Below are 142,841 nucleotides of genomic sequence, written 5' to 3' on the forward strand. Positions count from 1 at the left end.
CTTGCCTCATTTTGGGGGGGGGGGGGGGGGTCGAACCCCCAAAATACCCCCCCTGGGTACGCCTATGCTGTGTAGATAAAAGAGTAACCTGGCATTGTGGAAAGATCAAGAACTTTCGCGAGCGGTTTCACGAAAAAAAAAGAAACGTTGACCTTGAAAAAGAAAAAGAAAAAAGTAGTTCTGATTTCCCCCGCGCGAGCGGGCTCGTGAAAGTGGTACGGGGAAGGAAGCTAGTGGAGGAGGAAGGCGCGGTTAGCGTCATCTGGGTTCCTGTCGCGCGGGAGGTGGGAAAAAGAGTTGTGGCGGGGGAAGGACTCGGTGGAAGAGGGAGGGCGAGGGAGGGCGATGGAGGGACGAGGCGGACAGCGCCAGTCGCCCCGACGCGACGGCGCGCGGACCATGCGGCCCCTCGCGACGCTGCTGCTGCTGCTGCTGCTGGCGCTGTGGGCGCCGACGGCGACCCGCGCGACGCTGCCGCTGCTGCGCCGCGACGCCAGCCCCTACAAGCGCTACAGCGGGCTGCGCGCGCGCGCCGACTCGACGCTGCGCGTGCTGCTGCACGACCAGACCGTGGCCGTCGTCGAGGCGGGCCCCGACGGGCGGCTGCTCTCCTGCGAGTTCATCGAGGTCTAGTGAGTCGCTAGCTGCTCGTTCCGCGCGCCGCGGCCCCAGGGGCTTAGCCGGGGGGGGGGGGGGGGAGGGGTTCAACCCCCCCCCCCCTTTAGCACCAAATCTTTAATTAATTTCTAATTCATCACTCAAACAAATTTCATATCAAAATTAATAAAATTTTTACCATTACAATATTTAATTTTAAGTACCGAAAACTGCTAAAAAAAAAACTATTTTACACCTTAAAATCCAAACTTTCCCGGGTAGAGGACCCCCGGACCTCCCGCTTTAATACGGGGGGGGGGGGGAGGCCATGCTTCCTAACACCCCCCCCCCCCCCCCATGCACAAATCCTGGCTACGCCACTGCGTGGCCATGACGACTCTAGACGTGATCTGCGCGTATCGCGAAAACCAGGGCCGCAACTGGAGTCTCTGGCACCCGGGGCATGAATGGATTCATGCGCGCCCCGCCCCCCCCTCCCTCTTTTTTTGCACATACCGCACCAATAGAGCGGGGGGTCCCGGGGCCCTCCCACGGAAAAAAAAAGGTGCCATTTAAGCATTTTCCATACCTACATGTAACAGTTTCCGTGCTACTGTACCTTCCATGCATGAGCCCACTATGTCCATAAATTAGTCCGTATGATTAGACTTGTTCATTAAATATGTTGGGACGTTATATTGTAAATCAGATTAGACATTCCTGGCATGTAAGTTAAAAAACGTTTTTACCAGTTACCAGTTGTAGTAGGAATTACAATGAAAGCGATTTCGGCGCCCCCACAGCTTTGCGCCCGGGGCGTATGCCCCGCTTGCCACCCCCCTTCCCTCCCTAGTTGCGGCCTTGCGCGAAACTTGCAAGGTTTACAATGAATTATATTAGCAATGGCCTTGTAATTTCGCCCAACTACCAGGGTAAAACCATGCATTAACAATAATCTCGAAACTCAAGCGGGACCTCATTGTGCACGGGTCGGGGTCCAAAACCCCCCTCCCTACTTTTTTTCGTACCCTCTCCCTCAATGGTCCTGGGGTGGAGGGGGTTAATTTGTGAAAAAAATCATGTTTAATGTGTGATTAATAACCCTGATAGCAAGGAAAAAAAAATTACAAGTGTGTTGATAATAAAATCCACTGAAAAACCTGAGACGCGTAGATCGACTTTAGTGTTGTGGCCGTGGTAATGTTTAGTATACATAGTTTTTTATTATTATTCTTAAGTAATAGGGAGGGGGGCAACATTTATTTTTGTCTCGACGGCCCTGACTGTGACTTGGTTCAAGTCCCTGGCTGTTGTTCCGAATAGTTTCAAGCCTACAGAATCTTTGATGTGTGCATATTTAAAGGAGGTCAGGAAATTCTAGTCGACCTTCCCGAATGGTTGCAAGCGTCTGTGCAGAATCGCCGACGCAACCTTCTGTGAAATGACGAGTTGCTCGCGTCTTTCACGCATCCTTGTGGCCTTTCAGGAGCTTGTGGCGCTATCTTTAGTGGGAAGTTAACGAGAGTGTTGACAGGTACATTCATCCATTACTCACAAATTATAAACTTGAGTTCATAAAAATTGAAAATAGCATGAAAATAGAACGTGAAAAAATTTGTGAATGCCAAGAAATAACTGCGGAAAAAGTTTTTTTTTTTAAATATAGCTAAACCAGGTTGCGTTCTCTTCGAATTCAGCCTTGAAATTGAGGATTCTAAGGTTACTGCTGCGTCGGTAAAGGACACATCATTGATGATCGGAAGTAGCCAGTGTTTACCTCAACATCGTCTATTGCAGGATTGCAGCACCCAAAACAATGCAGAAATAGCGCTTGACCACAGCTGCTGTATTAGTTTTCCGCACAGCCAAGTCCGCAAAATACCACCCAGGGCCCAGTGGCTCCCATTTTCTTCCCCCCCCCCCCCCCCCTTATTTGTCTAGTTTTGTGTGAAAAATTATTGACATTAATGGGGAAATGAAGTATTAAATTGTTATTACTGTGTCGTTCAAAGTGCTGTCGATAAATTTCGATTTTCATCCAATTTCCATGATTTCGTATCAGAAAAAAATTTCAAAGATTTTACTGCCTCATATAATGACGCGATTTCACCGATTTTGACCGTTTGTATTTATAAAACTTACTTATTAATAATTTATCAGGAAAGAATATCAAATTTTCTTAAGGGAAAATCATCGTTGATATTTAAGTTTCAGGTTGGATTAAAAACGTTGTTTTAAATAGTTTTTTTTTTTAAATTTTCCGGGGAGGCCCCCCTAACCACACTATTCCATATCACCAGGCCCCCCAATAAGGCCCGTCTCCAAATTATTAAGGTATCGCAGAAGTAAGCAGCCCAGAGTCCCACAAAGTGCAGGAACGCCACTGAGATAAAGTATTTTAGAAATTTCTACACAGTGCAAACACTACACTCGACACAATGTCTTGGGAGTCCTTCAAACATGGCGCGCACCAACAGCTGGACGTAAAGCGGCTTCACTGTAGAAATGCAATCATTACTAACCCTTGGTTAGTTCAGACTATGCCGCCTAAAACAATAAAATTATCTTTTCGCGTCCAGTGCAAGTATTGGAGACATTGTAAGGTTCAGAAAACCAGTATCTGGTGGTCTTGACTTGAATGCTGCTGCTGCGTTCGTGTGATGATGGTGATGGTGATGGTGGTGATGATGGCTATGGTGCTGGTGGTGATGGTGTTGGTGGTGGTCGTGGTGATGATGATGGTGGTGGTGGTGGTGGTGGTGATGGTTATGGTGATGGTAGTGGTGATGGTTATGGTGGTGATGATGGTTATGATGCTGGTGATGGTAGTGGTGATGGTGATGGTGGTGATGATGGTTATGGTGCTGGTGGTGATGGTGGTGGTGATGATGATGGTTATGGTGCTGGTGGTTATGGTGTTGGTGGTGATGGTGATGGTGGTGGTCGTGGTGATGGTGGTGGTGGTGATGATGGTTATGATGGTGGTGGTGGTGACCATGCACAGACGGAATGAATTGGAGGTTGTAACGAAAGTACCCCGTGGGAACCCACAGGCTGAAGGAAACGTCCGCCACGTTTCACACTTGTGGAAAATTCCGTGTGCGACCCCGCCGGGTATAGATCCCGGACCACCTCGGCGTGGGAGGCGAGTCGTCTGACCACTCAACCGCCGCCAAGTGGTACTAGCCCTCGACTTCTTGCAATTATTTTTAATGTTTTAATACCGCTTGCTGTAACACTTAAGTGCTATTTGTTTTGGTATTTGACATGGCACAGGACTTAGCTCTGGCTTCTTGTTGAAGTCAATACTTGTGAACTGGTGTAGTTATCACGAAACGTAGCTGCAGTCGCCCGCCTGAAATATTCAGTTATTCCCTCGCGGTGCTTACATCAGACTAGTGAATAGGTTGATAAATATCTGGTTGCAACAAGGTGTATAATGTCTGGGACATATGATTTATGTCTTCGCGTGCCAAACCTTTGGCTCAGTAGTATAAAACTAGAATTATAACAAAAATATTGAAAAATTACTAATGTATTGGCTTAATCCCTCTTAAAGGGTTTTGTGTAGTCTGTGTCGTAGAATTACTTGGCGGATTTTTTTGCATAGATTAAATGTAGTATACTTAGAATTATAGTTTAATTTTTCGCTTCAGTGATGTTTTAAGTATAAACAGTTCATTAGGCACCCAACTTTGTACATAATTGCTGTAGCTTAAAATTCTGCTGCCATGTGGGTACTGGCTACATTGATTTTAACCAGTGTTAAAAAGCCCAAAATAACTTGTTTGAAAATTTCCATGCTAAAGTGGACAAAATATTGTCCTCCGATGACAGCGAAGATGTGTTTATTTGCGTGCCTACCATCGGGTTATGTGTCAGGTACGGTGGGAAGGTTTACGCATATTACTTTAAGCACCGATACTATTTCGTTTCCAGTTTGTAGCTTTGAAATGAATTGTGCGTGCATCGAAACTCTACTGGCTGGTAAATCTGGGGACTTCGCCACGAACCTGAGACGAAAATGGCGTAACTCGCTGGGAAACTAGAAAAATCCACCGATAAAGCAGAGAAAGTCAGTCACAGGCGTAAACTGTAAGAATCCATAGATTCTAGTTAAGCAGTTTTAAAAAAAATTTCAAAATACACTTCATCTGGGAGCAGTTATAATTGTGTAAATATTACTTAATAATTAGATTGAGGAAATGAATATATTTTATGAAGTCTTCAGTGGAATTATCAACCCTTTTTTTCTTTTGTTATTCATTACCGCGAGGAACAGCAGTCTAAGTAAAAAAAAAAATGACTTTTCATTTACCTCACACTTAGCTGATAGTTTCACATGGCCAAGTTCACTTCAAGTGACGTCATTCTGTTTCAACGATAAGCGTAACGGACACCTACAGTAAGTAGGTACTAAAAACTCAATAGTTACGACTCAGTTTCAACTGCCATGTGGTATATATTTTTTTATTTCAGAATTTCAAGACGAAGCCTTTCCCAAATAGAACTTTGTATGTAAGTTACCCAGAAGAGGAAACAGATAAACAGAAAAATGTACTTCTAGCGAGTGAACATGACGTAACTATCAAATAAAAATATCAATTACGAATATTTTCCTGACTTCTTACAAACAGCAGACAAGTTGCAGAATACATCTGGTGCAAACATAAAAAAAGAAGTAATTTGCAAATTTTATGTGGTGACACATCCGTAAGAATAGCAAATAAACGAAAATATAATCATATAACACGAAGGGCGAACCTGATACTTAAGTAAAAAATAATATATTCCATACGAATTACGTCACCAAGAATTAATTTTGTTGTGTTAGTATGGTATGACGAAAAATCACCGAAATATAACAATTAATGCGTTAGCAAATGTATGCTAACAATTCCGTTGACAACAGTTGTGAAATGAATTTATTAAGTCATTCATTCTTTTTTTTTTTTTTTTTTTTTTTTTAATGATTTGTTGCATGTTAACCCTTTCGAATATTTGTCCAGTGTAGTAGACGATTTATGTGGGTTGTGGTGTACATTCAGTAGATTTATATATTTTGGGATATTTTAATACATTTTATCAATATAATTATATATTTTAAATCAATAGTTGTGAATTAGATATTATTTTAATTGTATAATATGCAAAAAAATGGCTTAGTTTAAATACAAACCACTACAATGTTATGTTAGGAACTGCTCAAGTGTGGCTGGAGGGTCAGGAACAAGGCCGACGAGGATCCGTTCAGACTGATCCGAAGCAGCAGAGCAGCAGCCTGGACGGAGAGGAGAAGCTAGACGCTTGTATACGCGCCGTTGAAAGTGGAGCGCGTCATCGAAGCAAACTTTCATCTCTGCCGGGGTCTGCGCTCCGTGCCCGGGGCGACTCTACGAGGCCAATTACTAGAGACCGGAAACATTCGCGGATTACTTTCGAGACAGGCTGGAATCCAAACTCGTTTAGCTTAATGCTGCGTCAGTGATTGGACCGCAATTCACCTGAAGGACTCTGAGACAATGGCAAACACTCAACAAAAGAAGTATCGAATCATAAGAATCGCAGTAAACAGGTGTCCCGAGTCGGTAGCCAATGACCAGGTGATAGTTGCCCGAGTACATAGAGAATCGTGGAGTCTATCCTAGTGGTCATTGAAACCGCGAATTTTTCCAGTCCCTACCAATTACTAGAGACTGGAAAAATTCGCGCTTTCGATGACCTCTAGGATAGACTCCACAACCCTCTACATACTCAGGCAAATGCCACTCGCTCATTGGCTATTGACTCGTGACACTTGTCAACTGGTACGCTTGCGATTCGATATTTTTTTTTGGTTGAAGGTTTCCCAATTGGCTAAACGTCCTTCAGATAAACTGTAAGCCAATCACAGAAGCAATATAAATGTACAGTTGTTTGGATTCTAGCATATCGTGAAATGAATCAGCGAATTTTTCCGGTCTCTACCAATGACAAGTAGAGGCGGCGTCAGCAGGAGCATACGCGATATTTCTTTATGGGAGGAGGGAGGGGGGGGGGGTGTTTGAAATTGAAGGATAAAACCGCTTTGCTCTCCATTTGCTTTCAAATTCTTTCCTTTTGTTGGTGGGAATGATAGATTTGTGTATACGTTTTGTAGGATTTCGGGTGGGAGAGAGGAGTACGTAAAGGGGGGGGGGATACTTCCCCCTTCCCCTGTTTACGTTCACGCCTTGCCGTCTGACGGGCAGAATCCCCAGTTATTGAATTATTTCGTTAGAACTTTAAACATTCCAATAAAGTTATGGGGATTTATGACGGCCAAGTAAAATAAACAAACGCTTTTATTTTTTCCCCCTGAAAAATAAATAATTAAGTGAAATTTACTTGTACTTTTTTTCCCTGTAGGGACAGTAGGATTATTACAATTAATTAATTTTATGAAAACCCAATGATATATCTATAAATAATCATTTACTACTATTTTACTACCAACAGAGAGGGCGCGAACTTCGGGTAGCCGGGTTCTGACGTCCCCTTGCGAGAGTAAAGTACTTCCCGATAGAAATAAACCCTGTAAAGAAGAAAACACAACAGAAAAATTTTTTCTCGAGAAATAGTCGATCAATAAACGAGGCACAAGTACATAATGTACTCGGAGTATCGCATTTAGAGAATTGGAGGCAGCGTGGTCTAGTAATTAGAGTGGATTCGAGCATACTTTGGATATTTATTCTTTCATTTTTATTGATTTTTCATCGATCACATGAAATATTAGTGAATATATATTGAAAATACAAGATATAAAAAAAAAATGATTACAGTACGGACCATCACCACGAAATTTTACGCATCGAAATTTTTTTCCCCCTTGTAATTTAAAACGGGAATATCTCAAAGTTCTCTGTGCGTCAAATCGGTATACCTGAAGTGCCTATGTTTCCCCCCTCTTCCCCTCAAATGTCGCAAATGCACTTTTATCCCGAGGTGAACCGCCTCGTTTCCGGAGACTGGATATGGGCACCGTTTACGTCCGGCTGCGCAAAATTCCATACTGATGCTGCGTACTGTGATGGATTAAATTTTATTCCTTATATTTCCACTAAAAAAGGCATGAATTTTCAATTTTTCGGTGAAAAATATGTAAAAAAAATTGGTTGTCTGTAAAGTCGGTTTACGGACGATATTTTAACGTGACAACATCATAACAAAACATTGATGAAATGATTGCATACTTTTATGAATAAAATCGAATAATTTTCTTGAATTATCACTATTTCGTATGGATACAACGAAGGAGTGAAATTAAATCTACAATTTAATTGATAAATTTACTTTTATTTGCACTCATTAATTCAAATATGTTTATTACTTTAACGAAGAGATTATTTTAACTATAACTTTTATACATGTTTGCTATTATCCTTCCAATATGTGTTATTATGTTAAGAATAGGACGATGATAGGAAAAGTAGGAAACGAATGGGAGTGTTTCAAGTTTAATGTGCCTCGAGAAAGTCAAATCGATGGTTGTTCCAATCGAGTGGAAGAGAGACGGCGCAAGCGTACAATGAGTGTAACGGGACGCAGCTTACGGGACAATGTGCGTTACGGGACACTTTTTCGTGCGTGCAGCCCTCGTTCATCGATTTATTAGAGGTTGTCACGTCAAAAACGGGACGCACTTTCTTGAAAAGTGTGTTGATGTTAGACCTGAGTCACTTCCACGATTTTTGTACGAAGCTTTTCGCAAACAAAGTAAAAGAGGTAGTCCTTGCTGTCTACAACCGCATCTGCCGTGCGGTCTTAAGGGGCCCGCCTACCTGGTCACACACACGGTGTGCAGAGCTTCAGGAAAAACAACGCGATTTCAAAACTACTCAAGATATCTGAGTGGGGCCTATTTACGAATAGCATTTAAGAGTTCGCTGAGGGCCGAAAAGTACTTTTAATTTCGGATTAAGTTTTTAAACTGTATTTTTAGAAGCGTTAAAATGCCTAAAACGCGTGTTTTCAGAGTAATTTTTAGGCTTAAAACAATCAGTACAGATTCTTGAAAGCACTTAAGGGGCTTGCATAACACCTTTATCTTCATTTCTCCGCCATATAATGTTACGGTCACCGCTCAAATTTCACAGTTATCCTGTGACGACGAGACGAATGCGCGCCAATTCAGAGCCTTGCGCTTAGAGGCGATACCGCGCTGGAAGCACCAGCGAGCGTCGCGCTTATCATCCCGCCTCACTAACACACATACACCCCTGACGAGGCGGGCCCCTTAAGGCCGGGCGCAAACAGTCTGAGGCAGGACACGACGCGACGCGACACTTTGTCTGATAGCAGTTGCCTTCCCTGTGTTCACGTGCAAGCAAGACGCGTCACGACATGCCACAAAACTGTCACGATCAGACACGAGGCGACAACATCGACTGACCGCTCCAACTCGGTGGCGAGTAGTCTGTCTGACGGCTGCAGTGTTCTGCGCATGTGAGAGTGTAAAACCATTTGTATACAAAGGCATGCCGTAGTGCGTTTATAGCTGACTAGTTAAAGACGGGTTTTTTTTGACGTGACAACGTTTAATAAATCGATGAACGCCGGCTGCACGCGCGAAAAAGGATGACTTATTGTCCCGTTACGCACATTGTCCCGAACCGCTGTGTCCCGTTACGCTCATTGTACGCTTGCGCCGCATCTATCTCTCTTCCACTCGATTGGAACAACCATCGATTTGACTTTTTCGAGGCACATTAAACTTTTAACACTCCCATTCGTTTTCTACTTTTCCTATCATATTCCTATCCTTAACAGAATAACACAGATTGGAAGAAGTTAAATAACAAATATGTATAAAAGTTATAGTTAAAATAATCTCTTCGTTAAAGTAATAAACATATTTGAATTAATGAGTGCAAATAAAAGTAAATTTTTCAATGAAATTGTAGATTTCATTTCACTCTTTCTTTGTATCCATACAAAATAGTGATAATTAAATAAAAATGGTTCAATTTTATTCATAAAAGAATGCAATCATTTCATCAATGTTTTGTTATGACGTTGTCACGTTAAACTATCGTCTGTAAAGCGACTTTACAGACAACCAATATTTTTCCTTCAGAACGGAGTTGGATGCACATAATTGATTAGTATGCTTAGTAGATGAAATACCTATTTTGTGTAGGCTACCCATCTGTGAACGAGTATCACGTTGACAATATGTTTTCAAGAATGTGGTAAGAAACAATGAAAAATACTGTCGCGAGAAGACAGGAATCGCGAGGTGGCGCGCCGTATGCACCCAGCCTTAGCCGTATCAGCAAGGAAGATTTTCGCACGCCACTCAACACGAAGAGGCACAAGAGACAAGCGCCTGCGATGCACGTAGAGTAGTCGAGTGCTTAGAGGCGGGAGGTATGGTTGGTTGGCAGACGAAAGTATTTCCAACGCGCGAACGTTTACTGCCGTGAAATTCATACTTTGTCAAGCGATGCCATTGAGCTTTCATGGGAAAAAAAAAATTAATTTAGCACGGAACTAAAAAAAGCCGTACCGCGAAGTTTTCTCCTGATAATTCTTCGCAGTTTCAGTTTTTGTTTTATGATTAAAGTACTGCCGACAGATAAGTCAATAGAGAAGATAACACATGATTATTTTAGAAACTATTGCGGCATTTGTTTGGATGTGATTTCAGGATAAGCTTAGAAAACTGAAATTAAGATAGCCGCACCGGTATTCGAATGCCGTTCCTCTGTGTAGTCTAGCGCGTTATCGCTGTACCGACTCCCTCCACATTCGGCGTTTATTATTCGCGGGCTAATCGAGTCAGTGGCGGACACAGGAATTATTTTCGATTAAGGAAAGAGGAAAGTAGGGGGTGAGGATTAAAAAAAATACAATTTAAAAACGTGTATTAAAAAACATTACTACGGACACTTCCTTTAAATGATTCCTGCAAAGGGAATTTTGATTTATTATAATTTATTCTACAATACGCTACTGCAGTTTTGCGCTGTTTGTCACGTGAAAAAAATCCATAAATGCATAATAAGAAATAAAGACGAAACTATGAACCCACAGAAAGCAAGCCTGAATAAGCTTATGTTAAACTGATAAACCCAACGGTGAACCTAAAAAGGTATTACGGACAGACGACAGCACAGACTTAAATATCAGACAGCACAGGTTTTAATGTGTTCGTCTGTGCTGTCGTCGTTTAGGTTCATCGTTTGGGTTTATCTGTTTGACAATAGCTGAGTTAGCTTGTTTTATGTGGGTTTATTTATTCATTTATGAAATTTTATCCCATGACAAACAGTGCCAAAACTGCAATGGCGTATGTCCGATAAATTGTATTAAATAACTAACGACACTCAACACACTGTCTGTAGACGACGCAGCTTCTCGTACAGTTGAAATTGCAGGTGTTTTAACAGCTCACCTTGCATCACTTATGGTTTGTAAAAATATTTTCCGAGCTTAATGGAGGAGGTAAATATATACCATCTATCTCCCGCTCCCCTTTTTCCCTGATTCCGCCACTGGAACGAGTAGTCTATACTTCTCGGGTAGCGATGCGTTCGAAGCAGGGGCGTAGTCGGGGGGGGGGGAGTTAGGGATTTAACCCCCCCCCCCCCCCTTAACACCAAATCTTTAATTAATTTCTTATTCATCACTCAAACAAATTTTATATTAAAATTAATAAAAATTTTACCATTACAATATTTAAATTTAAGTATCGAAAACTGCTAAAATAGCACTATTTTACACCTTAAAATCCAAATTTTCCCGGGGGAGGACCTCCAGACCGCCCGCTTTAATACGGAAGGGCATGCTTCTTAAAACCACCCATACACAAATCCTGGCTACGCCACTGGTTCGAAGTCTTTTTCTTGCCGGAATGACTGCCGTTGCGTTGTGCCGTCACCGGCAGAACGGAGATACGCCTCGCTGCACGTTGCACAGGACAGACCGTGTCCTGCTTTCTCACGGACTAATTGCGACACAGATGGACTTTCGTATTTTGCGCCTGTCTCCATTGTTGACTTAGGATTTTGCCAATACATCAATCGAAATCAGCTCATGTAAACATTGATATTACTTAGGTAAAAAAACAAATATTAGGTTATCTCAATTAAAAACTGGATTTGTTATCAAAAATAGTTTCGTGAAATGTTATCCTTAATGGAAAAACATTTTTATACGGTGTTTTGATATATATTTTAATACAGTCCTAAATGTAAATGTTAGGGTCGAAGAATGGATAGGACGAGAAACGAACTTTTCTCCCTCTAGTTTGTTTACGGTATAGGCCGTCCTCCTTGCTCCCCCCCCCCCCCCCCCCCGCCCCTTAAAACCACTTCCTTGATGACACAAACTTGCAAACAGACCCACGATATTTTTTTAATCCACTAAGCACAAAGCAGCATTTCGGCGGAGTGCTTATTTAACGTTCTTACTTACAAACTTTCAAAACCTTTCTGGTTTGAAACTCAACCACATAACATAAAATGCATTAAGAATTCCATAATATCTCAACAATAGCCAGCTGCATGCGCCGTAACACACGTACCAACGTTTCTACCGACAGATGGTCCTTTTATGTTGGGTCCACAAATATTTCACTGCGCAGCTTGCTCACGAAATCTACTCAAACTACAACTCCATCGTGTCCCGGGCATGCAACTCGTGCAAAATCCCAAATAATAAGTAATACAACCGGTGTCTCAGTACTCAGTTCTCAAATATGCACATGAACACATTCTACGGCTGGTCTTGCAGTAAATCGCCTGCCTCAATTTAAGAAAATAATTTAAATTGTTAAAAAGTCACTAGCAGTGTGTCCAGACTGGACTTTGTGTCTGGTAAATTGTCTCTACTTTGACAGTTCTCAAAAAAATTGGTTCTCTGTAAAGTCGGTTTACGGACGATAGTTTAACGCGACAACGTCATAACAAAACATTGATGAAATGATTGCATACTTTTATGAATAAAATTGAATCATTTTTATTGAATTATCACTATTTTGTATGGATACAAAGAAGGAGTGAAATGTAATCTACAATTTAATTGATAGACACTTTTATTTGCACTCATTAATTCAAATATGTTTATTACTTTAACGAAGAGATTATTTTAACTATAACCTTTATACATGTTTGCTATTTAACTTCTTCCAATCTGTGTTATTCTGTTAAGAAGAGGAAGGTGATAGGAAAAGTAGGAAACGAATGGGAGTGTTTCAAGTTTAATGCGCCTCGAAAAAGTCAAATCGATGGTTGTTCGAATCGAGTGGAACAGAGAAAGATGCGGCGCAAGCGTACAATGAGCGTGACGGGACAAAGCGTGACGGGACAATGTGCGTTACGGGACACTTTTTCGTGCGTGCAGCCAGCGTTCATCGATTTATTAGACGTTGTCACGTCAAAATAGTACCAATTGTCTACGTATCCTTCTGCCTCTGTTGTTCTGTCAACAGCGTTTGTAAACAACTGCGTGTGGTTATCAGAGATCCGTAAACAAACATTATATAATGCTTTGCAACCTGCAAGTGACATTTGGGGAAACGGGTGCCACTAGGGTAACTTTTGAGAACTTTCAAATTTTGATACAAGTTACATGACACAGACTATAAAAATTAATTTTTACTAGTTATTGTGGCACGGAAAGCTTATCATGTAACCGATGAATGACTGGTGAATGATTAATCGATTAAATAAATGAATGAATAAATTAATGAATAAGGCATCACGCGTCCATGGAAATTTGCTCGAGCGAACTGTTGTCACGAACACACGTTACTCCTTTCGTTTCAGTAAAAACTTTTTCACCTTCCGCTTTCGAACGAGGGGAAATAGTGACTTGCTACTTACGAAAGGGAAAAAAAAATTGGTTGTCTGTAAAGTCGGTTTACTGACGATAGTTTAACGTGACAACGTCATAACAAAACATTGATGAAATGATTGCATACTTTTGTGAATAAAATTGAATAATTTTTATTGAATTATCACTATTTTGTATGGGTACAAAGAAGGAGTGAAATTAAATCTACAATTTAATTGATAGACTTAATTTTTTTTGCACTCATTAATTCAAATATGTTTATTACTTTAATGAAGAGATTATTTTAGCTATAACTTTTATACATGTTTGCTATTTAACTTCTTCCAATCTGTGTTATTCTGTTAAGGATAGGACGATGATAGGAAAAGTAGGAAACGAATGGGAGTGTTTCAAGTTTAATGTGCCTTGAAAAAGTTAAATCGATGGCTGTTCCAATCGAGTGGAAGAGAGATATTTGCGGCGCAAGCGTACAATGAGCGTAACGGGACACAGAGTAACGGGACAATGTGCGTAACGGGACACAGCGTAACGGGGCAATGTGCGTAACGGGACACCTTTTCATGCGTGCAGCCGGCGTTTATCGATTTATTAGACGTTGTCACGTCAAAAAAAAAATTCCTCTCGGTCCCATGAGCACTGAGACTTTCATGTCGTAACTCATATCCGATGATTGCTAACATCTTACAGGTTACAACGTCTCTGAACTGCCCAAGCGTTCAAAAAAGAAAACTTACTGTCTTTCGATAGTTAATTTTGTCTAATTCAATAAACTGTTATGCAATTTCTCGGTGAAGTTATTATGTTGTACTGGCTGATGCAACACCTGGGACTTCCAACACAGGATGGAAGGTGGGACTTGTGATAAAGTTACCATTTAGTAAAATGAATAGTTCTGAAAATATTTAACAACAGAAGCATGGCTACTTGCCGTGACTTCTAGAAAAGGTCAAGTAAAAATGTTAGTGAATATAGACAACACCCCCAACCAGGCACAAGAAGCGAGACGAGAGAAAAAGGATAAATGTGAGTTGGTCTTGCACCAGGAGGAGGAAATGGGGGAGGGGTGGTAACCTTGACCTACATCTGGGGCTTGGAAGCGTGTCAGCGGGCTATCGCTGGTAAGTGGCCAGCATCTGATTCGCCTCCCCTTTCCATCTACCTTTCCTTCGCCGCACGATCGACGAGTCTCTGCTCTCTTCCGTCTTCCACTTCCCAGCTCTCTCCGCCTGTACGGAGAGGACTCAATCACTGTCGCTCAGCGCGAGGAAGATGATCCTAAATGTAAATTGGGCAAAATAATTAGGGGATCAGACGAATTAAGATCCTTGCTGGGTTGTTTTCGTGTTCGAATTACCTTTCCAGATGAGAACACGTCGATCATCAGGTTCCACGTACTGAATCGCGACTCATCGATCTCCTGTATGTGGTCTTACGTGCGTAGAGGCCTCCTGTACGAACATAAAGACGATTACGAACAGTTGCGAAATTACAGCCTGCGTCCTGTTGCTGTTCGCAAGGCAAGTTGTTGTAGCGCTGACTTCTGTCCCCTGTTCGGACGGGCTGTCGGTAGACGCTGCTTGTAGCTTTGTGCTGCTGTAAACACAGCTTGTCTGATCCCCTTATTCTTTTTGTCGGTTCTTCTAATTATGTATGTCGGATCCCTAACAATTTTTGTCTGATTCCCTAATTAATTTTGTCCGCTCTCCTAGTTATGTGTGTCATGATTAATATCGCTCATTCCAGTGGTGGATCAAATTATACGTGATTATCATCAGCAGCCCCCCCCCCCTACCCGGGAGGGTTTTGGATGGTATGGAATACTTCCTAATTAAATCGAACGTCAGAAATTTTGAAATAGCCACCTATTTGACGTCTTGAAAAATCATTATCAAAACTATGAAGTACCTATGGATTATTTTTTAAGTGAAATTTCTTGGCAGCCTGTAGGGTGAATCGGGGCGATGACTCATAAGAGCGAGCGTAACGAAACGTGCAACGCTCGGAGTGAGGCGCTCGAGCGTGAGACTTTTTGCAGGGTTTTCGCCGACATGTTTGCAAACACAATTCTTAACCTTCGGCGTGAATATTTTATATTCAGTTTTATCTTTCAAGTGAATGGTTCAGTATTGTTCTATCGTTCGTGTGTGTTATTAAAGTGTGAAGTTTTACTTATAGCTTGCGTTGCAGCCATGCACATATTTTTTCTCTTCTTTTTTAAAAAAATTCTTAGGGGGTATGGGGTGGCTTGGCTCTCCTATAAAGGACCTACCGTGTCTTATCTATCGTCCGCCACTAATGACTTCTGTGTCGCTGAGACATTAAATGCTATCTAATTAACTATTTGGCTTTAAATCAATGCTTTCCAATTGTTTGGTGAATGAGTCTGTGCGGTTCAGCGAAACAAATGAAATTGATTAAGTACCTATAGCACAGACAACACCAAAGTGACGTCCCTATGCTTGTCGCTGGTTTGCCATTGCCCTCTGCGGGTTGAAGCTGCAAGGGGCGTCATGAAGGTTTTGTGGGATCCCCCGTCCCGGCCGGGGATCGAACAGGGTCCCCTTGGCCTACCAGCTAGTCACGCTAGCCACCAGACCAAGCGGGCGGACCTATCGGTCAAATCGACACGAATTTACAAGTACTCAGAGCCAAGCTAGCTTCACAGAAAGGAATATCAGCGATATATATATATTTTTTCTAGTCGTCGCGGCGATGTCGCACCAAGGAGCGATTACACTGGGCGAGTTCACTGGCCAATCGTCGGCGAGGAAAACCATGCTTGTTGGCTCTAGCTCAGCGAGTGTCATTAAAAAAAATACGAATAAAACGCACCCGTTCTCTCACAAAAGGCTTCGTACGAGTCCCTGTAATTTTATCATCAAAGAGTTGATTCACTGATTTAATTACACGTTCATTTAAAATTGCTCATTATTTTTTATTTGGCAGTTTTTTTCCTTGACTTCAATGACTATATAAACACGCCGATGGTAAGCCAGTAGCGAGAAAAATCAACCCATATTCGACGTCACTGCTGGGGCAAGGCAGCGCGAGTTAACTAGTAAGCGTAATTGATAACACTCGGCGAGTGTCAGCGATTGAATTCGCAAATGATTAACTAGTTATCGCGCCTGTTGCAATCGTCCCTTTCGATGCAACAGCGTGTGGCGTATTTAAGAGCTCTGTTGATCGTTGTGTCCCAGTCACACGGATAATCCTCCAGGCATGGGCGTGGTTAAAGTCAAATAAATTTTCCCCCAGCGACTGAACTACGAACGCCTGTCCTTGATCTTCGCAGGGTGGCAAACCCATAATGTTGATGTATCACTGTAAATAACCTGTTTGGGGGGCAAGTCCGTGATGTATAGCAGTGGGAAGCCTTCTTTTCACAGACGAGAGAGTCAAACGCCCGATCGTGCATCTTCGGTTTTTTTGTGTTCATTGTAACAAATGATAACTAATGGCCAGTTAGGTTAGGTTAACTACATTATAAATACTTTAAAACATTGTGGACGGTTGATTTGGTTTGGATAGCTACATTAACGATACTGAGAAATCATGTAAACGGTTTCCTAGCCCTGGATAGCTACATATTAAAAAGTTATTTGCTAAGCAACCATAAAATGATTTTACAGTATTTTTTAATGTAGCTATACTTACCTAATATAACCAACCATCCACAATGATTTAAAGTATTTATAATGTAGCTAACCTATCCTAATCGACCGCAAAATTTGATTCCACACCGGTTTATACAATGAGATAGAACGGAAAAAAGAAAGCGAGCATGAACTTCGGGGAACTTCGGGTGTGGCTCTCTCGTCTGTGAAATGAAGGCTTCCCGTACAGCAGTAACCTTCGCCGTGGACTTCTAATCTGGAGTCGCTATGCCACGACGAGCACGACGCGATAGGCCCGACACGCTCAGTAGCCAATGAAGTGCAAGGTCACCGTGAACGTCAACACGACAAAAATACGCGCCCCGACGTCCCACGAAAAGTAGATTCTATTTCTAACTTCGTCGTGTCGTGCCGCACGACTGAAAGTCAAACGGAAAACCTTACAAAACTCAACTTCAAAAATATTTACCTACTTGGTAAGTTTTTATACTGAAAAAAAAAAAAATTCATTTTACGTATGGATACACTTTTACAAATGAAGTGTGCCTTCAGCTGTTTATTACGTTAATTTTTTTATTTCTAGCATAGATAACAACGAAATTATTTTCTTTCACTTAACAACATATCTATATCTTCCTTCCTTGTATCTAAAACATACTTCATCTCACTTTGTGCAATAGATAACTAAATGTTATATTGTTACCCACTTCAACTGTCAACAGGAAAAAAAGGGCCTACATTGTTTTTAGCGCATTATATACTGTATTTTATGGACGTATTTGGCGTTGGGATACTTGCCGACAGCCATAATTAGAGTTTGTTGTGTTAATGTTGTCGTGGTATTGTACCCTACAACATTAACTCGGTTGTGCTGCAACGCTGTACGATGTCTAATGGGATATGTCGTGTCGTGTTGGTCGTGGCATTGTGACTCCAGACAAAAGGTGATGTCACATTTTCACTATCCAAATACATGCTAAGTACTTTACTCTCAATCTGCTACAGTTTAGTGGTGATCTGCTATTTTCAATTATTTCATTTGTCAAAGTTTGTTTTGTGTTAAGTTCCGTATTTACTTCCGTGCATTTGACGAAATGGCTGAGTTACATGCGAAGAAAGAAGTCAGCACTATAAATAATTTTTATATCCTTTATCAAACAACTGTAGATTTAACTGTTTACCAAACAACGAGCAGCAATTTAAACCTCGTAAATATTTGTTTATTTTCCTACCTATAATTGCAAAATAAATCCTCACAATTCGACACACACGTTGACACGCAAAAGCGACACACCGGCACATGAATATACACATTAAAAGGTGTAACTCGAAGAGCGGGGAAAATTACGAGGCCTTCATTGACGGAAAATGGGGTGAAGGGGATGGGGGAACGAATCTTGCGTGTTGTACAGTCATAAAAAAATTTTATTGATAAATTTCTACGAAAGTTTATCCACAAGGTTGTTTTATGTCATGTAGATGGTTTACCGTTTGCAGGTAGCTCACCTTTGATCCAACATAATATTTTTAATGCACTGCTTACTGATCTAATTTCGTTGTTCCTCCACCAGATGGCCAGTTAAATATTTTATGGGGCTAGTGACGTGTATTCACGCGTCAATCACACGAAACTTTCGAATCGACTCAAAAATAAATATTTTACTCAACACTAAAATAAACTTTTTGGGATGGTAGCACACTGTGTGTTTCTACCACCGCAACTAAAATTTCCTCCACGATTTTTTGGCTGAATATTCTTTCGACAGCTTTTTCTTAGAGTGCCAAATGCAGATATGTCAAGAATGCACAAAGTTAGTTTATCTAAATCGAACATACAAACAATTTATTTGGAAGAATTCACCGAATATATACTGGCTACCGCTCCTGTTCAACCGCATAGTGAAGACTCCTTTCATACTTTGCGACCGAGTCTACGACGACCGGAGATACGTTGGTAGCAATGGGAGTGTTCAGACGGGCGACAGTCGCCAGGAAATCGCTCGGTGACCGAGGGAAATATTCCAAGATGTTCGAACAAATTGGCGAATAAGCACCGGCTTGCTGGGAATGCAACCCCAAACTAACTCGCGGGCCGTTTTCCATAACGTGTCCAAAACCGAATCCCAGTAAGGTAACAGATCAGCAATCGATTTAATAAATGATACCCTGGGCGAGGCTAGAAACTAGAAACAACGCATTCTAGCGGACGTTTCGCATCCATCGATACAATTGTTGCAGCAAAAGTCCTAGAGATAGTAGCCCCATAGGTAAAAAATGGAACTGCCTTTTTTAATTTTCCCAAATACTTTTTAAGTTGCTACTATTTCTTGTAATGACCATCAAAGTGTACAAAAACGTATTCCAGGATAGTTTCTGTGACTATATACGTGATAATGGCGCCAGACGCGGGTCCGCCATCTGCACGAAATTTTCCCCCATTTTTATTTTCTGATTTACACACACCAATATGGCGGACGTTTGTTTATATTTGTATCAACTGTTCTAGTCTGCTTTTATTAACGACTGTAGTTGCATTTTTGGGGAAAAAAATACATATCAAAATATTACTGGTTAATATGTTTATGTATATTAAAAGTACAAAACGAATCTTCATAATACAAATTTAATGATATTAGTTGACATTTTTCTCCAGTTTAACATCCAACACAGGTACAGCTGATACGTGAGAAACGCGGTTTGTATTGCGCGTCAGCTGGGCAGCGATCGTGCAGAAATTGCGAAACAGTGTGAGAGACCACGAGTCCGACTGAGTTCGTTCGGTGAGCTAGTGAGTTGGGAAGAGAACCAGCTGGCTGGTGTGTGTGAGCTAGTGAGTGAGTACTGTGTCGTGTTGCGAGATTAGAGATTGCAGGCGAAGAAAAATGGTGAACTATTAAAGCGAAGATACGGTGTTGTCCCAGCTAATTGCGTAAACCGAGACGGATTTCACGGAACGGTGTGTCTGCAAAGGCACTCATGCGTAGTCTACACGAACTCGTGCGGATTAGCTCGGAAATGTCCAGATCTTGCGTTTACGTTACTCCGTGCGACCAATAGAATCCGGATATTTTGGTCGTGGTCTCGTGGTGGTAGCCGGTAAAAATTATTTCATGTACAAGAAAATATATAACTTTATATTTAATTTTTACTCTACATGTTTTTCCTGACCTTGTCATGTTTTCAAGCTCAAAATAGTTTCAGTTTCAAATAATTTTTCATAACCGTAAAATTACATTTCATTGGATGCAATTTGTTACGTTACCGTGCAATGTGGAAGCGGCAGACGGATGGTGAAACGTGAATTTATTGCGGTTCCGTGGTCAGTTTCCTGTTTTTTCACGTTTCCGTGTCATTGCGGAAAAAATCCTAAGGCCTGGGTTATAAACTAGACAAGAAACGCATGACGCAAAATGTTCAGTGACCACACTAGAGAGTACCAGATTTTATACTACGTAAGGCGCAATAACTCAACGCAATTAATGTTCAATTTCCAACTTTCCGACGGCTATATTTTAAGAGAAATGTTACGAAATCTTTTAAAGACGTAAACGTTTTGTGCATTTAAGCCCACGATATTATTTTTATTATATACATTCATGTTTACTATTGTTAAACTTCCACAAAGTGAAAAAAAAAATTATTTCTAAATCAAATTGTTGACGATTTAGTCTTTATTTAATGATAAAAATTAATTATTAAAATAATCCAGGGGTAAACATTTGTTTTCTACAGTATTACAATTTGAAGTTGTGAAGTGAAGTGAAGTCTTGCGAATTGCGTGATCTATAAACGCCTATCTTATTCTTGCCCCATATTATTCTTGCTTGTGTTGTCACGTGTTTACGTTTCTTGCATGGTTGTTTATAAACTCGGCCTAAAGGAGAATATTCCTAGGTGAGGGGAGGGGTTTTTGCGTCACGCCGAAAGTAATGACTAGAGACCTGAAAATTTCGCGAATTCATTTCGTGAAATGCTACATTTCAAATAATTATACCTTAGTGCTGCTTCTGCCATTGGTTCACTGTTAATGTGGAGTAATGAGGGCCAATTAGAGACCTTAACTCGTAGAAGTGTCGAATCACAGGCTGCCCAGTCGAGACGACTCACAATTCAGCAGCCAATGAACAGTTGGCATTTGCCCGAGTGTGTAGAGGATAGTGGAGTCTATCCTGGAGGTAATCGAACCCGCGAATTTTTCCGGTCTCTAGTAATGACCTCGATAAACTAGACGCGTCGAGTGCATAGTATGCGCTCGGTTAGAATGTTTTCCTAGCCAGCGTGTTTTAGGTTGTCAGTCGTGAAGTGATCTGCGCACAATTGCCTTCTGGAGTGTCGAGATCATTTTCAACCAAAGAAAAGGAAACTAATGATGATATTACTTGATCAAGATACTGAGGATGAAGAGGATGGAATTCATGCATCGTGACTGGACGAAATTCAGTTTTTTTCCCTCTTCAAATCCCACAGAATTCGAAGGCTTCTAACCATTTCCAACGAATTCTTCGTCTTCCGCAGCAATGAAAAACACAAGTTGTGACATGGTTACGGTATTGTCTTGGTAAAAGTGTATTCTGTATTTTTTTTTGTAATTGGAAAATAAATATTAATGTAAAATCACATATATTTGTAAATTTACATGAAAACAACCCGTATCAATTCAAAAAAGCGTTCGTTGTAATACGGGGTTTGGATTCTTTCCCGAGCATTCATCGTCCAATAGTTAAAAGTTATTTGCAAATCGTTCCCTGAAAAGCTTTCGAGTATTAACGGCTCACATTAATAGGCACGATACAACAAAATGAAGTCAAATTGTCGAGTATTCAATTATCTTTTCAGTGCTTTTAAGGGGAGGGGATGTGCTTGAATGGAACATCGATTAAAATATACAAGTCATGCGCCAATTTTCCTGAGAAATACTTAGTATTATCTCGGGGGGGGGGGGGGGGGGGGGACGTACTTCTTATACGCAAAAACTATTTCTTGGCAACAGGTCTCCATGGGAATATTTCATGAAAGCACAGACGTATTTTTTTTCTGTGCCCAAAAACAAGTCTGCGTCGCCGGCGTGGAACGTTCCGCGCTCTCTGTGTCGAGTGTGGACGGCGCACGGCGCTGGCTGCGCTACGCCCGACGCGACGCGCAAAACACGCTCATGGTTGCATCTGTGTCGGCGAGGCGGGACGATAAGCGCGACGCTCGCTGGTACTTCCAGCGCGGTGTCGCCTCTATGAACTGTAGCGCAGTCTTCTCGTCGCCCACGGGACAACTGTGGCATTGGAGCGGTTACCTTAACCATTATATGGCGGAGGAACGAAGGTAGAGGTGCAATGAAAGTCCCCTTTAAGTGCTTTCGATAATCTGTACCGGTGGTTTTACGCCTGAAAATTACTCTGAAAACACGGCTTTTTAGCCGTTTTTTTAACTCTTCTGAAAATACAGTTTAAAAGCTTAATCCGAAATCAAAAGTACTTTTCGGCCCTCAGCGAATTCTTTGAATGCGTTTCGTAAGCTGGTCTCACTCGGATATCTGGGGCAGTTATCAGATCGCGTCGTTTGTTCCTGAAGGCTGCGCGCACCGCGTGTGTGCCCGGGGCAGGCGGGGGCACTCTGGGTCGCTGCCCGCGGAGGTTCCTGGGGCAGACGCGCGCCGCTCTTATTCCGGGCGCATCTGGAGCGACGCCTCGCGCGTGCGTCGGCTGGAGTCCGCGTAGCGCGACGGGAAACCTTCATTCCACAGCCGAGACAGCCACACCCGGAGGTTCCCCGAAGTTCATGCTCGCTTTTTATTTCCCCCCGTTCTATCTCATTGTATAAACCGGTGTGGCATTAAATTTTGCGGTCGATTAGGATAGGTTAGCTACATTATAAATACTTTTAAAACATTGTGGATGGTTTGGTTATATCAGGTAGGTAAAGCTACATTTAAAAATACTGTAAAATAATTTTATGGTTGCTTAGCAAATAACTATTTCAATATGTAGCTATCCAGGGCTAGGAAACCGTTTACATGATTTCACAGTATCTTTAATGTAGCTATCCCAACCAAATAAACCGTCCACGATGTTTTAAAGTATTTATAATGTAGCTAATCTAACCTTTTACAATGAACAAAAAAAAAAAAAACTGAAGAAGCACGATCGATCGTTTGGCTCTCTCGTCTGTGAAAAGAAGGCTTACCCGTATCCCAGGTTCTCCGCTCCCGAGAGCAACTTCGCGGTCTGGATTTATTTTAAATAAAAAAAAATGCTTCAATTAAAACATTTTCAAAATATAAGAGTATTTGAAATGTAGCTGAACCAATCCATCAAACATTTCATTTAAGTAAAGTACTACGTATTCAACTTACCGAACACAACAAAAATTTTATTTGAGAGATGATCACCTAATCGTGAAAAAATTTTCCTTCCTAAAAAAACCCCATATTTTTGTTAGAATTTAAATTAAAATACCAAATCAAAACTAACATTTACTTTTCCCAAAAAAGGGAAGGGGGGGAGGTTTCGTGTCCGTTACGCCACAAGATAGAAGGCACCCCAATATTTGAAACACGTGAACAAGTGTGCAATAATACAGGCGTAAAGACGAGTGCGCAGGTATGCGAGTGCCAGGTAATGATACAAGATTTTTTTTTTTTTTTTTCGGAAAAATTAGAAAAAAATTGTTTATAATTTGAACACGTGCATTAAAAAAATTGGTTGTCTGTAAAGTCGTTTTACGGACGATAGTTTAACGTGACGTCATAACAAAACATTGATGAAATGATCGCATACTTTTATGAAGCAATTTGAATCATTTTTATTGAATTATCACTATTTTGTATGGATACAAAGGAGTGAAATGAAATCTACAATTTAATTGATAAATTTACTTTTATTTGCGCTCATTAATTAGAATATGTTTATTTCTTTAACGAAGAGATTATTTTAACTAGGCTATAACTTTATTACATGTTTGCTATTTAACTTCTTCCAATCTGTGTTATTCTGTTAAGGATAGGACGATGATAGGAAAAGTAGGAAACGAATGGGAGTGTTTCAAGTTTTATGTGCCTCGAAAAAGTCAAATCGATGGTTATTCCAATCGAGTGGAAGGGAGATAGATGCGGCGCAAGCGTACAATGAGCGTAACTGGACACAGCGTAACGGGACACTTTTTCGTGCGTGCAGCCGGCGTCCATCGATTTATTAGACGTTGTCAGTAAAAAACAAACACAAAATACAATGTTTATGTAATGGAACTGCTGAAGAAGATCTCAGATAATGAAATTGTGGCGTGGATATGAGGTAGTATGTATATTTCGGGGGGTTGGGGGGGGGGAGAGTGAAGCCGAACCCCGACGTGTTTCACTTCGGAAACCGGACATCTGCAGTCGCACGAGCGCGGTTGCGGGCGTCTGCTTCGGGGTCAGTGACCGCTGGGTTCCTCCTCGAAGTGAGCACAGCCCCCCCCCCCCCCCCCCAAGCAGGCGTCCTGACGCGCGACCGACCTGAGATGTACCCGCGAAGGACGACCTGCGTCGAGAATCCGTTCCTTAATTTCCTGTCCAGCGAAACACACATTGCCAACTTAATAATCATGCACGGGGTTTGTCTGTAAAGTAGGTTTACGGACGATTAATTTTACGTGATATAACGTCATAAGAAAACAATGATGAAAAATTGCATACTTTTTTTAATTTTTCAAATATTATTTACAGTTTTTGCAATTTTAATTTTAATAAATTTCTTTAAATACAATTACGAATTAGTTTAAAAAAATTCCGCCTTAACCTGTCTGATATTATAGAAGATTTTCTCGCACGGAGGTTGGCCGGTTCTTGCACGCTCGGCGTGCAACCGGCGCACGGCGTTCATCGATTCATGAGACGTTATCACGTCAAAAAAAATGCTACTGGAAAACGTCAAAATAACCGAGTGGAGCCTGTTTACGAAAAAAAAAAAAAAAAAAAAACATTTAATAATACTCCTAGGGCGGATGATCAGTTCTGTTTCCGTTTTCGAAGTGTATTTTTAGAAGAGTGAAAATTATGAACATAATAACCGGTTCAGATTCTTGAAAGCACCCAAGAGCCTTGCATTACACCCTTATCTTCGTTTCTCCGCCATCAGATGCAATGGTTACCGCTCAGATCTCGTTTATAACCCATGCGTGTTAGCAAGTCTGCACGCCACAGTCCACACACAGCCTTGCGCTTAGAGGCGACACGACGCTGGAAGCACCAGTGAGCGTCGCACTTACCGGGGTGTTGTCATAACTTAGAAATACACAACTTATAAACACATAACTTAGAATTTTCTAAGTTATGACAGTTATAAGTTATGACTTTCTACGTTATTACGTTTCTAAGTTGTGTGGTTCTGCGTTGCGTGTTTCTAAGTTACGTGTTTCTAAATTATGACAGTTCTAAGTTGTGTGTTTTTAAGTTGTGATAGTTCTAAGTTGACTTTCTACGTTATGACGTTTCTAAGTTGTGTGGTTCTGCGTTGCGTGTGTCTATGTTGCGTGTTTCTAAGTTATGACAATTCTAAGCTGTGTGTTTCTTAGTTGTGTGTTTATAAGTTGTGTGTTTCTAAGTTACGTTGATTTTTCCAAGTTTTCTAAGTTATGACAGTTCTAAGTTGTGTTTCTAAGTTGTGACTTTCTACGTTATGATGTTTCTAAGTTATGACAATTCTAAGTTAATGTGTTTCTAAGTTATGATCTTTCTAAGTTGTGTGTTTATAAGTTACGTGGATTTTTTCAAGTTTTCTAAGTTATGACAGTCCTAATTTGTGACTTTCTATGTTATGTGGTGTTCCCGGACTTACCATCCCGCCTCACAGACACAGATAAAACGCGGACACACCACATTACCAGTTTCTGGAAGGAATATCTAACGTCAGTATAGTTAAACGGCAAAACCAATTGGGAAAAAATTTGTAATGCAACCCGCTGGAGCAGTGGTTACCAAACGGTGGGTCGCGACTCGATCCTAAAACTATCAGAAACCATCGAATAAACCATCAGAAAAGATAAGAAAAATCGAATAAATCGAATTGTGTGTAAACACATATATATTGGTAAATAAATGTTTTGCTACAAAGTGCTTATATTTTGTTAACCATTTTCTAATAAGAACACAAATTGTTTATCAATAACCAATCGGTATCTTAAAAAAAGCACATATATATATATTTATCTGCAATATTTGATGGTAAATTATATATACATAAGGAAGGGATACGATACAAATAAGGTTTTTTACTCCACCATGGACCGATAGACCGTGGAGGTATTTTTATAAGGAAAGGTGGGTCGCCAGCTGAAAAAGTTTGGGAACCACTGCGCTAGAGAAACAGGAGACACTGCACTGAAATGAAAACCGTCAGTAACGATAAACTCTGAGAGAACAAAACGCCCGCAGCGCACCTGGCGGCCAAGGGCAACAGCCGGAACCCACCCGAGAAGAAACCTAAAAGCAAGCGGCTGGAACGGTGCCGGAGTAACCTACCTTCGACTGTAGTCTAGAGACCTGTAAAATTCGCGGATTCATTTCGCTATAGGATAGAGTCCAAATACTTTTGACATTATTTTGCTTGTGATTGGGCCACAGTTAATCTGAAGGACTCTGGACCAATGAAAAATCTTTAACAGAAGAATGAGCGTATCACGATCATTTCAGTCAACACGTGTTACGAGTCGGTAACCAATCAGCAGATGTAATTTGCAAGAGTGCATAGAGGATCATGGAGTCTATCCGTTAGGGATTTGAAATCGCGAGTTTTATAGGTCTCTAATACCAATCTTGGCTATAGCCTGTATAACAAAACCGGATGCTTTGATTCGCTTATATGGAACTGATAAATTTAGTGGGGTGATCAAATGAAATGTAAAATTTATTACAGCTAGCCGTAATACTTAGTTTACAAAATTTCTTTACGTTTATTTAATTGAAAATTATTCATGGGAAAATAAAAAAGTTGTTCAGCGTAGTCGAAATTGCATCGTACGAAGCAAGAGGCTGTGCAGGTTGGGCCGTCAAACGGTGCACAGAACTCCGGGTGTTTACGTGTTATTTATAAACCGCTCAATATTTCTTCAACGTGAGTGATAACTAGAGACCTGTAAAATTCGCGGATTCATTTCGCGATAGGATAGAGTCCAAATACTTTCGACATTATTTTGCTTCAGTGATTGGGCCACAGTTTATCTGAAGGACTCTGGACCAATGAAAAATCTTTAACAGAAGAATTAGCGTATCACGATCATTCCAGTCAACAGGTGTTACGAGTCGGTAACCAATCAGCAGATGTAATTTGCACGAGTGCGTAGAGGATCATGGATTCTATCCTTTAGGGATTTCAAATCGCGAATTTTACAGGTCTCTAGTGATAACTAATAACATTTAAGAGCCATTTCATTTGTCCAGACAAGTTTGGTTTGATGGTTTCGTATTTAAAATGTATTACTTTGGACAGTGGAAAAGGATAAAACGGGTGTTTTTTACGGACTTTTTTTTTTAATTTTATTTTTTTAATGTTGTAACATGCCCACCAACGGCCGAGGGCTTTAGCGGTGGGCACGACACATATATACAAGGACAGCATATAAACAATACAAACAAAATACAAACAAATAAATAAAGTTTAAAAATATACCCATTAAGGATAAACATCAAAATATAAAACACATAAAAGAAATACAAAAGATAGACATTATAATAAAATTATTAATTACTTATTGCCGACATTTTAATAAATTTGATAAGAAAATAACACATATTATAGGCTTATGTAAAAAAATAATTACATTATATAGCTACACTTTTACAGATTAATATTATCAATTTTATTGAAATTAGAAATGAGTCTAAAAATTATATAATTATTTTTATGGTTTGTACCTAAAAAAAAATTCTAAACCCAGTATTTTAAGTGTTGCAGGGACTTGCAGGAAGCTTTTATATTTAAAATTCCAGCATAAAATGATAGGGTCACCTCCACAAGTCCCATAGAGACGCATTACATGCGAGAACACTGCACGCCAGTGTAGAGGCGCGTAGAGGTGAAGAGGCGTGAGATAGGCTTTTAAAGTCCCCCACACATGATCAGTCCAGGTGCTCAGTTCGGACTGTTTGACCGACTTGAAGCCTTCCCCACGTACGATCAGTCTAGTGATTGCTGTTGCTGCTGGATGTATCATCCTACCTAGGTAACTGATCCCTGATGATGGCGACTGCAATGTCGACCGAAACGTCGGTGAATTATTCGCCAAGGACGCGGCTACAACCCAGAAGCCAAGCTACTTCAGACAATGGCCGTGAAAGCCTGCGAACATTATTGTTGCAACAATTGCAGTTCCACTTTTAGTTGGAAAAAAAAAGAAGGAAAAAAATTGTAGCAAAGTAACCAAAGAGTATAAACAAAGAAGTCTGCCACGAAACTCAACTGATGGACGTATGGACAGAATGCTTGGACTGGTAGTTTGGACTGGCGAGACGCTGTCCGTACACACACGTAAGTTCGGACTGAGGGCTCTCGAGCCCAAATTCCCATTTTATGGAAAGCCATCAGTTCGTCAGTCCATCAGTTCCGTCTTATCAGTCCGCCGTCTTTACGACAGTTGCGACTGATAAGTACGAACTGACAGTTCGGACTGATCGCGTGTGTGTGTGTGGGGGGGGGGGGGGGAGGGGAAGGGGCCCTTTAGAGCTCGTGCGCAACTGCACCTGCCATGCTGACGGATAGCTGTGTTGGGAAATAAGCAGTTCAGTGTCGGAGCGACTTAAATGTTTTACTGCGCGTCTTGTAAGCACGGTCTAGCTATCTTGATTTAAGTGCGACGGCCACGCGCACATTCCCGAAGTTAACGTTGGAGGAGATTCTACCCTCTTATTATTAGTGTTCTTAGCAGCAGCGACTTTTGTTCGGATCTTGACATTTTGGAGGGGTCCTAAAAGTCCTTCTGGCCCACCTTTGGCCTCTTTCACTGGCTCCCAGTTATTTTATTCGACTGCGAATGGAGACTTTAACAACAATAAAAATAAAATAAAGGCAAGAAAATAGCGAGAAAAATTAACCAGTCTTCAACTTCACTCGCTGCAGCAAGGCGAGTTGGCGAGTCGGTACGACTACTCTGAGCGAGTTTGCTCCGCCAACACGTTATACCTCCTTTCAAACTAGCGACTAGTTGATTGCACTGGTTGAACGGACGGGTGTGAAGGGGTGTGGCGATGTAGCAGATGATTGGGAACCGCCCGAAGCCCTTCACACGCAGTCAACAAGTCCGCTCTGGCGGGAGGGCCAATAGGCACCTGTGCCGATCACTAGTGGACTCAACACAAGATACGTCTAGTTGAGTCGACCTAGGTCGTAATGGACGGCGTTCCGCCTGTCGGTTTCAATGTGGAGCAGTATATAGGCCAAATTCGTAGTCATTCCGATGTGGGACATGAAGTGTGGTTAAGTAGTTGTGGACTTAGTAGGGAATAATCACCCCGTTTACATATTTCGTAACAATGGTTAAACAAGACACTTTTCTTCGACTGCGGGTTTTCTCCTTTCTTGCTTCTCTTCTTGCAGGAGAGCAAGCCCAAGAAGTGCTCCTGCTTCCACGGGTTCTAACATCGTACTGACCTCCCGTGGGGAAGAGAAGTTGATTCCCGAGTTACCTGGTGTGAAACGGGTCGTTACCACAACGCCGAAATACCATAACGCCGAATGTCAAAATTGACCACAACGCATACAGCTAGAAAACTGTTGTGTACCACAACGCCGAAATAACAACTGAATGAATTTGTGTGTGTTTCTTAAATGTACCTTAACGCCGAAATACCACAATCAAACCTAACTTTACCTAACATAACCTGGTATTTCGGCGTTGTGGTCAATTTGGCCTTTCGGCGTTGTGGTATTTCGGCGTTGTGGTGCGTCCCCGTGTGGTGAAACCAGCTCAAAAAAGAGTTTCCACGCGGCAGTCAACTAGTCGAGAGTCAACCGGGCGCAACTTGGTTGAATCAACCAACCCACCTCGTCTGAGAGAGGCCTTAGTGTGCCACCATGTTACGGGCTGTGGGTGCAAGAGTTTCCGCTGAGGAAGGGGGAGCGGCGGAGGGGAGACCAGCAGTGGCGGTAAAGCAGGTCGCTCGTAGAAAGTTGGGGTCACAGGTCTGTGTGCTCCTGCCAAGCAGGCCCCGAGCAGTCGACACGTGAGGCCTCCCTCCCTACTTCCCTCGACTACGTCTGCGCAATAAGTTACAGCTGCGCCCGAAGTCAGCGCTTCGGCGACAGGGCCAAGACGTGGACCTCTTGTGGACCAACACCCGTGAGCAATACATCCTCGTCGTTATACAGAAAAGACCAAACGTAACACTAAGAACATTGCAGGCCATTTTTTTTTTTTCAGAAAACTTAGCATTCTTCCTGTACCGTGCAGACAAGTAGTACACAATTCCGTGCTGTATGCTAGTAGAAAATATGTCACAGATTTGCACATGAACATACAAAGCACAAACTATTCTAATGCAGTACATATAAGAGGAACCATGTTATTATTCAACAAGCTAATGCCGGCATGCGTTGACTTGCCTCTTTTAATTTTTTTTTGTAATTTGTTTAAAGAAGGCTACGTACATATACAAAGCATCTCTCTATCTCTCTATATATGTCCCTCTATAAATCTTACTATATTTATCTCTCTCTATATACTCTCTCAATATCTCTATCCATATCAGTCTATTTCTCTCTATGTATCTATATACTGTCCTTCGCTATATCTCTCTATATATCAGTTTATCTCCCTCTCCATCTTTATGTCTATATCTTCCTATCTTTATTTTACAAAACAGAAGGCAAAGACACATTCATTTATATATATATTTTACCTATCTAAAATTTATTTATTTACCTGTCACAGATGTGACATAGTTATTATAAACAAGCGCGTATTTGAAAGCAAGGTTTTGTCAAAATTTCAAAGCAATCGGTGAAAAACTTTCGGAGATTTAAGATTTTGAACGAACGAACATTTACAATTTTATTTATATGGATTTATTTCAGGATCTTAAAAAAAACTTATCATTCTTTCAGCTTCAAAAATTTTATTACTCTAAAACGGAATACATATTTCAATACGAATTAAACTTTTCCCCATAAAACTTTTCCATTATAACCTCTTTAAATTATTTTATTTTCTATTTTTAATATGTGTAATAGACTGTTTAGTAATAATATAGTATCTCTATCATATCTGTATTAAAAACGGGCACTTTCAAAATAATCATCAGGTGTGAAATTCCCGACACAGATTCCTTCAAGTTACTGCAGGTGCTCTTGTCTTCATTTTCACGCAATAAAAGTCTCGTGTTTCCCCTGTGGATGATCAGAGCCTTGCGCTCGGAGGCTATACCGCAGTAGGTTCAGCAGCTAGTGTCGCGCGTATCGTTCCGTTTCACATACCCCGGGCTAGGTGGACCCCTAGACCCCCTAGCTCACACATTACATACCCCAAGAGAAATGGGGGGGCTTCCGCGAAAATTTTGAAAAAAAAAAAAAAAAAAAACTCATTCAATCAAACATTTCCAAATTTTGGCGATATTTCGCTAACTTGTTTACATCTTTGAAAGTACTACAATTAATAACAATAAAGATGAATATAACGTTATTAAAGTCAAAATAAATTATGTTTACGTAATATAATGAGCATACAGTATCTCGACAATTGTTTTTGCACCACATGACATGTCAGATAAATTCATTATTATTATAAATTAATTAATATTCATTCATTATTATTAGAGACCTGTAAACTTCGCGGATTCATTTCGCGATAGGGTAGAGTCCTAATACTTTTGACATTATTTTGCTTCAGTGATTGGGCCACAGTTATCTGAAAGACTCTGGGCCAATGAAAAATCTTTAACAGAAGAATTAGCGAATCACGATCATTCCAGTCAACAGGTGTTACGAGTCGGTAACCTATCAGCAGATGTAATTTTCACGAGTGCATAGAGGATCATGGAGTCTATCCTTTAGGGATTTGAAATCGCGAATTTTACAGGTCTCTAATTATTATTCATTCAACCCACCGTCGATTCATCCTCTCCTCGTGTCTCTTATACACGCCCCTGACTGGGAGCGCAAGGACTCGACCATCGAAGAAGATGGCGATGTTCAAAGGTAGTAACAGGAATTCATATCTCGGGAGGGAATCTGTAAAAAATAAATAAATAAACAAAATATTTTTTTTTAAAAAATGTGTTTTCAAAAAGCGTAGGTTGGTATCAAGGTGTTTCGCATATTACATTATCATTATCAATGCGTGTCGCTTTTCATTTCTTAATTCTCACTCTGCATTACCCAAACTGACATACCGCCTTCATCCGAGATCTCGCATATTTTCCCATAACTTCAGGGTGGATATATATATATATATATATATCCCTATCTATCCCCTCTTTTTTTCCTCCCTTGCGTCCGCCACTGGCGATGATGGCTGAAAGGATTGCACCAGAAGCGGAATGAGGTCGAGGGGGAAACCCATCAGCTGTTGGCGACGCCAGGGCAGGTATCCTCCTTGCGAAATGTTCGGGTCGTGTATGTCTGCCGAAATTCATCTGGTCGTCACGCTACACAGGAGAAAAAAAATTGGTTGTCTGTAAAGTCGGTTTACGGACGATAGTTTAACGTGACAACGTCATAACAAAACAGTGATGAAATGATTGCATACTATTCTGAATAAAATTGAATCATTTTTATTGATTTATCTCTATTTTGTATGGATACAAAGAAGGAGTGAAATTAAATATACAATTTAATTGATAAATTTACTTTTATTTAAACTCATTAATTCAAATATGTTTATTACTTAATGAACAGATTATTTTAACTGTAACTTTTATACATGTTTGCTATTTAACTTCTTCCCATCTGTGTTATTCTGTTAAGGATAGGACGATGATAGGAAAAGCAGGAAACGAATGGGAGTGTTTCAAGTTTAATGTGCCTCGAAAAAGTCAAATCGATGGTTGTTCCAATCCAGTGGAAGTGAGATAGATGCGGCGCAAGCGTACAATGAGCGTAACGGGACAATGTTCGTAACGGGACACTTTTTCGTGCGTGCAGCCGGCGTTCATCGATTTATTAGACGTTGTCACGTCAAAAAAAATGTTCCTTTACAAAAGTTTCCTTTGGAAACCAGTTGCCAAGAAATAGTTTGTAATACTACGAGGAAGTTATTGTAACTCTGTACAACACTTGGCTATGGTTATTTTTGAATATATGAAATAACGTTTTTTCGAGATAATACTTAATATTTCTTACATTTTTTTTTACATTTTAATTGACGTTTCATTCAAGCATTACTTTTTAAAACCTTGGAAAAGATAATCGAATATCCAACAATTTGACTTCATTTTTTTGTATCGTGCTTATTACTGTGCGCAGTTAATACTTGAGAGCTACTCAGGGAACGGTTTACGAATAACGTAACTATTGGAGGTACTGGGACAACACAAAACAATAATGCCCGGGTAAGAATCCGAACCTAGCATTTACTGCGAATACAATTTTTTTTTAGTGATGCAGTTGTTTTCATGTGTATCTACAAATATCTGTAATTTAACATGAATATGGCATGTTCCATTAAAAAAAAATACAGTGTACCAATGGTTTTCACGCGATACAAATCAAACAAGGGATGTCGGGGAAGGAGTAGAATATGGAGTTACAGCACGTGACGTTCCAAACATTATCTCGGAGCTAGAGACCTGCAAAATTCGTGGATTCATTCAGTGATAGGCTAGAATTTAAACACATATGCCTCTTAGATAATTTTGCTATTGGCTTACTGTTCATCTGGACGAATCTCAACCAGTTGTAAACCCTCAACCAAAGAAGGATCGAATCACAGACAAACCAGGTGAGACGACTTAGAAGCCGTCCTTGGAGCGCCGGGAAGCCTACAACTCACGTAGTTTCGGTTCCCTGCAAGAATTTCCGAATATTTCCGAAGTTTTGCGTTTTGGTATTGACGCCACTTCGGCCGCTAAATCAGATGTTTCCAATGAAAACAAGCATGCTGGGACTGACCTAACCTAACCGAACCCTTCGATTATTTTTTTTTAATTTCAATTTTTGAGAGAAATCCGAAGTTGCACGAACGTGGTAGGGAACCGAAACTACGTGAGTTGTAGGCTTCGCTGGAGCGCCACGCCACATGGTGCAGGGTTGTTTCCACCACCACGGCCACGCCCGCGCGTTCGCCGGCGCGCGACCCCGCGGGAGGGGGGAGAGAAGAGGGGGGGGGGATGTGCGCGCGAACCGCGACGCGCGCGCGGGCGTCTGCCGTCGACGCCGCGCTGCGGCAGATAGCGGCGACCTTGGACCTGGCGGGGCCCCGGGCCGTTTACCTCATGCGGGGCCCTCGTGTTTGGGAGAGGGGCACAATTACTGGTTGCAGGGCCGGCGCGTCCATATAGGCGAACTAGGCAACCGCCTAGGGCGCCAAGTAGCTGGGGGCGGCGCAGCACGGCACATAACAGCTCATATTATATTTTGTTATCGATTATTAAAACTAGATTAAAATGGATTTTTGTAACAGTTTGGAATGTTTATATTGATATAAGTAATTATTTAAAGTCCACAGTGACCTGTTTATGATTTGTAATAGTAATAAGTAAAAAAAGGGGGGGGGGGGGGGGGCATTAAGGTTTTTCGCTTAGGACGCCAATTTACCTTGCACCGGCCCTGAACGGGGGAGGCGTGAGGGTGGGAGAGAGATAGAAAGAGGTTAGCCTCCCCAGAATATTTAAAAAAATATTACCTCTTCAAAACAACATTTTAAAGCCCACGAGGAACTCTTAAATTTTAACGGCGGTTTTGTTAATTTTAATTGATAGTTTCAGATGTTATATATACATTTATAAAAATTTTGTTAATTTATCATTAATTTAAAATTTCTGTTTACATTGTAGAAGATGTCCATAAAAGAATGTCCCAGATTCAATGGTATATTTTAAATTTTTGATTTAAACTATTTACAACAAAATCATACATAAAATTGAAGGTAAACTAACCTAGTTTTCTTTAAAATGTTCAATAAGTTACCTTTTAGTTACACGGCACACATTCAACCTGTAATACAATTCTTACAACACTTTGATTAAAAAGTCCGGAGTAATGAAAGCAATAGGTTATTCAATATTCTGTGTCTCAACTCTGGAAAAATAACTAGGTAGCGGTGGAACGTAGACACGATATGTTAATAAAGCCCCAAAAGAAAAACAAATTGCGTGGCGTTATGTCAGGTGAACGTGGAGGCCAGCGATAAAGAGCTTTGTCGTCTCGAATTGCCTGAACCATCGGCGAATGCTTTTTGCCACACGGGAATCAAAATATCAAACTTAAAACGAAACGCACGTTGAACTGAAATTACAGATTCACTCTTAGCAAATTGCAGAACAAAAAGCACTTTACGCTCTGGAGTCGCCATTTTCCATAGGTGGCGCTGCAAGCGAGAAAACAACAAAGCAGTACTAGCATATGCGCTTATCTAAAACTCCCAATGCGGACAAAAATGTCCAAGTGTCCGCCCTTGCTTAGTAGATATTGTCTACTCTTCCAACTCTTCTTCCTGAGCCATCCTTCTATTCCCGTAGCCAACCCGCATGTAATTAATGCATTAAATTTTGCATCCCGCATGTAAGTGCCCAGGGTTTTCCCTGTGTCTATGCAGGTTTTACCTGGGCCCAACTTATCTAGTTTATAGTCTAGAATAGTCAGTGAGGGGAGTTAGTCATGGCGCCAATCGCTGCCATGGCTGGCCAATACTCCTCCTAGCACATGATGCATGCTCCCTCTCCCGCATGGCTTAAACCCTGCATGATTAGAGCGTATAGGCTTAGGCCTGAGACGCACTTAGTCTATCTCTAACCCTGATCCCTCCCAAATACACCTAGTTTTAATTTAGGTTAAGAAAAAAAATCTAAAACTGTCTGAGTTACTCTGTAATTGTGATCTTAAACCAACACTCTACAATGCTTACAGTTGATACTATTATTATTTATAAGTGGGACATTATTTTATGGACATACTGTATATTAATAGGGATCTGCAGTTAAATGACAAACTATTTACACGAGGTGTTTATGTATCAAGTACCGCGAGGCCGGCTTGTCCGCTCTTGGAGCCAATGGTGGCGTTAGACTTCGCGGAACCCTGGACCATCTACTTTAACGAGGTCCTAATATCTTTGAAAAGGGGGGGGGGGGGGGGCTATACCCTTGAGGGTTAGAAGAGGCCCCAAGAGAAATGGGGGATCTCGGAAAAATTTAAAAAGTGAACTATTTTAACCAAACATTTCCAAACCAGTCAGGAACTTATATTTCGACGATGGTTTCGCTCATTTATTTACATCTTAAAAGTACAAAAATGGATTACAATAAAGACGTTATAAATAAAATATAAAAAATAAAGTTATTAAAATCCAAATAAATAATGTTTACGTATTATAACGAGAATACAATATCTCGACAATTTCTTGGCACCACATTATGTGATAGATTAATTTATATACACAGATTCCAAATCCCACCAAAATTTCACCATACTCGCTCTGTCCTCATTGGCTGGTTCTCATTAGTGCAAATTCCATGTACACAGTGCGTTGTTGTGAATCAGTAAGTTCTAAATAATGTCGGTCCGAGATAAAAATGGAACATTTTTTTACTCACTTAAGTTATCTATCACCTTTCAATTACTGTGCAGGATTATTTGTTGGCACATAACAAAACACTGAAGTATAGAATCCCAATTTGCTAAATGAGTTTACGATACACTTAAAATTTTAATTTTAATTAACATCAACAAACTGGCTGAATGTGGACCACAGACGGAATTTTCACTTTATTACCAGCCTAGTCTAACATAACCTAGTAAGAAAGAAAAAATTGGTTGTCTGTAAAGTCGGTTTACAGACGATAGTTTAACGTGACGTCATAATAAAACATTGATGAAATGATTGCACTCTTTGATGAATAAAATTGAATAATTTTTATTGAATTGTCACTATTTTGTAGGGCTACAAAGGAGTGAAATGAAATCTACAATTTAATTGATAAAATTACTTTTATTAACACTCATTAATTCAAATATGTTTATTACTCTAACGAAGAGATTATTTTAACAATAACTTTTATACATGTTTGCTATTTAACTTCTTCAAATCTGTGTTATTCTGTTAAGGATAGGACGATGATAGGAAAATTAGGAAAAGAACGGGAATGTTTCAAGTTTAATCTGCCTCGAAAAAGTCAAATCGATGGTTGTTCCAATCGAGTGGAAGAGAGATATATGCGGCGCAAGCGTACATTGAGCGTAACGGGACACAGTGTAACGGGACAACGTGCGTTACGGGACACTTTTTTCGTGCGTGCAGCCGGCGTTCATCGATTTATTAGACGTTGTCACGTCAAAAAAAAAAAGAAACTTATCTGCTACTCTGTCACATGAAATGTAGTTGGAGACGAACAGTTGACAGCGTGACCGACAGGGCGTGTTGCTCGCTGTCCCGCAGCAAGCCGGAGGAGGTGGCCGACGCGCTGGCCAGCCTGCGCAACGTGTCGTCGCGGCGCGAGGACGTCTCCTTCGCGGACATGACGGCACTGATGGCGCGCTGCGACGCGCTGGGCGCCGCTGACGACGACGACGCCGCCGCTGGAGACGAGGACCGAGGCGCGCGCACCTTCGGCTCGCTCTCCCTGCTCAGCGGCATCCTGCCAGGTTGGCTTCCACTCTGCAGTCACGGCGACGATTGGGCGGACGAACCAGTGCTCCAGGTGGCCGCCTTAGGCCCGTTCTGCGACGGCGCGTAAACGTAAACGGAGACTGATCCCCCCCGGAATATTTCACAGGAAGCCTAAGATGTACATCAAGTTCTGTCCCTGCCCGAACACGCCCGAATATTCACCTTCGGCCAACCTCGGGTTCATTTATATATATTCATATTTCTCTGTTTATTTTAATGTAGCTATACTAACCTAACTAACCGTCCATAGTGTTTTAAAGTGTTTTAATGTAGCTAACATAACCGACCACTTTTAATATTTGAATTCATTTTTTATGCGCAAAAATAAAACAAATCCCGAGGTTGGCCGATATTCGGGCGTGTCGGGCAGGGACAGAACTTGATGTACATCTTAGGCTTTTCATTTCACTACCGCGTCTGCTGCCTCCACAAGGCGAGGAAACGTAACAAATACCAACCAATGAAACTGCATTTCAAGACTACGAAATATTAATTGAATAAAATTTATATATATATATATAAAATGAAAATAAACCACAGAATAATAATAGAACACTAGATATTCTTGTACTTCAAACAATTTTTCAACGTACTTAACAGCATAAATAAACATGGCTACCACCACAGCCAAATACTCGGCTTCTATTGGTCGCACGGAAAAACGTAAACGGTAGAGCCCAGCATTTCCGGGATAATCCGTACGGGGGTGGGTCTTTCTCACAGTTCCCGTGCCATTGTAGAACGGGCCTTGCCGCGCCATTTAAAAACTGTTCAAGATTCCTTGAAAAATGTCCGATTACGAACAGCGTTGAAGAGCCACTGCACTTGTCTATACAAGTTTTTTTCGTTTCATAGTTTAATTCTTTTACGTGTATTTATTGGACAGTCAAAAGGTATAAACAGGTGTTCTCACAGGCTTTTTTTTAGGTATTAAAGATTCTGGACAAAGTATATAGGGAAGTGATATAGGGAAGTGCAGAGATCCTTAATATGAAATAATTCAGCTTAAAATGTTACGGTCACCGGTCAAAGCCCTATGCAGGAGTGCTACCGACGAGGAGACTGCACTCCAGTTCGGTGCCTGGTGCTTAGAGGCGAAGAGGCGTGCGATGCGCGAGTCAGTGTCGCCCTTACCGTTAATAGTAATAATTAGAGACTGGAAAAATTCGCGCTTTCGATGACCTCTAGGATAGACTCCACAACACTCTACATACTCAGGCAAATGCCACTCGCTCATTGGCTATTGACTCGTGACACTTTTCAACTGGTACGCTTGCGATTCAATACTTTTTTGGTTGAAGGTTTCCCATTGGCTAAAAGTTCTTCAGATAAACTGTAAGCCATTCACAGAAGCAATATAAATGTAAGTACAGTTGTTTGGATTCTAGCATATCGTGAAATGAATCCGCGAATTTTTCCGGTCTCTAGTAATAATAAATCATTACATTAAAATCAGTTGTTATAAAAATTCAGAACTAATTTTTATACTTTAAAAATCAAATCGACTTTAGAAATTATTTTAATCGATTTTTCATTATTATACGCATTATTTTATGATTCTCCATAGTTATAGGACAACTAGAATCATCAAATTGTGCTCACTTATGAATGTTGGATGTCAGCACATTGAGACACTTCCAACATTTATAAGTGTGCACAATTTGATGATTCTAGCTGTATATTAAGTAAATTATTATTATTTAATTTACGTACATAAGGGAGTTGGAGCAAAGACCATTAGAGGAAATTGGGGAATTTTAGGGGTCAACGCTCCAAATGATGGAAATTAAGGAGAGAATTTTTGAGGGGAGATTTGGGAGCGAAGCTCATTTTGCCCTTTTAAATGAAGTTTGAGGGTCAATTTGGGGGCAAAAACTCCAATGGTGGGCAAAGATCCCAACAAGTGGGAGGTTGGAGGTGAAGTCACCAGTGGTATCCTCCTCAGGGACAAGAAAGTTGATGGTATAACCAGGCATAACGTTCAACTTCACAAAGTGTGCATAAATTAGTCCCGTTATTTGTAGAGCAATATAATTGAGCACATAATAAATCAGTGTGTATTGCATGCATGATAATGTTTTAAAACTCTATTTGATATGGGCTTTGGCTAAACAGCTGTATACCATTTTAAATTTTAAAGTTAATATATATTTTCGCCAACGATTAGGACACAAGCTTCGTTTTCAACGCATATCTACTAATATTAGCTTTTCTTTTTTGGAAAAAAAAATATTCTTTATCTACAAAAATATGAAACATTACACTATAAATGCTTAAACAGAACGAATAAGTATTCCACTACCGAAATCAGAGATTGTTCGCGAGAATCCTTCAAATTAATGCTGCAGTTGCGACACGCAACTGGAGTAGTGGAGCAGAGAGCCCGTCTTTGCCGCAGGCACCAAGTGGTGCGGCGTGGGCGACCTCGCGGACAACTACCACGACCTGGGGCTGGACGCGAGCGCCGACAGGTGCTGCCGCGCCCACGACATCTGCCCCGTGAAGGTGCGCGGCCGCGACACGCGATACAACATCACCAACAACGGCATGTTCACCAGGTCAGTCTACCAGCGACACGCACTACAACATCACCAACAACGGCATGTTCACCAGGTCAGTCTCCCAGCGACACACGCTACAGCCTCACAAACAACGGGTTGTTCACCAGGTCAGTCTCCCAGCGACACACGCTACAGCCTCACAAACAACGGATTGTTCACCAGGTTAGTCTCCCAGAGACACGCGCTACAGCTTCACCAACATCGGCATGTTCACCAGGTCAGTCTCCCAGCGATACGCGCTACAGCCTCACCAACAACGGCATGTTCACCAGGTCAGTCTCCCAGCGACACACGCTACAACCTCACAAACAACGGGTTGTTCACCAGGTCAGTCTCCCAGTGACACACGCTACAGCCTCACAAACAACGGGTTGTTCACCAGGTTAGTCTCCCAGAGACACGCGCTACAGCTTCACCAACATCGGCATGTTCACCAGGTCAGTCTCCCAGCGATACGCACTACAGCCTCACCAACAACGGCATGTTCACCAGGTCAGTCTCCCAGCGACACGCACTACAACTTTACCAACAACGGCATGTTCACCAGGTCAGTCTCCCAGCGACACACGCTACAGCCTCACAAACAACGGGTTGTTCACCAGGTCAGTCTCCCAGCGACACGCGCTACAGCCTCACAAACAATGGGTTGTTCACCAGATTAGTCTCCCCCAGAGACACGCGCTACAGCCTCACAAACAACGGGTTGTTCACCAGGTTAGTCTCCCAGAGACACGCGCTACAGCTTCACCAACATTGGCATGTTCACCAGGTCAGTCTCCCAGCGATACGCGCTACAGCCTCACCAACGGCATGTTCACCAGGTCAGTCTCCCAGCGACACGCGCTACAGCCTCACCAACAACAGGTTCTTCACCATGTTAAGTCTCCCAGCGACAAGCGCTACAGCCTCACCAAGAACGGCATGTTCACTAGGTCAGTCTCCCAGCGACATGTGCTACAGCCTCACCAACAATGGTATGTTCACCAGGTCAGTCTCCCAGCGAGACGTGCTACTGCCTCACAAGCATACCTGTTATAACTTTTTATGTGTATGTAAAAATGATAACAATGCAGGATTACTTGGTGCTGCCCCAGTGGAAAAAAAAAAAAGTTGAGAAAGTGTTAGTGAGCCATCAACAAATCTAATAATTTTAAACAGAGTTGCCATCATACTTAACAAGAAATAATATGTTCACTTATGTCTCTCAGTGGACAGGTAAAAATTCAAAATTATTCTGGATAAAAAGTCATTGTTCTATGCATTTCATGAGCTGAGGGTTGATATACCATTTATATTCCACCCCGTGTGCTGAGCAATGCAAATGATGTAGCAAGTTCAGGTACTAAGTTTCAGTATGTGAAAAAAAACTTGTAACACTGGATTTAAAAACACTTGAAAGATTCTGATGCAGAATATTTAAGAACGTTGAGGGTCCCACCTATCGGGGCACATATATAATGTGCAGAGCTTCAGAAAAATATGTATTAATACGCTGAGGGTGGCTGAGTAGTTCCATTTCTGTATTCTGTTTTGAAACAATATTTTTAGAAGAGTGAAATGGCTAACACACATGTTTTCAGAATAATTTTTTGGCATGAAAAATCCGGTAGATTCTTGGAAGCGTTCAAAGTACTTTCGTTACGCCTTTCTCCGCTAAATGATGTTATAGTTACAGCTAAGTCTCATAGTTGTTCTATGCACAGTTAAAAGACTGTGTGCCAGTAGAGGCGATACTCTGCTAGAAGCACCAGCGAACAGCTCACTTACACCTCTTCACTAACACAAATACACCCCTGATTGTGCGAGCCCCTTAAAACCCAATTGAGTACTAACCTTGCCTACTACATGAAGTCCAGCATGTTATGTACTTAGCTCAGTGCAAGGTGTTTCCACGTGTTGCAGGTCCCACTGCGAATGTGACAAGCGTCTGTACCAGTGCCTCAAGGCGGCAAGGAAGCGATCCGCAGACTCTCTGGGAACCGTCTACTTCAACATCCTGAGAGGGCAGTGTGTGGACGAGGTGGATCCGAGCTCGTGCTCGGCCAGCGATTGCAGCCTGACGAAGAGGTTCCGTCGCCTCCGCATGCGGTACTGACACAATCCCGGCAGACTCGATGACGATCATTTGTCGGGATCCCCACGAGCTAATGTCAGCTCTCGTTACTTATTTATAGTGTGTGTGTCTGTGTTAAATAAAGCTTTGTTGAATGTCTTTTATACAAATTACACGAATTTGATAATTTTCAAATGTTCCTTTCCCCATGTTGTCATTTCTAAACTATTAGTAACATTACACTATAAATATTGGAGTACTGATACTGAAACAAAAAAATACTTGCACAAGACAGTAAAAATGATATTTTTTCCAGCACGAAGAAAATCACAAACTCATTCAAATTGGTTGTATTTTAAATCTGCTTCACAAAAATATTTTATTCTAAAAATAAAATCTAGCTAGAACTAGGGAAAACAATATAAAAAATGTTTACAAACCAGAGAAAATATATCAAAAAATTGTCTGGAAATATTGCGTCCTGGTTTGGCATCTGTGAACACAGTTCAGGTATATTAAAGCTAAAGAAATTGTAATAAGTTACAAGAACCTGAACACTCACTCAGTGTTTATTTTAGTTGGACACCAAGGACTTAATTTTAGAGTGGACAGAGCTTACATAAATGAGGTCGTTTGTGTTTGAGATCCAGTAATATGTACACATTAAATAATCTATCCTACTTTATATGTATAAGGCACTGAAATGGCAAACAGTCTTACAAAGCATTTATACAGAACAAGAAGTTTGCTAGTCCAAAATATTACCAGCATGTGTTGAGAAAACTAGAAACGAGCATGTACTAAGTCAACCCAAAAATACCTACATCAAATGAGAATTGCATACTAGTACCAAAATACATGCTGCTATGGACCTTGATTATCTCTTGACGCATGTTTGAACATTTTTTAGTTTTTTTCTTCACGCTTCTACATTACAAGCAGGCCATCTTCAAAAGTTGCAGCTGAATTCTTTCTATGGCTACTTTTATGACATTTGAATTTGTTTTGTAAGTGCACCAACAGTATCACAAACCTCACCTTTGAAACAAAGATTTATTTTATTTTAAAATGTTTAGCTACTAAAATGAATGGTTATTTCAATGGGAAATGGTGCAATTTCTGTGGCAAAGGTTTTTAAATTTAAAACAAAAATTACGTGAAAAAATACATTTTTATGATACTTTTGGGTTTGAAAGTTGAAACTGGTTAAAATTCATTTAACAAGTGCAGAAAATTTTCTGAGTCCACTCCTACTAACGGAGTTGTCCAGTGTGGCAGTGTTTGCTTATTTCTCAGTGTCACATAATGAGGGTCATTACTCATTGGTACCAACCTTGCTCCCTGGCACGACTAAAGTTTGAGCACCAATCGATACTCCAGTGGGTCAGCGCCCACTGTAATACAGAGGTCCTGCCACCTTAAGCTTTTTTTACATAATTGTGTAATAGGAAATCAAATCAACCTAACTAATGACAAGGGACAAGATTATATTTTGAATTGTGATAAAACCTAAATAACACTACAAAGCATGTCAAAACCACACACAACCCCAAAATGGAGGTTATTACACCATTTAGCACCAAAATGTAACTAAAAACATGGAATAAATCAGCAATTTGACCAAACTTAACTGAAATTACAATAAAATTTTGTCACGGTGAATTCAATGAATATAATTTATTTACCTTGAATTTTGTAACATAATGTATGACCTAAATACAGTGGGAAAGAATTAATATTATATTGTTTAATCTTATAGCTCTTACATTAGTAACAAATTGTTACATTAATGATGGCACATGCTTCGAATGTACAAACATTTGCCGATTTATTTTTATTTTTCTGAGTAGTTCTGTTATAGACATGCTTATTAAATCACAGGTGTCAAAATTACAATATTTTGGTGAAATAAGTATTAAGAAATATTTTAGATTCATATATGTGGAATAATACTTTTTTTTTTTTTTTTTTTTAAAGAATAAAGACAATATATAAAAATAAAATGGAATATCACCATAATCTCTTCTTTTAACCATAAAATCTTGTCTCTGCTAATGGCATGGACTCATAAATTGGCAGTTTCACAGGATATTTGAACAGCTATTCCGTAATTAATTCCAAAATGATTTTTATAACATGCATGCCTTCATTTAAACAAATTTGACATTTCAAAGTACATAATGCTAATGCAGTACCAGAATGCAAGTTATTAAAATGTGGCAACAATTTCAGGGTATGTCTTGTTCTAGTGTGATTCAGCACAAAAAGAAAAATAATCAACCCTTTTTTATAGGAATATATATGTATTGAGGGTGTACCGGTGTTGAGATGGGAATATCGGTCGAGATTAATGGGCGCCACCACGTGGACCCGGCTGGAAAACTCTTAACCCAGGGCGTTACGTGGCCCGTGTGCGGCGAGATATTAGCCCTCCTGACTTTTTACGTATCACCTGTCCCTAACTAGGCCCGCTCTCAGCGTCGGGCACGCTCCTAATTATCGCAGTGGGCTCTTAGGGCGTCCCACACGCCGCTGACCAGGTTAAGGACCCACGTGGCCCCCCGAACACAAAACACGTAACTCAGTTAATTGGTTTTTATTTTACTCACGGTACACGTCCTTACACGATCCTCCGTTGATACAGCTTTAAACGTTGAGGCACGAATTAGATTAGGTGAGGAGGCGAACCACGCACGTGGCCGCCTCAAGCTGTTAATACACTGATGAGATAAAAACTCCGAAGAGTGAATAATTATTACTTAAGCAGTCTCTCCGACCGAGAGAGGCCCCGAGGATGAAAAAAGAAAGCAATTTGAATAAATTAATTTACAGAATTACTAATTGATGAACCAACGGTGATGTCCTCGGGGTGTCTGCAGAGACGTCCGCTCTCGGCCGGCTGTAGAAGGAGACTGGGCTGAGCTCATGGCTCGCGGGAGGCAACATGGCGCCCCTTCGCGCCGAACACAATTACCGTTACAACTTTGCTGTAGCGTGCCCCGGGTTACTATTAGAAAATACATAAGTCCTTTTACAATAATTATTAAATTACTTCAATGTCCAGACCGTCTGTAATAATTACTTATAAGCATAAAACAGGGTTCAAATGAGTTGCATGCTAGTTCCTCCGTCGCCCGCTAGGGAGCATCCTTGTTCGTGCTTGGACTTATTAAATAACAAAAGATCATGAAGTTATTAATTAAAAGACACTCACATGCATAGCCATCGTTACACTGTTTTGGGGCGGAAAGAAAAAGGATTACAATATTAATTAATATATATTAGGGGTGCGGCGCACTGCAGCTAAGCGCCCTCTTGCTGTAGTTCGTGGCGCGCAGTTTGAATCTCAGACGGCTACGTACGTCACGACACAAATGCCGGGTAGGAAAGGTGGTGGGAAAGGGAACGGAGGTTGATCAGGCTCGTGTGGCGTAGCCCTGGCTGACGTCAGTATGTATGGATGAATGTGTGTGTGTGTGTGTATATATATATATGTGTGTGTATGTATATATATATGTGTGTGTGTGTACTGATTTTTATCTATGTGCAGAGAGAGAGAGCATTATTTATCCAGCTCCAAAAGCTAGATTTAGAGTATAATACAACATAAACAATGTAATAATAGTAGTAAACATTAACAATAAAAGCTCAGTGACAGGACACAAAATTGATTGGAGTGTATAATAGCTATGAGAAATAAATCCATTGTAATCTGAAATTCATAAACATTTTATTCTTGCTTACTAAAATCCACAGTAAATTTCACAAAACCAAAAATGGTATCCTAAAGTAATAAAATACAAATGCTGTCTTCTGCTACACCAAAAAATTTGAAATTCTTCAAACAATTAGCTTACATCATTTCCAAGCACATATTCTGTGTATTAATACTATCTCAGCGGGCAAGATGCTCTTTCGTTACGTTGAAAAAACAAAGTAAATACTCTCTTAAACATGTCCTTAGAGCACGCACATAGGCAAGACTTTAGGGCGACCCCCTCCAAAACCTATCACATTGTTCTCAATCACAATACTGGCAAAATTTATTACATCATTTTCATAAAAGAACACACCTAACATTTACTTACAGCTTGAATTTACTTCATAATCAACTTAAGAGATTACAAACTCCTTACAATGTTTCAGTGAAAATTCTCTCTCAATGAAAAACAATAATTTAACATACTTTAATAAAACATTTGAAAACAGCAGACCTTTTTGCAGACTTGAGGTAACTAGGCACCCATTACTGGGCAGTTTTCATCGAGAAATTAAAACATGTAGTCTAGCAGAACTAATAAGTACAAAATTTGTTCCATGTTAATGATAAATCTACACTTGCTTACATTTGTGCTTCACATGCACTACTACTCACATATGCTTTAAGTAGATTGAATGCATGGGCTTCCTGTCATGTTACCTATAAGAATGATACCTGACAAAAATTTCAGTTTCATGGTTACATATTACTTCATAAATGCTAACAATAAATGCACTTCAAAACACAAAACAAATAGTACTTCAATTTCAAGTTAAAAATGTAGTTGAATCACAAAGTCAGTAGAAGTTAACACTTGTCACTACCACAAAAATTGATCAAAGGCAAGTCATTAAGTAGAGTCAATGTTACAAATTCAGACACCATCATCAAGACTTTGTACTTTTAATATTTGATAAACGTAAACAACTCTGGGAACGTTTTGTTTACCGGGCAAGAACTGGCAAACAAATTCCTGCCTAATGAGATTCACAAGTTCCGTACACATCCCAGTCAGATCTTTGACTTTAAATGCTACAAATACTGGACTTCGTTCCTAGCTCACAGGAAGTCGCAAAATTGTTCCTAGCTCATTGACAACCACTTCAATAGAGGTACTACCCACACACACGACTACAGCCTAAGGCCTTGCTTGCGAGGCGGGCTGTTTGACTCAGGATAGTTCTTTGCTTGCCTCAAGAAAAGAGGACTCTGCGAAGACTCTGACCCAGAAGAGGTGTCCGCGTGGGAAGAGTTCAAGTCGCTGTCTGCAACACAAATATTAACCACTTTCCTAAAAATTTACTGCTTCCTTCCACTGTCAGAATATATATATATAAAATTAAAATCATTTTATGTACCAATACACTGCCAATTAATTTAACCAACTCTGTACTCTTAGCATTACGTATGTATCGCTCAGATACATTGTGTGATGTAAATGCAAAATAGCTGTGGTACCCAGCTTCGAAATCTAAATTACAATCAAGTTTTAAAAATTTTTTCCTATCCACCTTAATAATTCAAATATATTTAACCAATATTGTGTCAATATGATGGCAACGATAATTACAGAAAGACAGGATTCAGATTTGAAAATTGTGTGTGTCTGTGTGCATGAATTGACAGGATGTTTGGAAATTGTGGTGCATAAATTTAATGGGTTGCAGGGAAATACCAAAACAAGCAATTTTTGTCAAGTATCATGTGTCCATAAACTCAACCCAGCAAAGGTACAGACATGAACAGTTAATATATAGGAGCACATTTCAAATGCACGTGTGAACATGTCGGTGCAACAGGGTTATTTTATTATACAGCAAAACTCCCTTAACAAAATCCTACTTATTAGTATTTCTTGCATAATAAAATTACAAAATTTAGCACAGGACCTATAAATATTGGTCGCGTGCGGTCAGAGTTACAAAATCCGATTCACTGGACGACTTCTACTTACGAATTTAAATCACGTATTAAATCCGGTACACAACTACATGTAAAAGCACGGGAGATCCCATTTATGATGTTGTGACACATTTCAGTGAAATTTTGACATATGACTTCCTTGAAACAACTAGTGCTGCAACAGGTGTTTCAATATCAACAATATAACAAATTCTGATAAAGGGAAGGAGAAACAGCAAAACAAGTTTGATTGTTTGACACATCAGGTAAAATAAACAGAGCACAAGAAATTAAAAAAAATTGCTGGAGGCTAATCCTCAAAGATTATTCTCTAAAAAACAATCTGTCCCAACATTAAAAAGAGTTAAATAAGGCTTTGCATGATGACAGCGATTTATACTGCAAAGAAATATTTGAAAAATTGGTTGCTCGGTTTTCTCCGGGGTGAATCTCAAATCAAAGAGAACTATTTTGGTTGAAAAACCACTATTAACTGTTTGGAGAGTGCTCTCTTGAACAACTAGATGAATTTTGTTAGACTCGAGGAAACATAGGTATTGTTGATAATATCATGTTCTTACTACACACAGTACTATAGTATAAAAATTGGCATCACAAAAACCACTGGGAAAGGTATGCAATTAATTACTGTGCATGCATATTATTTTATAATGGTCTGCTTATTTTTAAGTCAAAGCGTAAGTCTAAGATAATCTTATGATATTAATTTTGAAAAATTTAATTGTGTGTGAAAAGTAAATTGCTGCCAAATTTCCCTGAAAAATCAGTTACAACAATGTTCAGTTCACCAAAAACCTACAGCGTCATACCTAAACAAGGCATTCAAAATGGGCTCTCTAGCAACAATGATGAAAATGAATATTTTATTTTTAGTAATAACTGTGTCAACAAATAACAAAAAAAAAAATTGTTTTTCTTGTTCAATCATGGTGGTAACATTTGTCTCCAGTTTCAATGTTCTGCAATATATGTGTTAAATTGTTACTAAAGCAATTCGGTGAAATATCAGTGCAGTTTTTTTTGCCATGCCATAAATAAGAATTTGTTCATAGCAGCTTCTTCAGCCATGCCTTTGTAAGGGCCTTTATATTTATGCATATCCGAAAGAAGTTTGTACAAATGTTTGCGAGTTAAACAACGAATTGAAACACAAATTTAGTTTCCAGTTACATCATTATATTTAACAATAAAAATAAACGAAACCTCAAAGAACATAAAAAGCAATTTTAAAAAGCTGTTACATGATTAGGTTACCATACGAGTGATAAAATAAATTCCTGAGTTACGACATTGCTGCTCACGCCGGACTGACTCAAGGGCAACAGGCGATAGGTTTCCACCCCTCTCCTGGCTCATCGTGAGAGGGGAAGGTAGAGGACACGCACAAGACCCAAGAAGGCTCCTTTGTTTTTTGTCACATTATAACTAGTCGCCTGTGTGTAGCCCACATTACCAGAATTGTCCTTTTACAAAACTAAGAAGCTTAAAAGTTATTATTTTTCATTTAAGAGAGAATCATTCCAATTACTATAAAAAAAGAAATCAAGAAAATTATCTTATTTGTATTATACACTGAATGCAACTGTAAGTAAATCAAAGTGACCACACAAATCTAATACATAAAAATCAATGTTTGTTTGTTTGTTGATATTTTATGCGCTCATGCATCGTTCATCTGATTGAGTTTAAACTTTGCACACTTGACCTTCAAAACAAGGGGAATGTCACTGTCTAGATGAGATTTCGATAAAACCAACCCTCAAAGCAGAATTTCGTTATTTTATTGATGAAGCTTTATTCCTCTGCATGGCAACGGGCTTTTTCATTGTTGATGCCTTTTGCATATCCATGGTAATTTAATATGAGGTGTGAGTAGTATCGGATAATTACCAGTAAGAATTTTATGACAGTTCCTCTTTTCTATGGTCTGAATACCAATGGTAGCACACAAGTCGAGAGAGAGATAAATTTAGATAGAGAAATATAGAGAGACAGAGTGACATCTAGTGAGATAGAGAAATAGACATAGAGATAGAGGTAGAGATATAGAGAATAGATACAGAGGGATATATAAAGGGGAGAGATGGAGAGAGATAGAGGACAGAGAGAGATAATGCTATGGAGAGATATATAGATATAGATATATTGTTACAGATATGGATACACATACACACAGGGAGTTAGAGTGATATAGGGAGAGATATATAGGGAGGTATTGAGAGATATAGAGATGCTTTGTGTAAGTGTACCTACGTAAAACTAATTACAAAAAAATTGTATGAGGCACTGCAACACATGCCGGGCATTAGATAGTGTGTAATAAAATTTCCCTGAATGTTTTTTTAAAAAATAATTTACATATTATGCAATTTTCTGCAGGAAATAAAGAAAATCCAGCTTCCACCAACCCCATAGCTGGCCTAATTGCCTTTGCTTTTATTTTTTATTAAAATTTATATTTAACTTTTTATCCTTCATAACTAATTTCAAAAAATCACTATAAATACAAAAATAGTAGCAATGAAAAAAATTACTACTTAAGAAATAGTTTTTTAAGTTAACCTTTGAAACACACAAATGTAAGTACCTACTGTAACTCAATATTAATGATAGACCTACCATCATCTTCTCATATCATACATTTTTTTCTTTTAATTTCATAATTGTCTTTCTCTTTATCCGATCTCATGATTTTCTTCTTTCTTCAAGATCCCTGAGCTGTCGCTCAATCTTTTTTTATTTCCTGTGTTTTTTCCTACTCCATTTAACTCATCCTTCCCCCTCCCAATTAGCTTAGTAACTTCACTTTGCCAATGCAAGCATACTTCTTCCTTATTTAATGGTAACCGCTTGTGCTCCAGCTATATTCTTCATTACACTATCTTAAATAATAAGCTAAGTGTTGTGACAATTGTGCAATGTTACACACCGTTAACACTTAACAGACATTATTCAGACTTCCAAATGATTATAATAATGTATAAAAAAAGACCTTAAATATGTCATTTTAAAGTGTATATCAGTATGTAACAAAACACCATTTGAAAATAAATAAATAATAAATTTAAATGTGTAGGTGTTGGCATATGGAGTATAACATTTTCCCCTCAAATTACTATCACTGGAGAATTTCCACGAATTTTCCTATTTTCAACAAAAGTTCTTAACTTTCCCTGATTTCCCACAATGTAGACACCCTGTCTATGCTTCCTTGGTGCATGGTACAATATTTAACATGAAATTAAAAGAACAGCAGATTATTCCAAAGATATATTCATAAGTGGAAAACATAAAGTCCAGCTTCTTGTCACCCTAAAACACCTGTAATTCTTACAAAGTAATGAAGAAGAAATAGCAAGAGCTTTGGCATATTTAACAAACATGTAATCTGAACTGCAGAAATAGTGGCTTATTCTAGCTTTCTGTGCCCTTGCAAGAAATTATCTCAGGCAAAATGTCTGCCTGTGATGTTATAGCTACCTATGCAGGTTTATTGCATAGTACAAACTACATTTTAATTCACATCACTCTGATGATTAAATCAAGCAATGTTCTAAGATGAAAAAAATTTGAATTGTATGGAATTTTTTTTTTACAGTTTCACTAAGCTGATCGTTCTTGTCGGCCAAAATGGTCAAGAATTACTCAATCTTTTGTTGCTCAGTTATTCCCTATTTACCTGGGCAAATAGCGTTGAGGGTAGGGCTAACTTAATTTCTGTTAATTTTTATTTGAGGGGATTCGGAACATAAGTGGTGTAAGCAAATAATTTTGCAGATTTGAGTTGGCCACACCGAATAATATTTGAAAAGTCTCAGAGCTGAAATACAGTAGTGTTTCATTCATCAGATGTCCTACAGAAAACATTATCTGCATCAAACTACAATTTATTAATGTGAGTGTAGTGTATTTTTAGTTGCTCATGACTATCGTATGGGTAGTAAGTTACCTTGAATGTTCAGTTAAATTTTTGCATCTTGATTTAAAACATCATTACAGTTTGACATTCTGCTGGCCCACTTATGTTGGGTAAGCAAGACACTACTGTATGTAGGTTACTCAAAGCTGCAAAATTTTTTTACTTTTACCATTTACTTCCTGATGCTCTCATTTAATACAATTACTATTTTGAAGTGAAACTTCTAATGCGACTTCCAACAAGGTTGCGTCAAACATTTAACGCTACCATGGAGAAAACAAAGAAACAATATAAGTTCACTAAAAATTAATTTCTACCCGTTTCTATTTTCATTTCCACATTACGAAGTTTCACTTCTTCCGCACGGAGGGACTCCACGCACAATTTTTTTTTTAAGTGAAACTTCTAATGCGACTTCCAACAAGGTTGCGTTAAACGTTTAAAGCCACCATGGAGGGTAAAAAAAATTACCTCTCTCGCTCTGCCCTTATATCTCTTACGATATACTTACGAGTCGAGGTTTCAATTGCCGAAGAAGTTTCACTTCTATCACGTGTAGTAAATTACACGGGCTGCACGTAGCGAGCCGCAGCAGTTGGCCGGCGAGCCAGCGGGACCTCACCTGGGAGGACGGGGATCTGCTCCTTGCCGCTGATCCTCCAGCTCCTGGCGTTGCCGTTGTCCAGCGCGCGCGAGACGCCGAGCGGCATGACTCGGCCAAGCCTCTCCCGCCGCAGGTGCACCTTGATGGTAGACCTCAGCCGGCTGTCGCTGTGGCAGATGCCGCACCACCTCCTGCTCACCTGCATTGCGCTCGCCAGCGACGCCGGGGGCAGGTACCTGCACCACGACACGGTGCCAACTTCCTCAAGCCCGGTTCTCATGCTATTGCTATGTTTCAAAGCCAGCCAAACGGAATATGCCCTAAATTGGCCGGCACTGTACTAAAAATAAAGAAACACATACAAATAATACTTACCTACCACATAAACTGCAGTTTCTAGTTCAGATTAAGTGAGAAAAACCAATAGAAAAAAAAAATCATGAATCTAACAAAACCAAAAACTACATGCTCTACATAAACCACACAATTTTAGTAACAAAGATGGACTCATATTCCTGAGAATCCTGATTTCTGTTTCTCAAAATCACAAGAATACTGGGATGATTGGGTATACAAAAATAACGTATTGAACTATTTTTAAGCATAACTTTTGCATTTTGTAGTTAGTGTTACAGTGCATCTTGCTTTATGTAGTTGCCATTTAAGATAATATTACTAATTTAACATAACTAGGAACTGTAGACGATACTCAGTAAACTCTCCATTACTTACCCTAATATTAGCACTGCAATTTCTTCTGGTAGATTACCAACTATATCAAATTGATCTTCTGACTCTGGGTCAATCCCTATAGCTTTCAGCAATGAATAAAACATTTCACCATCTCCTGCAAAGCTAGCTCTACGTGCACACATTCTGGCAAGATTACACAGCACAATGTAAACAATATACCTAATACAATTCAAATACGACCACAGAAATTCAGCTTTTGACATTTACTGTTTGCAAATACTGACACTGCTAATCACAATTGTAAACAATACATTCCTAATTGGAGTAAATACAAAAAAAACTTTGAGGTTGTTATGGTTTTAATTTTGGCTTATTTCCTCGAATCGATGAGTTCTGAATGATAAATCCGGCCTATTATCATTCATTGCCCCAGAATACTGTCATCATTTCAAATAAACACCGACATGCGATAACCTCTGGTCAGTGACCTCTAGCACACCGCTGGACTCGTTGGCCCTCAATAATTCTCGACCTAGGTCTACAGCAAAGATTACAGCTAACATCGTTATTCTCTTTTCGTTCACAGAATTCGTGTTTGAAATATTCCATTCTCGCATGGTATAGTTTTACGTCCGTACACAAACAAAACAAATCCGAGTACACACATTGCCGCTAAAAAAATCTTCGTTTATTTGGCACTGATACACTGTGATTAAATAACACGTGAAATTACGCAAATAACACTTAGATGTATATTACAGAAACCAATTGAATTCTGCGACAAATGACGGACAACCTAGACATACTCCGCGAAGTACTGATCGAGCAAGAACTTCTGGAATGAAAAAGCTTTCGAGACTGACAAACGAAAATCCTTCTTCAATATGAGCGTACTTGTTCCTAAGAAACGCATATTTTTAGTTTTCAAAAATATCACAGTGAATATTGACGTAAATCGATGAATTTTAATTTACAAATATGTTAACGGTTTGAATTTCGAATATTTCAGCTCTCCTTTCCCTCCAATTCAATATAAAGAAAACAAATAAATGCTTACACACTACTGCCAACATGAATAATCATTGAATTTATCCCCATTTAACAATTTCAAATACTACAGATAAAGAGCCATTAAAACATAAAGATTAACTTAAATTTAATATAAATATATTTGTCTTCCTTTTTTTTATTTTCCGAATGATGAAAAATTGAAGAAAGACTTTCTAATCACAAACAAAATTTTAATATGTGGCAATGAAACCTTAATTAAATATAAATTGAGAAAAATTTTCACTTGTGTCCTTTTCAAGGGCTAAATTTGCTTTTAAAAGATCTATTTAATAAAAATTACCAGTTGTTTACAATAAAAGGGAAATTTACTTAAAAGTTGTTCATATGTGAATTTGTAGACTTCAATTGTCAAATTTATCAAGCTCTATAGTTTGCGTCATAGCACTTGCAGTTTGTTTATTTATACAGACATGTAATTTGTGGAATTGCCGCCAAATGTCATTTCGCTGTCATGGGAGATTTTAGTCAATACAGAATAAATACTTAAAATGTATATTAAGTCAATGATAATTGAAGGATTTAAATCCTATGGTCAGAGAGTTGAAATTAATGGTTTTGATAAAGAATTTAATGCTATAACTGGTCTAAATGGAACAGGAAAATCTAATATTTTGGACGCAATTTGTTTTGTGCTTGGAATAACAAATTTGTCAAATGTAAGTATATTTTGATTTAATAATTTAAAAAAAAAAACATCTGGAGAAGTCCTTAGCTATTTTAGAGTACTCGGCTGAACAAACTTAAGACTAGGAGCAAATCATGAACTCCTTTTGTTAGTTAATCTAGTTGTAATGGGAGTTACAAGGTTCCCATTGTTACGTTAATGTGCAGGAAATCGATGGTGACCTAGTGTGGATGGGTGATTAAACAATTTAAACTGCTATTACAAACTTTCTTGGAAAGCCTACCAAGCCTCAATTGGCATCAAGACTTGGCTTTTGAGATCCGGGTGTGTTAGGGCGGGACTACCGTTTTAGGTCTATGCTGAGAGTTCACCGACCATGCACTATCACCTTGGGTTTTAACTCCTACCAAATCCTGCCTCCGCGATTTAAGTCGTCAGTAGTGTACCACTCGTACTTACACAGGCTTACCTGTTACACAATATCAAAACAAAGATCCCTGCTAAGGAAAAAATTTACAACTGCTGAGTTATTGGGATTGAATTGTGTAGGTTGGAGATTGAATTTTACTGACTTGAATGTGTTCCAGGATGGCAATAGTAGTAAAACTACAAACATGCCAAAAATTACTTCATTAAATTTTATTTGGAATTAATATCTTCTTGATGTTTGAGGTCATTGAATATTGGTGAAAAAAATTTCCATAGCTTAAAGTAAAGAACTATCTCAGCATTTGCCAAGAGTTTATTTGTTGGGAAACCATGTCAGAATGGTCAGACTGCTTAATTCAAACTCTGGTCCTTTGTGTCTTATCTCTTTGTCAATAATTCCATGTGTTGAAACTTATGTTCTCTGTGATTACCGATGAAGAGTGGCCAGAATGCTTTCCCTCGCGGGATGTTCGTGTTCAGTCGACGTGTGCGACTGGTGCTCTCAGGTGCGAGCGACCACGCTGCAGGAGCTGGTGTACAAGTCGGGGCAGGCGGGCGTCACCAAGGCCAGCGTCACCATCACCTTCGACAACACCAACCCCAAGCAGTGCCCGCTGGGGTTCGAGCAGCACAAAGAGATCACCATCACTCGCCAGGTACAGCACCGTCCAGCCGATCTGAACCATTCATTACCTATTATCACTAGGTGTGTTCTTGCCATCAACAAGGAAGTTGCAGCATTTTAAATGATTACTTTTTTTTTTTTTTTTTTTTTAGAGAACATTAATCCTTGTCATATGTCAGAAGGCATAGTGGGTGACTGCTTACAAACTAATTTAAAATAAGAATAGATGTTCAAAATGGTGCGTATTATTTTAACCAATGACCAAAGCGTTTAAAGTAATTTGTCTTGACCTGCTTATTACTCTGGTACCAGCTTTAGTGAGATTTCAAAAAGAGTAATTCTAGGGTAATTATTCCATATCCAGTTGTATTTTCAAATGGTTGTGTGTGATGCAAATTTGGGGAATTACTTAAATATAATTGATTATTTTTAAGATATTACATTATAAAGCTTTGTGAATTGTATACAATTGTATTTTAATGTCAAATGTTAAAATATAGTCAGCAGTTAAATGTGTGTGATGGGAAACTGTACTTTAGACAAAATATATTTGATTTTGAAAATATGAATATGTATCATAACAGATAGGTATTAACTAGACATTAAATAAGGATAGTTATATGCTTAACTGTCAACCTGTAAATTTGTTTGTCTTTTGTTAAATTTATTTTTGGAAGTAGGTATTGTTTTATGTTTGAGGCATCATGTAAATTATTACAAATATTGTTTAAAAGTAAAGCTGTAACTTGATTAGTATTACTATACAGTATTATTTCTTATTTCAGTTTTAATGTTAAACTGATTAAGTTTGATTAATTCTGAACCTTTAGTGAGATGACTTTGAAAAAAAAAATTATAAACCTGGACTTTGATATTGCCAGCAGAGTGGCCACCTTTTGTTAAAACTCAATTTAAAAAGTTATCAGATTATTTAGCTCATAGGAAACCACTCTAAGGATGTTTTTGTCTTGTTTCGTCCATGTTTTAAATACAAAAATTTACTTATGGCGTGTGAATTTCCCCATAAAATTTTTGGCAAAGTATAGCAGTATAGGTCATATATTAACATTTACTACACATGAAAATGTTATTTACTAATTTTCTTGAAGGTATATTTTTTCTTCAGTTATACAAAATCTACTCTAGTTCCACTTTGCATATTACCATTATTTTTGCTAATTGAATTTTTATTTATTTTTGGTTTTTACTTTTGTGTATTTTTACTAGAGTGAATATATTTATTTTCTTTGTTTCAAATTGAAAATAATACAGAGAAACATAGGTACCTATACCCTTAAGGAATTAAGCGATGGTTTTTTTTAAGAAGGTAGTTGACTTGTATTTTAGTGTTTTCTTTCATTTACAAATGTTCGTTGTTTGCACACTTTTCTTTGTGTTTATTAAAATGTTAAATCGGTGTTCTTTTATAATGTATAGTAATGTAAAGATACAGAACAGATAACATTTGGAAATTTTTATGTAAATTCAGATAAATTTGAGGTAGAAAATAAAACAATCAAATTCGTCGAGTAAATTTGAAAAGTTTAGACTCCTTAATACTTGTTTAGGTAAAAAACTTTTTTCTGTGTGAGGCGGCAAGCTTAAATTGTCATGGTTAGACTGGGTTGAAGAAGCCGGCAAGGGGACGGCGCGCGTGTGGGATGCTCGCAGGTGGTGATCGGGGGCAAGAACAAGTACCTGATCAACGGCACCAACTGCCAGAACAAGCGGGTCCAGGACCTGTTCTGCTCGGTGCAGCTGAACGTCAACAACCCCCACTTCCTGATCATGCAGGGTCGCATCACCAAGGTGCTCAACATGAAGCCGGAGGAGGTGAGGTAGTCCCGTGCCACGTCCCCGAGTTTGTCTCTCTCCACCCTGACGGCGTGATCCTGCGGTGCACGATGCTTACTGCTTACGGTCTGAATATCCTGGCCATAACAAACATGTTACAATTAGGGGTGTGCGGGTGCCCGAAATTTTTGATTTCGGTTCGGATCCAGGAATACCCGAACTCGCCCCGATTAATTTTAATGGATTTGAAATGCTTCGGGTCCAAAAAAAAAATTAAAAAAAGGGCCTATATTTTTAGCTTTTTGTGAAAGGAATAAGTAGATTTAACATGTAGGTCTACATAATTCTTATTTTTGTGAAATCGTTTGTTTGAATGTATGTATGTATGTACAGCCTACCATAAATCTTATGTCAAAGTGTTTTATTTCGTATGTAAACTGTAGCAGTGTAGCCTATATAAATCTGTGAATGTTGTATAATATGAAAGTAATAAATAGCATTTAAAGAAGTTCGTACATTCAAGTTAATTATTATTTTTACAACTTCCAACATAAAATTGTATGTAATAAAATAATATTGTCAACTCTTTTGTTTGTGAAACTATTTATCCTTCAGTAATATGAGTATATAAAATTAATGCAAATTATTATGATAGTAAAACTTAAAAATGAAAGAAAAGATTCGAAATTCGAATCAAATTTCAAATAGTTGGTAGGGATTCGACTCTGAATCGAATCGAACTGAAAATGGAGGATTCACACAGCCCTAGTTACAGTACAATCAATGTTAGGAAGTGAAAAAAAAAAAATTATTTTTGGATTTTTATTTGATTGGATAGTTAGAGCTGTACCGATATGAATCGGCAGAAGCCGATTTTGCTGATGTTTAGTTGAATCTGCATTTCTGCCGATTAACGATAAACTTGTTAATTTTGGTCGATATTATTGGAAATTGAAAGTCCCTGTCATAACCTAAAAATCCACCAGTACACTACATTGAACATCATTTCTTAGCTTCGAGTGCCAGCCCTAATATCAAACATAAATATCCTATGTAAATAAATATAAAAACACTACAGTAAAGTTAGATAAGAACAAAAACTTGCTTTATTTAGAGCATGGCTACCTCTACAAACATCTGAAAATACCAACTGCTGGAACTGCAAAGAAATGTTCGTAATATCGTGACAGAGACATTTTTAAAATTAACTTACTTAACGTTTTTAAAATTAAATAAAAAATAATAACCAAACAATATAGGACTTCACATAACAAAAATTACTTTTACTGTTTCCCATGTAAAGCGACCACATGAAATGCATTTCTGTATAAATGTTTGGTACTGTAAATTTTCGCAGCCGCACGCATTAAGATAGTATTGTAATTCCTGTTGTTGAATTTTAAACATGTACAAAGTCTCCTGTTATGCACATTTTAAATTGATTTTTTTAAACTTTGTATTTTGTGAATCAATATCTTTAATAGTTACGTATTATTAAATAATCTTTTATTTAATTAAATACTAAATAATTAAATTTTCCATCCTCCATGAGTAAATTTATTTTTCGATAAGCAAGTAACGGATCATCAACAAACAGATATTAAAACAAGCTAAAAATATGAGTTAAAAAAAAGGGGGTTGTCTGTAAAGTCTGTTTATGGATGATAATTTTACGTGATAATGTCATAAGAAAACATTGATGAAAAATTGCATACTTTTAATTTTCAAATAATATTTCAGTTTTTGCGAATTTAATTTAAATAATTTGTTTGAATAAATCACGAACAATTAGTTAAAAAGCCCGCCTTAACCTGTTCGATATTATAGAAGATTTTCTCGCACGGTGGTTGGCCGATTCTTGCACGCTCGGCTCAGGCGGAACGTGACAATTTTTCGTGCGTGCAGCCGGGGTTCATCGATTTATAAGACGTTATCATGTCAAAAAAGAGAGCTTATGTTCCGTTTATAAACTAACATGTGCATTTGCATTGCATGGTTTTATTGAAATGAGTTATTTTGGGTGATTTAGTATATTTATAAAAATATTTTAACCAAAATTTGTTTTCTCCTCTATCAGTTCAGTATCGGTGAATCTGCAACAGTTGTATCGGCATATCTGGAAAAAATTTTGAATCAATACAGTTCTGCTTATAATACAATCATAATTCATTGTTAGATCACAAATTTTGTACTATTCAGGATCTTTTGATATAATAAATTAAAACGGGAAGCATCATGTACCACAGGATCAATGTATTCAGGATCATGCCATTAGGATCAAGGAATAGACTTGGATACGCAATACAAAACTTTCACTGATTGTGCTTCTACTTTTTCTTTCATCTCTTCTCCTTTCCTTCTTTTGTTTTCTTCATTGTTATTCTGTCCTATTTTCCTTCCATTCATCTTCCCTTTCTGCCAGTTCCTTCTTTTGTTCCTTACTGATTATTTCCTTATTCCTGTCTTTGTTCCACTTTTATTTGTTCCTTATTCCTTAATCTCTCCTGCCTTCCTCTCTTATATTCTTTCTTCCATTCCTCCTGCCTTCTTTTGTCCTTTAGTTCTTCCTTCGCTCATTCTTTTGGACTTAACACTTGCTTCTTGTCTGCTTCCTTCATCATGCCCAAAACACTGCTGGCAGCTGGTTTCAAATAATTTTTCTTAAATAATATAATAATTTATTATTATTTATTTTTTATCACAAAATTATGCTGGATAGCTAAATGATTATTTGGTTGTAAGTTCAACTCGCTCTTTTGGGCTTGGGTGACTTGTTCCTAGTTGTAAGTTAATGGTTCTTGTGCTGATAGTTTTTTTTTGTGAATAAATAAATTCAGGCCAAAGTTGTGTACTTAAATACATCATGTACAAAAATACTAAACAGAGTTAAGAATTTTTTCTTGTTTAGTGTAAATTTTACTAAATAAAATAATTTTTTTTTTTAAGAGCTTTGAAACATTTTGGTTTATGAAAATTTTTAGAAAAGTGTAAATTGCAAATTATGATGTTTCTGAATTTATTGTTAACATTTAAAGACAATAATGCGTAGACTTAGCTGCTGAGTATTGAAATGTTGCTTCCAGCATTTTAATATATTATTTATCGCCATGGCCATTTTTTGAAGTTGGTTTGAAAGTTTTTGTTTGGATGGTGTGTGGAGCGTGGTTCGAATGCATGTTTGCAGATTCTAGCGATGATTGAGGAAGCTGCGGGTACTCGCATGTACGAAGCCAAGAAGCAGTCTGCCCAGGCCCTCATTGTGAAGAAAGATGCCAAGCTGAAAGAGATTAAAACAGTAAGTGTCCCGCGACATCTCATTGAAGGTCTCTCTTGCGCTGTGCTTGGTGAAAGTTATTTTGTGACATGTGTGGGATTTGGGAACACATGTTCATACTGTAAAATTCTTTCATATGGCTGCAATAAATTAAAATTATAAAAATTTAAATAAATATCCCTCATGTATACTTAATTAAAAAGTGAAATGCCTGTAAATGTATTCCAGTCTCTTGTTAATGATGCACAGTTTATGAGCATCGAGTCAACATCCAATTTTAGAGCCTTTTATAATTCAGACATGATATTCAGCTGTGGTTGTGGACCTCTCTTTCATTACTGATGGAATCTTCAAACAGTGCTGTAACTTCAACTTACCAGGTGATCCAGGATGAAGTGAGTCCGTCGATCAACAAGCTGAAGAGCGAACGCCAACAGTACTTGGAGTACCAGAAGATGGAGAGAGAGAAGGATTACTACCAGAAGATATACATTGCTTGGCGGTACACAATGGCGCAGGTGGGTTAGTCGCTAGAGAAACGGAGTAACGTTTGCTTCCGTTGCTTGTGTGCAGATTTTTTTAAAAAAAGGTTTACATTCTGATAACTATTTAGAAATTACCTTATAGGATGTACAAAAATGTTTAAATTATTATTTCTTTTTTTTTAAATAGCCTTTTGGATTGGAAATCATTTTTTTATTTACCTAAAATTTTATTACTAAGTGTAGTGAGTTAATTAGGTTTTTTAGTGCCAATCTTTCAAATCCAAAATGCCTAGATATGTGTTGACGTCGTTCCAAGTGCTCCCTTCGCGCACAGGTCGTTATGTTCCCTCGTCGCCTCACTAGGGTGGGGGGGGGGGGGTAGTTCGCGGCTTGAGGAGTCCTGCTGCGCTTGGGACGTTTTTGCGGGAAGCGGGCTCCTGGTGACGCGCAGCGATGCGGAATGCAGGCAGTCGAGCTTCAGACCTGGACCAGGCAAGTTGTGTGTCGCGCCCGCAAGTGAACAGTTCCGCCGGGAACTGAGCAGCTCTACCCTCACCGGACCACCACCTCTACCGATCCAGCTCCCTGCCAGCCACGTGGCGACGTCACGACCCCGAGGATCTCCGCTCTACCTGTGAACTGGCCCACAGGGTCTAAACTTAGGCTAGTTGGCGCCCTCAGCAGCGGCAACATCGTAGCAGGGACCGGTAGGGCGACAAATGGCGCCCAGCTAGTGTGGCTACCAAATTTTAGGCAAATCAGAAAAAAAAATGTAGCTTGCCAGAGACGTACAGCGCAAACCAGTGAAAAACGCAGGCGAAAACGGCATAACTCGCAGGGTAGGGACAAAGGACTTCAGGCGCGCATCACTAGACAGACAGGCGCCGGAAAACGGGACCCGCTGGAGAAATAAGGTCACAGCACCCCCCACCCCAGCAGCGCGCAGCCTCCAGGACACCACCCCTCCACCCGCGCGCCGAGCGCGCGCGAGAACGCCCGAGGATCACCGAGGTAACACATTTCACCACCGACCGCGACCGCGCAAACATCCGCGGGGCGAGGACGTGCGGACAAGACCGCTCGGACGATAGCGAAGGGAGCGCCCTCCCGGATCTGTCCGCGCCCGCCACCGACGCCGCGACCCGTCGTCCGGGTCTGACAGCCGCGAACCACGCCATGTACGCGGGAGCTGACGTAACCATCGCCATGGAGGAGCCCTGCGACCGCTGCGGAAAACCATACACCAACAACAGCTGCGCTGGTGAGTACCCTCATAAGTGCTGCACATGTCAGTTTCCGCACTTAAGGGCAGAGAGCAATCTCCGAGCCCCGACAGGCCCTCTGTGCGCCGCGAACAGGTGTCCGGGCCGCCATGACGAAGTAGCACATTGTCAACAGTGTGGGACTATCAGGCACCGCGCATGCGCTGACGCACTCGAGTTTGTAAACTTCCGCGACGGACTTTACCTATGTGTCGAGTGCGAAGGACGCGCACGTAGGCGACAGAGTGGCTCCCTGGCCTTAGTGCACCGCCCCCCTAGCGGACCTGTCACTCTCCCAGAATTCTCGGGCCACGCCCACGACGACCCGCGTTTATTCCTAAGTGCCTGTGAAGAGAAACTAACCCGGCACCACACAGCGCCCGAAGACTGGACGGAGCGGGTCAGCGGACAGCTGCGAGGGGAAGCGCGCACTTGGTGGTCTCAGGCGGGGGGATACGATGTGGGCTGGGAAGACTTCTCACGCCGGTTGGAGGCTCGGTTCAACGACGCGCGCACCCAGAACAAATGCCGCAGTGAACTGTTCAGCCGCGCGCAAGAGAGTGGGGAGAGCGTGGAGGCGTTTGTTTATGGCAAACTCCGGCTTTACCGCCGCCTTTCACTCGGGGGCCGCGCCGACGACGTGCTCCCTTTCATCGTAGAGTTGGTGTCTCCCGAACTACGCCCATTCTTGCGCGGGGTAGTTTCGCACGGACTAGAAAACTTCCTCGCCCGAGCCAGGGACATAGAATACGATCTGATGTCGCACCGACGTACCAAAAACATCGCGACGCCGCGCCCAACTCCGCAAACTCAGGAGGCGGTGCAACCAGAGGACGCGCAAGCAGTCGTTCCGTACGTAGAACAGCCGCCTCCGAGAGATAACTACCGGCCTTACACTCCGCCCCGGGGGAGGGGGGGAGCGTCACAAACCAGCCCGCCCAGCCGGGCCGCGCAACAACCGCGCCGCGAGGAGCGCCGCGGCGGACCACAGGGTGCCCAAGACAGTCGCCCGCCTCGCTGTCGCTACTGCCCCACGGCGGAAAACCACTGGCACAATGTGTGTCCGACACGCGAGGCCATCTGGCAGGCGCGAGGGGGGGAAGCCGTACCTTCGGGAAACTCCGTGTAGGGAGCAGTGACATCGCTGGCCACCGCCCCCCTACCCTTCGTCCAGCCCCGCACACGAGTGCGCCACCACGGCCACCAGGTCGCGATGACGCCCCACCCAAGCGCACCATGTTCCAGGACATCAGGGAGCAACGCCTCCCTCCAAGAAGCGACGCCGCTAATCCGGCGTCGGCGTCACCCCCGCCCGCGTCTGCAGCAGTCGTCCAGCCGCCGTCTCATCCCCCTAGCACTAGTGGGGTTGGCTCGCCTCATCCGTTCGGGGCCCGCTCCAGGTCGTCGGCGAGCGACGCCGCCCACCAGGCATCGGCGCCGCCCCCGCCCGCAGCTGCAGGTCCCGACGAAGCACCGCCCTGTCCATCAGGGACCACTGGGGACGGCCCGCCTCATCCGTTCGGGGCCCGCCCCAGGTCGCCGGCGAGCGACGCCGCCCACCAGGCATCGGCGCCGCCCCCGCCCGCAGCTGCAGGGCCCGACGAAGCACCGCCCTGTCCATCCGGGACCACTGGGGACGGCCCGCCTCATCCGTTCGGGGCCCGCCCCAGGTCGCCGGCGAGCGACGCCGCCCACCAGGCATCGGCGCCGCCCCCGCCCGCAGCTGCAGGGCCCGACGAAGCACCGCCCTGTCCATCAGGGACCACTGGGGACGGCCCGCCTCATCCGTTCGGGGCCCGCTCCAGGTCGTCGGCGAGCGACGCCGCCCACCAGGCATCGGCGCCGCCCCCGCCCGCAGCTGCAGGGCCCGACCAAGCACCGCCCTGTCCATCAGGGACCACTGGGGACGGCCCGCCTCATCCGTTCGGGGCCCGCCCCAGGTCGCCGGCGAGCGACGCCGCCCACCAGGCATCGGCGCCGCCCCCGCCCGCAGCTGCAGGGCCCGACCAAGCACCGCCCTGTCCATCAGGGACCACTGGGGACGGCCCGCCTCATCCGTTCGGGGCCCGCCCCAGGTCGCCGGCGAGCGACGCCGCCCACCAGGCATCGGCGCCGCCCCCGCCCGCAGCTGCAGGGCCCGACGAAGCACCGCCTTGTCCATCAGGGACCACTGGGGACGGCCCGCCTCATCCGTTCGGGGCCCGCCCCAGGTCGCCGGCGAGCGACGCCGCCCACCAGGCATCGGCGCCGCCCACGCCCGCAGCTGCAGGGCCCGACGAAGCACCGCCCTGTCCATCAGGGACCACTGGGGACGGCCCGCCTCATCCGTTCGGGGCCCGCCCCAGGTCGCCGGCGAGCGACGCCGCCCCCGCCCGCAGCTGCAGGGCCAAGTCGGTCCAAAACCCGCCTGGGCCGAATGGGGCCAGATGCCGCGGAGCTGATCCGGATCCCAGTGGAGCTGAATGGGCAGTCCATAGCCGCGCTAGTGGACACCGCAGCCACACACACTTATGTCGCGGCCCACCTCATTCCTGAGGGGGACCTTGTGCCGGAGGTCAACACCATCCAGCTGGCCACTACTGGGACTAGCACGCTAACGACTGGGCGTGCCCAGGTAAGGATTGGCATTAGAGACATTGTGAGCTGCACCAGTGCCCTGGTTGTACAGGACCTTCACGATAACCTCATCCTGGGGCTACCCTGGCTGGTGCAAGAGGACGCCACTGTTGAGGTCCGCGCAGGGAGGATACATGTGGGGACCAGGGGCCGCCGAACTGTATATGGGCTGAGGCACACCCCACCCCCTTCCCGGGCCGAACCCCCCCGCCTAGCTGATCTCCGCCACAATGTTCCCCCTGAGTACCACAGATTGTTAGAGACAGTCCTGGAGCAGCAGCCCCAGGTGTTCTCCGCAGCAGACCAACTACGCCGAACCAATGTCACAGAGCATTGCATCCCCACCATCCCTCACATTCCGCCTTACGAGAAACCATTCGGGTTTGGGCCCCGCGAACTACTTGCCATCAGGGAGCAAATAGCAGAGATGTTGTGCGATGGCGTCATAGAGCCTAGCGAGTCCCCATACAACTGTAGGATCGTAATGGCAGACAAAAAAGACGGCTCACTTAGATTCTGTGTTAATTTCAAGCCAATCAATAACCTCACCATCCCCGCACCACCACCCCTCATCAACATCTCAGAGGCCCTCACGAGGTTAGGAGACGCCCGCATCTTTTCGACACTTGACCTGAAGTCGGGGTACTGGCAAGTCCCAGTAAGCCCCAAGGATCGCCCCAAGACCGCGTTCACGGCGCCCGATGGGCGGCGCTTTCAGTTCTGCGCGATGCCGTTCGGGCTGCAGGACGCCCCCGCGACATTCCAGACCATGATGGTCCGCGTCCTGGACGGGTACATTGGCGAGTTTGCCACCGCGTACCTGGATGACGTGATCATCTGGTCACGGACGTGGGAGGACCATGCCCACCATCTCTCGCTGGTCCTCGAACGGCTCGCCACACACGGACTCACATGCGCGCCACACAAGTGTTACATCGGCGCCCTAGAGCTAGAGTTCTTGGGGCACATCGTCAGCGCCGAGGGCTACCGCCCCATCCCCGAACAGCTAAGCCTCAGTAAACAGGCGCCCCGCACCAGGAAGCAGCTCCAGAAGCTAATGGGGCTGTTAAACTGGTTACGTTCATTCATTCCCAATTTTGCCACAATCACCGCACCCATGACGGACCTTCTCTCCCCGAAAACAAAGTTCCGGTGGACAGAAGCAGCGGACCAATCACTCATCCTAGTGAAGCAACAGTTCCGCGAGTGCCACAACCTGTCACGTCTGGCCCCAGACAAGCCCATCTTTGTCCAGACGGATGCCAGCCAGGACGGTATGGGCGCGGTTCTCTACCAGGTGGGTGATGATGGGGAGCGGCTGGTAGCAGAGTATGCAAGTGCCAAGTTCGGCCCCGCAGAACGACGCTATCACGTGAATGAGCAGGAGTGTCTCGCGGTGGTGTGGGCCCTCAAACGCTACCGGCACCACCTTGAGGGGAGACCATTCACCCTGCGCACGGATAGTCAGTGTCTGCGGTGGCTGGACTCCGCTCAGGGACGAAAATCAAAGTTCACCCGCTGGGCACTCATGCTCCAGGGCTTCACATTTCATGTCGAACACATCCCTGGGCGAGAGAACCAGCTGGCAGATGAGCTGTCCCGTCACCCAGACCCCAATACCATCTTCCAAGACACTCAAGGGTGGGATGACCTGATGCCACCGTCCCACCAGCCAGCTACCGGTCTAGCAGCATCACCTCCAGCGGCACTCTACGTCATCGGACGAGCGGATCCCACGGTCCAAGCAGAGGCATCGCCCACCCTGGCCACTCTGGTAGATCACGTTAAACTGGCCCAACAGGATGACCCAGACACGCAGCGCAACCTGGCAGCATGCGGTGAACGCGCCCTCCCACACCAGCGCAACCTGGACGGGGTCCTGCAGAGCAGGGTGCCGGGTGACATGGACACCTGGCAGACCCATGTACCCCCCACTGCACGACAGCTGGTGCTGCAGTATTTTCACAACCATGACCTAGCAGGCCACCCGGGAGCAGATCAGACCCAACGGGAGATCAGGAAGCTGTTCCATTGGCCGGGCATAGCACGGGATGTCCGGGAATACGTGCGCAACTGCCAGCTCTGCCAGCAGCGCAAGGCCCGCCGGGCCGATGGGATTGAGCAACAGCGCCCCAGGCGACCGGAGGAACCATTCCACACAGTAGCCCTCGATGTCATGGGCCCCTACCCTCGCACGTCGCGGGGCAAGCGGTTCCTCCTCGTGGTCACGGATGTGTTCACACGTTGGTCGGAGGCATTCGCCGTATCCAACGTACGAGCAGGGACAGTAGCAGCCCTAATGGTCAATGAGGTCTTCCCCCGTTATGGGTATCCGAGAGTGTTACTAACGGACAACGGGACACAGTTCGCAGGACGGCGGTGGAAGGCCGACTGCCGCAGATGGGACGTAGAGCATCACACTACCCCGACTTACCACCCCAGGGCGAACCCGACGGAACGTCGCAACCAGGACATAAAAATCCAGTTGCGCCTCCGTCTGGGGGAAGACCATTCCAAATGGGACCTCCACCTGCCCAAGCTGCTCTATTGCCTGCGGCGGCGGACCAATGTGGTCACGGGCCACACCCCTGCTGAACTGCTTCATGGGCAGAATCTCGCCCTACCAGGAGAGCTCCGGGTCGCAGAAGCAGCAGGAGTTGTCACCCGTCCCCCTGTCACTGACTTTAGAGAAGAGGCATGGCAACACCAGGCTCGATTCCTAGCCACGCGCACTCCACAATCACCAAATCCACCGACGCCATTGGAGCCCGGGCAAATGGTGTATGCCCGGTGTCACCACTTGTCGTCTAGCAGCAAGCGCTACTGCACAGGTCTGAGCCCCAAATGGGCCGCCCCCCGGGAGGTACTGCGACGTCTAGGGCCCACTTCTTACTTGATCCGACTCCCGAATGGTAGGTCGACAAAGATCCACCGGGATGATTTGCGTCTCGTCCCACCCACAGGCGCCCCAACTGTCCCAGCGGGGGACAGGGACAGTGGAAATGACCAGCATACATCCACTGCTCACCCCACGTCCCCAGCTGCTCAACACCCAAGCACTTCTTGTCCCACATCCCCATCAGACCAACACCCAACAACCATTCGTCCCACATCACCATCAGATCAACACTTAACTACTCCTTGTCCCACGTCCCCATCAGCTCAACACCTAAGCACCATTCGTACCGCGTCCCCATCAGACCAACACCCATCTACTGCTCACCCCGTGCTCCGTTCGAGCGGCGCAACTTTACGCGAGCTCGAGAGCCTGATGGATCGGCTGGACCCAGAGGGATTGTCCGTAGAACTTTACGATGGGGACGACCCAACCCTGCTCAACCTCGTGTCGCATCCGCAGATCACATTCCCTGATGGAATAGACGACGACTCCCGATCCAGTTCACCAGGATGGCCCGGATGGGATCAACCACGCTGGCCATTGGACGCGAGCCATGGCAGTTCAATGTTCAGGATGAACATGGAGGAGCCAGAGCAATCCGAAACCGGACCATCTCAGGAAGGACGTCCATGCAACACGCGGCAAGTATTGGTGGAACAGGGCAGCGAGAACAGCCCCAGGACAACGGCAGTTACACTCAGCGGCCTAACGGGAGACAGGGAGAAAGTCGAACCGCAACGGGAGAGTCAAGGGGAGTCCAGCATCCCGGAGGAAGCCAGACACGAGGGACTGAGGCGCTCTACCCGAGTCCGTGTAGCCCCACGACACCTGGTGGACTACGAATGGGAAAACCCACATGAGAAGATCAACCGAGCGCCACACCCCGATGCACCACGCCTTCATGTAATGACCCTCCTCCCTTTGGATGCCCGGTCCATTCTCCCCATCATTGACAGCCAAACCCCGAGCAGAGAACCCTCCAGATACATTCCGAACATTGGTGGGGAACAGGCCCCAAGGCAATGCGTGTGACATGGGGCTTCGAGGGGCATAACGGCCTCAGTGAAGGGGGGGCATTTGACGTCGTTCCAAGTGCTCCCTTCGCTCGCACAGGTCGTTATGTTCCCTCGTCGCCTCACTAGGGTGGGGGGGGGGGTAGTTCGCAGCTTGAGGAGTCCTGCTGCGCTTGGGACGTTTTTGCGGGAAGCGGGCTCCGGGTGACGCGCAGCGATGCGGAATGCAGGCAGTCGAGCTTCAGACCTGGACCAGGCAAGTTGTGTGTCGCGCCCGCAAGTGAACAGTTCCGCCGGGAACTGAGCAGCTCTACCCTCACCGGACCACCACCTCTACCGATCCAGCTCCCTGCCAGCCACGTGGCGACGTCACGACCCCGAGGATCTCCGCTCTACCTGTGAACTGGCCCACAGGGTCTAAACTTAGGCTAGTTGGCGCCCTCAGCAGCGGCAACATCGTAGCAGGGACCGGTAGGGCGACAGTGTGTATTGCAGTTCTCTCATTCTCATTACTAAAATTCACCATACTTAGCTGCCTGATTAAGTACGAATACAAATTTTAAAAGTTTTCATGTACCGTATTTACCTGTGTAGGATTTTATGCAGATATTTTGTTTAATAAAATGTACTGCAACCCATATGTGAAAATTTCCATTTCAGGTAAAAAAAAAATTAACATTGCACTGTTGTGGTTGACAATGTGCTTAAATAACTAGCCTGTGTTGGTTATTAATAAAATCTCGGCGCTGAGTGTACAGCATCATGAGCTGTGCAGTTAAGCTACGCCTACTGTCGGGCGGCTACCGGCTGTCTACCGCTGGGCTGCGTCGCTCAGCAAGAGGAGGAATCAAAAAATAAACCAGTCAGAGAGAGAAATAAAGAAAGAGGGGAAGGGAGGGAGTGCGTGTGTGGTGGCCACGAAGCAGTGAATACGGTTCTCCCTCCCTCTCTCTCTCGTCATCGTGGTGAACTGGCATCGTACACAATTATCACGTCTATTACGACAGGTTTTTGTGACACAACTGGGTCCAAACATTGTTTTCGCGTGAGATTTCATACGTTTTCTGCTACAGCATTTTATTCATAACAAAACTGCTGTAAAGGGTGTGCTTGATTTTACTTAAGAAACTGACCAAAAAACTGACAAGGAAATAGCCTGTGGTCTTTTCTCTGTTGGGGAAGATGGGAAGGGAAACATGGGTATAAAAAATAGCATTCTTTTCCTTTGTCTTTTTTGTTAGATAGTGCTCCTAATGAAGGGGAAGGGGGGGAGGAAAGACGAAGGACATCCAGTGCCGTTTCTTATGCCGCAGTAAGCTAAGACACAGACCATAAATACTGCACTTGCAATCTTCTGGAGTTACATGGCCTGACTTACATTCGAGCATTCGAGGGCGACCTTACAATGAAAATTTTAGATTTTTTTGCCCAACATATAGGTGCGACGGATAACGAAGAGGCGACCCTTCTTTGGGTAAATACGGTATGTTTAAACCCTAATACCTAGTATGAATATGTTATCAATTCCTATGTATGGAGTTAAGCCCGTTTTGACCAGCAAAATATTTTAAAAGCACATACATTTTGTGTTAGGTAATGAATGAATTATTGCTGGTCTTATGCTGTTAGTTTTTAACTAAGAACTAACATTACACTTATCTGGGATTTTTTTTTGTATGCAGTGTACCATAATTAGCAATGAGTAATTCAGCTTTTGTTAGAAATTGATTAAATTTTGTTTATGGGAAATGTCTTAGGCTGAATATGACATTTGATGCGTTGTGTAATGCTAACTGTTCACACTTGTAAAGCGAGATAACAATTAATGTTACTGCAGGCTTATCACTTATATGCCTTTTTTAAATTTCTTAATAAGGGAATATTGTGTTTCGACACCATCCGTGGCCAATATTAAATTTGTCATATAAGATTTTTAACTGTTATTTTAATCGGAGAGAGAAAAACACAAATATTCACAGTCACTACATCTACATGTCTGTTCAGTATTTGAATTATGTATCAACATGAACTACATGCTCAACATTTTCAAATAATTTTTCATGCAACAGACCTTTTCTGACAGTGTTATTTTCCAACTGTATTTTATTGGTTTATATACCTGTTTACAATAACTATATACATATTTTTTTTGTGATTTTGTTATGTTTTGTCCCTTTGGAGATTGAGACAAAGAAAAAACAGTTTCCTCACCGTGACATGGTTTGCAAACTGACCTCTGAGTGTGTGTTGCAGGACACTTGTAATGAGGCGAACGGCAAGCTGAGTGCTCTGCATGCCGAGATAGAGGCGGCTCGGCAGAAGATCAAAAACTGGGAGCAGGAGACGAAGGCCCTTGATGCGCTCGCTCTGGAGTTGCAGCAGAAGAAAGAAGCCGTATGTAAATTATTTGAGTATCTCTTCTCATAACTGTGCTGAACTAGGTCAGTGTTTGTGTGATATTTGAAAATTGTTATTTTATTTTCATGTTGTATGTACAGGTTGTAAAATCCCCCAGAGTTGAGTGAAAAAGGTAAGGGAACATAGGTTGTGAAACGAAAATGCATTAACTTTTGGGCTTGGCCTTTTCCCTTCATTAGCAAAAAATGTGAGCTGACTCATACTACCATTTCTGATATTATGATCTTGCCACATTACCTCTTCTTTCTTCCTCAACTTCGTATAGCCAGGGACAAGGTTATATGGTGGCGCGCTGGCCATTTTTGGCCTGCCACACTAACAAGAAAACATATTTCAACTGTTAAATGAATTAGTGTTTTTTTTTTAATTTGACTTTTTAATCATTAACGTTGAGAGCTGTATTATTGTTACTGACATAATGTAGGAAGGCTTGAAATTTGAGGGAAAGGTGGTGATCTTTATTTTTGACATAATAAAAGGGCAATATTCAAAATGGCCTAAGTTTTGAAATTTTTGTGTTTCATCCTGACTATCTAAAGGTTGGCCACCCTGCACCTGACATCCCAGTGGTTAGCTAGCCAAGTGGCTGTGAGATTGAGATGTGTGGTTGAGGTGGGGAAGTTGAAAGGGAAAGACTGCATTGACAGCATTGCAGTGCATATCTTTTCACAAATTTCTAGCACTTTTTCTGTGGTTAGCCAATTTTTATATTCTATATCATTGAAAATTATACCACTACCACATGTTGATTATCGATTTTCACACAAAAAGAACTAAAGAAGTTAAGCAACCAAATACCAGTACATATATGTTATTGTCTTACATTAGGTACAGTAAGTCCTCGGTTTACATCGGGGTTACGTTCCTGAACACCGTGACGTAAATAGAAACGACGCAAAATGAGCCATGTTTCATGCCACCGGCCGGCCACGGCCCAAGGTCGGCCGGAAGCGCTGGCATACAGACGTGACAACGGGCAATTTTATCAGCAAATGACAACCGACAGCGTGGGAAACAAGTCCAACTAGTACTTCTCAGCTTTATAGAATGGTTATTTAACCAGCTGCTTTATTACCTTTATTGATTGAAATATAAAAACAGATATATAGTACATACTGTACGTAAGAGCAGGAAGCGTCCCTCATGATGTATGATAAGATAAGGCGGTGAACGTGTAGCTTACGCTACATAGCATAAATTAACTACCGAAGGAAACAAAGAATTATAAACGAATTATATACGGTGTTTTGGTTAAAATAAAGATTTACGGTCATTGTAAATGACGTTATTGTGAATTGGCGACAACTTAAATTGAAACATGAGTACTCAAACATTAGTGACGTTAATCCGAAACGACGTAAATCGGTACGACGTAAATAGAGGACTTACTGTACTTCATACCAACTATTTAGTTGTGCAATTTTTTTATTTAGTAAAGTAGTTTGGTTTCCAGCACCATATTTTCAATCACAGATAAGTTTTTGATTTTCGCCAATCCAGTGCTGATATAAGTACATTTTTGATCTCAAATTTTTATGATTATTTAACTACGTAGCTCACTCTGAAGGCATTCTTTTTAATGTTCATTTACTGTATACAATGGATGGTTTATTCACATCCACTCGATGGCCACAGTTATATTTTTCTGGTACTCTGGAAAGGTTTTAGTTTTGAGAATCTTATATTTTAGTAAAGAAGTAAATTAAAAATTCAACACTGATTACCTCTTAAGTTTACTATTTCAATTGTTTTCATCATACCTATCTTGTTACTATTTCCCAAGATTGGGGATTTTAATGTGTTATTATATTAATAAAATTACAATAGCCATTATTGATTCTGGAAACTTAGTTTGTGAAAAAACCATTTAAAGGGTTGAATGTTTAAATGGACGGTCTCCGGGTAAAAGGTAACAAGTCAAGAATTCACTTTTTGCAGGAGAAACAAAAAACTCTTAGATAAAAATTGAATTTAAATACTTAAATTTTTTCTTGCATTATTCTTTTATTTACCAACATATTTACCAACATAGTTGCCAATGATTGAAAATGCATTACATATTCTAAGTATACTTAAGAGTTTATTGCTGGAATAAACTAAAAATCACCAAAATGTGACTTGTTACCTTTTACCCGGAGACCGTCCAAATGGCATCGTTATATTTTTTCATCTACAGTGCAGTATTTTATTTTTGACATTTGAGACCTAGATTTGGCTTCGAGGGGTATATTCGAGGTACTCTTCTGGGATTAGAATTCGTGATTCGGATTCGAGAAAACTGGGATTCGACCCATCACGGGCGTAGACAGTGTACTATTGCAGAGACTCGTCCCAGTATATCTCTGAGTGACGCGAGGAAACCACGGCAAACGGGAATGGGGATTGCCGAGCGGTAGTTGGAAACCCAGGTCCTCCGGAATGCTAGGACAAGTGCCGCGCCTGTAAAGGGTGCGTGTGTGTGTGTGTGTGTGCTGGTCGACACGGCTCGCTGCTCTGTGGGCGGCAGGAAGGAGGGGGCAAGCTGCAGGAGCTGGAGGCCGCCTTGAAGGCCAAGGAGAAGGTGGAGGCGCAGCTGGTGGCGAGGCAGAAGGGCCTCAAGGACAGCATCGCAGTCGAGGAGAAGAACAAGAAGCAGCTGCTCAAGGGTCTCAAAGAGGTACGAGGCGTGCAGCGTAGCCCTTAACAGTCGGATCAGCACATTTTATGGCTTCAGTGATGTCTCATTTTAAAGTAGTTTATTACGTAAGGATTTTTTTTAAAAACCCTACAAGAAATTTTACATTTAACACTTGTTACGTATGATGTGCCAAATGTCTGTGTTTTTTTTTTATTATTCAAGTACGTTGTTATGAAATTTCACTTAACTTGTGAAGATAGTTTTTGAACCTGCCTTTTATTTAGCTTACACTTTCCTGATAACTTAAAAAAAAAATTGCTCTGTAAGATAAAATACTGTTTATTAACAGTTAACATTAGCAGGGTCCTTATTTAGGCTCAAAAGTTCAACGCGGCAAGTTTTGCTTGGACCATTAGGTGTCGGAATTCTCAGTAAAGATGTTTTCTCATGTTATGAGCTTCCATGTTCCTGTATTTTGTGTATGAGCACACGGAAGCTATTTCGAATAATGCTGTGCTGGTAGTTCTAATGCAGATCGTTAGGGCCATGCAATTTTCGCGATCGCGAAAAAACGACGAAAAACGCGAAATATTCATTAAATCTGATTTTCCCACGAAATTCACCTTTTTTTTGACAATTCACGATAAAACACGCGAAAAACGCAAAAAATATTTATTAACTCCTTTGTTCAACACAACAGAGACAGTGCCAACTTGTATCACCTTACTACGAAAATAATATGCATTACGTTTTATAACTGTAAACACGGCAAGAAATTTCAACAATCCTTAAAAATCTGACGTGAGTAGAGTATTAAACTTGTATTCTCATAAATTCATGCGGTAAGGGATGTGGATTGGAATCCAAACGGTATTTTTTTCCCCGTAGCAACGTTACCAATTTATAATAATAATATTTTTTTTCTAACCTCAGATAACTTGTCGTATATATAAAGCTGTCGGAAAAAAATTAAATAGAACCATCCGTCAAAACGATCGTGATAATATATTTTATTAACAAAGTCACGCACCATCTTCTTTGTTGATACTGCAAATTAGACCAAAGAGTCACAGACTCTTTCTATGCATAGATGTGTCTATCCAGATGTAGAAAGCCGCTTACCCGAACAGTTCCGAAGTTTTCCGATCGCAAGTAAAAAAGCATCATAATTAAAGGATTAAAATATTTTTATTTTACGGTCATTAAGTATTTTAAATAACGTCAACCTAACCTAAGATAACGTTTAACTTCGGAAGTTTTCAGGTTGTGCTTGTAGTTTCTATTTGAACTGTAAGTTATCCATCCAATACAGCACAATGTTTTTAAAAGGCAATATCGCCACTATTCCAAAATGGCGCCGTTCTGGAAATGTTCAGTATTCACAATGAATGCAACACATTAGGTCCTGAAATTAAAAAAAAAATTTCTTGGAAGTAATTAATTGTTGGTTAGTTCAACATGCCAAAAATGTGTAAAGGAATTTAAAAGTGATGGCTTTTTTATTTTTGATGAAGGAAGTAAAATTATGATGTGCAAGTATTGCACAAGTATTGTGAGTGGCTGCGAAAAGACTTGATTCCTGTAACTGCAGTCTGATACTTCAGGCCAACCATTTCAAGCATACAACATTGTTGTACATTTTAAATAAATTATCAATATAAATATACCTATATATGTACATATATATTTTTAAAATTTATTGCAAGGTATATGCATTAAGTGGCTTGCATATAAATGCATTATATATTATATGCTAAGTTATTAGTTTTAATATGCTATTCTAAAGTTAATAAAGTGTATATATGCATATTTGTATAAGAAATTCAATGGAATAATAATTTTAAAAAATAATTTTATTTGCCGGTAATTTTTTTTGCTGATTTTTAACACCGCTTTTCAGTTTTTTTAACGAATTTTTATACCGCTTTTACCTGTTTATAATGACGAAATACCTCATTTTTATTCACCACTTTCAGGTGGCCCTACAGATCGTCCTCTACTTCAGACCCACTGAAACAAGCAGTCTCATTATCATGATTGTGCATAAACATCTAAGTTTGTAGCTAGAGAATAATTTAATTTTTTTTTTTAAATAAAATGTTTAACAGCTGAAGTTTTGAATTTTGTGTCAAAGAATTTTTTTCAAACTTCCAGTTGCCATTTAGTAATGATGGATTGATAAATTTTAGTTAGATTATCTCTAGTGATTTTGGTTTGTTGGAAACTATAAAATATAATAAAATGTTCCTCAGTTTTGTTAGAAAGTTGTCAATTATAGTGATATTAGGGTTCAGCTTTATTAACAAGATCTCAAAATGTGGACAAATGTTATTGTGTTTGGGGATTTGTTCACTTGTTAGTGCATGTGGAAGTGTTTGCATGCTGCACGGTACATTCCTGTGTGTCTCCGGTGTTTTGAAAATTTTCTGATGCATGTATGTTTTGCAGGATGAGAGTGTTCTGGCCGGCAAGAAGGCAGAGCTGGGGAAAGTGGGGGCGACGTTCGAGCGGATGAAGGAGGAGGAGCAGGCGGACCAGGAAGCCCTTGCAGCTGCGGAGCGCAAGTTCCAGGCCGTCAGCTCCGGACTGCTGACCAACGACGATGGCTTGGAGGCCACTCTGGAGGACCAGCTCATGAGTAACTGTCCCATGGTTGCGTAATGTCGCCGAACACGTTCCTTATTGCAACTAGCTTGTCCAGCTTGCGGTAGAGAGAGTTGTTTCATGATATTCTCTTGAAGTGTTTTACCTACACATGCGGTAAAATATTTTTAATACCGATGTTGGGTTTTTACAAAATACGTAAAAATTTATCGCAGGTCAAACGTCTTGCTTCCTGGGCTCCATAGTTCAATGTAAACGCTTTGCTCAGAACGGACTGGCAGAGCCATTTTGTAGGCAAAGACCTATGGAACCAAATAGTGGTGACTGTACGACCGGGTTACACATCAGCTGTTTTAAAAAAAAAACATTTGGTTTTTTCTAAGCTTACCACTACTCGTTGAGCACTGCATGGTCAATGTATACAGTGTTTTATCGCATAATCGTCGAACCATATTTTAGGCTGACACAATTGGGAAAAAAGAACTTCTCGCGTAAACGTTGCATGATGTTTTTGGTCCCACTAGTAGATGCCGATCGCTTTGTGTAGGTATCTTTTCCGTATAAAACAATGTATTTTAAAGTAGAAATCTAATATTTATTCGGTCAATACCACTTACTTAATAAATTAACGGAAAAATACGAAGTTGTTTGACGTGTAAATTTTCTTATAAAGACGTTTTTAAACGTTATTTCCTTTATCTGATCATCTGCGTCGCCGCGGTGTAGGTACACCGTATTTACTGCATAAAGTCCGCAGTAATTTGGTTACATTTCTGACAAAAAAAAATGGGGTGCGGACATTATGAGGTGAAGTCCGAAAAAAAAATTTTTTCCTCAAAATTTTACATTTTTTGTGTAGAGTAAAAAAATGGTTCTCTCATAATTAGTTTACTAGTACCCTGATTTTACGTATGCTCATGGTTATGCGGATTGCATTATTAAAATCACTGCTTCGTAAGATTGGCACCCTTCCCTCGGCACAGTTGAAAAATATTAACGGCGGCACACTACTTCGCAGAGCGCTGGTGACTGGCGACCCTCCGCAGCGGACGTGAGGAATGTGACAGGTGTCGAGATAATTGGGTGCTGGCGATTAGTGGAAGATGCCACTCTTTTTTTTTTCTTCTCTCACTCGCGTGTGCGCTCTTACGTTCAGAAGCCGCAGCCAGCCTACACAAAATAAATGCTTTGCGTAAAAAGATATTTCTTTTAATGTGTCATTGAGATGGTCACTAACGGGACGGGGCGGATGTCTAATGTCTGCATTAGCCGGCGCCGACGAGCCTCCCTCCCTGTCCCTTGCCCACTGTGTACAGTGAAACCTATTTAATAAAATACCGGTTATTTCAAAGTTCGCGTTTATTCGAACACTTTTAATTCCCCTTCAGACTGGGATAGCATATTTAATGTCAATCAATACGGATAATACGAAATATTCGTTATTATGTATTACGAAGTAACCTCACGTCCGCTCACGTAGTGTACTATTGTTTTATTATCGGATAAACCGAATGAAATTTTAGAACAAATATCGCACACTTCAATCACGTGCACGCAGCTTCACTATAATTCTGTTAAAGGCAAATAATTTGTACGGTAAATGGTCTACAGTCAAACCTCTATCTATCGAAATCGCATGTATCGATTGTCCGTGTTTATCGTATACTTTCTACGGTCCCGGAAAAATTGCCATACAACTAAGGTTAAAAAAGTCCGCTTGTACCGATGTTTGAATTATCGTTTTGTCCGCATTGATCGTACAAAATATGTGGTCCCGTCACTATAAATTATAATAGATGATCGTTTAACCATAAAGATTTTGCAGAAATAACCATTTCTTAGAAAGAAACCGTCATAAAAACAGTAACGATAGTATACTGTAGTAAAAATAAACTTAAATCTGCAGCCAAGTAATGGAGCACGTAAATATGAAGAAAAGACAAATGAACAACAACTTACGAAGAAATTGGATGATGTACCATAACTACAGTACAAACCCAATTGTTATCCTATGATTTACCATAAAAAGAACTAAAGATTCTTTGTCGATACCATAATTACTACAGAAGCACAATAGCTACCACATTTGCACTACAGTTACCGTAACAACCGAGATGTATATTTACCGTGACGGTAATGTATTTATTTATGACATATTAAAAATAAAGAACATTATTGAAAAATAGGATGTTAAATTTTTATATGTACGTTTGTCACATGTTGCGAAGAAATAATGCGATCTGAAAAAATGCAGTACTACTACGAAAAGTGAAAATGGTACTCGTGGATTTTTAGGTTATGGCAGTCTCTCTCGTTTTTCAGTAATATCGGCCGAAAATTAACAAGCGTATCGGAAGTCGGCAGAAATGCAGATTCAACTAAATATTGGCAAAATCGGCTTCTTCAGTACAGCTCTACATTTGATGACATGAGTAAACATATTTCAGACTTCAGGATATTGAAAAAGACTTTAATTTCCATGTAGATTTATTGTGCGTATGTTTTTTTTTTGCAAGTGTAAATTGAATTAAGTAAAATACTTCCATTTTTATTTATTTTTCAACTGATTTAACTTTAATGACAAGTAACTGATATATTTCTGACACTAATTTTGAGGTTGAAATATTTTTTAAAAATTCTTAGAGTGAAGTCCACTTCAGCATTATTTGTCTTGGAAAATGTTCTGGCTGCTAGTGATGTAGACACTGATGTCTTGTCTTCCTTCGACACAATTTGCAGTGCAGTAAAGGGCATTTATGCAACTAAAAAAGTGCAGAAAAAATCAATGAATTTTTCAAGCCTCTTTAATTCTCTATTTGACTAATTTTCGAGTAAAAAATCAATACTTGATTTTGTCGATTATTATTAATGTGAGCATATGCACCTGTTAATACAAACCTCGTTAATACAAACTGCAAAATTTTAGGTCCCTTCAGGTTTGTATTAAAGAGGTTTCACTGTATAAAAAAAGTTACCGGCAGACATCTGTGCATGCGAGTCCCCTCCTGCCCTGCTTTACTGAAGCGGGGGAAGGAGTGCAGAGCGTGGAAAAGGCTGAGCAGGAATTTTTAACAAAAACAAAGCAGAGCCTTGTCTTCCTGACATGTAAGAATGTATGTATGTCCATTCTGTTACAGCTGACGTTTTCTTTACGTTGCGTATCATATCTTACATGAAAACAAAATTAAACTCACTCAGCGACCGCTCCGGAGAAATGAACAACTCAAGGTCAAAGCATTGTTGACAGCGTCAACTGTGTCTTTCAGGGGTGGCCAAGGTTGCTTTGTCTGGTGCGGACTTTATGCGGTTTTTTAAAAGTATTTAAAAAGAAATGTGCGGACATTATGTGATTAAATACGGTAATCTAAATTTAATTTCGGTCATTACCACTTATTTATTTAATTAACAGAAATACAAAGTTGTCTGACGTGTAAATTTTCTTTTAAAGACTTTTTTAAACGGTATTTCCTTTATCTGATTGTCTGCGTTACTGCGGCGTACCGCTTATAAAAATGTTGCCAGCGCATCATTCATGTTTGGTTATGTTGCTTCCCGTATAGAGCGCGCGCACGTAGTCAAATATCGATTTACAATACATGTATATTTGCATTGCATGGTTTTCTTAGAATGAGTTATTTAGTGTAATTTAGTAAATTTAATTTATGAAAATCTTTTAACCAAAATGTGTTTTCTCTTGTATTGGATCAGAATCAGTGAATCAGCAACAGTTGTATTGGCATATCAGCAAAATTTTGTTAATCGGTACAACTCTTAACAAAACAATTAGTTTTAATGAAATAAAAGTTAGGGTTCCCTCATCTTTCATTTTCATAATGACTATATCCTAACGAATAGACATCTGTGATAGAAAATTTAAGACTACAGATACCAACCGCCCCCACCTTTTTTTTTTTTCCGTAAAAGTAAATTGTTTGGTTTATTACTTGATTCATATTTTAAGATTATTAAAAAAATTATGTTGTACATGGATGAACAAATAACTTAAATTCTAAGATTCTTTTTTGCTCTTTAGTTTATACAACAATGAAAGTTTTTTTAAAAACGTAATTTTACTATGTTTAATTTTGCATACTGTATATAGAAAATGGCCCTGTGAAATAAAAAAAAAATGTTTGTGATAAATTTTACGTGGGGCCTGGAAAAGCTCTGACCAGGTGTTTGTAGACACCCCTGTCGCACGGTCGCCCGCGTGTGCGCAGGCGCTCGGCAGGCGCTGACTCAGGCGGACACGGGGGCCAAGCAGGCGGCCATGCAGCTGCAGCACTGCGAGAGGGAGCTGAAGCAGAAGCGGCAGGAGATGAACCAGACGTCCAGCCAGTACAAGCGCGACGAGGAGCAGCTGCGGCTGAAGGAGCGCCAGCTACAGGCCTTGGAGGTCAGCCGCTGCGTCGCGTGTTCGCGAGCGGGAGCGCTTTTTGCACGGTCTCCCTGTTTCTTGCTCCCCTCGTGAAATACACTTAATTTTCCTCTGGTCTCAAGCAGGGGCGCAACAACAGGGCGGGGGGGGGGCATGGGTATTTTGCCCCCCCCCCCCCTCTGAAACCTTGCTGTGGGGGCAAACGGGGGGCAACAAAAGTGATGTGTAATAAATTTTTAGATAATAATAACACTGCTTAAATAGCATCCATTTTCCACTTTGAAATACAAATTTTCCCGGGGGAGGACCCCCGGACCCCGCTTCAATAGGGGGGATCGATGATTCTTTATAAAAAGGTATATTGCCCCCCTCCCCTTTGGAAATTTAGTTGTTGCGCCCCTGGTCTCACGGGATTTGAGATAGTGTGCCCGTGAATTTGCGGGAGGTAGTTATAATGTAGCTTCCACAAATGAACGTTTACCATGATCAAAATAGGCAGCTGGCGGGGGGAGAGTTTCGAGTGGCGATTACATTGTCACTGCCCCCCCCCCCCCCTCCCCTTCCACCCTTTTATCATGCATATCAAGCCAGGAGAAAGGGTAACGAGCGCAGCGTCATTTTGTTGGCCCATTTTGAGTTGGCTGTGAAAGGAGGGAACAGGTGCTGCCTCCCTCACCTCACGCAGCAAGCGAGACTTGGCGGTTATAGGTCACTGCATGCTTTAGCCAGGCGTATTTTTGAATGATGACCTGAACTGTTCGCGCCTGGGATTTAACGTAGATGATGTGCGGAGAGAGATAAGTGGTCCACGACGAAGGAATTTACATCAGCAATTGTGCATTGCACACGACCAAATTTTCTGGCTTTGCAAGGAAAGTATGACTGCGTCAAGTCCGTTTTCATTGGTCCACAATTAAGTGATTGGTGGTTGGTGTTTGTTGGTGTTTGCCAAGCCCGTTGGCACTGCATTAGAAAAGTCTCTGTGTACTGGAGAAGAGGCTGGTAGGTAAGTTGTATTGGAACTCGTTCTGGGCAGATGTGGTAATGATGCCAGATGCTCTTATGTAACAGAGAAGTGTGGACTGTTTTGCAGCTCTTCATGTGCTTTTTTACAGTAAACGCTCACATGCACTCCTATTAAATAAATATGGTGTGTAGTTACCATACACACAATAGCGGAAATAGTATTCTATCATTCTATGTAACAGTATTCAGAGTGTATCACTGTATAATGTAACTGCTCTAGTGGCAAAAGAATATTTTCAACCTGAGCTCATTCACATTTACAGTTACATGTCCATCCTATTTTTTTCCAAATTTGCTTTTACATGTAAATTTGGAAAAATGTTGTTCACAAAATAAATGTGCCCAAAAGTTTTACTTTTTTGCATATTGGTGCTATGTTATGCTGCTTGCTTTTAGGTAAGCAAGCATGTGGTAGAAGTCTGAAAATCATCTTTATTAATACTCTGTTATGAGAACCTTTTATTTCAGAGTCAATTAAATCAAATAACAGAATGTTCCTATCCCTAGTTCCCCCTCCGAAGTAGTTACAATTAATGAAATACATATAAGAAACACACTGTTAAGTGGCAGATCGAGGTTCGCTGGCCTTCCCAGCGATGCAGAATATGGGAGGCCTTGACCCCTTCCCACCCAATCACAAGAGAGATGCGTGTTACAGTAGCGGCCTATCAATCATGGCCTTTCCCCTCCTTCCCTGTAGGGTTACCAGGACGTCTTGAGAATACTAGGGTCATCATCTTTGAGTTGAGCGAAGCTTGCACCATCTGGTCAGGGACACTTGTGACGTAAAACGTGGCTTTCTGAGTGCTTACACGCCTAAACTGAGCGGGTATAAAAGGGCACCGGCCACGTGTGAGATGGACCTATTGGGGAGTGATACCAGCGCCACCTGCGAGTTCCCTGCGCTGCGACATTGGAACAACTGTACGGCAACTGAAGGCCTGGCGACAGAGGAAGAGTCTCTCTGGTAGTGGTACCAGCGAGGGTGATCCGGGAGAGAGTCTGGAGAGCCTCGTTGGTAGCGAGTCGGGTGTGACGGGCGACAGTTTGGGACGGGGTGCGGCACGGCATGGGTGGGTGGTGCGAGGTAGTTGTCGAAGAAGTGGCGAGCAGAGACTGGCAGAAGGACGAGCCATTGTCAAGCCTAGCCCCATTGGGCAGAGTTAATGTTTGACTGATCGTGTTAGACTATTATTTTTGCGGACAGTGATTGGACTGTGTATTCTTTATTAAATTTAAGGTTGAAATATTTGTAATAAACAAAACTGTATTTAATTAATTGGGCTATCCTTTACGAACCTTTTTTGTCCCATTTATAACAGTATTATAGTTGTTCCACTTACCATCTTACAGAAAAATCTGCTAGTGTTTTGGAAGAATATGTTATCAGATGCTTTACTTTGTGTAAGGAAACGGTTGTTATTTACCTAACGAATGCAAATGAGTAATTAATAGTCAGTACGTGGGTGTGTTTTTGTTTATTAGAAAGAACTCAGCACACTGGATTATGAAGATGGCAAGTACGAACATCTTCAAGAAGTGAGGCATGGACTACTCCGTGAAAAGCAGCAGCTCAGAGATGAAATAGACACTTTTAACGGCAGGTTGGTGTAGAAGTCATCTTGGTTTTTTTACTTGTGATGCAGCTACGAAACTGCCAGTCTGCAGCTACATTAAACCACATCATTAAAATAGGTAGTTAATTTGGTTTGCTTGTTTGTTTTGATTTTTTAAATGGACCCTACTTTTGCAGTGTCTCCACTAGACAAATGCAAATGTTTGTGTTAACTTCTTTACAAAACTTGCCTTCATATGTAGGTATATAAAATAGAATTGGACCGATCAAATTTCAACTCCTCAACTACCATCATATCTTTTGTATTCAAAAGATTTGGTATTTGAGGAAAAAGCTTTGATGAAAAGTATTTGAGGAAGGGAAATTTAAAAATTCAAAATTTTAGCACCTGTGTAGTTGACAAAGACTATATTATTCATCTTTACAGAAGTTATCAAAGAAATTATTGTACAGTAAATACTTGTTAAGAAGTTTCTCAAGGTACTTAGAATTTTTGACAATTTAGCAGGGAATTTTATTGAAAGGGTTAAGTTGTATGTATTTATAGGTAGGGGCTGAAAATATGTATTAGCATATTTTTGCCCCCCTCCAAAATTAAAGTGTGTTACTTTGAAATTAGAATTTTTAATGTGACTTATTTAAAACATAATATTTATATTCTAAATGTTTGTAAACTAAATATTCATACATAAAAATACCTAAAAATAACCCACTCTTTCAGGTTTGTAGGGCAAGAAATGTTTTTTGTGTCTTTCTAGACTAAAGCCACAAAAAAAATATTTATTTTAATTTTAAAATATTGTTATTTGCAGCATGGTAGCAAGTATTAAGAGTAAAGTTTAATCCATAGAATTATACTCAAACAACTGGATTAATTGGGCATGGCTTATATTTTGAAGTTATTTCTGATGGAACTTGCCTGCGTCACAGAGACATGGCAGTATCACAAATCATGACAGTTATGAAAAGTAGGCCTAGTGAAGAGAACAATTACCAGAAAATTACACGAGTCAATTGTGACATTTGGGGTGGGGAGGGGGGGGGGAGATGCCAAGTACCTGTAGTGCAGCTGTAGCCCCTGTTGCGTTCCACTCGGCAAAATGCAAGAGAGTGCAGGATGTTTTGGTTTCTCTTATTAGCCAAACATAAATTGCTGAAAGTCCACATTTTTTTAAATCAATTTTTAAAACGGTCAAAAAATATATTGCCGTTATATGGCATTTTGTAAAGGATATGTTTAAAATGAATGATATTTTACTTTATATCTGGGGAAAAAAAATATTATGTAGAAATTTAACTAAAATAGCAATTACATACGTAGGAAATCAGCAAATAATAGCATCTGAAGTGTAAATAAATACCGTATTTGCTCGCATAAAGGCCCCGCCCGCGTATTCACCCCCCCTCCTTGTTTTGTAAACATTTTTAAGAAAAATATGAAAAAACGTGTTTTTCTGGGTTTATCTGAGGGCAGGGCAGCTTGGCATGCATCAAAGAGCAAGCCATGTATTGTGAGCGGCGGGAGGTGATTTTGTAAGCAGCAGTGATACAGACACTGGTATTTTAGTTTGTCCGCTCTCGGTAGGACTGTCGTGAGGCAGGCGTGATAGACGTACACAGTTAGTCGTATCTCAAACGACCTAAAGATAAAGAAAGCTAGACTCGCGCGCTTGTGTTGATGTGGAGTGTTATCGGAGAAGAAGAGGGGAAGAAGAGGGGAAGTGAAGGAGGAAGGGAAGTGGGTGGAGCAGGTTTGTCTGGTTGGCTGGCTAGCTGGCAGGAGGGAGGTTAAGCCACGTCGTTCCGCCAGCTGTTTCATTTAATCAAAATTTAACTGGCGTTTAAATAAGTTGTGGCGGTAATTCATTTTGCTTTAATTAAATGTTAGTTTTTCATACCTGAAAAAAAGAAAAATCTATTTTTATATTTATTTTATTTAATTTTGGAGTTGAAAATTTGGAAAAAAAAGGGCCTTTACGCGAGTCAATACGGTATATAAAAAATTAAATATAGCATTTATAGCAATATGCTGATTTTTCCAGCCCTATTCATAAGTTGTGTTGAATTTTTTAAATTTAATATATTCAGGAAATTTTCTTAAGTGAGTTTTTCTTAAGATACATAGATTTACTGTGTTGACATCAGCTACAATGCTCTGGCAATGTTTGCTTAGCACTTCAGGTAATATTTTTGGCTTTAAAGAAATTGTTTATGTTTATAGGTAAATTTGTATATATTATCATTTTTTTTTAAGTTAAAAAAGATATTCTTCAAAACTCAAATTTCTCTCATCTTGCTTGTCGTCAAAACTTCCAGTAATGGATATTTCCTTAAAACAACAATTTCTAACAATGGACGACTTTCATTCCCTGGCACACTTATACTGAATCTTATGAAGCTGACAACTCTTTGAAAAATGGACACAGACACCTACATTGTACATTGTTAGGGACCCCGAAATTTTGTGAACTATGAAATTCGCGAAATAAAACTAAATTTGCCTGTTTTCAAAGTTATTCGCAGAATTTTAAACATTTTTGATGAATTTCAAATTTCGGCTACAAATATAGCTGTTTTCATGAGATGATCGTGATCGATGCCATTTCTGAAAGTGTCACGCCTTTGGTTATTGTCACTTCATGGCTGTCTGTGCCTAGTTGCGTAACATAAATTCACACACACACACATACACACACACACACACACAGATATATATTCATTTATTTAGAATTTAAAGTACTGTGATAACTAACATAGTCAATTTGGAAAAACTTAGTCAATTTGGAAAATATTTTCTTCTTTGTGTATACCATTATTATTTTAAGAAGTCTTACCCCCAAAGACCTTTCAAAGTGTGCAACTGTTTAAAAATCAAACATCTTAAATAACTAGACAAAATTTAATGAAGTGCATGCCTGTCATAGCTCCACTGTAGTTGACCAGTTTTGTTCCAGGAACCCTGGGTTGAGTTTCCAGTATCGTGACCCAGAGACCAATTTCAACCGAGCCTCGGTGAAAGGCTTGGTGTGCCGATTGTTAACTGTGAAAGATGGGAAGGCTGCCCGTGCATTGGAGACTGCGGCTGGCGGGAAGGTACGTTTGTCACCGGCATCACAAGTTGCTCCAATCAGGAGTGCACCTCAAACTTTATTTCATTGGTATTCTTTTTTAATTATACTTCTGGAAAAATTTGATTGCAATGATTATGTTAATATTACACTATATATTTAATACTATTTTTATTTCATGTGTTTCTGGTACAGTGAAATACTCTTAGTAAATTTCTCGAGGGCTAAAAATTAATGTGCATTTATTGTTGCAATTAGCCGATTAGTAATAACTAGTGTAGATTTGTGTGTGTAACCCAAAAATTATACACGCTTAAGTAACTGTGAATAGTATTAGAGGATTCATATTTACTTCTGCGGCTGAGTGTCTGGGGTGTGGTGCCGGCAGCTGTACAACGTGGTGGTGGACACAGAGCTGACCAGCAAGAAGCTCCTGGAGAGGGGGCAGTTGCGGCGACGCACCACCATCATCCCCCTGAACAAGATACGAGGCTCCAGCATGGACCAGAGGACTGTGCGCCTCGCCGAGAACCTGGTCAGTTGGCACCTCTGTCCTCACCCACGCATCGCGACACGCGTCTTCCGTGAAACGGTTGCGATGGAATCTTTGCTACAACGTAGTACCTCACTTCGAACCAGTTCTCTCTCATACAAATGTATATCAAAGGGAAAAGATAAAGATTCAAATAACAGTACGCCAATCCCTCACTCCTAGCACGTCTTCAGGAAACGCAAATTCATTTACCCCAATATTAATACATATTATTGCCTCAATCTTGAAAGGCACGTCTGTAAATTTCAGTCAGCACGAAATCGCCGCATGGCTGTGCTTGCGACTTATTCGTGATGTCATGAACCTCCAACTTTACCTCATCTGACTAAAACGTGTTCGAAGGTGTCCGGAAGCTAAAGTTCGACGTTACGACAGGGTATTTAGAGATGGACAGCTGATCAGCAACTTGAAACACATTTCTTTCTTCAAAGGATTTTTGTTTTGTAGCATTTAGCTCTCGGCAGCTGCAGTGTTCACGGTTCGAGCGAGTAGTGTGTGTGAGTAGTGGAGTTCGACGCGTGCGCAGGTGGGCAAGGAGAACGTGCAGCCGGCGCTGTCTCTGATCTCGTACGAGCGGGACCTTCACTCGGCCATGGAGTGGGTGTACGGCCAAGTGTTCATCTGCAAGGACATGGAGTCGGCCCGCAAGGTCACCTTCCACAACCAGATAATGAAGAAGTCCGTCACCTACGATGGGGACGTTGTCGATCCCGGCGGCACCCTTTCGGGAGGTGGGTGGGAGGAGCACTTTCTCGTATCTCGTACTGTTCTGACCAAGGTTGGCTGGTGGAAACCACGTTGGTAGAGACATGCAAAATTCGCGGATTCATTTCGCGATAGGCTAGCATCAAAACAACTATACCTTCGTACCGCTTCTGCGATTGGCCCACATTTTTACCCGGGGAACTGTGAGCCAATGGGTAACACTAAACCAAGAAAGTGCCGAATTACGGACAGCCTAGTTGAGACGTCTCACGCGTCAGTAGCCAATGAGCAGGTGTCATTTAGGCGAGTATTTAAAGGACTGTGGAGTCTATCCTAGAGGTCAATGAATCTGTGAATTTCGCAGGTCTCTACACATTGGTTTAAACCAAGTGGTTTATTTTTATTTTTATATATATATATATATATATATATATATATATATATATATATATATATATATATATATATATATATATATATATATATATATATAACATTTTAAAAATAATTTATTTTTGAAAAGAATTTCCTAATTTTTTTTTTTTTTACTGAAAGGTTGGATTCCACATCTAATAGCAAAAAAAAAGTTAGCTCATTAATGTTTCTTGTGATTCACAGAAACAAAAAATGATATACTAATCTATATCTTATCATTTAAATTATCTGAATAAGTTGTAAATTATACCCAGCTAAATACTCCAGTAAAATTAAATGAATTTATGAATTGTAGGCAGTGTAAAAAAAAAAGAGGAAATAAATAAATAAATTTATTATTTAAAAAATTCCTATTCTGTGGGTAATCTCCAACTGTTCTGTAAGTTTCCATTTTGTGGGGAAAAACCCTTTCTATGGGGAGTACTCTTCCTGTGGGGAAATGCCCTTTCTGTGGTTGAGTCACTGTCAGTCTGTCAGATGTGCAGATTTGCTGGACTTCAGTTCTTTAATGTTATAACTTTGCTGGTTCAACATAAGTGGCATAAAGCAGGGTGTTGTATGGCTTTCATTTTAACATACTGAGAACCAAAATCACTAATGTAATTAAAATAAAACCTGGATTAAACAAAAACCCTGTTGTTTGGTATTTTAATAAACCTGGTTTTTTCTAACCCTGGTTCTGACTGAATGAATGATCCCGTTTAAAAATTAGGCTACATTAGTCCCATAGCCCTGTAAATAATTGATTCATTTTTATTCAATTTTTGTCTGAAATTCTTAAGTCCTATAATATCCACATACTTTTGGGTTTCCTTAAAGATGGTTTTATTTTTAACAAGTACTGTAGACAATTTTTAGTAGCTTTACTAACTTTTATATAAAAGTTCAAATTTATAATTAATTGACTCTTTGGTTTTATTCTGTATGTATTTTGGAATTGTATAATCATGACACTGATATTCATTAGTATGCATGGCTGGTTTACTTTCAACTGTATTTGCATTTTTCTGATGGTTTTTGTTCCTTATGACAGGTGCACCACCCAAAACTGCACCAATATTCACCCTGCTGGAGAGGATAAAAACTGTGGAGCAGAGACATGCTGAGATTGAGCAGAAAGTAGCTGCAGTGGAGCTAGAAATACGCAGTCTTTCCAAAGTTGCAGAGAGGTACAAGTCTTTGTTAATTAACGTGTTATTTTGACAGCTCTTAAGGTACAAGAATGAAAGCAGTGATTACCGTGTTTTATCGCATAATTGTCACATATTTTATTCTAAAATCAAGTTAGAAAAGTAGGGGTGCGACGTTTATGCGAGAAATAAAAATTTTGTTGGATAAAGTTATTCATGAAAACAAAACCCATTCATGGAAAGTACGTTTATTTAAATTAAAAAGTGAAGTATAAAAGAGCTCGCCAAACAATTTAAATAAATAAGTCATGCAACAAAAACCTTTCTTCAACTTTAAATAGGTAAACAAAATCTGTGACCCGAATGTGAGCCTGAACGAACACATAACCATCGTCGTAATACACACCACGAAAGAGTGCGGGCCCCGTCAAATGTAGTTAACTCGGCACAAGACAGAGAGTGCGTGTTGCATGCAATCGGCGAGATATCGATATTCGACTACGTCTGCACACACTATACAGGAAACAACATAACCAAACATGAATGATGCCAACGAGAGGTGGCTACCGCAGCGACACAAACGAACAGATAAACGTTATTACGTTTAAAAAGTCTTTAAAAGATAATTTTCACATCAGATAACTTCGTATTTCCGTCAATTAAATAAGTAAGTGGTAATGTCTGAATAAATATTAGATTTCTTCTTTAAAATACATCGTTTTATACCGAAAAAATACCCACACAAAGCGCTCGTAATCTAATAGCGGGACCAAAACCATCATGCCACGTTTATGCGAGAGGTTTTTTTATCCAAATTTTGACACACTAAAATATGGTTGTGACGATTATGCGTGTGCGACGATTATACGTAAAAAGAGGGGGATTCTTTTGGGTTATTATTTTTTGGTGCATATTTTTAAAAAAATTGTCTGCTTTTTATTTTCAGGAAATAGATGCATTATGTGATTATGATTATACTGCGAATTTTTAAATATATTTATGCAATTAGAATAATTAAATAATTAAGACTTATTATAAGACTAATTAGAATCTTGCATGCCGTTAATCTTGATTGCTTTCAAACAAAAGAATTAACACTTCAATGGTTCTCGTTTGGTTTTTTTTTATGGGATGCACAGTAAGTACCGTATTTACCCGATTGCAAGACTACTCGAATGCAAGACGAGGTCAACTTTTTAACCTTTATAAACCAGTAAATAGTATATAACAAGCTATAAATAAACATTTTACCGCCACCGTCGCACGTTTGCTTCGGATATGCCAAAACGTCTTGATGCAGCACTGTTGTTGTTTTCTTCTGCATATTTTACCACAATGAGCTTAAAATTTGCATCGTGATATGTTCGAGAGCCTTTCTTTATAAAGAACTTGATATTCCTCGCCTTTCAACACTATCCATTTTAGGTTCCCGCAATTTACCGCATATGTTTATTAACGAAAATAAACAATTTCGTTTACATAGAATAACATTGTTAAAACGTATACAACACTTTGGGTTACTAAAATTGTTACAGCGCTCGCAACATAGTGTAGATATCATGTACTACAAAATTCAGCATGAGAAATGACCTGGTTTACCAACTCCCAAGTTCTAGGTTTCACGTCTTCTTTCGTGCATACTTTATCTATGGCGTGAGCGCAAATAAACAAAGCATGGCGACTAGTACCGTAGATGTTTTTTATAATCTTTTTGCATACAAATTAGCTTTAAATTGTACTGTATTTTTCATTAAATTATTATAATGTTAATAGTTATTTATTGCCTGTACCCATAAAAGTAATTTCACATTGTATTAGCCTAAAAATGTGGGACAAACTACCATCAAAAATAAAGATTTTCAAATGCAAGACGAATGTGAAATTTTTTACCGTTGCAGGGAGAAAAAATAGTAGTCTTGCATTCAGGTAAATACGGTATGTCAAAGCAAAGTGCTGAGACATGTACAGCTCAGCTTATGACCTCACACTGCTACCGTTAGTTGGGGAACATCTGTTTGCAGCTCTTAACTGTGGTCCCTGGAGAAGGTATGCCGTACTCAAAGCTAGACAGTAAGTAGCAGCACGTGTACTCGTGTCTCAGGTACAACTCCCTGAAGCAGAACCTGGAGCTGAGGCGTCACGAGGTTGAACTTGTGCGAGCCAAGCTGCAGCAGACGACACACCACAAGTACCAGGAGGAGGTGAACAGCCTGCAGGCCACTGTTGGTGTGTTGCTCTTACGTCTACTTGAACATCATGTTTGCTAACCCAATTAAGATATTCCTTGTTCAGCTAAAGGTATCTTTGATTTTTTTTTTCTCTCTTTGAGCAAAGTTAGTGACATTTTCAAATCTGTTTATGTGTTAAAGTTGGCTATTTCTGGTACAGCTAGTACAAACTGTATATATGACTGAATTAAAAAAATGATTTATTTAATTAATTAATTAGTTGGGGATTAACATCGCATCGATGTTGTGTTCATTTGTGACGGTGAGAGGTGATAATTAGAGGATGGAGCATCGACGAAAGGATTATACGGGAGAAACAGGAGCACCCTGAAAAACCTTTGCCATATTTATCACTTGCGAAAAACCTGAATCGCCTCGTTGAAAGGTGAGTGAACAGATTGCTCAACCACCGTGGCCTCTTCAAACTGTAAATCTGTGTTACTAGTATCAGGTATTGCTGCTGGTATAAGGGTGTGTCTGGAATTGGTGTCAGAAAGTGAGGCATCGGAATGTCCCTAACATTAATGTGTATGACATTTTGTTTTAATTTCCAGCTAGTTGGCTTTAAATGACGTTCCAAATGATATTAGGAGTGCAGGAGGGGCCGGGAGGCTTGGCAAGGGAAGGCCTACAAACTAACTACCATAACTGTAAAAACACTCAAGTCAGAGGTTCGGCAAGTGGCAAACACAATTTGAAAACTACTCAAGATATCTGAGCGGTGCCTGTTTACGAAAAGCATTTAAGTATTCGCTAAGGGCCGAAAAGTAGTTTTGATTCCGGATTAAGATTTTAAACTTTATTTTTAGTAGAGTTAAAATAGCTCAGGAGTGTTTTCAGAGTAATTTTAAAGCGCAAAACAACCAGTACACATTTTTGAAAGCACTTAAAGGGACTTGCATTACACCTTTATAGGGATGTGCGAGTACCCGATATTTTCGGGTACGGTTCAAAATTCAAATCCACAATTACACGAACCCGGAATTGTGGTTCGTACATGGATTCGAACAGAATTACGAATATTCACAAAAATTATAAATTAATTTAATACGGCTCAAAAATACTAGCAGTGAAAAATAAAATTAGGCTACTATTACGTAAGTATTTATAATATGATGTATCAAAGAAAGATATGTAAATCAAATAATTAACACAGTGAAATTAAAAGAATTTCGAGATTTCGAGAGCTTAATATTACGGGTGTGCGGGAATAGGTTTTTGTACTGCGGGAAATTTTCGGGAAAAATAAACTATTCCCGCGGGAAACGGGACGGGATCGGGAAAATTAAAAAAAAAAAAGTAATTTTTAATTATAATATGAGAAGATGGCCATTTAAACGTTTCTTGCAAAGTTAGTTGTTTTTTTTTTTGCTGCTATTTCTTTTGTCTGCTTCACTTGCCCTTTTTTCAGCTGCAACTTCATATTTTTCAGCATCCTCAAATTCTTTTTTTATAGCCAGACGTGCTACCATGCTCGCATCTCAAAATTTTTTCACACGAGACACTTTGCCAGGGATTTACTGTCTGTCAGACGTCCAAAATACTTCCAAACACTTTTAGGTTTACAAGTAACAAGCTGATCGATTGCGAAATCCATTATTTGTAGGCTGCTAGTTTGTTTTAATATACAACGGCATCGAAAATAGGAACAGATACTTTGCACAAGCCTTAATAACGTAACGTCAGCCGACAAAGCCCGCCTAACTAAACAGTAAACAACTATTTTTTTCTACGAAAGCAAAATCATAGATGTTTAGATACTCGTGAGCAGTGGTGTAAAACTACGTGATTTCATATTTTTCAAAGTGTCAATACAGTTCTCTACATCGCCACTGCTATCAAGTAATGAGAACGGTTACGCTTCGTTATGTATGTAACGCAAGTCTAGTATTTCTTATATCTTTGGCGAAAAGGTTCGATTGCGCATGTGTTTTGTTTGAGTCTAAGGACACACAGTGGTTTTAGGTTAAGTATTCAATGGTGACGGCAATAACGTTATATAACTGACTATTCACGTATCTTGCAAATTTGTACCCTTGAAGAAATATATTTATGAACGCATACAATATTTAAGGTACTCCATGTACGTTTTCTATATTCAAATTAGATATGTGTAAACGATTATCATAATTCACTGCACACCACAGCTGTCGCTACGATCGGCATACGTTTAATAGATGTTTTGCGTTTAAATAATACGGAAACTCTTCAAAAATGTACGAATCCATAAAAAATATTGTTGTAAAAACAGTTTGAATTGATAGAAAACATTTTCACATGATTAGTAAACATTTGTAAATTTTTAAACAATTTCCCGAAAAATTCGGGAGTAATAAAATTCCCGCCCGGCATTTCGGGAAGCCTATTTTCCCGACTTTTTTCCCGAAGCGTCGGGATCCCGCACACCCCTACTTAATATATAATCACGAATTTCGTCTTATAGCAAACTATTAATTAAAAACAATTACGTACATACCTACAAAAAAAAAGTCTTGGCTATTTATTGGAGAAAAAATGATTTCGTTTGCTGAAACGTTTATAAAACTGAGATTTCCCTGTGGCGTGCAGTTTATTACGATTGAGTTGGAGAATCGAATATGTTTTGGTTTTCATATTTTAAAGGGTTTTTTATTAATTAAGTTTACATATTTATAAACATTTCAATCTCAGTGTAATAAATAATTGCCAGTCGTTACAGTTAGAAAAAAGAGAACACACATAATTTTTATATTAATCAGTTATTTTTAACTATTCTCTGTTTAATACTATTTGGAATCGGATTTATATATCAAATATTGCCAGGGATTTGATTCAAATTCGAACCGAACTGAAAATCAAGGATTCGCACATCCCTACACCTTTATCTTTATTTCCATACCATATAATGTTATGGTTCCGGCTCAAATTTCATAGTTGTCCTGTGCACGACGAGAAGACTGCGTGGCAGTTCAGTCCTTGCGCTCAGAGGCAATACTGCACCAGAAGCACAAGCGAGCGTCACACTTATCATCTCGCCTCACTAACAGATACACACCTTACTAGGCGAGCCTCTTAGAGCCCTATTTCACTAACTGGTTCCTGCAGACGAGCTGCACCAGAAGATCCAGCAGTGCAAGAAGACAATGGAGGAGAGTGAGCGGCGGGTGAAGAACTTGGAAGGGAAGATGAAGAACTCGAAGTCGCTGCGTGAGAAAGCGCTCAAGGATGCAGAGAAGGAGATGAATCGGCTAAAGCAGAAGGCAGGCAACAGCAGCACGCAATGGAAACAGCGTGAGCAAGTAAGTCTTTAGTCATTTTCATTTGCAAAGCTTCCTGTTGAGAGAGTTTGGAGACATGTGTAAAGAAAAATATGTATTTTTGTATTTAAAGAACAATTTGTATTGTTTTAGCCAGTTTGTTGCCCATATTTACAGTGTGTAGAATTATTTGAGGAGATTCCAGTCGACCAACATGTCAGAATAAGTCTTTAAATTTGATGTAGCCACAACTCACAAGCTTAGCAAGTTCAGACAATGACCCTGAAAGCTCCAAACATTTGTAGTCTGTTGAAAATTTTGATTTATGATTAAACATACCATATGCGCTGATAGAAACAATCCATCCACATGCCTATTCAACATTTACTTTGGAATTCCATTGTGGGGAATCAGATTTTCGTATCATTTAACTGCACAGTTCTTACAATATTATTTATCAGTGCATATGCAAATAATTTTTATTGCTTATAAAAAAAATTTGTTCTGGAAATAGTGCTCTTTGAAAGAAAAATTTGAATGTTTTTTTTTATTGCATTTAGGACTATGAGGGCTTAAAACTGGAGATTGTGGAGTTGGAGAAGAGCATCGAGAACGGCAAGCAGCAAATAGCGGCCAGTGAAGAAAACTTTGCCAAGCTCTCAGCTGAGTTTGAGCAGCTGAAGGGGGAAGTGGACAATGCCAAGGTCAGCTTGTACTTTCTCCTTGCTGGTCAGCCTAGAGTTACTCGGTTACTCTTTACAGATAGACCAAGTCTTAACTGAGCAGGGTTGAATCAAGTTATTACATTAGGGAATGGCTTTGATCAGAAATATAGCCAAAATAGGTCAGTAACTATTAGACTTGGCTTATAGTTGTAGGTTTTTTTTTTCTGACTGCACTACACATTTTACCCTTTATTTTTTTGGCTAAAAATGTTGCAAGTTACTATACATTATATTTACCGGACTAGAGGCCTACCCTTTAGTTTTAAAAATTGTGATGTTAATTCCTGTAAAACTGTTAACATTCTACAAATACTGTATTAAGGGATAAGTTATTAACTGTTATTTTGTAAATTTTATCACATTTAATCGTGTATTTTATGTTCCAAACTTTTCATACTTAATCATTTTCTGTGATCTTTTTTGGATATGCTGTAAGCATTCTATACAAAGTGAAAACAGACACTGTACTTGATCTGTTAGTAAGAAAATAATCATATATGTGAGTTGGAGTGTATGGACGAAGCTGGAGTTATTGTCCTAGACGGGCTCGTGTCCAATGCGTTGCAGGAGAGCGTGAAGGAGATGCAGGCAGAAGTGAAGAAACAGAAGGACTTAATCCACAATCAGAACAAGGAGATCCACCAGACCATTCACAAGAAGGAAAAGCTGTTGAAAGAGATGGCGGATTTGGAGCTAGACATCAAGAAAAAGGAGCACGAAGTGACCAAGGTTCAGAACGAGGCTAAGGATTGCCATAACAAGGTAATTTTGCTCCTTCCGTTATCTATGGTGCTCTCTGTCAGTGTCAGATAGAAATTTCAAGTATGGCACAGAACATTGTAGTCCTATTGGAGTTGTACAAGAAGTAACTTTTCAAGGTTAAGACAGAAATCTAAAAATTTGAGACTTAGAATTTGTCAGTAACATTGCATTATATTTAGTAAACATAATTGATCAAGTAACATTTTTCGATCTAGGCCCATCTGACATCCATTTTTCCATTTGTGTTCAAGCTAATAAGTTCTTTGTTATCCTTGCTGCCTGATTGATTAGTAAATGCATGCCATACTAACATTTTTTTTTTGTTGCTTTATTTAAAAATTAATTTTTCTACTTCTTTCCTTCAAAATGTACATCATAGAAACACAGTTCATGTATTGTTTGTAACTTTTTTCTCCACTTTGAAGTTTTTTGCTTTGGGGATTAAATATCTCTGTGAGGAATTACGAATTACGGTATTCAAGCCATTTTTAGCACATTTCAAAACTGTTTTGTCATAAACAATTTACTACTGTGTCCACCTGTGTTGATTTCATTTGTGTGAAAAAAAAATGCACAGCACGAAATAGACTTGTGAGAGAAATTCTCTTTTCTTTAACCATGCCAGTTTTCTGGTGCACAAAAAAAAAAAAGAAACCATTTAAATAGTTGCCACTTAAGAAGTTTTAATCCTTATTACATATAAGTAGGGCCCCCTGAAAGTGGTATATAAAATTTTCAGATTTCGTTATTAAAAATTACCAAAAGCGGTGTTAAAATTCACTTTTAAAACACAAAAGCGGTGCTTAAATTCACTTAAAAACACAAAAGCGGTGCTGAAAACTAAAAAAAAAAAGTGTGTGTTACCGTAAATATATCTGAAATTATTTAAGTTGAATAATTTTACTTGAACCTACTCATTACTGAATACCCTAAACAAATAGGTTACATATATTTATATGACAATACTTTTGATTTAGACACTGATAGTTAGTTTGTTCCCATAAACTAATCTGGAAAACTATTAATCCCTTTAACAAAATCGAGGACGCATCACAACTCCGAAATGCCAAATTGATCACAACAACGACAGCTAGAAAACTGCTGTGTACCACAACGCCGAAAAATGTCATTACAGGGCTGCCACAAAGGTTGGGTTGGGGTAGGTTAGGTTAGGATAGACTAGGTTAGGTTAGGATAGACTAGGTTAGGTTAGGATAGACTAGGTTAGGTTAGGTTAGGTTAGGTTAGGTAAGGTAAGGTAAGGTTTGATTGTGGTATTTCAGCGTTAAGGTACATTTAAGAAACGCACACAAATTCATTCAGTTGTTATTTCGGCGTTGTGGTCAATTTTGACATTCGGCGTTATGGTATTTCGGCTTTGTGGTCAATTTTGACATTCAGCGTTATAGTATTTCCGCGTTGTGGTTACGACCCAACAAAATCTATAAAAACTGTTGACCAACTAATCATCATCGTCACACCATTCGAAAATTAATGTTTGTTTACATTTTTCCGCTTTTTGGCGCGATTTAAAATGCTTGTGCCTGGTTCACCCGATTATCTGCTTGATTTGATACTACGACGCTGTTCCAACTATATGCCAGCGCCCCCGGCTGACGTGATATGGCCACTCACATAAGGCTGTTCCAAATACCGTTCGCCCAATCATCTGCTTGCTTTTGTATTTATCCGGTGTCGCTGTTCCAAGCTGACGTCAGTGCCCCGTGCGGTGTGTGTACGCTTTAAAACTTCGCCTGTTTGTCTTATTTATCCAAACATTATGCCGGAAAGGAAAATAAACGCTGTAGTTTTGCGTATTTTAACAGTATATTTTTGGGTTTAACATTACAACGTGAGCGTGTGTAAGCTTTTGTTTGCTTTAGTTCATTTATGATTAATGTTTGGCGGCCATGTTGCGGTGTTTGTTTACCATTGACGAGACAAGTCTTTTATCCAGTATTGAAATTTCGCGTAAAAACACTGCAATTTCGTGTTTTAATACAAAAGTTTGTGTAAAAACGCTGTGTTATGGCGATTTCGCGTAAAATCTGTATTTAACGGTGATTTCGCGTTTATCGTCGTTTAATCGCGATCGCGAAAAGAACAGGCCCCTGCATATAAGTTAAGATAATTTTTCACTTGACTTACACACGTCATTAAAATGATCCCTTTTAAGTGCATCATATTTTCCTTGGTCAATAGTCTTAAAATTTTCAGGTCACATGTGAAACATTTTAACAGAGTTGTAGAGTTGTAATAAAGTTGGTAGGTGTCGCTCTTGTTTCTCGCCGTTTGTGCAGTGATCTGCTGTTAACGGTTTGTTTTGCTGGCGGGCAGCTGGCGCAGCTGGCCCAGAAGTACGAGTGGATCGAGGCGGACAAGATGTACTTCGGGCAGCCGAACAGCGCCTACGACTTCTCGGAGCACAGCCCCCAGGAGGCGGGGCGGCGCGCGGAGAAGCTCCAGGAGCAGCTGGAGAAGGCGGGGCGCAGCCTCAACGTGAGCGCCATGGCGATGCTGACGCGCAAGGAGGAGGAGTACGAGAACCTGAAGAGCAAGCGCAAGATCGTGGAGCAGGACCGCGCCAAGCTGTGCAGCCTCATCGAGGACCTGGACCGTCAGAAGGCCACCGCGCTGCGCAGCGCCTGCGAGAAGGTCAACAAGGACTTTGGGTCCATCTTCTGCATGCTGCTGCCCGGCACGCAGGCCTGCCTGCGCCCGCCCGAGGGCCGCTCCATGCTGGAGGGGCTCGAGGTCAGTGGCTGGGCCGGATAGGGCATTCTCTCTCGCCGGCATCGGCAATTATTTAAGCTTATAAATTTCAAAATATCCGTGATATTTTAAAGGAAGAAGTTATTTCTATTGTGTATGCCCAAATATCGTAATTATACTTACATTGATATATATTCAAGGCAGGGGTGTACCCAGGGGTGGGGGGGGTTAGGGGTTCAAATCACCCCCCACCCTCCCCCCTTAGCACCAAATCTTTAATTAATTTCTTATTCATCACTCAAACAAATTTCATATCAAAACTAATAAAATTTTTACCATTACGATATTTAAATTTAAGTACCGAAAACTGCTAAAATAGCGCTATTTTACACCTTAAAATCCAAATTTTCCCGGGGGAGGGCCATGCTTCTTAACACCCCCCATACACAAATCCTGGCTACGCCACTGATTCAAGGTAATATTTAAGGACTGCAAAATACCACAAAATACTACTATTTATTTAATTTTATGTTACCCGTAACAGTGAAATAAAAAAAAAAGCCTAATGTGCGAAATAGTGATGAATTTAGCTCATATTTAACCTTTTACTCAAGTTATTTACTCGTTTTCGTTAGTATTTGCGAAGGTCATGAACCCATTCTGCAATATTACAAACATATTTACGACTAATTTCCACTCGATTCTGGCACTTTTATTTGTATTTACATTTGTGTATGCTCGAAGATGCAATAAATGCAGCATGTGAGCAACTACTGTGTGAACATGGTGGTAAATCAGTTTTAGCTATTGATTTTAATATTGTTTCTACTACTGTGTTCACATTTTGTCCATAGCACAACAGTTCTTGTGTTTTTGTTAATGTTCTTCATAGTCGGAGACAAATTTTTAAAATTTTTTTCAAACTGGTACTTATAAGAAACAAACCATAAACTTTTTATTTTGCATTTAATATACCTAAATTTGTATTTCCAACTGTGAACGAGATTCATTCAGCTACATTTTCGGGACAAGTGAAGCATCTTTGATTGTTTGGTTTATGTTCAAATTCTGAATAAAGTGCTTGTTTACGATTGGCCTATGAATATATTTTACATCACCATTTATAATATAAGTTTGAATTGCTAAAAAAAAAGATGCGTTTTCGATTGCTTGCATGTAGGTTTGAGTGCAGTGCTTTGTTTGAAAATAGTTTAACAATTTTGGCACCAGAATAAATTTGAGAAATCAAAAAAATAAAAAATAATAAAAATAATATATTATTTCCAGTCTTGACATTTTGCTAGGGGGGGGGGGGGGATAGGATCCCATCCAACTGTACTGTCCTGCTTGCTAATAATTTGTTACTGAGGCAAAGAATTTGTTCATCTATTTTGTTGCAAACTGTTACGGACGATGAAGTCGTTAGTGAAGGAAACACACCACTGAAGGAATCGGTCATGGCCTTAAACAAGGAGCCTTATCAGTGTTTGCTTGGAGTGATTTTTTGGGAAACTGCTAATAAAAAATCGAAATCCATTTAATGCAGTAAACAAAACTGATCTCCTCCCCCATCCTGCCTGCATGTTTGCAACAACCACTTGTTTATTGTAATTCAAAGTGTTAAGCCCACCGCACACGGTACAATATTTTCTACTAGTTTGCTTACTAGAATGCTTACTGGTTTCTGTACTGTGTAGGCTACAAGCTGAAACAGTAGGTGTGCTACAAGTTTCTGCTGCACACGATTCTAGCTGCCTTACCAGTTTTGTTAAGAGAATATTCTCCACAACATATTTTTATTATGATAATTCACATTTTTTACTACATACAAACAAGGCTCTTCTTTGTAAGCATTTATTAAAACGAGGAGTTGGTCACTATTCCACTTCTTTCCGTCCATGTTTATCACGACATGCGCGCTTAAAAGTGTAAACGTGCTGTTTTCGTGAGTTCTCATTGGCCACTCCTTAAATATTGTAACACACCAAGCAACGAATATAGGACGCAGTCTATTACGCAAAACCAGTAGCCCAGCTAGTGCAGCTACTAGTATCCAGTTTGAATTCGAGTGAAGAAACAAGTAGTAGAGCCAGTACGACTCCTAGCATACAATATTGTAAGGAATATTGTACCGTGTGCGGCGGGCTTTAGCTTGTCTTGTATGTCTCGGGACGTACATACTGTAGTTCCTCTGGTTTTTGGCGCGCAGATCAAGGTGGCGTTCGGGGAGGTGTGGAAGGAGAACCTGGCGGAGCTGAGCGGCGGGCAGCGCTCGCTGGTGGCGCTCTCCCTCATCCTGTCGCTGCTGCTGTTCAAGCCGGCGCCCATCTACATCCTGGACGAGGTGGACTCCGCCCTGGACCTGTCCCACACCCAGAACATCGGCAAGATGCTGCGCAAGCACTTCCGCCACTCCCAGGTGCCTCCCCGCTGCGACCGCGTAGGCATCGCGTAATCCTCGCACATTTCATACTGCAATCAAGTTTGAAAAACAGGGTTGCGATTTTTATGCGAAAAAAATAATTTTTTGTTATCTGAAGTTATTCATAAAAACAAAACCCATTCGTGGAATGTACTTGAATTTAAAAAGTGGAGTATACAAATGCATGCCAAACAATTTAAATTAATTAGTCATGCAACAAAAACCTTTCTTCAACTTTAAATAGAAAAAAAAAATATCTGTGACCTGAAAGCATAACTACCGTCATAGTACACACTTGCCACGAAAGAGTGCGGGCCATCAAATGTAGTTAACTCGGCACTAGACAAGTAGCCGTGTTGCATGCGATCGGCGAGATATCGGCATCGATGTTCAACTACGTGTGCGCACTTTATATGGGAAGCAACATAACCAAACATGAATGATGCCAACTAGCGCTGGCTACATTTTTTATAAGCGGTCCACCACAGCGACGCAGATGAACAGATAAAGATTATAACGTTAAAAAAGTCTTTTTAAATAAAATTTACACGTCAGACAACTTGGTATTTCCGTTAATTAAATAAGTAAGTGGTAATGTCTGAATGAATATTATATTTATAAATACAAAGTTTTATATGGAAAAAATACCTTCACAAAGCGCTTGGAATCTAATAGTGCGACCAAAAACATCATGTGACGTTTACGTGAGAGGTTTTTTTCATCCAAATTTGATGCCCTATAATATTGGTGCGAAGATTATACTATAAAACAGGGTAGTTATTTCTTGATAATTAAGTAGATAGTTGTTTGGTTTGCTTATACAATGCAATATCAATACAAAGTACCTGATGAAATCAACAGTTTTGGCAATTATGAAAGTAGAACATTTTTACATATTTCAAAGGATCAAGACAAAAAATATGTAAATAGTTAGAAAATGTAAAAAGGGGGTAAGTGTTAAAAAAAAAAATTATCAGCTTACTATGATGTAAATGTGTTCACATAGAGTAGGAAAGTAATGCATTAATATTTAATACTATAAGGAAAATGGTGTAGGTGAAAATATATATTAAATACGGGGATGCTTAAATCCAGGGTATGTAAACATGAGGTTCTACTGTACTTTTAAACAATATTTCACTTTACTGCATGCAAGGGATTAACATGTTTTGATTGTTTAATCTGTAAGAAGCACAAAAATGGTTACAGAAAGATTTCTTTTTTGCAGTTTATCATTGTCTCCTTGAAGGACGGGATGTTCAGCAATGCCAATGTTCTCTTTCGCACCAGCTTTGTGGATGGCATGTCGCGGGTGACGAGGACAGTGCAGCGTAACCCAGAAGACAAATAACTTGATCTTTTTTTAGTGTAGGTTTTGTAAGATGTTTCAAATAAAAGTTTTTTTTATATCTCCTGCATTTTAATTTTTGTATTTAATAAAACCTAAGAACTGAAGGAATCAAATCTTTGTAGAGGTATGCAAAGCTCTTGAAAATAAAATTTGAATTGAAGACTAATTGTCTGTATTTGGACAAATTCAAAAACCTAAGATTTTGGAGATTATTTTTCTTGAAAGCATAATGCAGAAAAATTGTAGTTGTGGTAAAGGGAGGACATAAATAACATCCGTGGTATCAGCTAACTGCAATTTTTTTTTTACAAGTCAGAGAATGTATTCAAGGTTTTTTAAATTAGATCATAACTGTTAGCACACAAATAACTGATAAAGCTTACTTAATACCTGTCTCTATAACTGTGAAGTTAACAGTTTTCGGAAACATCTGTAAGCAGTGGCCATTGTGTGGTTAGCAAATGTAGCAAATTGAAGGTAACTAGACAAATGTGGTGGAAAACATTTGGGCCTACTGACAGAGCGACCTGGACATGCAATGACATAATACACAGTGACTGAACTCCTGCGGTGATGTTTATCTTTTGACAGCTCGGCAATTATCTTCTCCCGCCTATCTGGCTGACTGAAAAGGGGTGCCTTACATTCTGACAAAGATCAACCTTGTACACAAGCATGCTAGAATAAGAAAGGAAAAGAAAAAAACTGTGCTAAGCTTTTACTGTATTATTCTATTTTCCTACTCATAAGTTAAATCAAAATAAAACCCATAAATAAAACCATATCACCCACCTACAGAATAGGTTTTACTCTTCTGCGAGCAGGCAATAGGAACGAATAAAAATGATTTGCAGCCAGCTGATTATTTAGAGTGTTGTTGAATTTGAAAGTGCAAGAAATTAGTTAAAGCATAACTTTTTTCTGAAAGAAAGGAACTTAACAACTTTTACATCCATATTAGGGAAGTACCATACTCCCTAATGGCATGTAACTGTAAGCCATCACATGATATGCAATAAAAATCTTTAAAAAAGTGATGAATTTAAGAAATTTACAAAAATGCACACATGAATACATGCCTAATTTAAGTAACTAAGAAAGAGTGGTAACTTAATGGATGGCAGGGAATTACAAAACAAGTGGTAATTTTTATGGAACATATGTTCGGAAATGCAACTCTACAAAGTTATTACTATGAACAGTAGCACACAAATTTGAATTTTGAACGCTTCTAAGCGCTACTCTATAGTGGCGAGAAAACACTCGTAGCGTAGCGGGAACAGGGTGATGTGGGTTGTCAGTCACAAACGTGTATTCCCATTGTCGTACACATCTCACCTTTACAACAAATGTTCGAAGTGCTGCCCTCTGACTTCAATGCCAGCGAAGCACATCATGCACTCTTAGTAACGTGTGGTGCATCATGTATATGCTCGCAAGCTGCCGTAATGCATTGTAACTCAACAACAGTCTCAACCGGCGTCACCCAGACATGACTTCCAACGTGGCACTATACAGGGGTGCCAGGATGAGCTGACAGATTTTTGAAGACTTCAAAGAAAAATTTACATAAGAGGTGAATATAAAAAAATATATACAATATCTACTAATATTTTTATTTTACTTTTTATCAATAATCGTATTCAATTGTGATCTTTATTCCTCAGTTTATGTTGAGATTGCAAGAAATACCTGCTTCAAGGCTGTGGTAAGTACACTGAGTTTCATAAAATTTAACTTTAAATTTTACATGTTAAGTACACGGATGCAAAATAAATTATCCTTGGTAAGTCTATTGCTTTTGGTGAAGGTGGGGGGTGGGAGCTTATCACAATGTTTCCTGCGGATGAAAGAGAACCTAGATGCGTCGCTGGGCCCCAGAGCATAGCTGCCAACTTATACGATTTTCCCGTACAATGTACGATTTTGCGCCCTAATGTACGATTGTACTATTGGTGTAAATTATTGTACGATTTCCAAGCTTTTTCCAATTTTTTTCTCATTTGGGTGATTCGTAACAGTAAATCTATACTGATGTCATACAATTACGGTATCGAACATGCGACATGCGGTATCAAGATCGTACACAACAGAAGACGTTTAGTAGATAATAAATAAAGCTCGTAATACTGTATTTTCGGAACTAGCATACTCCATTTGTAGTAGTTATGCCATATTTTCACTACAGCGTACCGTAATATTCACTCATTGTACGAACGTAACCTTGAACGCCATTGGCAGTGGAAAATTACCGTGTTTGCTACTGGGAGAAGCTACACATACGCGTACGGGAATTGTTTGTTTTCAAGCATGCGCGGAAATTCGCGGTAAAAATGGCGAGTAAACAGAAAAAGAAATCTTATAACCAAGTATTTTTAGATTGTTATAGTAAAGAAATTCCGTGGGTTAGGCGTTCAAAAACTGGCGTCAATTATGCTTTCTGTGCTTATTGCTCGTGTGAAATAAATATTTCGCACGGGGGTATAAATGACTTGAAAGTTCACGAAGGAACAGTGAAACACACAAGGAATGCTTCACTTGGAAGTTCAACCAACATTAGTAATTTATTTAGTGTTCAAAGTGACGATTTTAGTGTTATTCGAGCAGAATGTTATTTCGCATCATTTATTCTGGAACATAACCTGCCGGTGTCAGTAGCAGATCATGCTGGACCTTTGTTGAGAAAAATGTTTCCCAGGAGCGAAGAATCTAAGAAATACAGTTGTGGACGCACCAAAACCACTGCAATAATTGCAGAAATGGCAAGTGAGCGTCAAAATGTTACAGTAGGTATGTTGAAAAAAGTTCCATTTTCAATTGCTACAGATGGGAGCAACGATGATTCTAAGCTTTACCCAGTTGTAGTGACCTATTTTAGTGAGAAAGATTCTCAAATCAAAATGGTTTTGCTTGAAATTGTACAGTTAGAGGGTGCTGCAACTGGGAAAAACATCGGGAAAATGTTACTCAACAGTTTAGAAAAGCATTCCATTCCTGTTAGAAATTGCATTGCCCTAGGTTCCGATAATGCATCGGTCATGATTGGCCACAAAAATGGTGTAGCCGCAGAACTTCAGCAACATAATGAAAATATTATTGTTTTGGGATGTGCATGCCATTTACTGCACTTAGCAGCAGAAAAGGGTTCCACAGGGCTTCATGTTCGTGTAGATGAAATCCTTGTTGATATTTACTACTATTTGCATAAAAGTGCTAAACGTAAAGAGCAGCTCAAGAATTTGCAAATCCTCTGTGACAAAAAATCAAAGAAATTCTTGAAACATGTCTCCACTAGGTGGCTATCCCTGGGAGAGTGTATCGGTAGGTTAATAGATTTGTGGCAACCCTTAATGTGGTCTTATAAAGAAGAAGTAGATAGTAAGCTTAAATGTCCAAAAGGTTCTTTACATTTGTACAAAATCCCTAAGAAGTTGCCAGGTAAAGTCGAAGAAAGTTCTTGCAGAGCTTCAGATGAAAACAGAAATGCAGGCTTGTGTTCAGGTGAAAGTTCCTAAAAAGAACTTCAACTTCAGATAACTTTTGTTATGGCAAGAAGATCAAGCAGTCATGTGAACCAGAAGAGCAAAAAACCATTCCAATTTTGTCACGTCAAGAGAGAGTTTTCATGTTTCTCACTGATGACCTAAATAAAGCAGTTTGTTATTTTTTGTGGCATGTTATTCCTGTTTTTGATAAGACAAATGTTATCCTGCAATCTCAAACACCTCACATACATCTTCTTAGGGGATTGTTGACAGACGTGTTAAAAGAATTGCTTGTGAAATTTGTAAAACCTCATGTCATCAAGACAACACCAGTACTTGATGTTCTGTACAATAGTGCTACAAACCAGAAGTCCGATGAAGACCTAGTTGTGGGTTGCAATGCATCAAAAGTAGTTGCTACATTGACACAGTCTGACAAATCTAAGTTTTACGCATCAGTTAGGAATTTCTTTAAACTCTCATGTGATTACATTATTTTGAAATTTCCCTTGAAAAATGAAATTTTAAAGCATGCTGAAGTGGTTAATGTGAAAAATATTGAGAGCTCATCATTTTCTTTAGTGAAGTATTTTGTGGACATGTTTCCTGCTGTTCTACTTGTCAAGGATGGGGAGACACGTGAAGAGGCACTAGACATTCTTCAACAACAGTTTTGTTCTTTGCAGGTGGACAATGACATCCCACTGGATTCAGTGGAGAGAATAGACAAGTTGTGGTCTTACATAGGGAAAATAGGTAGTGGTGTTGGTGCTCCTAAGTATGACAGAGTTGCTCATGCAATGCTATCAGTGTTGGTTATTCCACATAGCAATGCTGAGTGTGAGAGGGTTTTTAGCAGCATTAAAAAAAATAGGACCACTTTCAGAGCTTCAATGTCAGACAAAGTTTTAAACAATATATTGTTGGCAAAACGTACTAACAGCATTTGTTATGAACAAGACTTCGATGAAACTTTTCTCAAGAAAGCTAAATCTGCCACACATGTATCCCTGCTGCAGAAAAAATAAATAACGTATTCAAGCACCATGATATGTATCCAGTTACATGCACTTAGAATCATTAAAAAAAAGGTATGTTTCCAAAACCAAATTATTACCATCTTGTTTTTTACAGTTTTTTTCGTGAACATTATATGTGCAAAACAAAATAATTTTTGCCGCGCCTGTATTACGTATAAAAATTGCCTTTCAATGATTGTACTATAATTGTACTATTTTCTTTTGTAAATTGTACTAATTGCTTTTCTGTAAGGTTGGCAGGTATGCCAGAGGTATAGAAGTCCAGAGGTGTTAAATCGGGCGGCCCCGGAGGTGTAGAGGTCCAGAGGTGTTAAATCCGGCGGCCCTGGAGGTGTAGAGGTCCAGAGGTGTTAAATCGGGCGGCCCCGGAGGTGTAGAGGTCCAGAGGTGTTAAATCGGGCGGCCCCGGAGGTGTAGAGGTCCAGAGGTGTTAAATCGGGCGGCCCCGGAGGTGTAGAGGTCCAGAGGTGTTAAATCGAGCGGCCCCGGAGGTGTAGAGGTCCAGAGGTGTTAAATCCGGCGGCCCCGGAGGTGTAGAGGTCCAGAGGTGTTAAATCCGGTGGCCCCGGAGGTGTAGAGGTCCAGAGGTGTTAAATCGGGCGGCCCCGGAGGTGTAGAGGTCGAGAGGTGTTAAATCGGGCGGCCCCGGAGGTGTAGAGGTCCAGAGGTGTTAAATCGGGCGGCCCCGGAGGTGTAGAGGTCCAGAGGTGTTAAATCCGGCGGCCCCGGAGGTGTAGAGGTCCAGAGGTGTTAAATCCGGCGGCCCTGGAGGTGTAGAGGTCCAGAGGTGTTAAATCGGGCGGCCCCGGAGGTGTAGAGGTCCAGAGGTGTTAAATCCGGTGGCCCTGGAGGTGTAGAGGTCCAGAGGTGTTAAATCCGGCGGCCCCGGAGGTGTAGAGGTCCAGAGGTGTTAAATCGGGCGGCCCCGGAGGTGTAGAGGTCGAGAGGTGTTAAATCGGGCGGCCCCGGAGGTGTAGAGGTCCAGAGGTGTTAAATCGGGCGGCCCCGGAGGTGTAGAGGTCCAGAGGTGTTAAATCCGGCGGCCCCGGAGGTCCAGAGGTCCAGAGGTGTTAAATCCGGCGGCCCCGGAGGTGTAGAGGTCCAGAGGTGTTAAATCGGGCGGCCCTGGAGGTGTAGAGGTCGAGAGGTGTTAAATCGGGCGGCCCCGGAGGTGTAGAGGTCCAGAGGTGTTAAATCGGGCGGCCCCGGAGGTGTAGAGGTCCAGAGGTGTTAAATCCGGCGGCCCCGGAGGTGTAGAGGTCCAGAGGTGTTAAATCGGGTGGTCCCGGAGGTGTAGAGGTCCAGAGGTGTTAAATCGGGCGGCCCCGGAGGTGTAGAGGTCCAGAGGTGTTAAATCGGGCGGCCCCGGAGGTGTAGAGGTCCAGAGGTGTTAAATCCGGCGGCCCTGGAGGTGTAGAGGTCCAGAGGTGTTAAATCGGGCGGCCCCGGAGGTGTAGAGGTCCAGAGGTGTTAAATCCGGCGGCCCCGGAGGTCCAGAGGTCCAGAGGTGTTAAATCCGGCGGCCCCGGAGGTGTAGAGGTCCAGAGGTGTTAAATCGGGCGGTCCTGGAGGTGTAGAGGTCCAGAGATGTTAAATCCGGTGGCCCCGGAGGTGTAGAGGTCCAGAGGTGTTAAATCCGGCGATCGCGGGGGTCAATAGTCCGGACTACCGGGAAAAGATGAGACGCTGTCGCTCGTGTTGAGTGGGCTGGAGCACCATCACGCACAAACCACACGTTGCTCCTCGCAGCTTACGACTAATCTTCCAGCGACTATGGGAGGACGCGCGGAGGAAAGTTGAGGTAGGCATTAATTACAGTTGGGTCGTTGGGATAGGACACGTGGCCCGCCCAATCCGTTGCGGACAATGCCCGCCCACGCATTTACCCAGAACCGATCGCTGGGGTGCAGGTATGTGTGTTGGCTGCTGGGTGCGGACCGTTCTCACTCCAGACGCGGCTGTTCCGGCTGTTAGAACACGCCACTTCGAGTAATCGTTGCCTCGTCGCACGACATCACTGGTTCCCTCAAGTGAAGTTATGTAACTGGTGAAACTGCACTCCATTTCGGGAGGTCGACTTGTTCCAACGATTTAACGTTTTTATCGTGGAAGGAAAGAACACAGTTCAACGTCACGTCGAAATCAAGGTCATCCGAGAAGGAAGAACGCAACAACACGTTCACCTAACTTCGGAAGTAACGACTCATGGTCCAGAGAAACAATTGAAAAACGAAATTATAATGTTTGGACCAGTTGATTTGTGATTTGGGCTTAAATCTTTTCAGAATTAAAATACAATATGTTTAATTTCATTAAAGTAATATCTTTATTCTGTTTTACCTTTGAGATATAGGCTTTTCTAATATTGAAACTAATTTTATTTTACTTTATATTATTCAATAACATGATTTCAAATAATATATTAGTTGCATAGATATAAAGGGAGAGTCTGAATTCGACCAACAAATTTCGGTGGCTGATCCGTCACGACTCACGAAACATTAAGTTGAAAACGTACACGACTGGTGGTCGAAGTGCTTCCAAAGACTGGTATATAACTTAGAATCTGAAGTTGAACAACTGGTTGGTTTGAAATGAAAGAGAAAGTATTCAACATCGAACACGAAGCATCTGGGTAGTATTTAATTTGACGAAGTTCTGCGATAGTTGCGAAACTTGTCGCTGATGTGCGATATTTTCATTTAAATAATTATGGATTAACACACGTATTTTCCGTGCAGTTTTGTGACCCAAAAATATATATAGTGGGTTTTGAAGGTTGATTACTAGAAATCATGTCAATAATTATGCAAAAGGTTGCATTGTGTTATTGCTCTTAACCCTACCGTTTTCGAGAAATTCAAGTATAAAATTTAGAACGAAATACCTACCTAACTGCAACGCCTGGCAAATATGCAACACGCAAACCACTAATTATGCAGGAACTGCCTCTGATCAGGGGCACTGATTGTCAGTGAGGTATGTGTCACTGAAGGTACTTAGAAGAAAACATTTAATTAATATAATAAAACTAAAAGAGCCGTAAACTGTACCTTATCATCAATCATCAAAACGAGAAAAAAAAAGTTAGCTTTTTGGGATTATGATATTTCCTAAAGCTAAACTTGTTAATAAAAAATTACGATATTAATATCAGTACCAGTGTTCACGAAATGTAGTACACGTATAATCTGAGGATTGCGTTTTTTAAATCTTGAAGTCAGGCAGAATTTGTAACAATTGTGCTCGCGCACACCACGCAGGAAGAGCCGCTGAGAACGAAGTTGCCGCCGGAACAGTATGTAGTGTTTATGTTGGCGTGAGTGCCTTGTTGTGATCGACGTTATGTAACGTTTATCGTGGCCAGAACTTGTGCACACGCATCTCGTTCATGGAGTATTTTTGAAGCGAAACTTCTTTGCTGAGGGTGCTCAATTTTCCAGCGTTACGAAAATTCCGATCGCATGAGGGGGATAGTTAGGTACGTGGTGGGGGAACCGGTAGATTTTGAGATGGCAGGGGAGAGGTAGAAATGGCGCACCATACTTAAACCATTGCATGTTTGCACACTTGCATTCTTGTACACTTACATACTTTTACACTTGCATACTTGCTCAATAGAATAATTTAGCGCTCGCATACTTACATGTATATTTTTTTTTGTTCTGCGACCTCAGCCAAAGAGAATAAATTATGTTTCCTATACCTAATAATATAATAAACTACAAGTTTCTCTTTGGTCGCCCGTGGACTCCAACACACGCGCGTTTTTTTATCATACTTTATTGACTACTGATATACAATATTTAGTTAAATCAAAACCATATTAAGGCTACTCCTTTTACATCCCATTAAGGGAGGAATTCTGTAATTATGTACAGCGCAGTGTTTAAATTAGCCAAAGACCTCACAAACAAACATTATTTTCGTCAAAATCCATAAGTAGTTTTTGATTGATATAGGAACAGACAAACAAAAAAATAACTATAATTATTAAGTTCTAAATAATGTTAACAGCCATTTCCAATAGTTTTGTCATCATTTCATCCCATAATCAAACTTTTTACCTCCAACAGTTTTATTATTAGCTTAGATTAATTGTTTTAAGTACCTTCATTGGCGAATACCTCATTTAAAAATCAATGTCCCTTAATAAAAGCAGTTACTGCAGAATTTGGTTACTTCTTGCATAGGTGTTTAGGCGTTGCCTTTTTCGTTCTACATTGTATATCACTATTTCTCAAAAATGATAGGGTTTAGAACAAAAGTAGAAGGAAAAATGTTTTCGTTATTTTAGACATGCATATTAATAATCCACTTCCAAAAAAAATATATTTCTATACGTCACAAAAAATTATGGGAAATAAGGATGTTCGCTCTAATTATTTAAATGAAAATATTTAACGTAAGCAACAAGTTTTGCAGTTACTCTAGACTCTGTGAATTCAAACGTTAACCAGATGCATCGTTTTCGAACTTATGCTTATACTTTCCCTTGTATTTGGAAGGGAGGAAAAAAAAACAGTCATTCAGATTCAACTTGAAAGAAGTATAGCAGCGTTGTTGCAGACCAGAAGTCGCATAGATGTTAGAAACTTTTTTGTCGAGATGCACCTGCAGCTGAAGCTGGTCGGTAGAGTTTATACTCACTCTCTATTAACGTGATTATGTTTTACCCGTAAACAACATTTAATAAAATAGTTTCATATATATTTTTTAAATTCCTATATTATAAACTGCGCGCGAGATATTGTGAGCTGAGATCAACAAGAATGGCGTATGTCACCAAAATCAGTGTTTCGTGTCATATTTTACATGGTGAGGCAAGTCTTAATCATCTCGGTTACATCCTCTCTCCACAACTCAGGAGTAGGCCCCTACCTATTCCAGATATCGACTGCTACAAGGCACTCTCTTATGGCATTCAATATGGTCGACAGTGGTAGATTCAAGCAACCGTAATCAGCATTATTTTAGAAACTTAAAAATAATTTTTAAAGTATTATTAAAGACGGGTTTTATTTAATTTTTCTTTTATTTCTCTTTGAAACTAAAATACTAGTTATTATTTCGTCCACACCAGCTACGCCTGCAGTTTTCTCAGTCGTTGGAACCCCTGCAAAGGAGATTATATCTGCGAGTGAGTTACGTGTATAGATGGGTGTATGTTTACCGACACTGCCAACGATACAGGTTGTTCGCAGGCATTGACGTCAGAGGTCAAGAAGAAAACCAGTACGATTGACGTCAGAGAACCCTAAGGAGCGCCATTGACGTCAATGCAGTCAAGTTATAAGACCCGTACCGTACCCGCCCAACCCTCATAACCACCCGGGCTATTAAAATAAAAACACCCTTAGTTACCTTGAACTCACTTTTGTAGAAACACTTTCAAATCACGAGAGGCGGTGGAGGATAGTGGGGAATAGTGGGCAGGTATATTTGCCACGATCAAGCTAGGCCTGGGTGTTGCGTCATTTATACCTAACGGTGAAATAAGTATTAAGTGCCTACCTTTTTCTACTAAAACGCACAAGGCCACTAATTGACGTGGGCCACATTCCTCCTAGCGTCATGTGCTTCAGAAGAGGTCAACAACACTGTTTCACCGTAACTCAGATAATGTGTTTGCCAGTGTTGTCTTCGTTGTGTTGACCAGTTTATTGCTGGTTGTCATTCATTTTGTCCTCAATATGTCGAACATTTAACCAATCGTTCAATAAGTTGTTTTCTTTATTTTTTTTTCCATTCCTACAGAGTTCCAAGTGCATTTACTTTATTTTTATTACGACAATAGCTAATAATTTTGTATCTTGTATTTCACACTTATTTGTCAGACTTGGTTTTCTGAGACACACAAATGCTCTGCAATGGCAAAGATTGTGATGTACGAGACAAAGTCCGTGATATCTCTGCAACGTTCCTTTGAAGAACACACAGTGGTTACAATGCATATTTTAACATTTGGCCAGTTATTATCTACAGCGGGTTGCCTTTAGAACTCTGGGCATAAGTTTTCAAAAAAATGTCGTCTGTAAATGTTTTAATCCTCTTTCTAGCTTTTGAAATAAATATAATAATTTAAAAAATTTTAATTTCACGTCAATTTATGTCAAGGTTTTTGCTTATAAATTTAGTCTGTCCTTATTTCACGTGTAGGCATCGTATTAAAAAATATGTACTTCACTATATAATTGAATAAAGTAATCCTGATGATTATTTGAATTTTTTTCTCTGTATAAAATAACAGTTAAACGGCACGGTGACAATGAGTAGGTCGTAATGTTTCGACCATCGAAGAAATTACAATTCTTTACTAGAAGTATGGTTCAGATTCGAAAATTTCAATACATAATTAGGTAGGTTACATAGCGTAACTTTGGTTTTGTTGACAATCAAGTTTCATAAATTCTTAGACAATTTCGTACACCTGATTAGTCAATGCTTCGGAAAAGTAAGACACTTCTTCACAAATATTTGTGTTTTGGCACTTAGATCACTATTGCTTTCACCCACCAACTTGATTACAATGGTTGATTTTTGTGGAAGGAGACAGAGAGAGAGCGAGAGAGAGAGAACGACAGATAGAGATAGAAAGAGAGAGCGAGATAGAAAGTGGGAATATGTGTACCAGTCTCTGGACCTCAGCCCCCCCCCCCCCTCCTTTTTTTTGTCTACCGTCGTATATCACCTTACGTTTCGGGGTTACCTAAAATCTAGCAGACCATCTTGTCAGCCAAAAACATCGATCTAAGTTCAGAAGGGGGCTACTGCAACATTTAATTGTACTATAAAATTTCAAATACAAAACAAAACAACAATACCTTTCGGTACAGCCTACAGGCGTAGGTAGATTGTTTTGTTCTGGAAACTTCTATAAACTTATGGAACATTTTAAAACTTAATGTACATTTTTTTATAGTCCATGCAGTGAAAATATTTTCAATGTTTTTTACTCAATTCATCCAGCATTGAATAGCTTCGAATGAGTTTTTATTTTATGACTATATGACTATTTTTATTATCAAACACTATTTTTTTATCTCTTGCACTAATACGTGGGCCGATAAATATTAGTTTTGGACCAAAGCTTAGTATAATACTTACTACCCGGTTTAAATTAAATTCGAACAAATATGTAAGTAAAGAAGTTAAAATATTTTAAAAATACAACTCCCCCTGTGTTCCCTTTCTATAATTGTTGGCCGTTAAAAAAATATATTTCGGATGAAATTTTTAAATAAGATTTTAAGGTTTTACACTGAATAAGAATGGATTTAATAATGTACTTTGTACGGAAATTATGATTTTTTTTAGTAATATCCCTGTTGTTTACCCCTTTGCTGCAATGATGGTTAGTTTTAGCAAAAATTAATTCAGATAAAAGTATTAGACATAAATTAGACGATTAACAAACAATTTGAACGGATTCGATAGTGTGCCTAGTACGGGATTTTTTGATGTTTTTGTCATTCAATCCTTGTTTTTTTTCCACCCCTTACTATGATTATTGGTCGTATAAAAAATTATTTTGAACGAATGTTATAGATAATATTTTAAGGTATGAGAATAAAAAAGAACCAATTCAAAAATTTCGTGGTACGGAAATTATTATTTTTTATTGTACCCCTGTTTTTTCATCCCTTTTCTGCAAGGGTTCATTTTATCAAAAATTGTTTCAGACAAAAGTTTTGTGTAAAAATTATGCCATTCAAAAATAATCGGAACGGATTTGATATTGTGCCTACTGTGGGAGTTATGAATTTTTTTTGTATTCCAGCCTTTCTTTTTTCATCCCTTGCAATTATGGTTGGTCATATCAAAAATCTATTTAGACAAAAATTTTGGTATTACTCCTACGAGTTTTAATACGTTCAAATGGATGCGATGTTTGCATGACTATGGGGGCTATAACGATTTTCCCTTTTTTTCAAAAAAAAACCTTCCCCATTTATACTCCTTTGGTGCAATTTTTCCCATTAACGAACCTGAGATTTCCATTACTATATTTTATGTATAAGTTTGGAAGTTAATCCTGCAAAATTACGGCTGTTATCGTACCCTTAAAATTTATATATACACACACACACACACACATATATATATATATATATACACACACACACACACTTTTGAGTTGATGGTTTTAAAGTCTATAGACCACGTAACAAAAAAAAATTAAATAAAAATTCTCCAGAAGTCGCACTACGGTAACGGCTGCAATAGGTAGTCATTCTTCGAAATCTACCTAATACTGAAGATGCTGAAGTAGACAACGAACTTATGGAAAACTTGTATGAATGTTCTTGTAACATTAAAATGCAAGGAAAGGAAAATACGAAAGTTTGTTGAAGAAGTTAAATTAAAACATTAGTGCGTAGCTTATTTCTACAGCAGTACACCATATAGAAATGAGAAACTTATATAAGATAATTAGTTTAAAACAAATTAGCTAGGAAATATATCTTAGGTATACTTCATGAACACGATGAAAATCACCTGAATGAATGTGTCTTTCACAAGGGCGGAACAGAATGAGGGGAGGACAAAATTAAATTTTCTCATACAATGTTAGTACATTTTGAATTGAAATATTTAGTAAATTTTCTTGTGGTTATCCACAGAACAGCAGTAAAATAATACTTAAGTAAGTTTGGTAAATTATGATAACGCATCAGGAGAATATTTAAAAATTATTTAGGTTTCAAGAGGGGCCATGCCGCTATGGAGGCCTGTGGATTCGCCAGTGGTATATTGTTTAATCTTTTTTTGATGTGACAACGTCTAATAAATCAATGAACGCCGGCTGCACGCTCGAAAGAGTGTCCCGTAACGCACATTGTCCCGTTGCGCTGTGTACCGTTACGCTGATTGTACGCTTGCGTCGCATCTATCTCTCTTCCACTCGATCGGAACAACCATCGATTTGACTTTTTCGAGGCACATTAAACTTGAAACACTCCCATTCGTTTCCTACTTTTCCTATCATCGTCCTATTATTAACAGAGTAATACAGATTGGAAGAAGTTAAATAGCAAACATGTATAAAAGTTATAGTTAAAATAATCTCTTCGTTAAAGTAATAAACATATTTGAATTAATTAGTGCAAATAAAAGTAAATTTATCAATTAAATTGTATAATTCATTTCACTCCTTTGTATCCATACAAAATAGTGATAATTCAATAAAAATGATTCAATTTTATTCATAAATGTATGCAATCATTTCATCAATGTTTTGTTATGACGTTGTCACGTTAAACTATCGTCCGTAAACCGTCTTTACAGACAACCATTTTTTTGTATGTCATTCCTGTCTTTTAGGTGGAGTGGGCGCTGGCCCTGACGGCCATGTCGGGAATGTGTGACGCATGTTGAACATGGCGTCGTGTTTACGTGCAGCTCTTGTGAGTGTCGATGCAACCGCCATGCCTCGCCACGTGCGCGTTAAGGCTACCAGGTACGAAGTAGAAGAGAACTGGCAGAAGTAGCCTGAGTCATGGTGCTGGGGATGGAACTTGTGTGGCAAAGGGCATTAAAATGTGCGGGCAGGGCAACCTTTTTACGTGTCGCTCTCCGTACTGCGGGTAAGTGAACGCAACTCTCGGCTCAGCAGTCCCGCATCACCTGAATTTCATTGCAAGCATAAGATTCATTGACTCCCGATCAGTTCGCGCAAATATTAAAATTTATACATTTACATGTTTTTATAGTATTTTAAATGTCACATAACCCACTTTTCACTGTAGTTAGGGTCACCTAGTAGTGCGAAAACCTACCTTTCCGGGGAAAAATATAATTAACATATATTTACGAGAATTTTATTAATTAAAAAAACATTTTACATACTATTTATGTAACTGAAACAACATAACCAAACTTCTAATTTTTTCATTATACATTGTTAGTTATTTTGCTCACGTAGTTCCCGTTATGTACGACATATAAATATTTTATGACATGACATATAGTTTTTTTTGTATTTTATTTAGTTGTTAAGTAAAGCCTACGTAGGCTTCAACAACCATTACGAAGTATTCTGTTACAGTGGGGACAAATCTCTATTCGAAAATTTAATATATATTCATTTAATATATAATGTTAATAAATTTATTTAAACAGTATGTAGGTAAACGATTAAGCTAGTAATAGTTGATTATTTTAATAATTAGTTAATTTGTACTTGTAGGCCAACATTGTAGTTAGAAAAAGCCAAAATGATTGTTTGAAATATCTGTATTTCACGAGTTTGATGAGGAGGGAAGTCGAGAATTAGCAACGACGGAAAGAATAGCCCGTTGCTTCTTTCTTGTTCTCGTTCTTGCCACTTCAAATGCTAATTAAAGATTGGAACATTTTCAAACCTCACGTTCACGGTAATTATTCTGTCTGTTTAAAGTAAATGTAAAAAAAAAAACTCGAAAGAACAAAAACAAAGCCTGGGGACAAATTCACAAATAAACTAAGGGTTCTCGGAAAACACACTTCGCCCTTTGAAATTCTTGGAAATAAGTTTTATATACATATATTCCTTCATTAATTTGTAGTTTTTGATTATTAAACCCATTTTAAAGCCTCGCCTAAAAAAATGCCCTACTTTACAAGCCTGTTTTTATCATCCCTTTTTTGATGGGATCATACATAGACTACGATACTTAAAACATGAATGTCGCTAGTATTCTTTAGTCAACGACGTTCAGCAATGCTTCAGTGCAGTGACAAATACAAGGTGGGCCGGGGGGGGGGGGGGTAATAGAGAGGACCTGCAGTTATTATTGGACACACGAGTGAGATCACATTTTAATACCCGTATAAAACATTTTAACCATAATAATCTTTCACTTAAATAGGTATATATTTTGGAATGGTAGGACATTTTTGTATGCGTTGGGGTGTTTGGTACCTGTCAAGCTCATTACGTGGAACATTTCTCTGACTGTGTACTTTCAACAAAAAAAAAAAAAAAAAACTGGAGTGGGTATGACTCCCTCGCGAGAAAGTACATTATCACCCGAGGTATCGGAGCTGCTGCCGGTCCAAGTATCCGAGACAGAATCTAACAGATGCGCAGCACGGGTGTGCAGTGTTGCGGACGCATAGCCTCTCGGCACAAAAAAGGCAACTAACTCACTGCCTCCTCGTGGTACAGAAGGATGTCCACCCGAAGAGTGGTCTCTGCCGGGGAGTCCTCGCCCCTCGACGTCCCCAGTTGTCGTGAAAAAGAGGTTGTCTGGCGAGGCGGGGGCAACAGCAGTTGCAATCCGGAAAACCTCGCCTTTCGGGTGGTGGAGTGGGGGGGGGGGGGGGGGGTCCATCACTCCCGGGCCCCCAAGGCCAAGGACACCGGATCAACGTGGAGATCCATAAGACGTAACGGTGATGGTTCGACTGGGCACGAGAGGGCCGGGGAGCTGTCGTTGGTTGGGTCATCCGATGGGGCTGAAGAATCTGGCGGTAGCGCAGGGCGACCCAGTGCTGATACCAGGATTCCCCGCTGAGGTTTCCCTGGTTCGCACTGGCAGTTGGTGGCTCTGACCGCCCAGAGAATGTCCTAGGGTCCCCCCCCCCCCCACACTCCTGTGGTGGGCGGACGCAGAGAGCGCGATACCGCTCCGGTGCTAGCCCGGGCAGCTGGCAGAGGTTGCAAGCACTTCGACGGTCCGATCACGGAGGCTCTCTGGGTTGTCTGAGGAGGTCTCGGAGATGTCATGGACTTGGATAAGCGCGTCGCGCTGCTCACGTGACGACCGAAGTTGTGTGGCAGTGGTGCTGGGATGTGTTGCCTCAGGCTCCTCAGCTCTTCCTCAAAAACTTCCAAATTTCGGTATGAAATGGCGTACCCATTTCCCTAAGGCAGGTGTCGGTTTTTTTTTTTTTTTTGCGCCTTTGCGGGAGTCTGATGCCATCAAAACCGGCACGCTAAACTCCTTGCAGTTTTGTCACTAAATTTCTAAGTAACTAAGTTTTCGTGAAATCGAAAGAAGCATCCATTGCATATTTCTTTTTTTTTATAATTGGCGGCCAAAATTACTTTTTTTATAATGGGTAAAAATCTTAGCTATCGGTGTACGGCATTTGGCAGGAGTAATTTTGTGAAAAAATTAACGGGTGTCTATGAGCGGAAATGTGCCACAGAGATGGCGGACCCACGGGTAGCAAACATAAACCCGTGCATAGCCACTTTCGTAAACATCAGGGGACAAATTGGTGAGCCGAATGAAACTTTATTATAATGAAACCACCCTGGAATATATTTTGAAATTAAAAAAAAAAAAAAGAATCATAGTAGAAATAATCAAAGTTTTAAAATAACTAAGAAAACTGGAATTAAAATAAATATAAAACATATTCTCCGATTAAATTGTTAAGTGGCCCACTAGCATAGCCGTAGAGCGCGTGCTTGTAAACCTCAAGGTTCGTGGTTCAAATCTAGACAATGGCATTGTTTACATTTTTAATAACGTTATAATATAATAGCAGTAATGTTGAACAGCTCAGTAAGGTTAAGGTTTGATTGTAGAATGTTTTTACAGACTGTTTTGTCATCTAAGCAAAAACAAATATACAAACATGTTCTTACAAGTTATAATAGGTAAGTAGTATCTATTGGTATGCACTGCGGCTTGTTTCTGGCTGAGGTGCTGGCTGCAAACGGAGGTGCCAACCGTCCTCTGACGTCACGGTGGCCATCCTAGTGTCAAATTTCCTCAAATTTCCACCTAAAAATTCCTCAAAATTCATAGTATTATCCCTGTTTCGAGGGAAACATTTCAGTTTTGAGGGAAAATTTTCCATTTTATCACTCAAAAATTCAAAATTCGTAATACCTGAAAAGACTTTTGCCTCATAAATAAAAATTACCCACTGAGGCGTAAATTGCCCGTCGCCAAGCCTCCAATAAGCATCTGGAGGGGATCTTTGAACTTGACCTAAGAAATTATTTAATTTTTGACCAAAAAATTACAAAACAAATTTCAAAAAATATAAAAAAATTACCTAAAACTTTCAGTTACTTAAGTTCTCGGTTCGAATCCTGGTGAGAGTAAACATGTAATTTAATAAAACATATTTTAAAAATTCTTAATTTTAAATTAAAATAAAATTTTAATAATAAATCTTGCTTATGTCACACCAACTATCTTGGATTATAGAATGTTGCACTTGTCGTTATTGTCGCCATCTTGAATATCTGTATTTTGTATGCTATAAAATTGGGAAAAAATTTTAAATTAATAAAAAAAATTTAATAAAATTTTAACAAAAATAACTATACGCCATTTTGAATACTGTCCATCATCTTGAAATGTGTTTTTTCTAGAAAATAGTGAAAAATTTTAAAATTCATAAAAATGTACTTGATTAAATTTTTATCAAAAAATCATTATGGAGTCCGCGGTTCGAATCGGGCGAGGAAAAACGATTAAAAATGGCGACGGATCCTTCCATGAAAGCCACCGGCAGACTGACCTCCCACCACTTAGGTATGTCAAGGCAGATATTACGACAGTCAGTATGACGTAACGGCGGCCAACTTGTTTTCGTCTGCTGGAGGCCGCTCCCGACATATTAGTTTTAATTTTTACCCACTAGAGTGCAGTAATCATTTATTGACACGGCACCCCACCATCTTGGCCGCCATATTGAAAATCTGTAATTATTAACCTAAAAATTCGAGAACAAATTCCAAAAATCATTTAAAAAGTACTTGTTTAAATAATGATTGATTCGATTGATATCTGTCCTTGGTTTGATTCTTGCTTGATGCAATAAAATATGGTTTAATTAAAATTTAATAAAATGCTATGTTCGAGGGAAAAAACAACAAAATAAAAACATATATATTACAGGAGTTCTACAAGTACCAAAAACCAATAAGTACTAACGTTCTCGATGTCTACAGTCTTCTTAGAATGTGAAGAGAGTCCTCTGCATGTCTTGACATGTGTTTTCAGTACATTTCCAACGTCCAGTCGATGACCATGCACATCAGTCAGTTGGCCAGACACTCACGACCAGTCGGTTGGAAAGGCTATCACGTACAGCAGGTTGCAAGGTACGCCAAGTCGGTGGACAGCCACGTCTATTTTGTAGCCAGGCGCATACAGGTTTTCAGAAACATTCAGTCGGTAGCAAGAGGTAGGTACTTTTTCGTCGATACTTGGCGAACATTTTAAACAGTTCGTTCACAAAATTATGCGTATAGGCCAAGTGTCTCCGAATCACGAGGCCAGCTCAAGCATAGGGACCGGAAAAATTCGCGGGTTCAATGACCTGCAGGATTAACTCCATAGTTCTACCTACACTCGGTCAAATGTCACCCACTCATTGGCTGCTGTCTTGTGAGACGTCCCAACGTAGCAGCCTGTGATTCGATAAAGCTTTGGTCGGGCGTTTCTCATTGGCCCAGTGTCACCCAGGTGAGTTGTGAGCCAATAGCAGAGGCAGCACTGAGGTATAACTATTTGTATTTTAGCCTATCGCGAAATAAATTTGCAAATTTTTCTGGTCTCTACTCATGCACAATGTTAGGTGTATAAGTCAAGCGTCTCCAAACCAAGAAGCGCTATTTGCCGATAAGTAGAGGCAGGAAAAAATTCGCGGATTCATTTCACGACAGCCTAAAATTCATTAAGTTATACCTCAGTGCTGCCTCTGCTATTGGCTCACAACTCACCTGGATGACTCCGGGCCAGTGAGAAACACTCAACCGAAGCTGTGTCGAATCACAGGCCGCTACATTGGGACACCTTCACAAGACAGCAGCCAATTAGAGGGTGACATTTGACCGAGTGTACGTAGAACTATAAAGTTCATCGTAGAGGTCATTGAACCCGCGAATTTTTCCGGTACCTTCCGATAAGTGACTAACATTTTATTCAGTTAATGTTCAATATCAGGCATAAAAAAATCAGGCATCTCCAAACCACGAGGCCAATCATGACCTGACTGCAGTCTTGACTACACACATTTAACGAAACTAACACATTCCACAAATAAAGAACACACAAGCAACACGCAATGAACACGCAATACACACACTTGACACTCAATGAACAACCAGTTCACACACATAGGACACAGATTTAACTAAAAGAATTTACACGTGCACACGAACATTCAAATTAGCGCGGATACGTTTTCGTCACAGGGATACGTTTTCGCCACAGGGATACTTCTTGTCGCAGGAATACGTTCTCGCTACAAGGATACGATCGGTCGCAAGATACGGTATGGTACAATGCCGTTCAACAGTCTTTGGCTCCAAAAATTCATTGGCTCCGACGGTCTTTGGCTCCAATAGTATTTGGCTTCAAAAGTCATCGGCTCCAGCTGTGTTAGGCGTAACTGCTCCAGCAACATTTGGCTAGAAGGCGACATGGTTACGAAACCACAAGTCTATGAGACTTGCCGTCACCCGGCCTCTGTAGAAGGCCCGGGAAGTACCTGACGGGCGCTACGGGCGTCGCGGTGCTGCTGTTGTCCGGGGGGCGCCAGGCTAGCGGGCTGCTAGGCCATTGATGATGGGCCGTGGGTACTCTGCCCCCGCGTGCCCCGCCAGGTACACGGTGAACTTCCCTGAGGCCGCTCGGCTGTATGGAGGACGGGATGGCGCGAAATAATCGTAAGCGACACCGGTTATGTTTATTTGCGTTAAATTAACGGACATCTCTGGTGGTACGCATGGGTACTCGGTACTCCCTGTGCGAACTCTACGCGGTGGCAGAACCGCTACAAAAACTATGCGGCGTCTGAGCCGTTATACAGTTGCACAAAAACACGCTGATTACAGAACAAAACACGACACTAATATAACACAAAGAATTCACCGCGGCAGTCTCGCGGGGCGCGGTTACGAGTGCTCTGGAGACGGCCAGTACGGAAAGTTAACTGTCTTAGGGTGACTCAGTGAGCGTGACCTTAAACTACACGTTACACTTACTTGAGGTGGCAGCCGGCAGGCGTATGCGCGGCGGTCTTAGCGAAAAAAGTGCGTGGGCTGGAGTCGGCCAGTGCTGTAAATGGCGCGGTCCGCAATATGGTGAGAAACCACTGAGGAAAACGGTCGGGATAAGCCCGGGTCCGTAAAATGCCGAGTCGGCGTGAGCAGCAATGAAGTACAAGAAAAGGTTTGGACGTTAAAGAGTATATAGAATGAATGGTCGGTGAAGCAAAATTGAAAGCTGCTGAACGGACACACGTCTTGACTCGGCGCGGAGTGGTTGGAGACTGCGGAACATGGCGGCCTCGCAAGGGAGGGAAACTTTCACCTCCTTTGTGAGTCGGCGCCAAAAACTTACATTAACTTAATTTGCTCTATTATAAGCTGAAAACACGTTCCAGGTGCCCAATTAAAAGGTAGCACCTGGTAATTAGGTGCTTAAGGCTTAACAATTGTTTTAGAGTATTTAATTATTTGAATTGTGGCATCAAGTTTGGTGACGCGACGGTAAATTTATTCACATATTGTCTCCCTGTGAACTTTATTAGTGGGATTTCTCATAATCCGACTTGATCATTGTCACGGGCACTTTAATTAAGGCCAATGGCCGCGGTGAATGTTGTTGAGGTTCATTGTCTGCTCCGTGTGTGCGGTGCTCGCACGGAGTGGCTACGACGCACTTGTTTAATGTCTGGGAATTAGAAATTGTAACCAAGTGTCTTTTCCCTTAGCTGTTTTATGTGTTCGAGCCCACGGGGTTCCGTGCCCTTAAGTTTCTTTGAGTCTATTGGGGTCGCCCGAGGCGCTCGCCTGACTCGTTCCCGCTGGGCTAGGGGTGCGCTCCGAAAATGGGATCGGGTACTAGCGGTGCGGAACACGGGCTTAGAGGCCATGGTCGGGACGAAGTCAGACTACCGTGCTGCAAGGCTACGATACTACATGACAACAAAGGCTACGAGACTATGAGGTAACAGGACTTTGGGACTACGAGACTACGAAGCTATAAGACTACGAGGATACATGGCTACAAGGTTACAAGGCTACGAGCAGGCAACAGGATATGAGACTACTAGACTGCAACAGCGAGACTAATTTATCTAATGTAAATAACTTGTTGCAAGTAGTCCCGATTCTTGCAACAGTTGGTGACACATGTGTTGAGGTCAAAATATTTATTTTGTATGTGGTATGCGGGATGCTCACTCGCGATCACAAGAGAAGGATGGAAGGAAGTTCGTGGAGCATGATAGTAATTCTCAGCCGCATTAAAAGCATATTATTTGACTGATTTATGATTTTGTTTGTTTAAATTCCATCTGATAAAATTATTGTAAGTGCCGATTTAGTAACAGAAATTCACTATGTAAAAGTAAATCTGAACAAAATTCCATGTCTTTTTAAGTAAAAAAAAATATTTAATGCAGATATATATTTCTCAGAAATAACCAGAAGCACTCGGAGAACATCAGCAAAAGTCTCGCAAAGAATAACCAGGAGCACATGGAGAAAACAAACAAAATATTGAGATGAATAACCAGGAGCACACGGAGGAAACTAATGCAAATTTACTTAAATCGAGATCAGTGAATTACAAAAAAAAAAAATTAAATTCGGGCTTTTCCTAGAACTCTAGTCTTTCTGAACACAGGAGAAGTTCACAAGATGACAGAAACTGATTTTGTAAGGTTTTATTTATTAACTGTATAGTATCAATTGTTCCTAGTGAATTTCAGCAAAATGGGCAGTATTTTAATTAAATTCCTTGTCAAATATCAGGTCCTAAGCCGAGGTTTTATTGGAGCCGTTTCTAATAGCTAAACATTTTTCGGTTGTTTCGTGCTGCTAATTGCTATCTACGTTTGATGGTGGCGAGAAACGTTTCATATTCAAGTAGCGAATTCTAGAGGCGGGCGCAGAAAGAATGTGTGTGGTTTGTTTCCAGAAATTTTGTTTTTTGAAAAGAAAAAAAAAAGACTATTTTATTTATATGTTTATTTCTCACGCTCGGTATAATCATACGTTAAATTTCGTGTCCAAGTTTTGTATTAAGTTATTAGTTTATTTGCAACATGAACAAAATGAGAACACGCGTGTTTGCTCGTTACCGAGGTTAGATGTGTACCTACTCATCACTTGTGAGTACTGTAAAACTCGATATTTTTATTTTATTTTATTTTTTTTTATTTTTTTACTTTTTTTTACATTTTGGGAACTTACTCAAAAACGATAAAGAAACTGAAAATTTAAAAGATAAAGTTTCAACGCTGCTGGATACTTAATGACGTATTTGCAATTTATGTAACTTTATTTTGGCGTTTGAAGTTTAGTCTCGACGTCAGGCCGCCGTGCGGACAATTAGTTTCAAGAACTCCCGCCGCTTGCTTGGTCGCCGTGGAAGCTGGTTTACTGCAACTCCGCCCGTCAGTCACATAACCGAGACTCGTCCTTTGGGAAGGTTGAAGGGGAGGGGGTTGCCACCCAGCAACCGCGACTGCCTCGAGGCACCACATGCATAAAAATAAGGGGAACGAAAGGGGTAAGGGGAAAATTGACGGCACGGTTTATGTGTTGGTGTGTCTGCGGTCGACTCGAATGATCCTTGTGCGCACGCAACTCGCGACCCCTTCCTCTTCTGTCCCCCCTCTGCATGTTTCCAGACGGCCAATCAGAAGAAAGAGCACCTCGTGACGCACGAAGCGGCCTTGTTGGCGCGCCAGATTGTTTTCGCTCGCTCTCCTTGCTGGCGTCGTTGTAATTATCTCTAGCCTAGGTTATTACTTCTTTTTTTTTTTAAAAAAAAAAGTCGTTAAGTTGTCTGGTATGCAGCTGCTACGGGCTCTTTCGAAAATAAATACGTAAAGATATAAAATCCCTCCAAGTTCCCAAGAAAAATTTTTCCGCTCGTCCTCAAAGCAATGCGAACAAATTTACCTTAGAACTGTGTTTGCAATAGCAAGTATATCTGAGATTTTTATTGAAATATTTTTTAATAATTAAATATTACGTGATTTTAGTTTCTTAGGCAGTTGTATTAAATGTATAATTATGGAATACCATACACGGCACTCGTAATCAAAGGAGCGCGCGTGAGTGATTATCAGCAAGCGGAGACACAAACTCGACCTGAACCATACCACAAGCACCATAATTCACTCCTCTCACTTCTGATAAAACTATTTGCCAAAATTTATATTCTCAAGTTAGGAGCTCATGGTTTAGGGAAATGAAAGAAGTTCGAGGTGCTAGTATTTTATATTTTTGCAGGGAAAAACATAAAAATTAAACTTAATTTTTTTTAAATAGCTTATCGTTCATTTAAAAAAAATTCGTATCGGAATTAAGTACAAGACTTAAGAGCACCACTGTTTGATGCAGCTTGATAAACGATTCTTTGGCTTCAACCTACGACTCTCACACACAAAATATTAACTAATAATAATAAAAAAATCAGAGGAGAGGCAAGTTGGGTAATTAACTTATTTGTTTTAATCACTATCCGAATATCCAGGCAGTGATTGACGGCGAATATTCAACTCTTCCACCAGTCAACACCCAGCTGATTGCTTGCTTTACTGGCGTGAAGTTGGTAACCCGAGCAAGTAGCATCGACCATTGAACAACAGGTTCCTGACATTTCGTGTCAGCAGGCGTCTGTAAAAAATGAAAAGGCAAAACTTTTGGAGATACCAACAAATTAATTTACTTAAGCGTAACTCATCGGGAATGAAAAATGTTCTAAATGTTATTTCACAACATATATTATTATCCACATGATAAATTCAATCAAAATCAATTTTGTCAATTTTGTTTAATACTGTAAGAAATTAATATACGATCAAAAATAATAAAAAAAATAGTTTTAGTCTCTGTATTACGTCTCCTTACCCAGTTTACCAATAATTTAAAAAATATATATATATTCAATTAGTTTTATTTTCTATATAGTGTATAGATAAGCTGAAAATTCCATTCTCACATATTTCTCCAGCCAAACCTTCAAATTTTCCAAACAACCGTAATTAAAACAATAATTAAAATTTAATTTGCATGACAGTACAGAGGGGCTTCAGTCTCATTTGTAACATCAGTATTAGAACATTTTCACTTACTGTAAATCATTTTCGTTCAATTGTCAAGCTGTAAAATCCCCTATACAACAAGCAGTGACTTTCTTCTTTACGTAGGAATCCTCGGCGAGTTGACTCAAACTTATGACCACCGAGCCATAGTGGTTCGGAGCCCACCAAAATGCTGTGCTCAACGTTGCGACGTAAAACCCTCCCGTTAAAATTTGCCACCTTGTTTACGTCAGCTGATAATCCTCCACTGTTGCGAAATGTCTTCCTGGGTATGGAGCAGTTTTGGAATTGCCTAGAAACCCGAGAAAACCCAGTGGGTGATAACAACGTTCACCAAGTTTCACACCGTGTTAATAAAAAAAAACGGTGATCGAACCCAGCGGATATATATATATATATATATATATATATATATATACTAGCGGACCCAACCGACGTTGTTCTGTTCAAACATTTTTAATTCGTATATTTATTTACAGGAAATTTCCCTGAATCTAATCGCAGCATCATCTGCCGGGTCGAACTGAAATTACTATAATTACTATAAGATACTATAAATGTTATTTTACAAACTTATATTTTTATTTTCAAAGAGACATCAATACGTCATAAGTTGCATAGAATAAAATGAGAACTAATTTAAAATTGTAGGTTAAGTTGATTGTTATTGAATGCACGTCTATACATAATTAAAAGTAATGAAAAATCGTGTTAAATACTCACTTTGATACTGCACCTTACATATTTTGCACAATGTATATTTTTTATTACATTATTTAATATGTAGAATAAAATGAGAACTGACAATTTAAATTTGGAGGTTAAGTTGATTGGTATTGAATTCACGTGTATACATAATTAAAATCACGAAAAATCATGTAAAATACTTACTTCAATACTGCACCTCACAAATTTGCACCTATGTTTTTAATTACTCTTTAAAATGTTATTTCAATAAATAATAATATAATAATCTCAATAACCAATTCTATTTTAATTTTAATGTAATAACAACAATTCATAAAATCCATCCAAAGATTAACAACAACACATAAATAAATACACAACACACACATATATATACTGTAAACCTAAACCATTCAAAGATCAACAACAATTTATAAATAAAAAATTAATTAAATAAACATTTTCCAGTGGACCAAATTGTGAATCTAAACCAACCTCGAATCCCCGTGAACTCACACAAAAAATTTCATCAAAATCGGTCCAGCCGTCTAGGATGAGTTCAGTGACATACACACGCACACAAGAAATATATATATAAAGATATATATCCCGTCGTGGGAGGTAAGTTATCCAACCACTACATCCACATAGCTTCATTCCCATTATTCAAAACGTTAGCCAGTTCCAAATTTAGTAGATAAAGATCACTAAGATTCGGCCTTAGGTGTATCATTATGTATTTTTTACACAGTAATTTGGCAAACAGGTAATACTCCGGCATCATAAACATTCGGCAGTGTTACTGCTTCAGAACGTCTTGTGGCGGCGGCGGTGATGTTATTTATTTTCTCCTTGCCGAGCGTTACATAAGTAGCGGCGAGCGAAGGTGGAGCGGCGGCGTATCACCAGAAAACCCCACCAGGAGGCGTTCGTACCTCGGTCCTGCCGACCGCTCGCGGTGATTTGCTGTTGCTTCCCGGGCATTGGAGATCGAGAGACAGGACAACAACTTGTACGGAAAGTAATAACGAGTTCATAGGTCGGATTCTGTAATTTTTCTTCCATCGGCCGGAGCAGTACCGTGATGCAAACACTTTGGATGTTCATACTTTGAGTTTTGTACCTTTCTTGGAAAATTTTCCCCGATTACCTTTTTTGGTACCAATTCGAGAGGCCATTTCCCATTGCCTAGAGTGAGAAAAACAATAAAATAACAAAATGGATGATCTTTAAAAAAAAAAGATCCCATGAGACCGTAGAAGCAACACACAAAATAAATGTCAGTAAACATACCTTTTGGGACTCACATCACCTGTTGACTTGAATCTGAATGTATCCCAAGCAGCTGCGACAAAGTCCGTAACGGTATCCCAGCAGTCTGCCAACCTGCCGACATCCAACTTCAAATTGAACTAGAAGGTTAATCATCTACGCGCTGCTGCTTTGCGGTAGGTACTGGCTGGTCCTAAGATGGCGCCTGCCAAACGTCCATTCGCCACGCTGACCCGCAGGGGTGTTGGGTCGTCAGTGTCTTATCATGGTAAAGAAAACTTGAAATAAAAGTACATTAGTACGTTTCAGATAAATACTATAAAATTTAGTTTGTATTTATTCTTAAATATTTTTCACAGAGAAGCCTGGTGTCGGGGTAATCCCGTAGAAAAAATTAGAATGTTATTTCATATTCATAACGTGAGGGAACTAAAAATTCTGACAATATTATTTACAACACTATACCGCGAAACGTAATTATATACCTGTATCCGCTGTTGAATAATGTTACTTATAGTCCAAAGAAACAGCATGTTCACCATAAATTATTCATCGTGGCACATTGTACAAGTCTCGATAATGGTGCATTTGCTATGAAAGTGGTAGTGTAAGAACCTTACTACACCGTCTTGGCCTTTTAAACGAGGACAGCGATTAGCACACTTAGGCTGTCAGTGGAAATTTACTTTTGTTTCAAGAGCAGATTATTCGCTCGGACATAATAACTCGTGATAGCTATCTGAAGTAAGTATTTTAACAGAATATTTTCGTTGCGGTAGAACACAGAATAGTCTTGTCTCATCTTTCATATTTTATAATTTTTTCATGGCAAAATCTTTAAAAACGAAAAAAAGTACGTTTAGCGTTAAAAAATATATATAAAATTATGTTTTTTTTCTTAGCAAGCAGCAAAGAGATGTAACATTAAAACATTGTTTTAGTTTTGTTCCAAATAACTATTATCAATCAATTATTCAAATTCGCTTTATTTATGAATTACTAAATTCCATGCTCATCACTCTGAGAGTAATTTGGTTTGCTGATTATTCTATAAAGATATCCTTGCAAACTTAAAGCCTAAAATACATTAATTTCTGGTACAACGAAGTTTAAATAGTGCATGTGATTTTTCTTGTAATTTCGAGGTACTTCTGCCTAGAGTTTCTTAAGAGTTTTTTTATGTCATTTGAGATGTATTATTCGCCTACAGATGATAATTACTAACTGCACATCATTTATCCTTTTTTCGACAATTGTTCATTAATACTTACTTTTCATCTTACAAAGTATTTTGTATTACAAGCTTTCCTTGAACTTACGATACATTATAAATTGATATACTTTCTTAAGGAGTTAAAAAAGATAGGCTACTTGCCTCAAATTACTTGTCACAAATTTGTCATTTCCCAAAATGTAGTTCCAATGGTCTACGTATTCTTATACCACCATTGTTCTATCAACAATTTTTGTAAGCTAACCTCATGTGATTTAAAAAGTTTTTTTTTTGGACATACGTTATTGCTTTTTTTTGTTTTGTTTTTGCTGTTATCTTACGAGCCTGTTTAATGTTAACTCATTCCATTACACTGAGTCCGTTTGGAAGGAACCCATTGCTGCGACATTTGCAGAGGGAAGTCAGGTTACTTTATTAGAAAGATCATTTTCTTTTCCAGTTTCAGAATTGACTGATGCATACCAGGCAAGAACCATTCAAAGAACGAATCCTTATGTAATCATGTGTTGCTTTGTAAATCACAATTGCAAAATGTGTACCACTGGTACTACTTTTGATTACAGTCAAATTTGAGACAAGTTACATGACACAGAATACATATGACCATACGAAAATAAAACAGTTATAATCAAGAACAATGCAATTAAGCGAAAGAGGGGACGTTGGAGGAGGTGTTAAATATTTTTTGGTTTGTTTCCGCGTTTAAGTTGCGATTTATTTGCAAAACTATGTCAAAAATGTTAAAACTTTCATATTTCTAACATCCCATAACACATATTGTGTTTACAAGTTACATTATTACATTTGTCTACATATTTTTAGTAATATGGTTTTAATTTTCGTATAGGCTACATGCACAAAAATTTAGATACTTACGACGTGTTATATTTGTTTGTGATTCATTTTTTTTTCCTTCGCGGTCAGTGCTTATGCCAGCTATTTATTCTGCATATTGCAGTAGAAATAACAAGTGTCGCTTGCCCACCAAACTCCGCTCTTGTTTACCTGATCAATTTTGTTTTTGCTCCCGATGTAAGGCTGATTTCAATCAGTGGATATTTTTCCAAACCACGTACTAATACTTCACAATTTTTGCCAGCTCTTAATTTTTTTTTTTTTTTTAATTTTTATATTCGCGATCAATCACATCCCACAAACAACATCCCGCTTGAAAATCTTCAATCAAAAATAACACTTTCTACGAAGGCAACTTCTTGGTGTGTGTGTATATATATATATATATATATATATATATATATATATATATATATATATATAATAAATTCTCTTGGGATCACAGAGACAAACTGGAAACTTCTCCCGTAACGACAGCGCACTGCAAAAATATTCGCATTGTCTAGCAATTGTTAACAATTTCAAATTGGAACCAAAAACTCTACGGTTTTTTTTTCCAAAAGCATGTACTGTATATATACATGAATTTGTCTACCGATTGTCCAGAAATAATAGTTTGATTGTATGTATACATAGTCTAGATATAAAAATTGGTCGACTTGTATACGAGTGTGTACAAGGTCTCAGGAAAGAACTGACTGAGTAAAATGAGGTGAAAATTTATTCTCCTAGCAGTTAAAAGTTCGTAATATTTTTCTTATGAATTTAATAACGATATATTTTCTATGACTTCTAGACACTGAGCTATATTTTGAGAATCTCGAATACATTGTAAGTTTTATTTCACTAAATGCAGTAGAAATAAACATCACCTTTATGGGAACAAAATTAGAAATTTTGTTCACTGTCAGATAAACATTGTGTTGACCCGTTCATGCAGATTATTAAATTTTCCTGGCGCAAGTGAAGAAGGTGCTATAAGAATTATCAGCGATTGAAGCAAATGGAACTAGCCTCAATAAGATGAAAAAAAGAAAAGTATTGTTATAGGAAGAAAAAGTGGCAGGACGGACATAAAAATGTCTGATCACGTTAATAAACAATATAAATAAGTTTTGAGTACTTGCAAAGCTACACTATAGAGAATATGATTTGATTGAAGGAGGCTAAAACAAGGACAGTATCGAAAGAAGCCTTTAATAAGAAAGAAAGTTTCCCTGTGAACCAATATGTAAAGGCCTGTAAGATTTAACAGCGAATGTTATCTTTGGAGTGTGGTATCGAATGGAGAGGAGACCTACGGGCTTTGGCGATAGAATGAAAGAGAATTAAAACTTTTGAATGTGGTTTTGGAGAAGAAATAGTTGTAATGAGTGGAAGTTAATGTTTGAGAAACGATAAGTTGTAAAAAAAAATACATAAAAAAAGGACTGCACTAGGGAAAATATCAGGGAAAAAATGGTCTTGATCGCAAACAGATTAAGAAGAGAGTTTTTTGACAAGAACAATTTAAGGTATGATAAAAGGCATGATATAAAAAATGGGTTATAGGATGAAGAATTGCCATGTTAGTAGATAACATGAAAAGACGAAGCAAAACATGAAGATACGAACAGAACAGCTGAAGACAAAAAAAGCTGGAAGGCCAAAACATGTAAAGACTTGCCAACTCATGGGAAATAACACAAACCAGAAGCAAGAGGTGTTTTTAAAATATTCCGTGTGATATGGTGATTAGGTTGTAGAATTTCTGCAACCCAATCAGCTTACTCAGTTATGTACTTCGGATCCAGTAAAACGTTTTTCATATTTTTTTTTTTATTTGACACTATCTCCTGGTCTGTAGTCAAAGTTCATGCCACGCCTGTGATTAAAAGCTGTGGTTTGTCTTGCCAAAGATTTTATTAACGCAATTTCAAAAGAGTAAGTTGACAATATCAACCTGAGGTATTGCGTAACGTGGGTTCGTATGCACGTTAATGCATGTAATCATCTCCGTACATTCAGACACGGCGTAATTCGCCCTGCAACTTTTTGTATTGATGATGTCAGAACTATCACAAGTCCATTCGAGTAAGTCTCTTTTACGATTGAGACATCCCTACTTAATATTATAAATGCGAAAGTGTGTTTGTTTGTCCTTCTTTCACGCATAAATGGAGCAACGGATCGACATTATTATTTTTTGCATACAGATAGTTTATGGGCCGGAGAGTGACATAGACTACATAGAATAAGGAAATTTCATCCCTTAGGGAATGAAGAAGGTGTAAATTCAGTTTTATAATATAAAATCATAGGAGGTAAGTAATCGGCACATAAACAGTGAGTTTTGTGTCATCTTTCTTTGTCCGTCACACGGTCATATATTAAGGTCTGGCAACTCATATCCTTCTCCTTGGCGAAACCCATCCGCTTGGTGAAGATCGCGGCTGCTAGCGAACTAAAGGCGCTAATAACAGTTTGGTTTAGAACTTCGTAAATAAATGGCTTTACCTTGAATTTGTAACGCGCTATCGTTTGGTGCGTCCGTCACGTCTTGCCTAGGGCTTACCTGCCTTCCCACGAAATTAAGTTGAAGTTTGGCGTCCCGGTTTTTCTTATGCTTAGCCTTGATGCACCGAGACCGTGCAATAAATGGGACTTTAAAATAAAAAAAAATTACCGTTTTTCAAGTGAATGTCCTACAGACTTGAAACTATGTAGTGATGTTACTTATATTATGATGTCTTTAGCACGGGCAACGTCGGGTACTTCAGCGAGTTTAAAACAGTTTTCGAATAAATTTTACCCAGCTTCCAGTGGCTTGATGAAACAATCTTGTTTTCTTTGATCCCTGCCTATGAATACACAAATGAAAATATTATTTAAAAATTAAAATTAATTAAAATTTCTTGAGTTAGTTAAAAAGTTTAGGTATGTAAAAAAATAAAGCTTTCACTAAATTTGTTTTCAGTGGTTTAAGAAAATAATATAATTTGGAGCCACGATGGTTAAGTAGCCAATCTCCGTGATGTGTTGGATGCAAGCAGGTTGCGATGAGACCCGGGATCGAATCCAGGGTAATGAATGGTTGTGAATTCGTATCTGTCTTTATCTAAACCCTTTTAGTCTATTCGTCCACTGAAGTGGACAATGTATGGTAATCTCAATGATACTTGGAGTTTATCAAAACATAAATGGGTGGGTCATGGTGTACAATATTGTCGACATCAAACATTATGTCTATATAATAATACATTAATATTATATTTATATTTTAAGAATATTACTACATAAAATATCCAAAAAATAGTGTTGTTAAAATAAAAATCTAGAGAAATTTTAGGATTTTATATAGGGTTTCTGAAAGGTTCAATGAATCGTCAAATAATAAATTGTATGTCAATATTTCGATAAAATGCATAAAAAAAAGTCTTTAGCTCGTTGGTAACGAAAAATTGCAAACGAGCCAAAAGTGTTATACAAAGAAATGACCAGATAACTCGCCTCACACAAGATAGTCTCGGTTCGACTCCTGACGGGGTCACGCCCTGAGTTTTAAAAAAATTGGAAACTTGGTGTACGTGGCCGTGAGCTGGTAAACTCCCCCCCCCCCTTCCCAATATTTATCGACACCCATTGATTCCGATAAATGTCCCATCACAATATCATAGGCCACAGCTGAAGCATACACGTCGCAACCCGTTGCTAATTTTGCTGCCACCAGTCCAAGGTCTGGACACTAGATTTTAATTTTTTGGAGTCGAAGAAGGCTAGCACAGTAAGTTATCCTGAGTACAAGCGCGCATAGGTGAGACACAAACCCATTATTACAGATTTTGACGTCAATTAAACTAACAATCAAACCAGTTAGGCTGGCCACAAAATATTTAAACGTATCCGTGATATACTACTACCTGATACAATAAAACTACAAAATTCCCTTTCGATGTTTAATAAAACATTATTCAGGTACTTACTTAACCGTTTTGCTCGTGTTTAGCTCATGGTATCAGTAATCCGTGAACAAACATGCGTGAGTGTACGTTTGTGTGTGTGTAAAGAATTGAGGAGAAGGTTTAAATATGGACACCTTTTGTTGTAGACTTAAAGTTACTGTCTTTTGGAAAAATTCTAGATTTTTAACCTTCAATAACAAGTTTACTAAATTATTGGAGGCAAAACAATGATTAATATCAATTATTTCAATTTGAAAACGAAAATTTACAATTTTTTTAAAAAAGCACCATAAAATTGAGATCCAATGTGGGTTCTCTCCGAAAATTAACAAAAAAAAAAAGTTTAAAATGTTTTAAAACTGAATAAACTGTACAAAGAGTAACTTTTATATATGATCATTTCAAACGAACATCAAATAAAAAATTATTTACAAAAATCGCAAACATAAATGGTTCTTTTAAGCCACAGCACCATCTAAGTGTGCCCACATCTGGCACATAACACGTTTAACCCACACCTCTCCACGAGTGACTTCAGAGAACTTTTCATCACAAAAGATGCAAGTTGCATCGCTCGGGTCTGGTGTGTCCCCACCGTTGACATCCGGGTCGTCATCGCTGTCCGCAAGGGGAGGGTCGCAGGTGTCTGATGAGACCGATGATAAATCGTATCGTCTCGTGGGTTGGATTTTTTTTTTCTAGGCCTTTGGTCTTCCACCTCTGCCCCCTACCCCGGGAAATCTCAACGACCTCCTCTTGAGAGCCCTTTCGTAAAGCGACTTGGTGCATGACGTTCCAGTGATGATGCTGGCCCTTGCTGCTTTGCATTCCCGAGTAGTGGTTCTTCTCTTTATCTTGGGGTCAGGAGATATGTCGAATGGTGGAACTGTATTTGAAGTTCCCCGGTAACATTGCGGTGTTTCAGCAGTAGGCAAAGCTAGAGCCTGATATGCTTGTATATCAGGATAACTCGAAGGAGAGGCAGAAGATGTCGATGGTCCCCGAGAAAGCAAGTAGATGAGTACGTGATACTGAAACATTATTTACCACTATGGAGCAAGTTATTTTCCTGCAAACAAATCATCAGCTATAACGTCAGCGTCGGTGAAGATGTAGTGGTTCATAGGGTATATGCCCAGTTACTTTTAACCTGTTTATTGCTATCTCAGCCGTTTGGGTACCAAGGTAGGCCTGGCCAAAAAACCTTCATAACATCTTAGAGTGTGAGGAGATTCCCATTCTGTTGCAACCATACTCTCACTGTCTTGCGAACTTTTCCAGAGGCTCCATAAAAATCTTGTCTAGGGGCTGTAATTTGTGGGTGGAAAGAAGAGGTAGTGAGCGGATAGTCTCGTGGTTCTTTCTGGCCAAGTCGATCACATTTGGATTACGAAAATGGCTATAATAACCATCCAAGATGAGTAGGACAGGCCTTTGTTCAGTAGAACATGTCTTCTCAATGAAATGAACAAACAATTCGGTGGAAAATTTATTTTGAACCCATCTTGAAGGATGGGCTCTACCAATTGCACCACCAGAGAAGCCTCTCATTAGAGCATGTTTGTTCTAGGGAAAATTATCTTTGGCGGGACATAATGACTCAAAGTGCTCATGCTTGCGATAATTGTGATTGTAGCCCCTCTTTCTGCGGACCTTAGAACTGTAATTTCTTTTTTTTCTTTCATCCCCATCACTTGGATAATTCTGCACTGAAAAAATGAACAGGCCCATCTCGTCCACGTTATACAATCAGTCTGCTGGGTACGAGTGTTTGGTGAAAGCGTGTGCCAATATATCAAAGAAAGCTGTCACATTCTCTTTTTTGAAACCCAAAGCTCTAGGATAGGATGTTCCACTGGGTTTATGAATTGACAGCTGATCATTGTGTCTCTCAAGTAAAAAGGTCATGCCAAGCTCGTCCTGCTTCTACGTTTTTAAAGGGTTTATCAAGCCATTTCTCCGGGCAAGTAAACATGCCATTATTTTCAAGTCTGCCAAAGTGCACCCAAAGAATCTTTGCTACATCACTAGGAGGTAAGAAACTAACTGATTTTCGAGCTCTGCATTTAAGAATGGTTTCTTTCCAAGCCTTGCTTCGCTAACCGCTTGCTCGGAGGTTTCGTCAAGTTTACGAAATCCTTGCAAAGTACTACGAGGTACTCGGAACCTTCTTGCAGCATCTTTCAAGGAAGTCTTCTTCGCTTTCACAGCTGCGATGGCACGTACCATCTGAGAAGTACCCCACTGAGTCCTCTGGGTCTTGCATTCGTGACGCTTCTTCGTCCTCAACATTCTAAACAACCAGAGAAAAAAAAAAAACATTATTAGCACATTTTGAAGGAAAGAAACGTTGTGATGTTCTTACACCGGGGTTTATTTTAGCTCTAAATGATTAACCTATATACATAGAAAGTTACATTATGCACATTACCCAATATAAAATAAAATAAAAGTAACAAATATTTTAAGGTAAAAAAACTTTAAAATGTCCTTATAATTATCTATAAAGCTATTATTACATCTAAGGAATTTAAAGTTCTCTTATATCAAAGCATTTGTTAGGTTTATTTTATAATATACTAGCGGCCCGTCCCGTCTTCGCACAAGTGGACATTATTTTTTTAAAAATATTTTTACCTTTTATTTATATTTTCTTGTTGTTTCATTTCTATATTTTTTTTAAACACAGTATCACATTATCTATGTATACTTACAATCCGAATTTGTTAATAGTTTTTTTATACATTAACTTATTTAATCTTAAGGGAGACATATTACTTAGTATTTTTTTATTTACGTTTTTACAACATTTTACATTTTTATCTGATTCTACCTAATTAAATTTCCTAAGGTTTTTTTATATATTTACATTTTTTATTAATATTTTTTAAAAAAAATGTTGTTTTAGGTGTGTGGATTTATTTTAAAGAGTTTTTCTAAGTCATTGTAATTTTTACATTTTTATTTTCAAGCTTTATTTAATTCTATTGGTTCTTACTTTTATTTTACAAAACTTTAACCTTAAAGCTTCACTGTACACTATGTTGGCAGTGGTATTTGTAGGTGATAACAAAACATATTGATTTTCAGGAGATCCTACTCGAGAAAGGGTAACATATAATTGCCCATGCGAGAATCACTCTTTTCTTAGGTCGATTCCAACAATCGAAAAAGTTTGTCCCTGTGATTTATTCATCGTAAGGGCAAACAATATCTTCACAGGAAACTGTAACCATTCAAAGGATATAGGCAAATCTGTCGGAATCATCGGGATTCGCGGAATGTGAGCGAGCTGTCCGGCCGCGGGCCCAGTGATGATTGTTGCTACAGTCGCATTGTCTCGTAATTCCTTTATCAAAAGTCTTGTGCCATTACACATACTGGGAGGGCTTAAATTTCTCAATAGCATAATGGGAGTATCTCCTTTTAATTTTAGTTCGTGGGGTGGCAAGCCGGCAGGATTAAGGGAATTTGAAAATTCTTGTGGGTAGTGCACTGCATCTTCGATGTTGCACACGGTGTCAATAGATTTGTAACATTTAAAATCACCCGGTACTTTTTCCATAATCATTCTATTTACCTCATTTAATGAGTCGTTTCTCGGTGACACTATCGCTCTCGAACAGAGCCAATTGAAATTTCTTTCTGTGAGATTTTCGATGTCGGGATAGATTGTGTATATAAGAATTTCTAGACTGTTAACAGTTTGAGCTAATTCATTGTCCAACAACACTTGGGGCTATGTAAAATGTTGAAAAAATGTAAATAAAAATACTAAGTAATATTTCTCCCTTAAGATTCAATAAAATAAAAAATGAAGAACAAATTTGGATTGTAAGTATACATAGATAATGTGATACTGTGTTTAAAAAAATATAGAAATGAAACAACAACAAAATATAAATGAAAGGTAAAAATATTTAAAAAAAATTATGTCCACCCGTGCGAAGCCGGGACGGGTCACTAGTGACTTATTAAATTCGTAATATCTATTGATTGGAATAGCCGATTTGAACATTTCAAAAAGAAATCTACATGAATTTAAACAGTCTTGAAAACAATATGATTTGTTTGGATAAGGATTTAAACAGAAGTATGAATAACATGGTCTATTTTTGGTTGGTATTTCTATCAACTTTTAAAATGTAAAAAGTGGTTTTTGTGACATAACGATAATAGTTGGACATATAGTATCGCCAAGTTTTTTGTAGATGTTGATATGTTCTTTAATATTGTAGAACATACTTTTATTCTATCATCAATAGTTTCCGCAGCCCATGCGACGTAAGATGTTTAATGTCATTTTTTTACACCTTGGGTTACGTTACTAAAGTTTTAGTAAGGATTCCTTATCTTTTCTAACAATAAATATAGCCTATTTTACTCAGGGTGAATGTAGCTTTCTAATGGTGAAAAAATTTAGAAATCGGCGCAGTATTTTTTGAGTTTATTCATTACAAACATACACACAAAACCACACATCTTTCCTCTTTATAATATTAGTGTAGATTTGGTAATGTGCACAATGCAATATGTAATGCAGTATGTCTATAAACTTAAAAAATTCCCAATGTAAGGACATTACAGCATTTTTTTTACATGTTTTTAACCTCAAGGGGGAGGAGGATAGGGTCGGGAAAAATCTAAATACTTTTTTTTGCTATGTTGGTTGTGCATATAAAATTGAATCTAAATTCGAATATATATTATTCTGTAAAAATTATTAAAATGTGTTATGTTGCTAAAGAGAAAAGACGGTGTAATTATGCCCCTCCCCTTTTTTAAATTGGAACCCATATTTTCACCTAAAAGGGTGCCCATATTTAAACCAACCCCACCGAAGCAAGATGGCCACTGTCTTATGTAACCAAAAGACGTGGGTGGCTAAAGGTGTGCTTCTAAAAACAGTTTAGGATTTCTGCTTTCCGAATATCACTGTGAAATTATCATAAACTAAAAATAATGACATTAAAAAAAACCATTTCATATCCCTGTCAAAGGTTTGCAGTCCAGAACAAACACCAATTTGCACAATAAGTGACACTGCATCAACACTACTTTAAAAAAAAGGTTCCAACTGCTCCCTGCTATCTTACATCAACAAATGGCGCCGTTTACAGTCCTGACCACCAGTCTGCAGCATAATCCATTCCTCCTTGGGGACGGAATGCCCACATTTACACCTGTGGCCGTTTTTACACCGTCTTCCTATGCATTATTACTAGAAAAATTATTTGTAAATTTAGGATTTTTTTGTCTCTCGGTTATTCTTATAAAATGTTTCTATCACAAAATTTTTTGCTATCGTTAAAATTATGGAAATAGGTGATTTTTAAAACTTCCTTCCTCCTCCCCCTTTTTTTGTATGTTGTCTTTAAATAAAGGCCGGTTATTTTAAATTTAATGTTTAATGTCTTATAAGTTAAATCATGCTTAGTACCGATCATATGTGTTGATTTTTTATAATTTTTATACTTTCTATTAATTTTTTAATTTGTATTTTATTTGTAATTTGTTTTCATTTTCTTGGTCAGTAGTTGTTTAGGTTATCTCCTTTTCCCCTGGTTTGTAAACATTTATGTGGTTAATTGTAAGCCAAGTTCTAAACTTCGCCCCATAAAATAGACTAAACAAATTGAACTGAAACTTAATTAAAAGAAAAAAAAGGCAAAATAATAATGTAATTCAAGCAAAATTAATTTATTTATAAACTAGGTCACTTTCAGTGTGATATTACGTGACAACGGTATTTAAAAAACGTCGGGAGGTCACAGACGAATACCTGTATATAAATCATCGACGTTCGATGCTCGGACACCGAACTATCTTATTGCAATCCAATCAATCGCTCTTTCCTTGCTCATGAAATATTGATATCGGCACTAAGTATTTCGGTCACTGTGGATGTGTTCGGCAACTTGAGCGGTAAAAAAGGTTTGTTCACGTTGGCATAGCTACCGTGAATTTCCTGCTTGCCTTCAGTTGGTACTGTGTTTAATTTGTTAACCCTACTTGTTTTGTTTTTTTCATCCAAGGATTCTATTAGCGGCGGAGTTGCCTCGGATACGCACAAAATAGCATTCCTTAGCGGTACCTTGTTTGTCTCTCGCCAGACGCCTCCGATGACCTCGCTGCACCAGGTTTTTTTCCCCCTAAAGTTCCGTACATCGTATCTGCGCCAGGGAAGCAGGGCTCATACTAAATTTATGTACTAAATTTCGCAATGAAACGTAAATCTAAATATCTACTTTCATAAAATACTGCTTTGTTAAATGTGTGAATACAAGGCGACGTTAATTTATTGGGAAATGATTTTTGCTGTGAAACATAGGTAAGACAGTTGGTGGGAGTAATTTCATGAATGCGAAGGAAGTCAAGAAACGAAAAAAAAAAAAGTGTAATAACCAACGGTGCTTTCATCTGTAGCGGATGGCGCGAATCAAAGTTCACAAAGACAAAGGGAAATTTTTATAGTATTAACTGTTTGATGAATTTTAACAAGATGAGAAGTAATTATTACAATTCCGTGTCGAAAATCAGGTCGACAGCCGAGTTTTACTATTTTTCTGTTCTTTTAAGCTTTTATCAAAGCCGTTTCAATATATCGTTACAAATCTCGGATTCTAGCGGCGGGTGCGGAAACTACGAGTGATTCGCGCCAATAAATGTATGTAGTTTAAAACAGAATTTGCCTATATATTTATTTCGCTCGGCAGATATTTTAAAGAATTCTAGGTTTAAATTTCGTGTCCGAGTTTCGTATGATTATAAGCGGTATTTGCAACGTGAGAACACAACATGGACGTTTTCTCGTTAACCGAGGTTAGAAGTAGTCACACATGGCCTACCTGGCGAGTACTGAGAGTCTAGCTCACAGTTTTTTTTATATATTTTTTTTTCCGTGTAATTTTCCTTCCCCTCCCCAGAACTCCGGACGTCAGC

General features: G+C 39.8%; 3 protein-coding genes across 3 annotated transcripts; 2 read left to right on the forward strand and 1 right to left on the reverse strand.

Moving 5' to 3' along the window:
• The first annotated feature begins 390 nt into the window (after window positions 1–390).
• LOC134531406 (uncharacterized) lies at window positions 391–42,598 on the forward strand. Its single transcript, XM_063367109.1, has 4 exons — window positions 391–632; window positions 37,584–37,789; window positions 40,213–40,372; window positions 42,278–42,598. The coding sequence occupies exons 1-4, from the start codon at window positions 400–402 to the stop codon at window positions 42,468–42,470; spliced, it is 792 nt and encodes a 263-aa protein (XP_063223179.1). The 5' UTR covers window positions 391–399; the 3' UTR covers window positions 42,471–42,598.
• A 2,240-nt stretch (window positions 42,599–44,838) lies between these two features.
• Window positions 44,839–54,370, reverse strand: LOC134530263 (uncharacterized). Its single transcript, XM_063364957.1, has 3 exons — window positions 53,367–54,370; window positions 52,653–52,870; window positions 44,839–47,453 (listed from the first exon to the last, which is right to left on the reverse strand). The coding sequence occupies exons 1-3, from the start codon at window positions 53,588–53,590 to the stop codon at window positions 47,320–47,322; spliced, it is 576 nt and encodes a 191-aa protein (XP_063221027.1). The 5' UTR covers window positions 53,591–54,370; the 3' UTR covers window positions 44,839–47,319.
• Window positions 54,371–54,759: 389 nt separating this feature from the next.
• LOC134530264 (structural maintenance of chromosomes protein 2) lies at window positions 54,760–103,424 on the forward strand. The gene is made up of 21 exons (XM_063364958.1): window positions 54,760–55,054; window positions 55,959–56,108; window positions 57,749–57,910; window positions 61,056–61,166; window positions 61,526–61,663; window positions 71,674–71,814; window positions 74,345–74,494; window positions 76,904–77,093; window positions 81,280–81,455; window positions 83,949–84,067; window positions 86,994–87,132; window positions 87,496–87,642; window positions 88,187–88,391; window positions 89,834–89,969; window positions 92,032–92,156; window positions 95,243–95,436; window positions 95,955–96,098; window positions 96,687–96,881; window positions 99,219–99,635; window positions 101,803–102,012; window positions 103,244–103,424. Exons 1-21 carry the CDS (start codon window positions 54,887–54,889, stop codon window positions 103,364–103,366), a joined length of 3,540 nt encoding a protein of 1,179 aa, XP_063221028.1. The 5' UTR covers window positions 54,760–54,886; the 3' UTR covers window positions 103,367–103,424.
• The last annotated feature ends 39,417 nt before the right edge of the window (window positions 103,425–142,841 follow it).

The sequence above is a fragment of the Bacillus rossius genome, chromosome 3 (genome assembly GCF_032445375.1).
Source record: "Bacillus rossius redtenbacheri isolate Brsri chromosome 3, Brsri_v3, whole genome shotgun sequence".
NCBI lineage: Eukaryota > Metazoa > Arthropoda > Insecta > Phasmatodea > Bacillidae > Bacillus > Bacillus rossius.

Coding starts and splice junctions, on each gene's coding strand:
- LOC134531406 (XM_063367109.1), top strand. CDS start 400: ATGCGGCCCCTCGCGACGCTGCTGCTGCTGCTGCTGCTGGCGCTGTGG. Junction 633..37,583: donor TGCGAGTTCATCGAGGTCTA/GTGAGTCGCTAG, acceptor GCTGTCCCGCAG/CAAGCCGGAGGAGGTGGCCG. Junction 40,373..42,277: donor AACAACGGCATGTTCACCAG/GTCAGTCTACCA, acceptor CACGTGTTGCAG/GTCCCACTGCGAATGTGACA.
- LOC134530263 (XM_063364957.1), bottom strand. CDS start 53,590: ATGTCAAAAGCTGAATTTCTGTGGTCGTATTTGAATTGTATTAGGTAT. Junction 52,871..53,366: donor ATTGCAGTGCTAATATTAGG/GTAAGTAATGGA, acceptor GTCGTGGTGCAG/GTACCTGCCCCCGGCGTCGC. Junction 47,454..52,652: donor GCAGATCCCCGTCCTCCCAG/GTGAGGTCCCGC, acceptor TTTGTGTTGCAG/ACAGCGACTTGAACTCTTCC.
- LOC134530264 (XM_063364958.1), top strand. CDS start 54,887: ATGTATATTAAGTCAATGATAATTGAAGGATTTAAATCCTATGGTCAG. Junction 87,133..87,495: donor AGACTGCGGCTGGCGGGAAG/GTACGTTTGTCA, acceptor TGGTGCCGGCAG/CTGTACAACGTGGTGGTGGA. Junction 102,013..103,243: donor AGCACTTCCGCCACTCCCAG/GTGCCTCCCCGC, acceptor TCTTTTTTGCAG/TTTATCATTGTCTCCTTGAA.